Source organism: Hemiscyllium ocellatum, chromosome 3 (assembly GCF_020745735.1).
Source record: "Hemiscyllium ocellatum isolate sHemOce1 chromosome 3, sHemOce1.pat.X.cur, whole genome shotgun sequence".
Taxonomy (NCBI): Eukaryota; Metazoa; Chordata; class Chondrichthyes; order Orectolobiformes; family Hemiscylliidae; genus Hemiscyllium; species Hemiscyllium ocellatum.
This window is the reverse complement of record NC_083403.1, coordinates 16,297,041-16,441,219: the sequence shown is the minus strand read 5'-3', so window position 1 is coordinate 16,441,219 and position 144,179 is coordinate 16,297,041. Positions and strand designations below refer to the sequence as shown.

General features: G+C 42.7%; 2 protein-coding genes across 3 annotated transcripts; both read left to right on the top strand.

The window, feature by feature from the left end:
- Positions 1-11,754: 11,754 nt before the first annotated feature.
- Positions 11,755-30,365, top strand: LOC132836358 (uncharacterized). Its single transcript, XM_060855844.1, has 4 exons — positions 11,755-11,928; positions 14,055-14,196; positions 18,762-18,936; positions 27,040-30,365. The coding sequence occupies exons 1-4, from the start codon at positions 11,794-11,796 to the stop codon at positions 27,200-27,202; spliced, it is 615 nt and encodes a 204-aa protein (XP_060711827.1). The 5' UTR covers positions 11,755-11,793; the 3' UTR covers positions 27,203-30,365.
- A 44,946-nt stretch (positions 30,366-75,311) lies between these two features.
- Positions 75,312-143,785, top strand: LOC132830811 (EH domain-containing protein 3). Of its 2 annotated transcripts, none has more exons than XM_060848688.1 (6): positions 75,312-75,664; positions 79,124-79,300; positions 96,048-96,145; positions 119,918-120,330; positions 136,555-136,719; positions 138,778-143,785. In XM_060848688.1, the coding sequence occupies exons 1-6, from the start codon at positions 75,438-75,440 to the stop codon at positions 139,303-139,305; spliced, it is 1,608 nt and encodes a 535-aa protein (XP_060704671.1). In that variant the 5' UTR covers positions 75,312-75,437; the 3' UTR covers positions 139,306-143,785. The 2 variants fall into 2 exon arrangements, with proteins under 2 accessions (XP_060704671.1, XP_060704661.1); XM_060848678.1 differs by having other exon boundaries at positions 75,347-75,664; positions 120,212-120,330.
- The last annotated feature ends 394 nt before the right edge of the window (positions 143,786-144,179 follow it).

Here is a 144,179-nt window from a genome sequence, read left to right as displayed (position 1 = left end):
CTCATCTTCCGCCTCGGAACACTTCAACCCCAGGGCATCAATGTGAACTTCAACAGTTTCCTCATTTCCCCTTCTCCCACCTCACCCCAGTTCCAAACTTCCAGCTCAGCACTGTCCCCATGACTTGTCCTACCTGCCTATCTTCTTTTCCACCTATCCATTCCACTCCCCCGATCTTTCACCTTCATCCCCTCCCCCACTCACCTATTGTATTCTATGCTTTCTCCCCACCCCCACCCTCCTCTCACTTATCTCTCCACCCTTCAGACTCTCTGCCTGTATTCCTGAAGGGTTTCTGCCCGAAACATCGATTTTACTGCTCCTTGGATGCCGCCTGAACTGCTGTGCTTTTCCAGCACCACTCTCATCTGGTTTCCAGCATCTGCAATCATTGTTTTTACCTTGAATTTTAGTTAGGCCACATTTGGAATATTGAATTTAGTTCTGGTCTCCACAAAACTAGAAGGTTTACCAGGATGTCACCTGGTTTGGAGGGTATTAGCTATGAGTAGAGATTGCTGCTGAAAATGTGTTGCTGGTTAAAGCACAGCAGGCCAGGCAGCATCTCAGGAATAGGGAATTCGACGTTTCGAGCATAAGGAAGGGCTTATGCTCGAAACGTTGAATTCCCTATTCCTGAGATGCTGCCTGGCCTGCTGTGCTTTAACCAGCAACATATTTTCAGCTGTGATCTCCAGCATCTGCAGACCTCATTTTTTACTATGAGTAGAGATTGGGCAAACTCTACGACCCTCAAGGATAGTAACCTCTGGGTTATTACCAGTGCCATGTGCTAGAGAAGCAAGGAATAGAAAGATCGGAGAGATGAATGCATGGCTAAGGAGCTGGTGCAGGTGGCAGGGTTTCAGGTTCTTAGATCAATGGGATCTCTTTTGGAGAAGGGGTGATCTGTACAAGAGAGACAGTTTGCAACTAAACTGGAGGGGAACTGATATCCTCCTAGGAAGGTTTGCTGGTGCTACTCGGTTAGGTTAAACTAGAGTGGCAGGAGGATGGAAACCAGAGCAGCAGGTCACCAAGTGGAAGGATTAATGGGAAGATACATGTTAGGACCAGTAAATCAGAAAAAGAAAGGCAGTGACAGGTAAATATACGTGATGGTACTAATGGGCTGAAGTGTGTTTATTTCAATGCAAGAGGTATTAAAGGTAAGGCAGATGAGCATACAGCCTGGACCTACATGGGACTGTGAAATTGCAGCCATTACAGAGTTGACTGAGAGAGGGACAGGACTGGCTGCTTAACATTCCAGGGTTTCATTGTTTTAGACGAGATGGAGAGGAAGGTAAAAGAGGTGGAGGAGTTGCATTACATCCGTACCAAGGGAGGACATATTGGAGGGCTTATCAACTAGGGTAAAGATCAAACATAAGATGGGTGTAATCACGCTGATAGGATTATGCTGTAGGCCCCCTGACAGCCACCGAGACACGGAGAAACAAATATGTAGGCAGATTATGGAAATATGCAATAAAAAGTGTTTTCACACTGGGTGACTTTAACTTCCCCTAATATCAACAGGGACTCTCTTGCAACAAGAGGTTTAGATCGGGTAGAATTTTTTAAGTGCATCAGAGAGGACTGGGGGGGGGGGGGGGGGCGATACTGGACCTTGTGCTGGCAAATGACCCTGGTCAAGTGACTGACCTTTCAATGGGAGAGCAGTTTGGAAACAGTAATCACAACTCCTTCAGTTTTAAGATAGCAATGAGTAAGGACTAGTCAGGACTTTGTGGCAAGCTGATACATTGGAGATGGGCAAATTATGTCATTACTGGGCAGGAGCTAGAAAGTGTTAATTGGAAGGAACTGTTATCAGGCAGGTCCACATTTGACATGTGGGAATTGTTTAAAGACCTGCTGACGAGAGTTCAGGACCTGCATGTTCCAGTAAGGAGGAAGGACAAGGATGGCAAGGTCAGGGACCCTTGAATAACAAGGGAGGTTATGAATTTAGTCAAAAGCAAAAAAGAAGCATATGTAAAGTTTAGGAAGCTAAAATCTGACAGGGCCTGTGAGGAATATTAAAAAAGCAGGAAAGAACTCAAGGAGGGAATGAGGACAGCAAGAAGAGGACATGAAATGACCTTGGCAAGTCAGGTTAAAGAAAATCCGAAGGCATTCTACACATACATTACAAACAAGAGGCTAACCAGGGAGAAAGTAGGACCACGCAAGGAAGGAGGGAACTTGTGCTTGGAGACTGAGGATGTGGGTGAGATCCTAAATGAGTACTTTGCATCAGTATTCCCCCAGGAGAAGGATATGGAGGATGGTGAGATTTGGGTGGAGCATGCTAACATGCTGCGGTATTTTGAGATCAAGAAAGAAGTGGTGTTGGGTCTCTTAAAGAGCATTTAAGATGGATAAGTCCCCAGGGCATGATGCTATCCACTCCAGGTTATTGAGAGAGGCAGGAGAAGAGATTGTTTGGGTCTTGATCAAAATATTTGTGTCCTCATTAGCCACCAGAGAGGTCCTGGAGGACTGGCGAGGAGCTAATTTTGTTCCTCTGTTCAAGAAGGGAAATAGGGATAATCCAGAAAACTATAGACCGGTGTGTCTCACATTGTTGGTTGGGATAGGGACAGGATAGGATTTACACACATTTGGAAAAGCCTGGCCTAATTAGGGACGGTCAGCATGGCTTTGTGAAGCACAGATCATGCCTGACTAAAGTGACTGCATTTTCTAAAATGGTGACAATGGTGACTGATGAGGGTAGAGCAGTGGATGTTGGCTACATGAATTTTAATAAGGCTTTCAGTAATGTTCCTCATGGTAGGCTCATCCAGAAGATTAAAATCTCAGTAGGATGGGATCCCCAGTGACTTGTCCACCTGGATTCAGAATTGGCTTGCCCATAGAAGGCAGAGGGTAGTGGTGGAAGGATGTTTTTCAAGCTGGAGGTCCATGACTTAATGGTGTTCCACAGGGATCTGTACTGGGATTGCTGCTGGTTGTGATATTTATAAAAACGATTGGATGAAAATGTAGATGGATGGTTTAGTAAGTCTGCAGATGATACAAGGATCTGTGGAGTTGTGGATAGTGTAGAAGGTTGTCAAAGGATTCGGCAAGATATAGATCAGTGCAGATATGGGTGGAGAAATGATAGATGGAGTTAATCTGAGTAAGTGTGAGGTGCTGCATTTGGGAATTCAAATGTTAAAGTAATGTATACAGTAAATAGCAGGACCCTGAACAGCACTGGTGCACAAAGGGATTTTGGGGTTCAATTTGATAGCTTCCCTAAAGTAGCCACACAAGTAGATAGGATGGTAAAGAAGGTGTAATGTATGCTTGCTTTATTGGTTGAGGAATTAAGTATAAGAGTCAGGGTTTCATGTTGCAGCTTTATAAGACTTTGGGTGGGCCACACTGAGGGTATTGCGCTCAGTTCTGGTCGCCACTTTACAGGAAAGATGTGGAGGCTTTGCAGAGGTTGTAAAAGTGATTTCCCAGGATGTTGCCTGGATTAGAGGTCACGAGCAATAAGAAGAGGCTAGAAAAATTAGGGTTGTTTTCTCTGGGGTGGAGGAGGCTAAAGGGAGATTTGATAGAAGTTTATAAAATTCTGAGATGCATAGATAGGGTTTTACCCAGAGATGGAATATCTAAAGTTAGGGAGCATGCATTTTTTTTTACACAGAGAGTGGTAGGGATCTGGAATGCACTGCCAAAGATGGTGGATGAGGGAGATACAACAGGGGCATTTAAGAGACTTTTAGATAAGCACATGGATATTCAAGGGATGGAGGGATATGGACAAAGGGCAGGCAGAAGGGATTAGTCTTAGTTGGCGTCATTTTCTCCACAACATTGTGGGCCGAAGTGCCCATTCCTGTGCTGTATTCTCCTAGGCTCTATTTTCAACTAACGTCAGAGGCCGAGGGGCTACCTGATGGAAATTTTCAAAATTATGAGAGGCATGGACAGAATGCACAGATGGAATCTTTTCCTCAGAATAAAAATGTCACTTACTAGAGGAGATAGATTTCGGGTGAAAAGGTGAATTTTTAAAGCAGATGTGAGAGGGAAGATTCTTACCCAGAGGGTGGTAAATGCCCAGAATGTGCTGTCAGAGAATATAACAGCAACATTTAAGCAAATTGTTAGAAAAATGAATAGACGGGAAAAAGGGGCATGGACTGCACAGAGATAAAAGGCTTTTAGTTTAGAAATTGTATCATGTATTGGCACAGGCTTGGTGGGCCAAAGGGCTACGTCCTGTGATGTACTGTTCTTTGTTGTTCCTATCTTTTTAACATTGATATATCGAAGCATCAACTTACTGGAAGGATAAGGGCCACTGGAAGGATAAGGGCAGCACGTGGATGGGAACGCCATCACCTCAGATTTCCCTCTCCATTGTGTGACCGTCACTGTCTTCAAATCCTGGAACTGCCCGTTGAACAATGCTGTGGTACTGACACCACATTGGAGCAGGGAGGAGAAAGTGAGGACTGCAGATGCTGGAGATCAGAGTTGAAGAGTGTGGTGCTGGAAAAGCTCAGCTGGTCAGGCAGCATCCCAGGAGTGGGAGAATCGACATTTTCGGCATAAATTCAGCAGGATTGAGACTTGTGGCCCAAGGGGGCTGAGAGATACATGGGAGGGGGATGAGGTGGGAGGGGAAGGTAACTGGGATTGTGATAGGTGGATGAAGGTGGGGGTGAACGTGATAGGGCAGAGAGGAGGGTGGAGCAGACATGCATGATGGGCTTTTGCCCGAAACGTCGATTTTGCTGCTCGTTGGATGCTGCCTGAACTGCTGTGCTCTTCCAGCACCACTGATCCAGAATCTGGTTTCCAGCATCTGCAGTCATTGTTTTTACCTAGTTGATTTTAACCCACTGCGAATCCTCTTGCAAGGATGCCTGCCTTGAAGAAGTTTTCCTCCTCTCCCTACAAGAATCTCAGGGAGTCCCTCTCTCACTGCAACTCCCAGGTCATTTCCTCTGCCCTGAAGCTCTTCAACCATGTCGTGAAACAAACTCACTACCACAGCCACATTTGCTTCCTCAGTGCCTGCCTCCGTAACCAACTCATCCCACACGGACTCCAGACCACCTTTAAACCAGCAGAGTTCGGACCCGGACAGGACAAACAGTAAGACTACAGATTCAAAAACACCAGCAACAGTTCTCTTTCAGGATCCTCCGCTCCACACTTGCAGCAATGCGCCGGCACCTAACCTCTCTACAGTCAGCCCTGCCTCAGCTGAGGGTCACACTCTCTCAGAATTGCAAAGGACCCCTCCTGTACTACATCCTCAGGAGAATTCATACTATCAACAAACAGTACTTCAACTCCATCTCAAACATCAAAAACTGTAAGTACAACAAACTTTTACCCACCCACCTCCATAACCAGCGCTCCTCAAACATTCCAGAAGATTCCCCCGACCTCGGAAACGCCATTAGCCGTGCAGCTGATGCAGCTTCCACCCCCACGCTGATTGATGATGTCACTTCCGCCCCCATCACGGCCACTCCCAATGCCACTTCCGGCCCTCACATCATCGCTGATGCCACACGCTCAGTGACTTCTGCCACCCCTACTGCCGTATCTGCCACCACTTCCGCCCCTATCAGCGCCACTCACCTGCAGTCTGCCGACACACCCCCCACAGAATCCAGTCACTATCCCCACCCCCCAGAACCCTGAGGGGCACATTACCCCTGCTCATGACTCCACCCCCATTCCCCCCACCATCACACCCACTCAAGGTACTGGCTCCGACCCCACTCCCAGCTCCACACACACACCAGATCCCAGCTCCCAACCCTGCCGAGTTTTCACCATCCCTCCAGACCTCCCCCTCACTGAGGACGAACGATCAGTCCTCAGCAAAAGACTCACCTTCATTGCCCTCCATCCACGCATCAATGAATTTAATACACGCTGTGACGTCGAACAATTCTTCCATCGCCTCCGCCTCCGAGCTTACTTTCACAATCAGGATTCCCGCCCACCTTCCGAGGATCCCTTCGCCCACCTCCAACACACTGCATCCACCTGGATACCCCGCACTGGCCTATTACCTGCCCTCGACCTCTTCATTTCCAACAGCCGCCGGGACATTAACCGCCTCAACCTGTCTACCTCCCTCCCCCATTCTAACCTCTCATCCTCAGAACGCGCAGCCCTCCAATCCCTCTGCTCCAATCCCAACCTCACCATTAAGCCAGTGGATAAAGGGGATGCAGTGGTAGTCTGGCGCACTGACCTCTACACCGCTGAAGCTAAACGCCAACTCGAGCACACCTCTTCCTACTGCCGCCTAGATCATGACCCCACCCCCCATCACCAAACCATCATCTCTCAGACCATACAGAACCTCATCACCTCAGGAGATCTCCCACCCACAGCTTCCAACCTCATAGTCCGGAACCCCGCACTGCCCGGTTCTACCTCCTTCCCAAGATCCACAAGCCTGACCACCCTGGCCGACCCATTGTCTCAGCATGCTCCTGCCCCACTGAACTCATCTCTACCTACCTCGACACTGTCCTATCCTCCCTAGTCCAGGAACTCCCAACATATGTTCGAGACACCACCCACGCCCTCCACTTCCTCCAAGACTTCCGTTTCCCCGGCACACAACGCCTCATCTTCACCATGGATATCCAATCCCTCTACACCTCCATCCGCCATGACCAGGGCCTCCAAGCCCTCCGTTTTTTCCTCTCCAGACGTCCCCAACAGTACCCTTCCACCGACACTCTCATTCGTCTGGCCGAACTGGTCCTCACCCTTAACAATTTCTCCTTTGAATCCTCCCACTTCCTCCAGACCAAAGGGGTAGCCATTGGCACACGTATGGGCCCCAGCTATGCCTGTCTCTTTGTTGGCTACATAGAACAGTTGATCTTCCGTAATTACACCGGCACCACTCCCCACCTCTTCCTCCGTTAATTGATGACTGCATTGGCGCCACCTCGTGCTCCCGCGAGGAGGTTGAGCAATTCATCAACTTCACCAACACATTCCACCCTGACCTTAAATTTACCTGGACCATCTCTGACACCTCCCTCCCCTTCCTGGACCTCTCCATCTCCATTAATGATGACTGACTTGACACTGACATTTTTTACAAACCCACCGACTCCCACAGCTACCTGGATTACACCTCTTCCCACCCTATCTCTTGCAAAAATGCCATCCCGTATTCCCAATTCCTCCGCCTCCGCCGTATCTGATCCCAGGAGGACCAGTTCCACCATAGAACACACCAGATGGCCTCCTTCTTTATAGACCGCAATTTCCCTTCCCACGTGGTTAAAGATGCCCTCCAACGCATCTCGTCCACATCCCGCACCTCCGCCCTCAGACCACACCCCTCCAACCGTAACAAGGACAGAACGCCCCTGGTGCTCACCTTTCACCCTATCAACCTTCGCATAAACCAAATCATTCGCCGACATTTCCGCCACCTCCAAAAAGACCCCACCACCAGGGATATATTTCCCTCCCCACCCCTTTCTGCCTTCCGCAAAGACCGTTCCCTCCGTGACTACCTGGTCAGGTCCATGCCCCCTACGACCCACCCTCCCATCCTGGCACTTTCCCCTGCCACCGCAGGAACTGTAAAACCTGTGCCCATACCTCCACCCTCACCTCTATCCAAGGCCCTAAAGGAGCCTTCCACATCCATCAAAGTTTTACCTGCACATCCACTAATATCTGTTATTGTATCCGTTGCTCCCGATGCGGTCTCCTCTACATTGGGGAGACTGGGCGCCTCCTAGCAGAGCGCTTTAGGGAACATCTTCAAGATACCCGCACCAATCAACCACACTGCCCCGTGGCCCAACATTTCAACTCCCCCTCCCATTCTGCTGAGGACATGGAGGTCCTGGGCCTCCTTCAACGCCGCTCCCTCACCACCAGACGAACGCCTCATCTTCGGTCTCGGAACACTTCAACCCCAGGGCATCAATGTGGATTCAACAGCTTCCTCATTTCCCCTTCCCTCACCTCATCCTAGTTTCAAACTTCCAGCTCAGCACTGTCCCCATGACTTGTCTGGACTGGTCCAACCTACCTATCTTCTTTTCCACCTATCCACTCCACCCTCTCCTCCCTGACCTATCACCTTCCTCTCCTCCTCCACTCACCCATTGTACTCTATGCTACTCTCTCCCCACCCCACCCCCCTCTAGCTTATCTCTCCATGCTTCCAGCACACTGCCTTTATTCCTGATGAAGGGCTTTTGCCCGAAACGTCGATTTCGCTGCTCGTTGGATGCTGCCTGAACTGCTGTGCTCTTCCAGCACCACTGATCCAGAATCTGGTTTCCAGCATCTGCAGTCATTGTTTTTACCTGTGCAGGAAGGAAGATGGACAGGGAGGATAGTTGGAAGGTTGAATCTGGGATAAGGTCGGGGGAGGGGAAATGAGGAAGCTGATGAAATTTACATTGATCCCGTGTGGTTGGAGGGATCCAGGGCGAAAGGTTCTTTCTCCAGTAGTCGGGCGACTATGGTTTGGTGGTGAAGCATTGTCAATGCCTGCGACTGCTCAGGTGAAATAAAAACCATTCAGAAGGGAGGGCAAAAATACAGGAACAGCAACTGAAATAAACAGGGCACAAAAATTGGCCAAAAAGCAAAGTATGCTGGGAATCCTGAGCCAAGACAGACACACAAGAGACAATTCTGCCCAGGGACAAGTCCTTGCTAGATTTACACCCGGACAATTGAAAACTGGAGAGGCACCAGGGCACATTACAAAGTGTGTCAAACAGACATCACAAGATGCGTAGGACATGCCTCAGTAAGGCAGAAGACCAGGTATATATTCGGGGACTAAACCAGACTTCCAGGCCCAAGGCAAACACATCGAACGGGTCACTGTTAGCAAGCCATCGATAACCATTAGCAGCATTTCAAGGTGATAAAACCAATTAGTTTGATTCCCCTGATTAGCCAAGTCCTTGGAAGGTTCCAGAAGGTAGCCAGCAGGGTATAAGAAACCGGCCTGGCAGGACTTGACCGGACCCCACTCTCCAGCCGATCTACAGGCAGGTCAGGATACAACAGTGAACACAGCAGCTCACCCTCCGACCAGAGAGAGAATCAACTCATGAAGAGAGGTACAGACGGAACAATTCAATAGAGTATCAAAAGATCTGGGAAGTGTCTTAAATTTCAAAAGAATTGGATCATTAGAAATAGAGTTGGTAAAATTGTCGAATGTAGTTTTTCCCTTTGTTGTCTCAAATAAAGTTGGGACTTGGCTGACTGACTGCAGTCTCATGCTGTGTTGTCCTTACCTGATACACGCTAAGGACCTTGGGTAAATAAATATTGTGTACACTGGTCGAGGAGTCTGCAGGCTCTTAGAAACACTCATTACTGGACAAAATACAGGGACTGTAGCAATTCAAAAACAGGGCTCACCACAATCCGGGCAAGAAGGAATGTGCAATAAAAACCAATCTTGTCAGAATCTCCTACACCTCAGGAGGCATCAGGAAATACTATGTGTCGACAAAGTGAAATGACTTAACTGAAGTCCTGTTGCAGATTCAGTTTTTTTTTTACATTTTTCATTTCTTCGATGTGCATGAAGAGCACTTGAACCACTCATATAAAAATAAATGTCAGCTCCACCCATTGCTCTGAAATACAGACCCTGTAAATGTACAGATGGATAATTAAAATTTAGCCTCAGGTCTGCCATTTGGGTCTGTCTTTCTTTCAGTGACTATAGGGTGGTCCAGGTTTGACCAACGTTTACACCATTGCTGTGCACGAACGAGATACTGAGTTAATTTTATTACTTTGCATAAAGAGACATGTAAGTCACCATTTGGCTCATTTTCTCAATGTCTCCATGGCGATACATTTTAACGTTGAACCATGAGACATGCAAAGAAATATTGTTACGAGACATAAAGTGACTTCACCCACACCAGGACCATCCAAATCCTTGAATTTGACTAACTGCAAATTTTACAACATGAGACACAAAATGTACCTGCAATTCCCCCAGGCACTTTACTCCTTTTACTGGAACAGTGACAAATCTTGTGGTAAAACCTGAACCAAGCAGGAACGAGGAGGTGGGTGGTGGGTGGGAGAGTGATACCACACGGCATGGGGACACCACCTGAGACTGGATGGAATGATCCCTGGCATCGGGAAAGTGGTCCAGGAAAAGGTCTGGGAGAGATTACAACTGGGGAAGGGGAAGAGAAGCCTGGAGCAGGGAATGGTGAAGAGATGGGAGTGGGAGCAGGAGTGACATTTGGACAGGGCAGAGGGTGGGAATAGAGGGACAGTCTTGAGGGTTGAATACCCTCTTCTGCCATCTTTACTCAGAAAAAAACTTACAAAACATTGAATCCTTACATTTAGCTGGGCTTCACCAACTAAAATGTGAAAATACATCAGGTTTGAGCCGACAGATCTCACAAGAGGAGTCACAGTCTTACTGCCTGTGCCAGTGGTTATCTGTAAGGCGGAAAAACATTTCGTTGTCGGAGTTTGGAAAATGCAGTCAGGAAGGGGAATGAGGAAAAGTATGTAAAATTGGACTGAATGTCAGAGGGCTCCATCTCCAGGTTTACAGCAGAACAACAGTCAAAATTGATGAAGGCAATACTGAGAGATGGGTTCAACCCATCGGGCCACCCCCACCCCAGGGGAAAATATTCATGGACAATTCTGAAGAAAGATAAAGATGAGAAAGGGGGAGTGATCATCACCACGTTATGTTTACAGTTGTGCAGATGAGTCTTTTCCCCAGGGTGGAGAATTCGAGAACACAAGGGCATAGGTTTAGGATGAGAGGGGGAACAGATATAAAAGGGATCTAAGGGGCAAGTTTTTCATGCCGAGGGTGGTGTGTCTATGGAATAAGCTGCCAGAGAAAGTGGTGGAGGCTGGTAAAAGGCATTTGGATGGGTATGTGAGTAGGAAGTGTTTAGAGGGATACGGGCCAAGTGTTGGTAAATGGGACCTGACTAGATTGGGATATCTGGTCGGCATGGACTAGTTGGACTGAAGGGTCTGTTTCCGTGCTGTCCATCTCTATGACAGTGAAAGAGTGACCCCGCCAGAGTCAATGCCATGTGAACACTAATGCAGTGATAAACAGTGCCAGGGCAAGTGTACCCCAGTGACAGGCTGTGTCAGGAGCTGGATATCAGTGGGAGTGGTTTTGGGGGGGGGGGAAATCATTCAGCCAGTCTCAGCATATCTCAGGGAAGGAGGGAAAGACACAAACAGGATCTTTATGAGATGCTCCAATCATTGGGCAGTGAACACCCCACCGGCCTTACCCTGCTACTATGAGTAAACAGCGGTCTGTCCATGGTCAGGGAGCAGAAGAGACCCCATGTTCAACCTGAATGAAGGAAAAGCTGCAGGAAATGAAGATGTACAAAACTGAATCACCAGTGACAGGGAGATTAATCTTCCAATCCAGTGGATTCCCAAACCGGGAAGAGTGACAACCCAGACCATGTGTGGGTAGCAATTACAAAAACAGCTTTCCCAAGTGTTCAGTGTTCCCAGGAGCCAGCACACAGAGAGTTAAGGATTTCTGAATCCATTGTAAAGTCAAAGCTAAGAGAAATTTCCATAATTAATCAGCTGGCTTGTTCCTCCATCATGACGTTCCTACCTAAGCATAAACTATATTCAAAATCAGCGTAATCAAATAGTATATAAAGAGTGTAGCTCAGTGTTCAAACTGCAGATCCACCTGAAGGTGCTGAGAGTCAGTCAGTGCGTTCACCAGTGATCTGAGAGAACACCATGATGCTGAGAATCTTCTTAACTGTGTCTGTCCTCTTTGGACATCAAATTGCTGCACGGGAGACAGAGCAGGAGGTGATCGACCTCTGTAAAGATACTGACTGTCTCAAGCCGGAACAAGTCATCCAGTACAAGGTCAGTACAGCTGAGAGTTTCCTCTGTTCTGTTGTGTTTGGACCAGTGGAAATTATTCCATGTTGTTTTTAGTCCATAACCTGCAGTGCACCGACAGTGCACATCCCAACCCTGAACCATGAGACTGGACTGAAATTACTCCTCGGGTCTCATTGACACTTTCTACATGAGTTGCCATCGCCTGCCTGGCTCCCACTGCCAGCTTGTGCAGTAAGAAGAATATCAGGGCTTCCATCTCCAGCAGCAGGTGAAGGAAGGGGTCAGTGTGCTCTCAGAGAGGGGGATTAGATTAGACTTACAGTGTGGAAACAGGCCCTTCGGCCCAACAAGTCCACACCGACCCGCCGAAGCGCAACCCACCCATACCCCTACATTTACCCCTTACCTAACACTACGGGCAATTTAGCATGGCCAATTCACCTGACCCGCACATCTTTGTGACTGTGGGAGGAAACCGGAGCACCCGGAGGAAACCCACGCAGACACGGGGAGAACGTGCAAACTCCACACAGTCAGTCGCCTGAGTCGGGAATTGAACCCGGGTCTACAGGCGCTGTGAGGCAGCAGTGCTAACCACTGTGCCACCGTGCCACCCACATGTGCCACCATGGTGGGGGTCAACACAAGGACTGTAGAGGCAGGGAGCTCTCCTACTGCTCCTGTCTTCACTCAATCCATCCCTGTTTCTGAAAGGCAGTTGTGTCCTATATGGAAGAGGCCAAGTCTGGTTTTGAGGGAAATCCTCTGATTTCCAAGCCTGGATAGACCCCTAAATCGAGGTTTTTTTTAACTGAATTCAAATTCTATCATCTACCCTCGTGGGGTTCACTCTTGGTCCCCAGAACATGATCTAGGACTCTGGATTAATAGTTGAAAATGTGTTGCTGGTTAAAGCACAGCAGGTTAGTCAGCATCCAAGGAACAGGAAATTCGACGTTTCGGGCCAGAGCCCTTCATCAGGAATGAGGAGAGGGTGCCAGGCAGGCTAAGATAAAAGGTAGGGAGGAGGGACTTGAGGGAGGGGCGATGGAGATGTGATAGGTGGAAGGAGGTCAAGGTGAGGGTGATAGGCTGGAGTGGGGTGCCCTCCTAACCTGCAATCCTCTTCCTGACCTCCCCGCCCCACCCCACTCCGGCCTATCACACTCACCTTGACCTCCTTCCATCTATCACATCTCCATCGCCCCTCCCCCAAGTCCCTCCTCCCTACCTTTTATCTTGGCCTGCCTGGCACACTCTCCTCATTCCTGATGAAGGGCTTTGGCCCGAAACGTCGAATTTCCTGTTCCTTGGATGCTGCCTAACCTGCTGTGCTTTAACCAGCAACACATTTTCAGCTCTGATCTCCAGCATCTGCAGTCCTCACTTTTTACTCTGGATTAATAGTGTCTCAATTAGAGCGATGCTGGAAAAGCACGGCAGGTCAGGCAGCATCAAAGAGCAGGAGAATTGATGTTTCGGTCAAAAGCCCTTCCTGATCAAGGGCTTTTGCCTGAAACGTTGATTTTCCTGCTTCTTGGATCCTGCCTGACGTGCTGTGCCTTTCCAGCATCGCTCTAATCTAGACTCTGGTTTCCAGCATCTGCAGTCCTCACTTTTGCCTCTCTGGATTAATAGCCTTGAGATAAATCCCATGAGGTCATCACCTGCCCCAATTCAGCAGGGTGTAAGTAATGGTGTTTTTATCCTTTCATTCAGTGAAGGTGTCGCTGGCATGGCTGATATTTGTTGCCCATCCCTCAATGCCCAAGGCATTTCTCTGTTTAAATAATGTGTTAAAACACAGAGAGAGAGATACACAACACAAGGACATGTGGTCATTGACATTGGCTCAATGTAGAAGGATTTCAATAACATTCTCTAAATGCAAACCCAAAGGGAAGGAGCAAAGTGAGTCTAATACGACAACATGAAAGATGAGAGAGTGAGAGAGAAAGGGAATGAATCAGGAAATGCTGCTGTCAGGAATCCCATTAAAAACTTCAAACTCTGTTTCAGGTTCAGTTGCTCCAGAACATGAAGACTCTTGCACACCTGAACACCTGGTCCAGTTCTTTCAGCATTGACATACTTCGGTAGAAGTTCAGTTATATTAAACAGTAATACATATTTTACTCTCATCTTAGGATTATGATGAAATAGAATTTCCACACATTCAATGGGCTGAAACAACAGTTAATTTTTCGGATTTGGAGACAGATTTGGAGCCAGTAATGGAAATCAGCCTGGATAAACTGTTCAACTATGCATTTTTTTGCAATGCTGATGGTATGTCAGATATTCCATTAAAGTAACGACAGAATATAAAATAACTTTTTACTATTTCGCATTTCTTGCTGGATATGTTCTGCATTGACAAAGAATACCACAAGGCTGCCACTATTCATCAAATTTAAAAATACATTTATTTCATAAAGGAATTTTAAAAATATTTTAAAAGATATTATTATAAATAGCAAGATGAATGATTCAAGCCTTTTCCCAGCAATATCCTTGCAATATTGACACTCAAACTCAGTAAAGTGTCACTCCCATCTTCACTCTTTAATGTTTACTCAATCGATGAGGTCACAAACTTTTGCAGGTGGCAACTTTCTGCATATCCACTAACTGTGATTCCCTCCATCTCTCCCCAAAACACACAGACTAACTTATTGACTTCTCTTTGACATTGAATACTTTGAGGCAGTTGACCAGCAGATTGCCTAAAACTAAGCTACTATTTTGCTGGTGTGGAAAATGTCTTTTAAACAGAATCAGAAGTGACATGACACCAGGGTGTAGCCCAGCAAGTTTATTTGAAATCATAAACTTTCAGAAAGCTGCTTCTTCGTCAGGTTCACCTGACAAGTGATTCTGTCTAGTCCAACATCAGCAACTTCATGTCTTTTGAATAGAACCTCCTTATGGTCCTGGCCTCATTCTATAGATCATTACACAATCTAAATTTTGTAAATTCTCCATTTAGAGTAGGTCAAATTCTTTCATGAAAAGCTACAGCAGCACCAAGTTGAAAAATAATGCATGTCCAACAGTTAAGTGAGCAAGTTACCTTCAAAGAACTAAAAATGATAAAACAAATTCAAGTTGGAATTGGAATCCATGTTTTTAAATCCGGTAAATCACATATTATAAACTTTATTTGCACATATTGCTGGACTATTAGGTTTGGACTGATGGCCAGTGGAAGGAATTTCTGCCGTTCAAAAGACAAATCATGTTTAATTAACTTCCTCTAGACATTAGATTAGATTACTTAGTGTGGAAACAGGCCCTTTGACCCAACAAGTCCACACCAACCCTTCACCTAACATTACAGGCAACTTAGCACAGCCAATTCACCTAATCTGCACGTTTTTGGACTGTGGGAAGAAACCTGGAGCAAACCCATGCAGATACGTGGAGAATGTGCAAACTCCACACAGTCAATCGCCTGAGGCAGGAATTGAACCCAGGTCTCTAGCGCTGTGAGGCAACAGTTCTAACCACTGTGCCACCGTACCTGCCTCTGAGCATTACCATTAGCTGGTAATGGTCAGAGGAATGAAACACATTCGATGTTTCAAATGTATCAACATTTAAAAGGTGTATGACAAATTATTATGGAAAACACTGAGCAAAATTACAGGCGTTGGTATTAAAGAGATTGGCAGCATTGATACTCAATTGTTTGATGGAGAGAAAGCAGAAAGTAATGTTAAGCAGCTATTTCTCATACTGGAGGCAAGTATCATCCTCGGGCTCTATGATGCAGTGGTAGTGTCTACACCTCTCAGCTTGGAGATCCATCTTCAAGATCCTCTTGGGCCAGAGGTATATGATGACATCTCTGAACAGGTTGATTTGAAAATACCTAAAGCACCATTCCCCAGAGATCAGTATTGCACTTTCACAGAATGTTAATAATCTAGACTTGAGTGTATAAGGTGTAATTTCAACATTTGCAAGTGATACAAAATAGTTGGGAAGTGAATATTTTTGTCAGTTATCAATGGGATGTTGACATCACTGGCTAGACCCAGCATTAATTTGCCTGTAAGGTCATTGCTGTAAGTCCAAATTTAGATGTAAGCCAGGCCAGATATGGATGAAGGACATTATTGAACCAGTTAAGTTTTTTTTTATACTGATCAATGGAGTTCATATGTGATCATTAGGACAACTTTTTAAATCCAAACTTTACTGAATTCAAAATTCCTCGGTCTCTCGTAACGGGATTTGAGCCAATGTTACCATAACCATAGCCTGGGTGGATTATTAGCCCATTGATAACACCACATGCCCTTAACAGTAAGGAGGATTCTAACAGTAAAGTCAATTCAAGTTACATGGTACTATTAACCAGGGGTGCAAGAACTAAGGCCGGGGATATTTGTGCTCAAGTCTTTGACTGTGTCATTTCACATTCAATTGAAATTCCACTGTTACTCAATCAACCCCATTATCCAGATAGCTATTTTCACACACCTTTACAGGTTAGCCCAGAAGATACAACTGTTACCCTTTACCTCCTCCCATCTTAGTTTCCTAAACCCCTATACTGCTGTCAGGAAAGGAGAAGCATTCCCTTCTCATAATGTGATCAACTCCACATTGGAGTAATTCAACACTGAGAAATCCATTGAATATTAAAATGGTAACAACATTATAAGAGCTCATTCAGCCCATCATGCCAGCTCTCTGAGAAGGAACAATTTACTAAATACTACTTCTGCGCTTTCTACTCATAGATCTGCACATTCTCCTGTTTCCAACTGTAATCCAATTTCTGCATACATATCTTTTTATTCACATTGGGAAACCTGTATGAGTCAATACAGTAAGCAGTTATGTATTATGCTGTAGTTTAGAGAATCAGGGATTGATTTTGATAAATAATGATAACACCTGTAGTTTAATGAAAAAGGAATTGATTTAGCTGAGCGGATTTTCTGAAGTGTTCTTGGCTGAGGCCAGATGTGTAAATTGATTTGGGGGTGGGGAGGGGGGGGGGGGGGGGAATGGGGTGGGGAGGTGGATATAGAGAAAGAGATTCTCTCTGGTGCATGTATCATGCAGGGTGCTTTTGGAATAGGAAAATATTTTTGCCATATGTTTTGAAATCATCAAATGTATATTCTATGAAAATAATTTACTTTAACCTGCCTTAGTTTCAATTCTTCTGTATAATAATCTTCTGTTTTATTTTAAAGGCAAATCTGCAAAATTCAATGCTCGCATTTCTGTGAAAGACCAGCTCACGAAAACCAGAAACAATTCACAACATGATCTATCAACACATAATGTCACCTGAGATTTGACTTGTCCAGTCATAGCATCAGCTGGCATCATAATATTTGGCTCTTTTGCAATATTTTTGAAATTGCTGGATTTAAGCGAGATCTATCTCTTTCTTTTAAAGTAACAACTCAGGGGTGGTTCAGGACATAAAACAGCTCCATTATGGTCACATTCATCTAATATAACTTGAAGATGGATTTGAATGTTGCTAAAAGCTTTCTTGAAGTAAAAGCTCTAACAGTGGATTATTTGATTAAGGCTAAAATTAGAATTATAATTAGAAAAGTAAGATGTTCTCAAGATGAGATGGTTCAAGTTATTATTCAACAGTTAGCATTGTTTTTTCATTCATTTATGAGTATGTGGGCATTGCTGGCTATGCCAGTTTTTACTGCCGGCTATGCCAGTTTTTATTGCCCGTGTCGTATTGACCAGAGGGCAGTTAAGAGTCAACCACTATTCTGTCAATCTAGAATTGCATATAGACCAGATTAGGTAAGGACAGCAGTTTTCTTTTCAAAAGGGGTATTCTGAATGAGATGGGGATTTCCCACCAATGGCATGGTCATCATTAGAATTTGAATTCCATTTGTTTTTTTTCCACCATGAACTCACATTCTATCACAGGCATAGCAGGATTTGAACCTTGGTCCCCAAGGTCTAGCTGTCTGGATTAATACACGAGCAATAATACCATTAGACTATCACATCCCCAATTAGACGAAAGAAAAATGAAAATATAATGTCATAGGTGAAATTAGCAAAGCTCAGCTTAGAAATGATAGGCCTTCAGTTTGAAGACAAACAGAAATAAGGGAAAGAGAATAAGAAAAATTGAAATGGAATGGGAGGAATTCTTAAAAGAAAATTAAAATGGAGAAGGTGGTAAAACGTGCAAGTTAGAACGAGGAAAACTTGAATCCCCAATGATACAGGGAACTTGGACAACTGGATTTAGTCAAAGAAAAGCTTCAATGAAAAATGAAAAAGGAAGGAGGGAGGAGCTTGGAGGATGATTCTGGTACCAAAAAGGGATTTGATTGAACCAAGAATCTACACATAATGCTGACATTTACTGAAGGTAGCGTCAAAAGCTCTTTTACCCCATTTGAAAAGGTTGTTGAACAGAAGATGTGACTCTGAGAGATCCAGACCTTAATGGGACAAAGTAATTTGGAAGGTCCAGCTCTGACTGTGTATGCCAGATTGTCAGAAGAACAAGTGGAGTAGAACTGCAGAGTACAGCACAGTCAATGATGCAAAGCTCAATATTTAGAAGCTTGTGCCTGAAGCTTATTAATTAAAATTTAGGATTGCAAGAAAGGAACCTAAATAGATATTTGTTAAATTTTCAAAAAAAAATGCAATGCTGTGGTATCAGTGGTTTAACTGTGAGGGGTTGAACGGCTGTGTCCTGTTTCCAATTTGTATGTTTATGTGCACATATGTTCATACATGATATGGAATTCACTGCCTGAAACAGTGGTGCAAGCAACTTCAGCAACAATATTGAAAGATAAACATGTAAATAACAGTGTTTTCTTTATCTGCAGAAACAATTGTTCCTCTAACTGCACCTTGGGGACTTACTGGATACTTGGTAAATCAAACATTTCCAGAGACATTCTATGTCGGTGTTGGCATTGTTCCTGAAGTCAGAAGTATGCCTGAACCTATAGATCAAACGATTGAATTAAAAGAATTAACTCCAGGTCACTACTTTGTCAAGTGAGTTTTGTTGCTGAAATATTGTGATTAATGTTTCTTTATGTCATCATCATTCCAGTTTGGGTCAGAGTGAGATTAACAGGTCCATCCCGTCACACTGGGACATTGGTCAATGTGAATAGAGTTGTGGATTGGTTCATTACTCACAATCTGCAATTCCACCACCTGAGAACATAGCCAGTAACCTGAGGTAACCTTCTTCGCTGTCCACTACACCTCCAATTTTGGTGTCATCTGCAAACTTACTAACTGTACTTCTTATGCTCGCATCCAAATCATTTATGTAAGTGACAATAAGTAGAGGACCCAGCGCCGATCCTTGTGGCACTCCATTGGTCACAGGCCTCCATTCTGAAAAACAACCCTCCACCACCACCACCTGTCTTCTACCTTTGAGCCAGTTCTGTATCCAAATGGCTAGTTCACCCCGTACTCCATGAGATCTAACCTTGCTCATCAGTTTCCCATGGGGAACCTTGTCAAATGCCTTACTGATGAAGTCCATATAGATCATGTCTACTGCTCTGCCCTCATCAATCCTCTTTGTTACTTCTTCAAAAAACTCAATCAAGTTTGTGAGACATGGTTTCCCACGCACAAAGCCATGTTGATTATCCCTAATCAGTCCTTGCCTTTCCAAATACATGTACATCCTGTTCCTCAGGATTCCCTCCAACAACTTGCCCACCACCGAGGTCAGGCTCACTGGTCTATAGTTCCCTGGCTTGTCCTTACCGCCCTTCTTAAACAGTGGCACCACGTTTGGCAACCTCCAGTCTTCCGAAACCTCACCTGTGACTATCAATGATACCAATACCTCAGCAAGAGGCCCAGCAATCACTTCTCTGGCTTCCCACAGAGTTCTCGGTACACCTGATCCTGGGGATTTATCCACCTTTAACCATTTCAAGACATCCAGCACTTCCTCCTCTATAATCTGGACATTTTGCAAGATGTCACCATCTATTTCCGTACAGTCTATATCTTTCATATCCTTTCCACAGCAAATACTGATGCAAAATATTCATTTAGTATCTTCCCCATTTTGTGTGGCTCCACCCAAAGGCCGCCTTGCTGATCTTTGAGGGGTGCTATTCTCTCCCTAGTTACCCTTTTGTCCTTAATGTATTTGTAAAAACTCTTTGGATTCTCCTTAATTCTATTTGCCAAAGCTATCTCATGTTGTCTTTCTTGGGAAATGTTCCTGTCAAAACAAAAGAGTGTGATGTTGAAGGTTCTGAGATGTCAGGGTGGGCATGAGCCATTCTTGACGTGGGTTGGCAGAAGGTGGCAACATTGTAGGGTAGGAAACTGTCCGCAGCAATTTCAGCACAGAAAGATTCCATGAGCAGGCCCATGAGTAACATTCGCACAGTACTGAGAAAGTATTAAACTCTCCCTATACCCTGAGAGGAAGACAGTCACTCCTTCAGGAATTTTCAGTGATTTGAAAATCACTGTCTGACAGGATCCTTTTGTGAATCAGACCTTGTAGCATTTAGGATATTTTTGATGGATTTGTTTTTCAAAGGGTGCAGTTCTAATGGATGCAGTTATAAATCATTAGCTCACAATTGAATGGAGGTGATCAGTGTATCGCCCACTGACTGGAGAGCTGATAAGAGCCCCAGATCAGTTTTCTCAGGGAAAGCTTGCTGCATTCAGTGATCTTCAAGCACTGCTGGCTCCTGGCTGCTGAGGCACTGTACCTGAGAGGCCGAGCATCAGCACTGACTCCCAGGCTGATAGGTCTGTGATACCAGGTAGAGGATCACAGGACACTGTCATGGGGGTGTGGAGTGGGTGAGGTGGGTAAACAGAAAGGGCAGGAGTCGGGGTTTCTCTCACGGCCAGATCCTGATAGTGGTTTATTTTTTATTCATTCCTGAGATGTGGCTTGTCCTATCTCTAGTTGCCCTAGAGATGGCAGTGGTGAGTTGTCCTCTTGAACTATTGCAGTCCTGCTGTCAGGAAGGCAGTTCCAGATACTTGATCCACTGAAACTGACGGCAGGATGATATGTTACCAAATCAAGATTGTGTGTGGTTTGGAGGGGATCTTGCGGGCGGTGATATTCTCATGTACTTACTGTCCCTGACCTTCTCGACGGTAAAGGGCAGAGTTTTAGGCCATAAGACCATAAGACATTGAAGCAGAAATAAGGCCATTGGGCCCATCAAATTAGCTCAGGCATTCAACCATGGCTGATAAGTTTCTCAACTCCATTATTCTGCTTTCTCATGATAATCTTTGATCTCCTTGGCAATCAAGAACCTATCAATCTCAGTCTCAAATATACTCAATGACCTGGCCTCCACAGCCTTCGGTGATAGTGAATTCCATAGATTCATCATGCTCTAGCTGAAGACATTTCTCCTCATCTCTGTTCTAAAGGATCTTCTCTTTACTCTAAAGCTGTGCCTCTGGATCCTAGTCTCTCCTGCTCATGGAAGCAACTTCCCTACGTCCACTTTGTCCAGGCCGTTCAGTATTCTGTAAGTTTCAATTAGATCCCCCTTCATCCTTCTAAATTCCATCGAGTATCAGCCCAGGGTAATAAAACATTCTTCATATGTTAAGCTTTTCATTCCTGTGACCATTCTCATTAACCTCCTCTGGACCCCTCCAAGGTCAATACATTCTTCCTAAGTATATCCCTGCTTATTGTTCTAGTCCTTTCCAAATAAATGCCAACATTGTATTTGCCTTCCTAATAACCTGTAAAATTTATCTTAACAGAATCCTGGACGAGATCTCCCAAGTCCCTATGCACTTCAGAATTTTGAATCTTCTCCCCATTTAGAAAATAGTGTATGTCTCTGTTCTTCCGGCCAATGTGCATGATCTCACACTTTTCCAAGCTGTACACCATCTGCCACTTTTTTTGCCCACTCTCCTAACCTGTCTAGATCAGTCTGCAGCCTCCCTACCTTCTCAATGATGCCTTCCCTCCACCTATCATTGTATCATCTGCAAATTTAGCCAAAATACCTCAGTTCCTTCATCTAGATCATTAATGTATAAAGTGAAAAGTTGTAGTCCCAACACGGTGCGTTGAGGAACACTACTAGTCACTGGCTGACATCCTGAGAACTCTTTTTATCCCCACTCTCTGCTTTCTGCCAGACAGCCAATCTTCTATCCATGCTAGCACCTTGTCTCTGACACCACGGGCCCAAATCTTACTCAGTAGCCTCCTGTGTGGCACCTTGTCAAAGGCCTTCTGGAAGTCCAAGTAGATAACATCCATTGGCTCTCCTTGGTCTAACTCGTGCATTACCTCCTCAAAGAATTCAAACAGATTTGTCAGGTGTGACCTTCTCTTGATGAAACCTTGCTGATTTTGCCCAATTTCATCATGCACTTCCAAGTATTGAGAAATTTCATCCTTCACAATGGATCCCATAATCTTAACAACGATCAAGATCAGGCTAATCAGCCTGTAATTTCCCCTCTTTTGTAGTACTCCTTTTTTAAATAAGGGAGTTACATTAGCAATTTTCCAGTCCTCTGGGACCCTCCCTGACTCCAGTAATTCCTGGAAGATCACCAATAATGTCTCCACTATCTCTTCAGCTGTCTCTTTCTGGGGTATAGTCCATCTGGTCCAGATTATTTGTCCCCAGTCAAACCTTTCAAATTTCCCAGCACCTTCTCCTTGGTGATGGCCACCATACTCACCTCTGACTCTCTGGAATTTTTGGGATGTTACTTGTGTCTTCCACCATGAAGACTGATGCAAAATACTTATTCATTTCCTCCACCATTTCTTTGTTCCCCATTACCACTTCTCCAGCATCGTTTTCCAGCAACCCAATGTCTATTTTGCCTCTCTTTTGCCCTTTAGGTATCTGAAGAAACTCTTGCAACCTTCTTTTATATTACTGGCTAGCTTATGCTCATATTCGATATTCTCCTTCATTATTTCTTTTATCGTTGTCCTCTGTTGGTTTTTGTAGCTTCCCAATTCTCTGGGTTCCCACTGCTGTTCACCGCATTGTATGCTTATTCTTTTGCTTTTATGCTGTCCCTGACTTCTCTTGTCAGCCATGGTTACCTCATCCTCCCTTTAGAATGCTTCTTTCTCCTCGGGATGAATTTATACTGTATCCTAGAAACTGTTGCTATTGTTGTGCCACTGCCTTTCTTGCTAGGCTCCTCTTCTAGTCCATCCTGGTCAGTTCCTCTGTAGTTGCCTTTATTGAGCTGTAATACCGTTTCATCTGATTCCACCTTCTCCCTCTCTAATTGCAGAGTAATTTCTATCATATTGTGGTCACTGCCTCCTAAGGGTTCCTTCACCTTGAGCTCTCTTATCAAGTCTGCCTCATTGCGCATCACTAAATTACTTGTTCTCTAGTGGGTTCTACCACAAGCTGCTCCAAAAAGCCATCTCATAAACATTGCTCAAATTCCCACTTTTGCAATCCACTACCAACCTGATTTTCCCAGTCCACCTGCATATTGAAGTCCCCCATGATCATTGTAATCTTGCCTTTCTTACAAGCCTTTTCTATCTCCTAGTGTATCATGCGCTCCACGTCCTGACTACTGTTTGGAGGCCTGTACGTAACTCCCATTATGATTTTTTTACCTTTGTGGTTCCTCAATTATAAACATATTCTACATCACCTGACCCTACATCGTTTCTTGCTATTGATTTAATTTCATTTCTTATTCAAAGGGCAATACCACCCCCTCTGTCCATTTGCCTGTCTTTTCAATAGGATGCATATCCTTGGATATTTAGCTCCCAGTCCTGATCCCTTTGCAGCCACGTCTCTGTGATGCCCACCACAGCATACCTGCCAATTGTGATTTGCAACACAGGCTTATTTACCTTATTCCGTATACTGTGTGCATTTAGATATACCTTCAGTCCTGTATTTACCATCCCTCTTCTCATTGTTATTCGTTTATTCAGTGTGTTTGAAGTTTGATTCCTAACCCTTTCCAAACACTCTGTCCTATTTTGTGTTCTGGAGACTTTAATAATTGCTTCTGAGTTCTCCTTCCTTGTCATTTTTTTCATACTTTTCCATGCAGTTGAATCCACCCCCAGTAATGTTAACCTGCTGCTTTGTTTCCCACTGGCCTTGAAACTTCTTTGAGTTTTACTCTTCGCTTTCCCCCAACTTTCTAACTTAATGCTCTGTTGACCACCCTATTTACCTTTCTCTAGAGAATATTAGTCTCAGCTCGGTTCAGATAGAGACCATCCCAATGGTACAGATCCCTCCTGTTCCAATACCGATGCCAGCGCCCATGAAAAGGAATCCCTCTTTCCTGCATCACTCTTTTAGCCATGTCATTACTTCCTTTGTTCCTGTTTCCCCATGCCAATCTGCATGTGGATCAAGGTGCAGCACGGTGGTTAGCACTGCTGCCTCACAGCGCCCGAGACCCGGGTTCAATTCCCGACTCGGGCGACTGACTGTGTGGAGTTTGCAAGTCCTCCCCGTGTCTGCGTGGGTTTCCTCTGGGTGCTCTGGTTTCCTCCCACAGTCCAAAGATGTGTGGGCCAGGTGAATTGGCCATGCTAGTGTTTTGTGAATTGGCCCGTAGTGTTAGGTCAGGGGTAAATGTAGGGATATGGGTGGGTTGCGCTTCGGCGGGTCGGTGTGGACTTGTTGGGTCGAAGGGCCTGTTTCCACACTGTAAGTAATCTAATCTAATGAGGTAGTAATCCAGAGATTACAACCCTTGAGGATCTGTTCTTGAATTTAGATCCTACTTTCTGATAGTCCCTAAACTGATCCTCTTTCCTCATCGAGACAATGTTGATTGTCCCAAGGTGGACCACAAAAATTGGATCCTTCTAGAGGTGGCCCTTACAGTGGCACCAGGCAGGCAACATATCATGCAGTTCTCTCTATCCTGCTTACAAAGGATGCTATCTATTCCCCTAATTCTCGAATCCCCGACAACTACCACTGGTCTTTTTGCTCCCCCTCTTGAATGGCCTCTTCTATCACAGTACCATGGTCAGCTGGCTCACCCTCCCCACAGCCCTGTTCCTCATCTACACAGACAGCAAGTACCTCATGCACTTTGGACAAAGTCAAGAGCTGAGGCTCATCTATCTGAATACAGGATCCCCCTATCTGCCTCACTTGCAGTCACACACTGCTGTCCCTGACCAAATTTGTGATACTTAATCTACCAGGTATGACTGCCTCCTGAAACACAATGTCCAGGTAACTCTCCCCCTCCCTGATGTGCCGCAGTGTTTGAAGCTCACATTTCAGCTCATTAATTCTGAGCCAAAGTTCCTTGGGCAACCAACATTTGCTGCAGATGTGGTCAATGCAGTTTGCAAAGGGATCAGCCAGCTCCCACATTATACAGCTACAGCACATCACCTGCCCTGCCAGCTCGACTTAATTAATTTATTAATTAGTTATGCCGTGTTGTTTTTTCAAATTTGGGACAGATTCCCTATCCCCCAGTTAGATCACAGCCCTCCTGTGATATCCCTTTTTCAGTTTGGTTTCAGTTACTCCATGGGTTCCTCCTGAAAGTTAATGCCAAAGGAGCAAGGTGATTCGTGACATGGTAGATGGTACACACTGTGCCACTGTGCATTGGTGAAGGGAGCAAATATTGAAGGTGGTGGAAAAGGTGCCAGTCAAGAGGGCTGCAATGTCCTGGATGGTGGTGAGATTCTTGAGTGATTTTGCAGCTTTACCTAACCAAGCAGGTGGTGTGTAGTCTATCGCATTCCTGACCTATGCCTTGTCGGTGTGGACATGCTTCAGTGAGATATTACATTGTACCTTATAGATGGTACACATTGCTACCACAGTGTGTCAGTGTTAGAGGGGGACACAGCCAAAGCAGCTGAATTCTAGGCCTGAGCTAAGAGTGACTGCACTTGCCAACAAGGCTGTGTTGGAACAAATGTGGCTTTAAGGAGTTCGAGCAATACTGGAATCAATGGGAACTGGGAAGAATCTCCGCTGGTTGGAGACATACCTGACACGTGCTCATGAATGACCTCTCTCTTTAACAGGACTTGCTCAAACTGTGACAAATGATTTTCGCACCACATAAGTGTCAGGCAATTGTAACACAGAATCTAACCATCACCCTTTGATATTCAATGGCATAGTCAGTGACTGCAGACACAACATAAACATTCAACTCTTTTGCCATTTCTCAGTTCATCATTATCAATTCTCCTAAATCTGCCTGCAATTGAATCACTTTTGATATAGCCAAAATGTCATTTTGACTTATCTTTCAAGTTTTTGCAATTCACTTATGTGTTTTTGATGGATTACATACATATTCAATTCTCCTCTTCCTGATGACTTTTTTATTTGTCCTTTATGGAAATTTCTAGAAAGAGCTCTCTCTGCAACTTTTCAAGGGCATTCATGTATTTGCTAAAATGGCACAATGCTCAAATTGGGGCTGTTCCAGGTTTTCATGGAGGCTCAGGGTCGCACGGTGGCTCAGTGGTTAGCACTACTGCCTCTTATCACCAGGCACCCGGGTTTGATTCCAGCCTCAGGTGACTGTCTGTGTGGAGTCTGCACAGTGTCTGCGTGGGTTTCCTCTGTGTGCTTTGGTTTCCTCCCACAGTCCAGAAATATAAAGATTAGGTGAAATGGTCATGCTAAATTTCCAATAGTGTTCAGGATGTGTAGGTTAGGCGCATTAGTCAGGGGTAAATGTAGGATAATAGATTAGAGGAATGGGTCTGGGTAAGTTACTTTTCAGAGGGGTCGGTGTGTACTTGTGAGGCCAAACGGCCTGTTTCCACAGTATAGGGATTCTATAAAAACGACAGTCTTCCCTGATTCAGTGATCAATCATCTAGTTATAAGATCCCGTTTTCTTTGTTGGTCACTCTCTCACTGAAAATCTGCGCACCAAGATTTCCCCGACTGCACCCATGTAATGTTAGAACACTTTACCTGCTATGGTATTGTCTATTCTGATCATCGATTGATTCTGTTCCTGTAATCACGATGGAGGGTTCTCAATGGGCTGAAAGACTGACTCCTATTCCTATTGTCCTGTTAATCTACTCTGATCTAGACAGGTTTTGTCATGAGGAATGAGAATGAAATGCCTATAATCTTAATTCTGTTGCAGGACATATCATGAGAAATTTGAATGGGAAGAATATAAAGAACTGGCGCTGGACTTCTTGAAGGAACTGGAAGAAGAAAAAGGAACATTTGAATGGACAGTTGCTATCATTTGGTATAAAAAAAGTGGACTAAAGCAAATATGGTTAAAACAGGGAACAGAATGAAATTTTTCTGGTCAATTCTGTTACCATTATAATATTGAACAGTGAGATGCTAAATTCTAAAATCTGTTTTATCTTCCCCAAACTACACATTGAATTAGAGTACTGTGCATAACTTGGGTCTCCTTACCTAGAGAAAGATACATCCTTATACTTACCTTCCAGTGAATGCAGTGACTGGTCATTAGACACATTATGTACATGTGCCTACATTGGGAATTTGACCAATTCCACCAATGTCACATGTCTGAAATCCTGGCATCCTATTTATAAACACTGGTGTCTACTAGCAGTCAGCATTTTTATCTCAAACTAAAATTATGCCATTTGTTCTTCATTCAAAATTATTTAGCTATTTTAGCATCAACAAGGAGCATTTCATTTCCCATTTACACTTGTTGTTGCCACTGGTTCTTTAGTCCAATGATTCCCATCAATGGCTTTATCCAAGTTGCTCACTTCATTTGCTCTGAAATTCCAATCAGGAGTCAGTCACTGTCAGCAACACCAACTCCCCCATTCCCCCTACCCTGATAACATCTCCATTATGACCCTGTCAGACTGGAGAAACCCACTCAACCTGACACCCTTGTACTGGCTTGTCCTGAAACTTCCTCACCTCCCCACCAATCCCAGGAGTCTGCAGATCCCTCATCACTGACCCACTACTCCCCTTCTCTCCTATCATCGCCCTGTTGGAACTGTCACCTCCCGCCACCCTGCTACCAGCAAAATGACTTATCCCTTTTCTCAGACTTGACATCCCATTTGACTCAACTCCTCTAGACTCAAAAGCTGCCCTTGAACAGACACACCCAAGTGGTGACAACTGGCTTGGAACTGACAACCATCTGCAGCCCCTAGCAACTGCCCAACACCTGACAAGCCCTCACCTCACTGACCTGAAACCCCACCCAAAGTGGCCTAGGTGGAACTGACCCCTCCTTCCAGACCTGGTATGACCACACCCCCATCCCTAAATCTTTGGACCTGACACTGCCCCTTCAATATATCTCCACCCTCCACTCAACCCCAGAAGATCCACCTGCCCATTCCGCTCCAGTCTGGTCCCAGCAGAAATGACACTCCCCTCACCCCAGCCCAACTCCTTGACAGATCCCAAGCTTTCTCTCACTGACCTGACAATATACCCCTCCATTCCTGGCACTATTCTCCCCCACTCCCCTGGTCCCCCACCTTCCTCACCTACTGTTAACCCACAGCCCACTGAATGGCCTCACCCACCTGCCACCTTGCACATCCGCCTTTCCACTTTCTCACCTCGTACAGCCCCTCCCCCTCCTGCCCATCATCCTCCCTCCTCAATTCCTTCCACTCTCACCTTCTCGTGATGGTTCTCAACTGTCCTGGGACAGAGAGATCTCACCAGGGACTGTACCATCTTGTCTTTCTCCTGGGTCATAAAAACGCAGGTCCACCATTCAGTGAGATCATTGCTGATTTTCCCCTTCAAGTCAACTTTCCCACACTGTCCCTCGATTGGGTATTCTGTCCTATGATGTCATTGCATTCACTCTAATTCACTCATGATGTCATCCACTGCTACAACTGAAGTGAGATTTTTGTACTCTTCACTCACTTTATAATAAAGATAAGATACTATTTGTTTCTCTAACAGCTTGCTCAAACTCTATTAATATTCTGTGCTTGATGTAGAAGGCCATCCAGGTTACTCTGAATGCCCCCATTTCCCAGCAATTCACCAATACAAAATGTTCTCCTTTTATACTATTTTCATATTTGGCTACCATCATGCTTCCCCAAATTCTATTCCATCTGGCTGCTCGTGTTCCTTTTAATATTCTTTATAATCGGGATTTCTTGTCAAATCTAAATTATCGGTCAGTGTTTCATATTCATTTTTAACTAACCACCTCTCCGGGGCATTGGTGACATCAGTTTAAGGTCGTTTTATGGCATGTATAAAAGGGTTAAATTCAATTGTACATAGAGAGTTGGATGCTTCACTGGGAAGCAGGGATTTAATTTCCTTTTCTTTAATCTTATTTGAAATGAATGCATTGTGCACGACCTGAGACAGGGATGGTCCTGGTGATGGATTATGCTTCTGTTTAATCTCAATCATGCTGGGTCAGAATGTTTCACGTTGATGTGGTCAGAGCTCATTGACAGTGGGAGGGATTACAGAGCCTGGTTGTTTGAGATTGGTCAGTGCTGGAACTGCCCTTTGGAGTATTCCTACATGGAATGGATTTGTAAACCATCAATACTCATTGTTGTGATCCTTTTGTAATGATGTCCCACCTTCATCTGAAAGTTAGGGACACGTAAGAATCAGTCAGCTTTGTGCTGTGGTGTTTGAGGTCAGAGGTTTCACTTGTTGAACTCTGCAGCACAAGGGGAGGGGGCAGGATAGTGGGAGTTTGCATTGAGGCTCAGAACCAGCAAGGGTCAGTGAGAGAAGGAAGAGGGATGTGGAGTGGAGCCTGAAGGAGGGTGAAGGCCTTGTAAACAGTAACATCGGACACACAGAATATTCTAAATAAATGAGGAATGCATTCCCAGTTACATTGTAGGTACTTTACATTTGAACTGGAACCAACAAGAATGAAGAGAGTGGAAGTGGGAGACACAGTGGTTACTGCCATCAGAAACACCAGGTCAGGGTGAAAATTCCACCCTGTGTGGGCAGTAGAATATTCCCTTTTCCTGCCATTCCTGATTATCAGAAACTGAACATTGTGCTGGGAATGAAGAGAAAGGTCGTTTTTAAATCCAGTTCAGCTTTACTCAGGTCAGTGCAGGTTCAGAAAACAGCTGGATCCTGGTGAGGAAGGACAAGAGGAAGATTTTGGGAACCAGGAATAAAGAGCTTCAAACTGGTCCCTAAAATGGAGAAAGAATCCCAATGTGAAATCAGAGTCCACAGTCTGATGTTAGAATAAAATTTAGCTTCAGATCTGCTCCCACCCACCCTGAGAGCTCCCACTCACAATATTGACTGGCTGAATGTATGATTGAAGAAATGATCTATCCCAATATGATTCCTGTTAACAGGCCTTTCATTCACAAGCTTCTCGTGTGGAGGGAAGAGGCCATAGTCTTCGAGTTAGTGTTTGTCTGTGTTTTTCTGTCTGTTGGGAATGTATTCTCACTGTGAAATAAAGAGGGTGATGCATCATAACTCTCAGTCTCCTGTTCTATTCTCATGCGGAGGGAAATCCAGGTCACTGCTCACATCACAATTTTAACATTGTATACAGCTTTCCATATTTCAGTGAAATGAATGTGTTGAAGTATTGAAGATTAAAAGTAATAATTCTCCAATTTCAGAAAATGATCCCACACTAACAAAGGGCATTTGACCCACTGTGTACATGAGCTACAGGCAAAGTGACATTGGGGATAATAAAGTCAAGGACTAACATGTGTGGCTCAAGATAGATGCGAGTGGAATAGCTATCAGGTTAGCAACACTCCAGGAGCAGTCTAATTTACACCTTGTACATAGGCCAAATGTAGGAAGAATTATCCAGATGTTGGAGAAATCCAAAACTAGGGGTCTAAGGATAATGGGTAAGCCATTCAGGACAGAGATAAGGAAGACTTTCTTCACTCAGAACATTATGAATCTGTGGAATTCTCACCCACTAGAAGCTGCTGAGGCCAGTTTATTAGATATATTCAAGAAGCAGCTGGATGTGGTCCTTGTGGCTGAGGAGATCAAGGAGTACGTGGCGAGGGTGGGAATGGGACACTGAGATCGCATGATCGGCCATGATCGGATTGAACGGTGGGCCAGGATTGAAAGGCTGAATGGCCTACTCTTGCACCTATTTTCTATGTTTCTGTGTTTCTATTTTCAGCATTCTTCCCAACTTTTATTCTGCATTTCTTTCATAATAAATGCTAAAATTCCATAAACTGTCGCTGCACATGAATTTCCTGAAATACGTACATAAGGATGCCCGGACCTCTTGGCACAAAAGCACTCTTGAAGTTTAGCTCCTGTTTGAAAATAAGTTACCTTTTTGTTCCTCCAATTAAGGTCAAAAAGTGTGGTGCCAGAAAAGCACAGCAGGTCAGGCAGCACCCAAGCAGCAGGAGAATTGATATTTCGGGTAGAAGCCCTTCATCAGGAATGTTAGGAGGGAGGCTGAGAGATAAATAGGAGGGTGGGGATGGGGCTGGGGAGAAGGTAGCTAGGAAGGCCATAGGTGGGGTTAATTGGGATAGGTTGGTGAGGAATTTGGAGAGGATGGAAGGAGAAGGAAGATGATTGGTGCTGAGTTGGATCTGGGATAAGGTATGGGGAGAGGAGATTTGGAAAACAAGTGAAGTCAATGTTGATGCCACGTGGTTGAAGGGTCCCATGGCAGAAGATAAGGCATTCTTCCTCCAGTTAGTGGTTGGCTTTGATGTGGCGGTGGAGGAGGCCCAGGACTTGCATGTGTTTGGTGGAGGGGGAGGGGGAAGTTGAAGTGGTCAGCCACAAGGCTGTGGGGGTATTTGGTGTGTGTCCCCAGTGTTGTTTCCTAAAACACTGCATAAGATGGCATCCTATCTCCCCAATGTAAAGGAGACCACATCGAGAGCAATGGACACAGTCAATGAGACGGGCACTTGTGCAGGAAAATCTCTTGTCGGATGTGAAAAGATCCTCTGGGGCCTTGGACAGAGGTGAAGGGGGTGGTGTGGGCACAGGTTTTACACCTCGTGCAGTAGCAAGGGAACGAGCCGGGTGGGGAGGGTGGCTTGGTGGGAGGCGTGAACCTAACAAGGGAATCATGGAGGGAACAGGCTCTGCGAAATATAGAGAGGGGTGAGGAGGGAAATTTAACACTGGTGATGGGGTCTGATTGTAAAAACAGAACTGGCAGAAGATAATGCGCTGTGTCCAAAAATTAGCAGGGTGGAAGGTGAGGATCAGGGAGGTTCTATCATTGTTGTGGACGGAGGAGTGGAGTTGAAGGTGGAGGCACGCCAAGTGGAGGAGGTGCGCTGGAGGGTATCATTGGCACGTGGGAAGGAAAATTGCTGTCCTTGAAATAGGAGGTCATCCGGGATTGGAATTGCTCCTCCTGGGAGAAGATACATTGAAGTGGATGAATTGGGAGTAAGGGATCACATTTTTACAGGAGGGGGAGGGGGCAGGGTGGGGTGAAGAGGGAGGAGGCGTAGTCAATATAGCTGAGGGAGTTGGTGGTTTGAAACAAATATCTGCGTTGAGTCAGTTGCCGGAGATAGAGATGGAGAAGTCCAGGAAGGGAAGGAGCTGTCAGAGATGGTCCATTTGACCTTAGGGTCAGGGTAGAAGGTGTTTGTGCAGTTGCTGAACTACTCAACCGCTTTGTGAGAGCATGGGGCGGCACCAATAGTCATCAATGTAGCGGATGGAAAAGGTGGGGGATGGTGTTAGTGTAACTGTAGAAGATAGACTGCTCCACCTATCCTGCGAAGAGGCAGGCATAGCTGGGGCCTATGCAGGTGCTCACGGCTACCCCTTTGGTCTGAAAGAAGTGGGAGGATTCAAAGGAGAAGTGGTTGGGGCAACATGATGGCTCAGTGGTTAGCACTACTGCCTCACAGCGCCAGGGACCTGCGTTCAATTCCTGCCTCTGGTAACTGTCTGTATGGAGTTTGCACATTCTCCCAGTGTCTGCGTGTGTTTCCTCTGGGTGCTCTGGTTTCCTCCCACAGTCGAAAGATGTGTAGGTCAGGTGAATTGGCTATGCTAAATTGCCCATAGTGTTAGGTGCATTAGTCAGGGGGAAATACAGGGTAGGGAATGGGTGTGGGTAGGTTACTCTTTGGAGCGTTTGGTATGGACTGATTAGGCTGAAGAGCCTGTTTCCATACTGTAGAAAATCTAATCTAATCTTGTTGAGGATGAAGACCAGTTCTGCAAATTGAAAGTGTGTCAGTGGAGGGGTACTAATTGGGTCAGTGGGACAAGAAGAAATGGAGTGCTTGGAGGCTTTTTCCATGGCAGACCCTGTGCAGGTTTTAACCTCCCTCGACCTCAAGCAGCCAGAGGACTTACAAGTCTGTAAAACCAGCAGTAGACAAACTGAAAAGCAATAAGAGGGGAGAAGATGAAAAATGAAGGTAAGTTAGCTCCTAATATCAATCATTTGGAGATGCCGGTGTTGGACTGGGGTGTACAAAGTTAAAAATCACAACACAGGCTATCGTCCTACGGCCTAATTAGAAGCATGAGCTTTCGGACAGTGCTCCTTCATCAGGTGGTTGTGGAGGACACAATTGCAAGACAGAATTTTGGCAAAAATTTACAGTGTGATGTAACCGAAATTATACCGAAAAATTGATTGTTTGTTAAGTCTCTCATCTGTTAGAATGACCATGATAGCTTCACTTCTTTCATACGTAAATCCCAAAACACTTTTTAAAAAAGTTACATTCTCAGGTTAACTGCAACAATTGGTGCCAGCCCAGATAAGATGTTAAGATGTTGAAGGTATGAGCACCATGTTCCGTGCAATAATGTTTTGTGCCATAATGTTTCGACCGATTCTAATCTAAAAAGTGAGTTAACGGAGTCTCACATGGATTCATGCAGTTTTTGAGTAAAGTACAATGTAAATTCACCCCACATATGTATATGTATATGTGTACATGTGGGTTTGTGTGTGTGTATCGTGTGTGTATGTGTATATATATATATATATTGTGTGTGTGTGCGCGCGCGCACACAAGTGGACAGGGTAGTGAAGAAGGCATTTGGTACACTTACCTTTATTGGTCAGTGCATTGAGTACAGGAGTTGGGATGCCCTGTTCTTGCTGCACAGGGCATTAGTTAGGCTACTTTTGGAATACTGTATTCAATTCCAGTCTCCCTGTTATTGGGAAAATGTTGTTAGCCTTGAAAGGGTGCAGAGAAAATTCACAAGATTGTTGCTGGGGTTAGAGGTTTTGAGCTATAGGAATATGCTGAATAGGTTGGGGCTATTTTTCCTGCAGCAACAGAGGCTGAGGGGTGACCTTATAGAGGTTTATTAGAGGGGCATGGGTAGAGCGAATAGCCAAGGTCATTTTCCCCATGATTGGGGAGTCTAAAACTTGAGGGCATAGATTTAAGGCGAGAGGGGAACGATATAAAAGGGACCTTGGGATAACTTTGTCATGCAGAGGGTGGTGCGTGTGTGGAATGAACTGCCAGAGGAAGTGGTGGAGACTAGTACAATTATAACATTTAAAAGGCATCTGGGTGGATACAGGAATAGGAAGGGTTCAGACGGATATGGGTTAAATGGGAAATAGGACTAGATTAATTTAGGATACCTGGTTGGCATGGACGCAATGAGCTGAAGAGTGTGTTGTTGGGCTGTACAACTCTGATTCTATGAATAGACTGCTTTATCTTGATGGTGTCAAGCCTAATAAGTGCTCTTGGAGCTGCACCCATCCAGTTAATGGGGAGCATTCCGAGAGTGAGAGAGAGTGAGAGTAAAGTAGCAAGGTGTTATCTTGATTGGATATTAGCTTTTATATTCTGTGACCACTCAGGGAGTGGCAGAAACCTCTAGTGGGTTTATAAATAGGTCCTACTTCAGTTTGTCAAAGAATATATAAGTTCTAATTTGTTAAAAAGCATACAAAAAATACGTACAATGTTTAATACTTTATTAAAGTAACTCGTGAAGTTAAGAAGATTGACTCTTCTCTTTGTAAGCGCCAGCTACAGCAACCAGCGATTGCTGGACTAAAACAGCAGCTGATTGCCAGATTCAAACAGGCATCAGCACATTACCAGCTTGACTTGTACCTGGTGGTTTGTGGCCAGGTTTTGGGGTGTCAAGAGGTGATTTATTCATTGCAGTACTGCAGAGTCTCTGGCCTGCTCTTGAAGTCACTGTTTGTGTGGTGAATCCAGTTGAGTTTCTGTTTAATGATAACCCCTCGTACATTCATAATGGAGGATACAGTGATGGTATTACCACCGATTGTCAGAGGGCGTTGGATCGATTTTCTTTTCGTGGAGATGGTCATTGCTTGGCATTTCTGCGGTGCAAATATTACTTGACATTCATCAGCCCAAGCCTCAAAATCTTGTGTTTTAACATGGACAGCTTCAGTAAGATTAGATTACTTACAGTGTAGAAACAGGCCCTTTAACCCACCAAGTCCACACCGGCCCTCCGAAGAGCAACCCACCCAGACCCATTCCTCCTACATTTACCCTTTCACCTAACCCTATGGGCAATTTAGCATGGCCAATTCACCGAACCTGTACATGTTTTGGATTGTGGGAGGAAACCGGAGCACACCCACGCAATAACGGGGAGCATATGGAAACTCCACATAGAATTGAACCTGGGTCTCTGGCGCTGTGAGGCAACAGTGCTAACCACTGTACCACTGTGCCGCCCACCTAGTAACTAGGAGAAAATGAAGACTGCAGATGCGGGACAGTCAGCGTTGAAAAGTGTGGTGCTGGAAAAGCACAGCAGGTCAGGCAAGTTTCGGGCATAAGCCTTTCATCAGGAACGTCTGATATAGCTTCAGTATCTGAAGATTCGTGAATGGTGCTGAACATTGCTCAATCGGTGAGCACCCCCACTTCTGACCGAAGCAGCTCAATTTGGTGGGATGTAGGATACTACCCTGATAAACTCCGGCAGAGATGTGCCAGAGCTGACACGATTGACCTCAACAACCACAGCCATCTTCCCAAATTCCAGGTAAGGCTCCAACTAGTCAAGCATTTGCCCTGATACCAAAGGATTCCAGTTTGACCAGGGCTCTTTGATGCCACACTTGGTTGAATGCAGCCTGGAGTTTGTTTGATTTATTGTTATCACGTACTGAGGTACAGTGAAGAGTGTTGTTTTGCATGCTATAGAGAGAGATCATGCCATACAAGTACATGAGGGTAAGAGAACAGAGTGTACAATACAGTGTTCTACAGCTGGAGTCAATGGATGGAAGGCTGGTTTGCGTGATGGTCTGGGCTATGTTCACAAGTCTCTGTCGTTTCTGGCAGTGTTGGGAAGAGCAGTAGCCATACAATGCTGCGATGCATCACTCTCACCTCTTTTGTGGTGTGTTGGTTATTACTAAGCAGGTGCTGCTTGATTGCACTGTTGATGACACTGATGATTGAGAACAGACTGATGGGACTGTAATAGGCTGGTTTGGATTTGTCCTGCTTTTTCTTTTGTACAGAACATACCTGGGCAATTTTCCACACTGTTTTGAACAGATTCCAGTATTGTATTGCATTAGAAGAGCTTGCCAAGGAGAGTGGCGAGTTCTGGTGCACAAGTCTTCAGAAATATTGCCACAATGTTATCAGGGCCCATAGCATTTGCAGCATCCGATGCCTCCAACCATTTCATGATATCACATGGAGTGAATCGAATTGACTGAAGGCTGGCATCTTGGGACCAAAGGTGGAGGCCAAGATGGGTGATCCATGTGCACTTCTGGTTGAAGTCTGCTGCAAATACTTTAGCGTTATCTTTTGCACTGAAGTATTGGGTTATTCCACCATCGAGGATGGGGCACCTCTGCAGCCTCTTCCTTCAGTGAACTGTTTAATTGTTCAACAAAATTCATGACTGAATGTGGCAGGACAGCAGATCTTAAACCTGATCTGTTTGCTTTGGGATTGCTATATTCTATCAATCACATGCAGCTTATGCTGTTTGACACAAATAGTCCTGTTTAGGAGCTTCACCAGGTTGGGATCTCATTTTTCAGTATGCCTGATGCTGCTCCTGGCATGCCCTCTTGCACTCTACATTGAACCAGGGTTGATTCCCTGGCTTGATGGGGAATATGCTGGACTATGAGGTTGTAGATTGTGCTGGAGTCCAATTCTACTGCTGCTGATGCCTCATGGATGCCCAGACTTAAGTTGCTAGATCTATTTGAAGTTCATCCTGTTTAGCACGGTGATAGGGAGGACTTCATCGCCGCAAGATCTGCGTGGTGGTCACTCTTACTGATATGGTCATTGACTGACGCAAATTGGCAAGGAGGTGGTCAAGTATGTTTTTCGTTCTTGTTGGTTGCCTCATCACCTGCTGCAGACCCAGTCTAGCAGATATATCCTCTGGACACAACCAGCTCGATCCATGGTGCTGCTGCTGAGGAGCCACTCCTGGTGATGGATATTGAAATCCCTACACAGGATATTTTGCAACTTTGTCACCCTCAGTACTTCCTCCAAGTGTTGTTCAACATGGAAGAGCACGGATTCATCAGCTGATGTGATAATCCACATGAGATTGCCACATCTTAGAATAATGTGGATGGAATAAGGCAGAGTAGAACCTTTAAGCAGGAGCCCATCCACTCTGTCTATTTCGAGCTTATATCTTTCTCCTTTTTGATTCCTCTCTTGGCGTTTCCTTTCTTCATCCCTGGTCTCAGCACGGACCTGGCGAAGTGCCTGTGGTGATGCCTTGGCAGCAAATGCCAGGTTCCTTGGCAGCCCCTGGCATTTTCTAAGGCAGGCACTGTCTCAGCTGGGTCTCTTGGCGGTGGTATCTTGGCCTGATGTGGCGATATCTCAGTGTGAGTGGGGGTCCTGACCGGGCATGTTCTGGACCCACTGAGGGAGATCAGGAAGTAGGCAGCTTCAGCAGCAGTAGAGACGACATAGTGGCCCAACCCAGGGACAGTGAGCAATGATGGAGATCCGCCAGTATGTATGGTGGGGACATTGAAATCAGGCAGCTAAGATCTCCTGGAAAGCAAGTTACACGGAGGACTCAGGAAAGACCACTGAAGCTTTAACTTATTTCCTTTATTATTTAATTAAGAAGGACTTTAATGCCACTACTACCTTATTTCTTTACTTTTCTACTTATTTTATGAAGGTAATGTTTTACTTTTCAACTGTTTCTCTTTCTACTTTGTACCTAGATACCTTTGCACCTAAGATGGCACTGTCTGGCGACATTATACACATTTCACTGTTGTCATGTATATTCCAGGAATATAAAGTCTAAATCTTGCCATTTTAATCTGAAGCCATGAGACTGCAGGGGGTCTAGAGTCAATGTTGAGGACTCCCAAGGCAACTCGCTCCTGACTGTAAATGACCCAGCTGCCACTTCTGCGTCAGGCTATTGCTTGTCGTAAGACAGCTCTCTCAATTTTGATACAAAAGGCCAGATGTTAGTAAGATGTTGCAGGGTTGATAGGTCGATTTCATGGTTGCCTTTTTGACGTGGTCCACCTAATTTTATTTCATTTCTGAGACTTTGCAGTGATTGATACAACTGAGTAGCTTGCTGGGTCATTCCAGAAGGTTGAGAGACTGAACCACATTGCTGAGAGTCTGGACTCACATACAGGCCAGACCAGGTGAGGATGGCAGATTTCCTTTCCTGAAGGACATGGGTAAGCCAGATAGGTCACAGGATAGTCCAGTTATTCCCTTTTACTTCTATTAGGAAATGTTTCAGATTTCAATTGATTCCACAGCTGGAATGCTGATATATAAAGACATAGTTCAGGCAGCTGGCTGAACTGACAGTAACCGGAGTAATTTGAATTCCTCGTAATCTTGTACACAGTTGAATTCAACATCATGATGTAGGAGGCTAACCTCGAAGCTACAAGATTAATCACAAGAACAAGCAGACGCTAGGGGAGAAGTTCAGGCAACATCTAGAAATAGGGGAGGTAGATATGACGAGTACCAGTCAGTCAATCTCTCGCTTAAGAATCTACAGCAGATGTATTTTATTTTAAGTATTACAGTACTGCCTCCGTATATTTCAACAATTAAATGTCTGATGATTTCTTGACTGGGAAGAATCCTGCTTCAGAAATCTGAGTTATAACTCTCTCAATGCTTTAGCAACATAAATGTTCGTAACATGTGCCTGAGAATCCTGAGATTGTTCCATACAATAGTCAATTACAACATTTGGTCTGCGAACAGGGTACTATCAGAACATTGGAAGCGCTCTGCAAAAGCCAGAACATATTTCATTTCCCACCTGAAGTTTGTTCCCAGGATTCCTGCACTATCTAGTTACATTTCAAAAGATTTAGAAAGGAGTACTCAGGACCGGAGGTAATAGGGGAGCCCACAGAGGGTATTCCACATTTGAAAAAAGGCACTAAAGCCAGGAAAGTGAAGGATGATCACAGAATACACCAAATCTGCGCTGGAAAAGCCACACAGGACCCAAGAGTTCAAGAGCCAGATTCCATAAGGCAGTAATCATGCTGGAAATGACTATCTGTGCTGGTTGAAGCTGCACAGGGACTGTCAATGAGACAAAATCCATGCTGGAAGAATGTGTGTAGGAGCTGAAGAAGGACTGTGCTGGTGGGGTTTGCACTGGGAATAAAGTGAACTTTTAAAAACACAGTCAGTGAGGGGAATAAGTAAGAGGCTATAAAATTTGATTGAATGTCAGAGGGTCCCATCACCAGGTTTACAGTAGAACAGTGAAAATTGATGAAAGGTACGTTGAGAGAATCAGTTAGTTCAGAAGAAGGATAAAAAGAATAGAAGAGAAAGTGACCATGACCACTTTATGTTTACAGTTGTGTATGAGTCAATACTACTACAAGAAACAGAGTCAGGGGCTGCAGCACATATTGATAAGGATAAGGTAGAAACAGCTGAAAAAAAAAATGAGTAGTCCACATAATGAAACATAACCTACACTGCATGAAAGGAGGGAACTCAGCCGATAGTTAAAAAAGGACTTATTGAAAATTATGGTGTATTTCACATGACAGATGCAAAGTTGGTTGAATAATGAATTTCAAACCTTTGGAAATGGAGTGAACTGTATTTTTGAATCTAATTTGTAAACAGGTTTTTATGCTTTACAATCTCATGTTGTTCTCAAAAGTATCTCCTCCTCACCCGGCGGTCGTTGGGAAGGTAAATTCATCCTTTAAAAAAAAAACTTACCTCGTGGAATCAATGGGCGGGATTGGTGACAACAAGGACCAGGGCTACTGGCAAGGTAAATTTACGGATTAATTTACCTTCCCGGCAACCGCAGTCCTTGCACTCACCACTCCCGCTGCAAAAGAGAAATGGAGGCCGCTGATTCCACGAGGTAAGTTTTTAAAGAAGTAAGAAAACTTATCTTGTGAAGAGGGGGAGTGCACACTGAGCAGTAGCAGTCATGGAACTGCTGAGTAAGTGAGGTAATACATTTGAGTGGTTGCTTAGTATCTCCCATCCATCCTCCTCTAACCAAAATATGGTTAGGTTACTAGGAATTTTTTGAAAAGTCTCTTTGGGAATTCAGAAGAGTGGGAATGGACATTAGGCCAGTTGCATGCGCTTCTTGTAGGATGTGAGCTAAGGGTCACCACTACTGTCCATACTGAAAGTGTACCCAAAGCTACCTCCTCGGAAACTGTATTAAGGAACTGGAGCTGGACGAACTTCAGATCATTCAGGATGCAAAGGAGGAGGTAATAGAATGGCGTTAAAGGGAGGTAGTCTGGCCTCAGGTACAGGAAAAGGTAGATGGGTATTTACAGTTGGGGACAGAAAGGGAACAGGTAGACAGTGCAGGGATCCCCTGTGACCATTCCCTCAATAATAATTACACCATTTTGGATACTGTTGGGGGAATGACCTACCAGGGAAAGCCATAGTGGCCAGGTATCTGGCACTAAGCATGGGGGTGGGTGAGGGATGGTAAGATAGAAAAGTGCTAGTGGTAGGAGACTCAATAGTTAGAGGAACAGTCAGGACATTCTGTGATCGCAGAAGGCACATAACCTTCCTGGTCCAAGGTCTGAAGGGGGAGGTTGAGCAACAAAAAAAATCGTGGTGTACATTGGTGCCAATGATATAGATTCCTAGATTAGAGTGGTACTGGAAAAGCACAGCAGTTCAGGCAGCATCCGAGGAGCAGGGAAAAATAAATGACATTTCGGGCAAAAGCCCTTCATCAGGAATAGAGGCAGAGTGCCTGCAGGGTGGAGATATATATGAGGGGAGGGTGGGGGTAGGGAGAAGGCAGATTGCTTTAGGGAACATCTCTGGGACACCCGCACCAATCAACCACACCGCCCTGTGGCCCAACATTTCAATTCCCCCTCCCATTCAGCCAAGGACAGGGAGGTCCTGGGCGTCCTTCACCGCCGCTCCCTCACCACCCAACCACTGGAGGAAGAACGTCACATCTTCCACCTCGGACCATTTCAACCCCAGGGCATCAATGTGGACTTCACCAGTTTCCTCATTTCCCCTTCCCCCACCTCACCCCAGTTCCAAACTTCCAACTCAGCACTGTCCCCATGACTTATCCTACCTGCCTATCATCTTTTCCACCTATCCACTCCACACTCCACCCTCCTCTCTGACCTATCACCGACATCCCCACCCCCATTCACCTATCGTACTTTAATGCTACTTTCTCCCCACCCCCACCCTCCTCTCTTATCTCTCCACTCTGCAGGCACTCTATTCCTGATGAAGGGCTTTTGCCCTAAACGTCGATTTTCCTGCTCCTCGGATGCTACCTGAACCGCTGTTCTTTTCCTGTGCCACTCTAATCTAGAATCTGGTTTCCAGCATCTGCAGTCCTTGTTTTCACCAATGATATAGCCAGGAAGAGGGATGAGGATCTAAAAAGTGACTTCAGGGATTAGGTTGGAAGCGAAAAAGCAGGACGAGCAAAGTAGTCTCAGGATCACTACTGGTGCCACATGCTAGCGAGACAAGGAACAGAGAGGGAGTGCAGCACAGGGCTGGGGAAGGAGAGAGTGCTTCAGATGTATAGATCATTTGGGTACTTTCCAGAGAAGGTGAAAACTGTACATGAAGGATGGGTTGCACTTAAACTGAAAGGACATCGATTTCATGGTGGGGGGGGGGGGGGGGGGGGGGGGGGGGGTAGGAAGAGGAGATTTACTAGCACTCTTAAGGAGGTTTAAATTAGTTTGGCAGAGAGATAGGAATCAGAGCTATAGATCAGAGAAGAGAGTAGTTGTTGAATGGGCAGAAATAGGATGCAGAGTCTGTCAGCTAGGATACACAGTTGATAAGTCAAAGGGATGCATTAAGTAGTGTTTGTTTCAATGCAAGGTGGTCAGGAATAGGAGTGATGAACTTAGCATACATCAGTACTTGAAACTACAAAGATGTGGCCATAACAGAGACGTGGATTTCACAGGAGCAGGAATGGTTGCTGGATGTTCCAAGGTTTAGATCTTTTTAAAAGAGCAGGGAGTAAAAGAGGAGGGGGAGTAGTATTATTAATTAGAAGGTACTAGGCAATAAGCCAGGCCTGGTGTCAGATCTCTCTATGAGAGAGTATTTTGGTAACTGCCTCATCTTTACCATAACCACGGAGAGGGATAGTAACAGACCAGATGGGAAGATATGTAATTGGGGGAGGGGAAATTATACTACTATTAGACAGGAACTGGAGTAGAAATTGGGAACAAGTTTTCTACAGGAAATGCACAACAGAAGTGTGGAAGCTGTTTCAGGAGCACTTGTTGCGAGTGTTAGATAACTTTATCCCCATGAGACAGGGAAGGAATGGTAAGGTGAAGGAGCCTTGGTTGACAAGAGCAGAGGAGCTTCTCATCAAAAGGAAGGAAGGAAGCATGGATCTGGTACAGCATTAGAAGAATATAGGGTAGCTAAGGAAAAAAAAACTACAAGTGGACTGAGGAGAGTTAGGAGGGGGCACAAGCCCTGTGCTTGGCAGCGCAGTGGCCGAGTGGTGAGCACTGCTGCCTCAGAGCACCACGGACCCGGGTTCAATTCCCACATCAGGCGACTGTCTGTGTGGAGTTTGCACACTCTCAGTGTTTGTGCGAGTTTCCTCCGGGTGCTCCGGTTTCCTCCCACAGTCCAAAGATGTGCAGGTCAAGTGAACTGCCTATGCTAAATTGCCCATAGATTTGGTACATTAGTCAGGGCATATATTAGTGGGTGGCACAGTGGTTAGCTCTGCTGCCTCAGCACCAGAGACCCAGGTTCAATTCCCGCCTTAGGTAACTGACTGCGTAGAGTTAGCAAATTCTCCCAGTGTCTGCGTGGGTTTCCTCCGGGTGCTCAGGTTTCCTCCCACAGTCCAAAAATGTGCAGATTAGGTGAATTGGCCATGCTAAATTGCCCGTAGTGTTAGGTGGGTTGTGCTTCAGTGGGTCGGTGTGGACTTGTTGGGCCAAAGGGCCTGTTTCCACACTAAGTATTCTAACATATAGGGGAATGGGTCTGGGTGGGTTATTGTCTGGACTTGTTGGGCCACTTGTAGGGAATCTAATCTAAAAACCTTGGTGGGAAGGATTAGTGAAAACCCAAAAATGCGTTCTACACGTATGTGAGGAATAAGAGAATGATTAGAGAGAAGTAGAGCCGATCGTGGGTAGTGGAGTGAACTTGTGCCTAGAGTCTGAAGAGGTAGGGGGAAGCCCTAAATGAGTTTTCTGCTTCCTTATTCACTAGAGAGAGTGATCTTGTTGATAATGAGAACACTGCGGATAAACTGATATTAAAGAAGTGCATATCTGGAAATTCTGGAAGTGTTGAGATAGATACCTGCCCATAGATGGACCAGATATATCCAAGGTTACTACGGGAAGTGAGGATTGAGATAAGCTGCGCTTCTGGCAAATGAACTTTGCATCCTCACTCTCCACAGGATTAGTACTGGCTGACTGGAGGGGCGAGAATGTTGTTTCTCTATTCAAGGAAGGAAACAGGGAAATTCCTGGGAATTACAAATTACTCAGATTTATGTCTGCAAGGTACTGGAAAAGATTTAGAAAAATAGTTCACTTAGAGCTAGTCCAGATGGCTTTGAGAGGGGCAGATCATGTTTCAAAAGCCTGGAGTTCTTTGAGGATGTGACGAGACAAGTTTGAAGGTCGAGCGGTGGATGTGGACTTCAGTAAGGCATTTGATAAGATTCCCCACATTGGGCTCATTCAGAAAGTTAGGAGGTATGGGATACAGGGATATTTGGCTGTCTGGATACAGAACTTGCTGGCCGAAAGATGACAGATTGATGGTGGATGGGAAGTATTTCACTTGGAGGTCAGCGACCAGTGGTATCCTACAAGGATTTGTTCTTGGGTCTCTGTTTTTTGCAGTTTTTATAAATGACTTGGATAAAGAGATGGAAGGGTGGGTTAGTAAGTCTGCCAAAGGTTGGTGGTGTTGTAGATATTGAGGGCTGTTTCAGGCTACAACAAGGTAATGGCAGGATGTAGAGCTGGGCTGAACTGGCAGATGGAGTTCAACCTGGATAAATGCAAAGTGATTCATTTTGGAAGGTCAAATTTGAATGCTGATCACAGGGTTGAGAGGATTCTTGACAGTGTGGAGCAACAGCAGAATCTTGGGGTCCACATACCCTCAAGGCTGCCACCCCAATTGACAGGGTTGAGGTGGTGGTGTAGGATGTTTTGGCTTTCATTAACAGGGGAATTGAGTTTAAGAGCTGCAAGGTTTTGCTGTAGCTCTATAAAACACTGGTTAGACTACACTTGAATATTTTGTTCAGTTCTAGTCACTTCATGATAGGAAGGATGTGCAGTAGATGCTTTAAGAGAGGGTACAGAGGAGGATGCTGCCCAGATTGTAGGGCTTGTCTTATAAACAGAGGTTGACTAAGCTAGGGCTTTTCACACTGGAGTGAAGGAAGTAGGGTGACCTGATAGAGGTGTACAAGGTAATAAGAGGCATAGATAGATTAGATATCCAAGACTTTTCCCAAGGAAGAAATGGCTGCCATGAGGGGATCATAATTTTAAAGTTGGAGGAGGGTATAGGGAGATGTCAGAGGTAGATTCTTTACACAGAGTGGTGGGCACATGGAATGCACTGCCAGTGGTGTGTAGTAGAGTCAGAAACATCAGGGACATTTAATCAACTGCTGGACAAACACATGGATGGCAGTAAATTGAGGGGTGTGTAGGTTAGGTTGATCTTAGATTAAGATAAATGCTTGGCTATTCAGTCATGGCTGATATGTTTCTCGATCTCTTCCGGAGTTTTCCCTACAGCCTTTGATCCTTTTAAATAGTTAGAAACATATGAATTAAGTCAATATTTACCGGAAACAGTAAATAGTGGAGAGTAAATGTCAGGGCAACAGTGACTAGTAATAGCCATTACAAAAACAGCTTTCCCCGGGTGTTGAGTTCCGAGGAGCCAGCACACAGTGTTAATGATTTCTGAATCCATTGCAAAGTCAGAACAAAAAAATATTTGCATATCTGCTAGAATGGTTCTCCAAGACACTGATCCTACCTGAAGCTAAACTGTATTCAGAATAATCAAACAGTATACAAAGATTGTAGCTCTGTGCTTAAACTGCAGATCCACGGGATGTTGAGTCAGTGTATTTACCAGTGATCTGAGAGAACACCAAGATACTGAGAATCATTCTAATGGCCTGTCCTCTTTGGACATCAAATTGCTGCACAGGATATAGGGGATGAGGCGATCAACTTCTTGGATGGTGTTGACGGTCTCATGTAGGTTCAAGTAATTCAGAAGCAAGTCAGTACAACTGAGAGTTTCCTCTGTTCTGTCATGTTTGTACCAGTGGAAATTATTCCATGTTGTTTTTAAGTCCATAAGCTGCAGTGCACTGACAGTGCACATTCCAACCCTGAACCATGAGACTGGACTGAAATTGCTCCTTGGGCCTCATTAACACTTTCTACATGAGCTGCCCTTACCTGCCTGGCTCCCACTGCCAGCTTGTGCAGTAAGAATATCAGGCTTCCATCTCCAGCAGCAGGTGGAGGGAGGGGTCAGTGTGCTCACAGAGAGGGGTCAACACAAGGACTGTAGAGGCTGGGAGCTCTCCTATTGCTGCTGTCTTCACTCAATGTAACCCGGTTTCTGAAAGGCAGCTGATCACAGGCTGAAGGTCTGTTTTAGATGGAAGAGGGCAAGTTTCAGTGAAACCTTCCCATTTCCCCACCCCTTATCCTGTTCAGCTGCAAAGTCAAATCAATACAACAGACTGCTTACAGAAGGTACAGGCAGCTGTGAGAAACTGCTCTCTGACCATCTTGGGGTCACCGTGGGTTAGTTAGGAGTATAGGAAAAGATATAGACAGTGATAAACATTGCCAAAAACTTGAAGGATTTTGTATTATTTCTTCACGTGGACATTGTTTTTCGATGAACTAATTCCACATGAAAACTGATCGATTCGTGTCTTATCAAATTAATAACTAGATTAAAAGGGATTTTTCTGACAATTCCAATAACTTCATATTTGGAGAGATATAGACTATAGTAATTGATAGCTGAAAATGTGTTGCTGGAAAAGCGCAGCAGGTCAGGCAGCATCCAAGGAACAGGAGAATCGACGTTTCGGGCATAAGCCTTTCTTCAGGAATTCCTGAAGGGCTTATGCCCAAAACGTCGAATTTCCTGTTCCTTGGATGCTGCCTGACCTGCTGTGCTTTTCCAGCAACACATTTTCAGCTCTGATCTCCAGCATCTGCAGACCTCACTTTCTCCTCCTACAGTAATTGATAACAATGTATTGATAGAGGAATAACAGTCTACAAGAGCATACCAGATAAGAATTTACCTATTATAAAACTTCCAAAATCAGAAAGGAGAGGGGCACATACAAAACTGTTAAACTCTGAGAAGCTCAGACAGGAAAGTGACAGGGAGGAGGGAAGTGACAGATATGAAACACTATCTTTGAATCGGTCTTTGCACAGATGTATTTTCTTTAAAACGAATAGTAGGAATTCAAAAGGTCTGAAGCAACAGTGGAATTAAATTAAAATCAGTATAAAAAATGGGAGTAAATATTAGAACATCTTTAGGATTAAACATTGAATTTCCCAGTACCTGGCGACCTGCATCCGAGAATTCGGAAAAAAAAAGTTCACTGTAGGATTACTGGACAAAATGGAGTGTCATGTATTTAAATTCATTGATAACATGAAGCCAAGTGGAGATTTAAGCTGTGAAGAGGACTGTGTGTCTGCCATGAAATCTATATCAGTTAAGCAAATGGATTATAACGTGGGAAAATGCAAGGTTATTCTCTTTTCATGAAAGATCGAAATCAGAACTGTTTTAACAACGAAAAGAATTTAACGTTGGTGTTCAAGGATATTTGGATGTCCCAGGACATGAAATTCAGCAAGTTGGCATACAAAAAAAATCAAATCGGGGAGATGGCAGCATTGCGATCAATAATCCAGAGGGATAACTTCATGCTTTGGAGAAATAAACACGAACTGATGGAGAAACACACTAGGTCTGACAGCATTTGTGGAGAGAAAAACAGAATGGAAGTTTAAAATCTGACATTTTAAATCAGACTTGAAACATCAACTTGTTCAACAAAAACTGCCAGACCTGCTGAAATTGTCAGCATTTTTGCTTTTATTTAACATTTATATTATCTGCAATACTTCTCTCTGCTATAACTGCTTTAGGGACATGGGTTCAAATGGTTGCTAGAACTGGACTTGAAAATCTAGTCTCTGCAATGGTGACCATGGGAATTAATCAATTCTTGTTAACCACATCCGGTTCACTCATCCTAGAGAACAGGAAATCTGCTATCTTTACCTAGGTTAGTCTACATGTGACTTAACCCAGTGATATGCACCACTCTTTAATGCTCTCCAAAATGGCCTCGCAAATCACTTCGATCAAAAGAATGAGAGATCAATAGGCAATAAGTGAAGGGCTTGCTGCTGATACTCACATTCTCTGAAATAAAATATTTTAAAACATGGAATGTTGAATAAAGGACTTTATTGAAAGGGAGTGGAAGAGCAAGAATGAGGAGGTCTCATTGCCCTTGTACAAGGGGCTTTGGTGAGACTGCGTCCAGAGTGCTGTGTGCAGCAATGCCCTCTTTTTCTAATGAAGCATGTACTTGAAGGTATTGCACTGAACATTCACTGCAGTAATTGTGGAGGTTAGAGAAACATTAACTGGTAACACTGTACACCCTATTGCCATGATGCATTCATAGAGATTAGAGAGTGAATGTTGATAATGGTGAACAGGCACAAGAATCAAACAGGTTGCGTTTTCCAAGATGGTGTCAAGCTACTGCATGCTGTTGGAGCAGGCAAGTTAAAGTTTTCACTCACATTCCTGCACTGTGGCCTGCAATGGTAGACAAGCATGGGGAAGAAAGGAGGCCAGTTATTCACTGCAGAATTCAGAGTCTCTGAATTTCACTTGGAACCAGACCATTGATTTGGCTCAGCCAGATCAAATAGGAAAACCTAGAATATTGGCAGATTCAGTAATGACAATGCAAATGTTTAGGTTTTATTTTAGTTTTTATTCTTCTCAAAGGCTGTTTGTCATTCTGCTGACCATATCACATTTACATGTTTTCATAATAAATCTGTTCAAGTAACAGCTACTGTGCTGAAGTTCAATGCAAATTTCAGATAAAATCAATACATGACTAAACAGCTCAGGGTTTCCCATTTAGGTTCAGGAACAGGGAACACAATCACAGCACTCAGTATTACTGTTCTTGGCAATACTAGTCCTTGTCGTTTGATTGGGACATTTTCAAATCCAAAAAGGCATGATTCAACATTGACATAACCCATTTGGTTTGACAAAAGGTACATAATCACAGCAGCTTTTGGTGTTAATGTCCATAACCACCTGCTCAGGAACATTTCAAGCGTTTGTTACTATGCTGATCCCTCCCGAGCCCATAACTGATGCGGATTAAAAAGCCTTTCAAAAGATTGCTTCTCCAGGGCAATTTTGCCCAGTAAGTCAGACAATGCTGATTATTTTTTGGAATTCACGCCACTGCTCAAATAAAACTACTACTCCAAATCAAACTTACAACACGTTCCAGTAACTAGTTTCCAAACCTGCAAATATCTTCCGGCATAGCTTCCTTGGCCTCAAGCAGTTCCTTTTCTCATTTTAGCTCAGTCCTAAATTAGCCCTTATACTTTAGGACGGTTCTCTCAACAGATGTTTTTGGTGTTGGTTGTTTTCTCACATGATATTTCTAAGACGAGAAATGGTGTTAAGAGATGCAATGCCCAGTCATCCAATGGATTGCAAAAGGTTAATGGAATGATGCTTCATACAGAGGAAATTGGCTTGAAAATGCTTCTCAATAATTCAGCTTTTAACAATGCTGAAGGTCCATTATGTATTCCTTTTAATTACAACAGAATCGAAAACAATCCTTTAGTCTCTAACTCGTCTTGTCTGAAATCTTCCACACAAACTGACATTTCCCAATGAATTTGCCAATGTGAATCCTGGAGGGTTGATCAATCACATTGTCAATTTGGAAACTGTTTTAATACTTGCAGGCTTTATAGTCCAACAATCTAAGTGGGAGGTGCACTTCAAATTCAGAGAAGAATCTTCTAGAGGTCTGACTGACATGAGCTATCAGGTGAGAAATGCCATGAAGCTAAGTAAATTGTACTTTTGCAAAGTGGTTAGGCAGCAGCAAGTTGCCAATTAAGCAGTATTATACGTTCTTAATTTCACTGCAACTCACCTCAAACCAAAGGTTCTTCCTTTGCTAAATGTGCTGAATAAACTAGATACTAAAAATTCTCAACATGAAAGCCAGAGTGAATTCCTGGTGACTTCAGTGTCCGTGATGCTCAGAACCAAACAGCAAGACTCATAGGAACCAGGCACACTCTATCCCCAAACATTGGCAAATTTCAAATGCCAATATCTCCTGACCGTCATGATATCTCTCCAATTTACAGGATGCTCAAAGCACAGAACTGCATCACAGAATGTCTCAGCAAATAGTATTGAGAGGATACTTTGAGTGCATGGATGGACACCACCTCACAGATTGGACCAGGCTGTCTCTCAGTTAGTACCTACCTACATGCTTGTGCTTTTCCTGGCTGTGCCAGGTTGCGCAGTCACACAAACAGGCAGTTTGCTTTGCTACTTAGCAGCTCTCCGTCAAAAGGGGACACATCTTTCTAGATGACTGAGTACTATGTCAATCTCACACCCACACCACTTACCAATGCCAGCATCTTCTGTGGCAAACATACTGCATGGGTAGCTATCAAATGGCCATGTCTTAGTGGAGTAGTCCTCCATGCAGGCTATGAAGACAGTCAGGGGTCCTGGTACAGCACAGACACCAGTCCAGGAATTGACCACAGTCAGGCATCTGCTCAATGAGTTCTCAGTTGGGAGGGCCAATACCTTGGATTGCAATCTGGGCAGTGAGTCAGTCTTGTGGATCCATTAGTCAGTACAGAGTTGTGGGTGGGTGGGTTGGCAGGGTCTGTCTAATCTGTGGTAGTCCAAATGCATAGGTTTCCAACATGAAGGAAACCAATCAGGCACTGACCAACTCATTCACACAAGCACAGGAGAGGGGTGGGGGTGGGGGGGGGGGGGGGGGGGGGGGGGGGGGGGGTGGGAAAAAAAGAGTATTGAAGTGAAGTGTTTTAAAAAAAAGGTGAGAGAAAGTGTTCTCTGAAACCATCGTCTGACAATTGCCTTCTTCATCCTGATTCCACATGCTGCAACAGTTCTCAACAGACATCAATCTATGGTACACCCTGTAAAGACATGCAGTCAGGCCTCACGTCAGCATAATTTCACTCAGGGCTACACACATTGGTACTACCTGTGTTTGGCTCAAACAATCAACTTTTGCAAACCTGATAACACAGCTCTTCTGCACACTCAAAATGTTTAAAACTTTTTGAACTTTCTCCAGTTCCAATGCAAGGTTATTGACCTGAAACATTGGGTGGAATTTTCCCCTCCCCAAAAGTGGGAAATAAATTAGGAAATATCTATCCCTGTTAGTAAGGCATCAAGGGTTACAGGGAGAAGACAGGAAAATAAGTTTGAGGAACATTTCATCGAGTCATACAGCATGGAAGCAGACCCTTTGGTCCAATTTGTCCATGCCAACCAGGTTTCCCACATCTAAAAAGTACACACTTCCCTAAATTTGGCTCATATCCTTCTAAACCTTTCCAATTCATGAACAGATCCAAATATCTTTTGAAGTGTTGTAATTATACCTGCATCTACCAGTTCATCCCTTAAAGGAAATATCTTGTGTAAAATAGTTGCCCCTCAGGTCCCTTTTAAATCTTTCTCCTCTAACCTTAAAAGAGAGTGTCCCCTGGTTTTGGAAACACCTACCCAAAAAGGAAAAAACAACCTTTGCTATTCACCTTATCCATCCCCCTCAGGATTTTACAAACTAAGGTCACCCCTCAATCTCCTATCTTCCAGTGAAACCAAGTCCCAGCTTATCCTTATAACTCAAACCCTACAGTAACAGCAACATCCTGTTAAATATTTTCTGAACTCTCTCCAATTTAATAATATCCTTCTTCTAGCAGGACAATCAAAACTGTACATAGTTCTGCAAAAAAAAAATGTGGCCTCACCAATACTCTATACAACCTCAACATGACATCCCAACTTCCATACTTAAATGGTATGAGTAATGATGGCAAGCATGCTAAATGCTGCCTTTACCACCCTGTATATCTGCAATGCTATTTTCAAAGAACTATGTACCTGAACCCCTAGATCGGTTTAACACCACCAGTGTCTTACCATTAACTGTAAGAGTCCTGCACTCATTTATTTTACCAAAATACAATATCTCCCATTTATCCAAATTAAACTCCATCTGCTACTACTCAGCCAGTCATGACTGAATGGTGGGGTAGATTTGATTGACTAAATGGCCTAATTTCTATGGTCTTACGGTTCCAGCCATCTCAATTACAATCTTAGTGGGAAGGTCAAATGTTCAACCTTCCTGAATCAATGACCAATTAAAAAGTCTTTCAGAGGTCAATTTATGGCCATTTCAGATCTTTAAGCTGCCACTTGCCTGATCGGAGAGACATGTGGCAGCCTCCTGGATAGTTATTAATGAGGCATCTGCTGGTCAGGTTGGGCCTTGATTTGCCACAATCTAGGGGCAATAACTGGCACAAATAGTGTTCAGGGAGGCTGCTGAAAACCACCATCTAGGCCCTAACCCCATCACCTTCCCTGACGTCCCTGTCCCTGTGACTCTCTCCACGGGGGGGAGGGGGGGGTGTCTGTCTCTCCCACCTCAGCCCTGAGACAAAAAAAAAGAAATTCTAATCATGAACTCCATTTCTCTTCTTCCTTCGCCCCAATGAAACCAGACCTGCAGATAACTTCTAGTATTTCTGTTTCTTTATTCAAAAATAGGCAGGACAAAGTCAGAAGGTAGTCAAAAGTGTATAGAATTCTTGGTTTTATAATGAGAATGGATTGCATCAGTAAGGAAATTACGTTAAATCCTCTTAAAACACAGGTTAGGCTTCTACAAGAGAAAGTGTGAAGTTTAATACTAGACTTTGCATTTTGGGAAGTAGGCCAAGGCCCAGGAGAGTGTGCTGGAGAGATTTACTGCAATGATAGTCTGCTGGGCTACTGCATGGAGACATTGGGGTTATTTATGTTAGAATAGAAAGGTTAATGGGTGATTTGAGAGAAGTTTTCAAAACCATGAAGCTTAAAAAGGAGAAATCCAGTGGCAGTGGTATTATTAATCAGAGGATGTGAACTGAAACAATTGACTAAAGAACCAGAGGGAACGTTTATTTAAACAAGGTGTTGTCAAAGGGGCTGGTTAGCTGAATCAGTTATACAGCTGGCTTGAGGTGCAGACTAAAACCAACAGTATGGGTTAAGTCCTGCACAGGCAGAAGTTACCATAAGGCAAAACCTTCTCAAACTCCCCCCCCCCAAACACAAAGGGTGGTAACCCTCAGGTAAAACCACCACCAGCTTTCTCTCAGGTGAGAGTTGCCCGATGGTCTGGTCAGATTATGATAAACTTTCCTGCAGTATTGTGATCTGGAAAGCACTGTCTGAAACAGTGATAGAAGTAAATTCAGTCACAGCATTCAAAAGATAAAAGTGTTTCCACAATGAGGGAAAAATTTGCACATACGTATGACAAGGGCTGGTCAGTGTGATGAACTGTTTTAAAAAAAAGACCAAAATAGCCTGCACAGAAGCAGCATATGGACTACAGCAATTCAAGAAACAGCTGACCATCATCTGCTCAAGAGCGACTAGGGATAGGCAATAAAATGATGGCTAGTGAATGACTCCCACATCCCTCCAACTGCACTGTGTCACTCAGAGACTATCATTCAATCTATCACAGCAGTGTCTTCCCCACTTCAGCAAAGTCACCCTGCCCCCTCACCTGTAACCTCTGACTCACTGTGACCATTTGAGGCATCACTTACAGGATAAAATGTTTTTATTTACAGAAACAAATTGCTCTGGTCACTGCATCTTGGGGAGTGGAATGTGGTGTACGTGCTCGCAACTCTTGAAGTCAAGACTCTACCTGCATCTACAGATCTAATGGTTTTATTTGGAAACCTTCCTGATGGTGGGTACTTGGCCAGGTGAGTTTAGTTGATTTCTACAGTAGATCAGCAAAGAGCCCTTCTGGAGCAGGGGTGTCCCACCAGCCCCATTTGGAACAACACCTGGAGGCAGGTTGATGAGGGAAGAATCAGAAACTCAGCAGCTCTGCCAGCATCTGTGGAGAGAGAAAGAAAACTCATACTAAGTCTGGTATGGCTCTTCAGTTAACAGGTGAAGTCAGAATAGGGGAAGAAAGGAAGGAAGTCCAAAACAGAGTTAACATGTGCACATAATAACTAAGGCAGAGGAGTTACAGCTGCAGATTACACATGTGGAATTACAATGTGGAGATCTGGCTCAAGGCAGGGATAGACACGGTGTTAAATAAGCTACTCAGGAAAGGAAGGTAGGGAGAGGAGGCAGCAGCGTTGTGGCTGTACTGGAACAGCTTGGTTAGGGAAGCAGCACATTCATGAGCACAGGTTTTTGGTACTACTGCTCGAATGTCGTCAGGGCCCCACAGTTGTTGCAGTATTCAGTACGTCTGATCATCTGTAACATCACGTGGAGTGAATCAAATTAGTTTAAGACTGGTATCTTGTTACTGGGGAGCTCTAGAGAAGGGGGAAATGGATCATCCATTTGGCACTTTTAGTTGAAGATTAGAATCAGGTTCACTGTGATGTGTACTCAAGTACAGGAGTACAGTGAAAATGTCACCATCTTAGGTACAAATGTCCCGAGGTTTGAGCTGTGGTGCCTGAGGTCAGAGGTTTCATTTGAAGAACTCTGCAGCACAAGGTAAGGGGGCAGGAGAGTGGGAGCTTGCATTGAGGCTCAGAACCAGGAGGGGTCAGTGAGGAGGAAGGGGGGGGGGGGGGGGATGTGGAGTTGAGCCTGGAGGGATGAGAGAGCCTTGCAAACAAAAAACAGCCAGACAAGGCCAAATTAAAGAAAGCAAAAAGAACATGTACTCATGCTCATTGTGGGTACTCTAAATTTGAACAGGAACGACCAAGAAACTAGGAAGGAAGAAAGAGGGTGAAAGTGGGGTCACTGCCATCAGGAACAACAGGTCAGGGTGAAAATTCCATCCCCTCTGGGTAGTAGAATATTCCTTTTCCTGCCATTTATAATGAGCAGGCTCTGGAAATGGTGGTAGGGATGAAGAGAAAGGTTGTTTCTCAATCCAATTCAGCTTTACTCAGGTTAGTGCAGGTTCAGAAAACAGTTGGATCCAGATGAGGAAGGACAAGTGGAAGGTTTGGGGAATCAGGAGTGAAGGAGCTTCAAACTGGTCCTTAAAACGGAGAAAGAATCCCAACATGAAATTAGAATCCAATGACAAAATTCAGCTTCAGATCTCTCCCACCACAGAGCTCAAAACCCATAATATAGACTGACTGAATGGGTTTGAAGAAATGATCTATTCCAATATGATTCCTGTTAACAGGCAGTTTATTCACAAGCTTCTCATGTGGAAGGAAGAAGCCATTATCTTTGAGCCAGTGTTTGTTTTTGTAACTGCTCTTATTGGTCTCACTGTAAAAAAAAATATATAAAAATAAATAAAAAGGGTGATGCATCACAACACTTGGTCTCCTGATCAATTCTTACTGAAGGAAATCCAGGTCACTGATCACATGTTTATTGTTAGATACAAAAACTTCCACATTTCAGTGAAATAATTGTGTTGAAATATTTCAGAGTAAAATAGCTAATGAGATCAAAGAGAGAGTGCAAAATCTTCCAGTCCTAATGGTAGATGACCTGAAGGCAGTACTGTATCATTGGGCGAGTGGGTTTAGTGTCCCAGAACCCCATTGACAAATTAAGTTCTGAACTACTAAGCCTCATGCTCAACTCCTCCCTGCCCCCAAGGAAGCCCTTAAAATGGTCAACTGAGGAACAACAAGGACTGTAATTATTTCATGTGGAACAAGGAAGTTCAGTTCACTAATTGAAAAACCAGTGGACCCTGCCCTTGCAATATTTTTTCATCGCAGGCAGTTCAGCGAAGGCTCCTTTCGGATGATGGAGGAATTGTCATTGAGCAAAGCGTAAACAGGTTGGGATTCTACTTACTGGAGGTTAGAACGTGAGATATTGAACCATATCAAATTCTGAAGGGGCTCGACAGGGCAATTGCTGAGAGGATGTGATCCTCATGGGAGAGTCAAGGACCAAAAGGGCATAATTTCAGCATTAAAAGGATGCCAATATAAGACAAAGAAGGAATTTATTTTCTTAGCAGGTTGGAATCTTTCAAACTCAACCATTCTGCTGTGGGGACACAGTCCTTGTGTAATAGTTAAGGCGGAGATGGATAGATTCTTGATCAGTAGGGGAATCAAGGGGATAGGGAGAGCAGGCAGGGAAGTGGGCCTGAGGAATGTTGGATCAGTCATGATCTTACTGAATGGTGCAGCAGGCTTGACAGGCCAAATGGTCTACTCCTGTTCCCTATGTCTGTGGACATGCTTGGGATGTGGGGCCCTGCTCAGACATCCATTGGTTCAATGAAGCCATACATCTGCTGTCAAATTGCAATTCATGTGCAACTCAAACAATCATGGCTATTTTATTGTTTATAATAACTAATCCTGGTCATCACTGAAGTGGTTCGGGAATAAAATTAGAAATGTCACTTGCATTCACCAGTTCAAACACATTCCACAGATCTCACTTCTGCACAACACCTCAGAGCTGCTATCCTCACACATTGATGTCGATTGTATGTGAAAACAGATTCAGACATACAGCATGGAAACTCATCCATGCTGACCAGATATTAGGGCAGCACGGTGCCTCACAGCGCTAGAGACCTGGGTTCAATTCCCGACTCAGGCAACTGACTGTGTGGAGTTTGCACGTTCTCCCAGTGTCTGCGTGGGTTTCCTCCAGGTGCTCCGGTTTCCTCCCACAGTCCAAAGATGTGCGGGTCAGGTGAATTGGCCATGCTAAATTGCCCGTAGTGTTAGGTAAGGGGTAAGGGGTAAGTGTAGGGGTATGGGTGGGTTTCGCTTCGGCGGGTCGGTGTGGACTTGTTGGGCCGAAGGGCCTGTTTCCACACTAAGTAATCTAATCTAATATCCTAGATAAATCTAGTCACATTTGCCAGTGTTTTGCCCATACCTCTCCACATCCTTCCTATTCATATCCCAATCCAGATGCCTTTTAAAAAAGTTGTAATTCTGCAAGCCTCCACCACTTCCTCCAGTAGCTCATTCCACACACACTGAAAAATGTTGCCCCTTAGGCTTCTTTTAAATCTTACCTCTCTCACCTTAAGCCTATGCCCTCTTGTTCTGGGCTCCCCCACCCTGGGGAAAAGATCACGTCTATTTACACAATCCACGTCCACAATGATTTTATAAACTTCTATAAAAGGACACTGAGCATCTGCTGTGCCAGAGAAAATAGCCCTTGCCTACACAGCCTCCCCCGACAGCTCAAACTCTCCAATCTTGGCAACATCCTTCCAAATCTTTTCTGAACCCTTTCAAGTTTCACAACATCCTTCCTAGAGCGGAGACCAGTATATTACTCAGTATTTTAAAAGTGGCTTGTACAAATGTCTTGTACAGCCTCAAAATGGCCTCCCAACTCAGACTCTCAATGCATTGACCAATAAAGCCAAGTACACCAAACACTATCTTCACTATTCTATCTACCTGCAATCCCACATTCAAGGAACTATGAACCTGCACTCCAAGGTCTCATTCAGTAACACTCCTAAGACCTTATTATATAGTTCTATTCTTAGCTTTGCACCATCAGCAACCTTGGATGCACTACACTTGGTTCAACTATCCATGTGTGTTGTAAACAGCCAAGCTCAGTCCTGATCCTTGTGACACTAACAACCTGATTTGTAAAAATCCTGTTTTCCATTCCCATTTTTCTACGTGTTTGAAACCTAACACTCAAACTTCCACATTCTCAGATACACCCATGTCATTTTCCTACAAGAAAGTTTATTTTATTCTCCTTTTCCCACCACAATGAGACATATTCAACCCAGACAACATCACACCTAGTTATGACTGCAGAGAACAGTATCTATTTCTACACTATTTACTAGAATCACACAGTAGAGGTCCTTCAGTCCATCAAACCTGTACTGTCAAAGCTAAAAATGTTAATGGTATGCCAATTGTCCATCCAAGCATTTTTTAAAAAAAAAAAGTTGAGGTTATTCACCTCAACTACCCCTCCAGCCTCATGTCTGAAGGGCTTACACCCAAAACGTCAGTTTCCCTGCTCCTCGGATGCCACCTGACCAGCTGTGCTTTTCCAGCACCACACCTCTTCTTGGCAATTGACAAAGCTTCCTCGAATCACCTCTCCTCAACTTAGATGGCTTACTCTACCTCAGTACCATGGTCGGTTTCCATCCTCCCTTGTGTCTTATTTATCATAGCATGCTAAACTGCCAGAGCTCCCTTTTCTCCCTTCCTTTTTGTTAAAACTGCAAGCTTCCATGCTTTTGGCACCAATGGAAACACCAAGACATTATGGAAGATGACAACTCAAAGCACAAACACACACATGAATTAGGAGCAAAAGTATGCCACGCAGCCCTTCTAGACTGCTCTGCAATTCATTAAGATCTGATCACTCCACATTCATGCCTAACTCCAATTATATTTCTTTATCTTGCTTTTCAGAAGTTTATCCATTTCTGCCTTAAAGAACAAAGACTTCGCTTCAATTGCCTTTAGAAGAAAGAGATTCCTAAGATTTGTAATAATTCATCCTTTTTGCTGTCTGAAATGGGCAATGCCTTATTTTCATAGGCTGACACTAATTCTAGAATCACCCACAAGAGGAAACATTCTTTCCACAACATAACTGTTAAGGTTGCCCAGGATCTTGTCTGTTTCATTCAAGGTCACCTCTCCTAAACAGATACAACATTAACCTGTCCAACATTTTTCTCAAATGACATGCCACTCATAGCAGGTCGTGGACTAGTCAATCTTCTCAGAACTGCATCCAATGCACTGGCATTTTTCTTCAAATAAAAGAGACCAAAGCTGTACACAGTGCAGTGCTCCAAGTGAAAACCACAGGACCATAAGTTATTGAAGCAGAAGTACACCATTTAATCCATCCGGTCTGTTCTGCCATTCAATGAAATCTTGGCTACTTCGATTACCGGCAGCTCCCTTTTACTACCTTTACCCCACAACCCTCAATTCCCTTGCTGATGAAAAATCTTTTTCCCAGACTTGGGAAACACTTAACAACAGTTTTTTTTTATGCAGTAAAGAACTCCATAGATTCACTACACTTCGAGATAAAGAAACTCCTCATCTCAGTCTTCAACACATGACCCCATATTCTGAGATTCTCACACAAGGAAATAACCTTTCTGCCTCTACTCTGTCAATTCCCCTTAGAAGCTTGTTTCAAGGGAGGTCACCTCTCATCCTTCTAAAATTCCAATTAGTTCAAACCCAACCATCTCAATCTCTTCTTACAAGACAATTTGTCCATACCCGGTAGCAATCTAGTCAACCTTCACTGCACTGCCTTTAATACAAACTAAATTTTTCCTTAGCTAAGGTATTCCAACTGTGGTCTGACTAACGTCTTGAACAGTTTTTACAAAACAGCCTTCCTTCTATGCTCTACTCCCTTTGAAAGAAAGGCCAACATCCCATTTGTCTCCTCTATGGAGGCGGCTCAGTGGTTAGCACTGCTGCCTCACAGCACCAGGGACCCAGGTTCAATTCCCACCTCGGGCAACTGTCTGTGTGGAGTTTGCAGGTTCTCCCAGTGTCTGCATGGGTTTCCTCCAGGTGCTCCAGTTTCCCCCCCACAGTCCAAAGATGTGCAGGTTAGGTGAATTGGCCATGCTAAAATTGCCCATAGTGTTGTTAGGTGCAGGGGTAAACGTAGGGGAATGGGTCTGGGTGGTTTGCTCTTCAGAGGGTTGGTGTGGACTTGGTGGGCTGAAGGGCTTGTTTCCACACTGTAGGGAATCTAATCTAATTATTTGCTGAACTTAAATACTAGCACTTTGTGATTTGAAGTAGGAGATGGCACAGGACAGGGTGACAGTAGGCACACAGATACACAATATGGCCACTGAACCATAAGTTGGCCACTTCATATACAAGATGGCTGTCAGACCACAATATGGAGAGAGACAGCAGAGCAAACACATATTGCCTGGGGGCACCAAGATGCCAGCAAAATAAACTAATCAACGAGGTTGTGAGTGCAAGTCAGGTGGGGAAAGAGAATACGAGTAACGCATACTGCCCATCAAGATGTCTGGGTCCAGCAAACACCTTTGATAGAAATGCTAACCATTTGATATGGACTCAATACAAAGTGTTAATATCCAGGGCTGCAGGAATCGCCCTTCTCAGGAAGGAGCGATTAACACCCATTACTATAGTAATAGACTTCCATGCAGACATTGAAATTGACAATGACCACACTGGAACTGACAATGACTGCACCGAAACTATTAATTATTCTACAATGTTTACAATAAACAAACTATGTTACAAAGACAATAACCTCATCACTGATGCTTTAGATTAGATTACTTACAGTGTGGAAACAGGCCCTTCGGCCCAACAAGTCCACACCGACCCGCCGAAGCGCAACCCACCCATACATATACCCCTTACCTAACACTACGGGCAATTTAGCATGGCCAATTCACCTGACCCACACATCTTTGTGACTGTGGGAGGAAACCGGAGCACCCAGAGGAAACCCACGCAGACACGGGGAGAACGTGCAAACTCCACACAGTCAGTCGCCTGAGGCAGGAATTGAACCCAGGTCCCTGGCGCTGTGAGGCAGCAGTGCTAACCACTGTGCCGCCCTTAATATGTTAGATGCTACAAAATGTATAAGAATATCTTGACATGCCCTCCAGGTTGAGAGAGGACTCGCGGCTAGCTGTTGGTGTCTCTCTTTCTCCACCCCCCCGGATTCCGGTTTTTCCTTATACAATAAAAGTTGGTTGAACGCCAACACTAACTGAGGCTGGTGATTTTCCCAACAACAGACTCATGGATGAGAATTTCTAAATCCCTCTATTTTGTACATTTCTGCAGTCTTTCTCCATTTAAAATAATATTCAGCTCCTATACTCTTTCTACCAAAAAGTGTATAATTTCACATCCTTATATCATATCTGCCAGGTTTTGCCCATTTGCTTAACCTGCCTATATCCCTTTGCAGACCATGTGTCATCGCACCACATACTTCCCACGTGTTTGAGAGATCCATAAACTTGGCAACAGTATTATATTTAATTCTCCACATCAGAGTCATTGATGTACTGTTTATTGTAAGTAGTTGTGACCACAACACTGGTCCCTTCATAGCACTCAATTAGTTACAGGATTGCTATCCTGTTCTCAATGAGCAAGACAAACTCTATCCATACATGTATACTACCTCCAATACTATGGACTCTTACCATATTAAGGAGCCTAATATACGTTAACTCAAACATTTTCAGAAACAAAAAGATATGTTGTCTTCACATTGCATCCCTTTTATCCAAACTCCTTACCTTATCAAAGAATTCTAGTTAATTTTTCAGGACAATTTTCCCTTCAGAAATTGCTGACTGTTTGATTTGATGATTTGTTAAATGACTTGCTATTACATCCTAATAGATTATTTTCTCAATAACAAATTGTAAGTGACCTGGTCTTAAATAACCTGTGTTTTTTAACCAATTGGGACTTTTCCAGAATCTAAGGATTCTTGGAAAATTAATACTAGCGCATGACTATTTCTGTAGGTACTTCCTTTAATGTTCTAGGATACATCCCATCTGGTCCAGGCAACTCCATCTTTTGCACCATTCGTTTCCCTTTCACTTTTTCTTCAGGTAATTGCTATTTACATACTTACTGTAAGTTTTTTTCCCCTTTGGAGGTAATTTTGAAATGCTGTTAATGTGTTTTACTATGAAGACTGAAGCAAAGTATTTATTCAACTCTTCTCTAAAAAGGTGCCTGTGTTGACTTTGGCACCTCCCTTTGTTCAGTACTTGCTGTCTGTCTTGATATTACTTGAGATTTATGCTCTCATCCTTTATTACTAGTGAGTTCTATTTTAAAGCAGTCTCAACTTTCTGGCTTAACAGTTACCTTTCACAACTTTTTTTCTCCTTTTCAATCTGTTACTGTACTAAGACTTCCCTAGTTAACCACTGTTGCCTTATCCCATTCCTCAAATCCTTCTTCCTTACACAATGTCCACTATAATGGAAGAATAACCTGCATACTTTTGTTTGTAATTCTCTTCACTGTGGCATTATTTTTTATAGGGTAAAAAAATGAGGTCTGCAGATGCTGGAGATCACAGTTGAAAATGTGTTGCTGGTTAAAGCACAGCAGGTCAGGCAGCATCCAAGGAATAGGAAATTCGACGTTTCGGGCATAAGCCCTTCATCAGGAATCCTGATGCTTTAACCAGCAACACATTTTCAACCATTATTTTTTATAGTTTACTTGCTGCATCTGCATGTTAAATCTTTGTGATCCATGCACTGGGACACCTCAATCCCTTTGCATCTCTCACCATTTAGATAATTTTTTTTTAATTCTTTCTGCCAAAATGAGAAATGTCACACTTTCCCAAATTGCACACCATTTGCCATATCTTTGTCCACTCAAAATCGACATTTATCCTTCGGTCCTCTTCACAACTTTCTTTTCTACTTGCCTTTGTGTCATCAGCAAATTTAGCAAACATACTTTTGATACTTCATTTGTCATTTGTAAAAGTTGTAAAACATTGAGGGCCCAGCATTGATAGCTTCATGTTAATGAAGATGTGTGCATACTGTACCTCAAGAGTTAAAAGTGAGCAGGACTACCTGACAGCACCAAATGTTCTGAACAAGATCAATATAATACATGGTCCAGTAGCTAAGGTAGCTGGTTGAATTAGGCCAGTTTAAATTATACCCCACACACAAAAAAAAGACTGCAATCAAGTTTGAATTTGTTTATATTGACAATACTAAAAGCCAATGACACAATCCGATGCTTTGGGGGTAGAAGACCAGGAAAAATTTGAACAGTTAGAGAATTGCCAAAAGACCAAACAAATATAGGCTGCTAGTCAGAACTCTCAGGAGATCCCTGTCTAGAAGTGGAGTTTGCACACTGACCTGTAGGGCAAATCTACCAAGGAAGATAAGAGAAGATTTGACTGCTGACTGGTTTTGAAATGTGAATTTTTCAGTGAATCTTAAAATCAGTGGTTTTATCAGATTAGTATTATAGAACGAAAAAGTAAAAGACAGGTTAGAGGAAGGAGTTATAAAATAGTTGTTAGTTGGTTATTCTCTGTTATACTTTAAGAAATAAAAGTTGTTAATTTGTACTTTAAATAGTTCATGGCCTTGAATTTTAACATTACTACACAGGATAAATCTTTTCTGTGTTGCTGGTTAAAATTAACCATGAGCATTTACCCTGTGTCATAATATTCAGCACATGAATTTATACTTTTCACCAATCTGAAAAGGTTCATTTATGTCCACTGTTTCCTGTCATTTAGTCAATCTTTGATACCTACTAGTATGTATCATGCAGGAATATGGATCCACTATCCCTGCAGCCACATCTGTTAGAACCTTTGAATAAAGTGGAGCAGGACCTAGGAAGTTACTGGCTTTTATTTAAGATTCTCTCTGAATAATGAATATTGGTAACAATTATTTCAAGTTCTGCACTCTTGGCCATCCCGTTTGTTCTGTGCCGCCAAACCAACAATTTTTCTCAACTCAGCAGTCTTGCAACATGGTAAAAACGATGACTGCAGATGCTGGAAATCAGATTCTAGATTCGAGTGGTGCTGGAAAAGCACAGCAGTTCAGGCAGCATCCAAGGAGCAGGAAAATCGACATGTCGGACAAAAGCCCTTCATTAGGAATAGAGGCAGAGTGCCTGCAGGGTGGAGGGATAAATGAGAGGAGGTTGGGGGTGGGGAGAAAGTAGCAAAGAGTACACTGGGTGAATGGGGGTGATAGGTCAGAGAGGAGTGTGGAGTGGATAGGTGGAAAGGAAGATAGGCAGGTAGGACAAGTCATGGGGACAGTGCTGAGTTACACTGGGTGAGTGTCCCCACCCTCCTCCCTGACCTATCACCTCCATCCCCACCCCCGTTCAGCTACTGTACTCTATGCTACTTTCTCCCCACTCTCCTCTCATTTATCTCTCCACCCTGCAGGCACTCTGCCTCTATTCCTAATGAAGGGCTTTTGCCCGAAACATCAGTTTTCCTGCTCCTAGGATGCTGCCTGAACTGCTGTGCTTTTCCAGCACCACTCTAATCTAGAGTCTTGCAACATCCCAAGTCTCCACATTCTCTATGCCTTATAATTATGTTGGCAAAAGGAATGAGGGCATGTGGTTCCCTAATATTTTTGATCTACTTTTTGTGCCTTTACTGTGAGGTCTCTAACATTTCCTGATTATAATAATTCTCCTATAAATCACTAAAGGATCAGCAGGTTTTTTAAAAAAATATGTTAAATAACAGGATCATTAATTTCTGACTACTTTGCCTGAAGACACACCCACTGCTGCAAATGTGTTGCTGGTCAAAGCACAGCAGGTTAGGCAGCATCTCAGGAATAGAGAATTCAACGTTTCGAGCATAAGCCCTTCATCAGGAATAAGAGAGAGAGAGCCAAGCAGGCTGAGATAAAAGGTAGGGAGGAGGGACTAGGGGGAGGGGCGATGGAGGTGGGATAGGTGGAAGGAGGTCAAGGTGAGGGTGATAGGCCGGAGTGGGGTGGGGGCGGAGATGTCAGGAAGAGGATTGCAGGTTAGGAGGGCGGTGCTGAGTTGAGGGAACCGACTGAGACAAGGTGGGGGGAGGGGAAATGAGGAAGCTGGAGAAATCTGAATTCATACCTTGTGGTTGGAGGGTTCCCAGGCGGAAGATGAGGCGCTCCTCCTCCAGCCGTCGTGTTGTTGTGTTCTGCCGGTGGGGGAGTCCAAGGACCTGCATGTCCTCGGTGGAGTGGGAGGGGGAGTTAAAGTGTTGAGCCACGGGGTGATTGGGTTGGTTGGTTCGGGCAGCCCAGAGGTGTTCTCTGAAGCGTTCCGCAAGTAAGCGGCCTGTCTCACCAATATAGAGGAGGCCACATCGGGTGCAGCGGATGCAATAGATGATGTGTGTGGAGGTACAGGTGAACTTGTGGCGGATATGGAAGGATCCCTTGGGGCCTTGGAGGGAAGTGAGTGTGGAGGTGTGGGTGCAAGTTTTACATTTCCTGCGGTTGCAGGGGAAGGTGCCGGGGGTGGAGGTTGGGTTGGTGGGGGGTGTGGATCTGACAAGGGAGTCACGAAGGGAGTGGTCCTTGCGGAACGCTGATAGGGGAGGGGAGGGAAATATATCCTTGGTGGTGGGGTCCGTTTGGAGGTGGCGGAAATGGCGGCGGATGATACGTTGTATGCGCAGGTTGGTGGGGTGGTAGGTGAGAACCAGTGGGGTTCTGTCTTGGTGGCGGTTGGAGGAGCGGGGCTCAAGGGCGGAGGAGCGGGAAGTGGAGGAGATGCGGTGGAGGGCATCGTCGATCACGTTCCGCCCCCACTGACATCACTAACCTGCAGGAGCACAAATCCTCAGGTTTCCCCGCCCCCACACCGTCTTTCGTCACTACGCATAACCCCGCCCATAACCCCGCCCCCACGCTGTCTCCCGTCGCTTCACGTAACCCCGTCCCCACGCTTATTTCCGTCACGACGCATGACCCCGCCCCCACGTCGAGCAACGGCACCACGTCTAACTCCGCCCCTACTTCGATCTCTGTCCCTGCCCCTAACCCCGCCCCCAGCTCCAGCTCCAGTCCCACACCAGGTCCTAGCTCCCAGTCTTGCCGGATTTTCACCATCCCTCCAGATCTCCCCCTCTCTGAGGATGAAAGATCAGTCCTCAGCAGGGGCCTCACCTTCATTCCCCTACGCCCTCGGATTAATGAGTTCAACACGCGGCGAGATATTGAACAATTCTTCCGCCGCCTTCGCCTCCGTGCCTACTTTCACAACCAAGACTCCCGTCCACCCTCTGACGACCCCTTCTCCCGCCTCCAACACACCCCACCCACCTGGACACCCCGTGCTGGCCTCCTACCCGCCCTCGACCTCTTTATAGCCAACTGCCGCCGTGACATCAACCGACTCAACCTGTCCACCCCTCTCACCCACTCCAACCTCTCACCCTCAGAACGTGCAGCCCTCCACTCCCTCCGCTCCAATCCCAACCTCACCATCAAACCCGCAGACAAGGGAGGCGCGGTGGTAGTTTGGCGCACTGACCTGTACACCGCTGAAGCCAAACGCCAGCTCGCGGACGCCTCCTCTTATCGCTCCCTTGACCACGACCCCACCTCCCACCACCAAACCATCATCTCCCAGACCATCCAGGACCTCATCACCTCAGGGGATCTCCCATCCACCGCCTCCAACCTCATAGTCCCACAACCCCGCACCGCCCGTTTCTACCTCCTGCCCAAAATCCACAAACCTGCCTGCCCCGGCCGACCCATTGTCTCAGCCTGCTCCTGCCCCACCGAACTCATCTCCCAATACCTCGACACGGTCCTGTCCCCTTTAGTCCAAGAACTCCCCACCTACGTTCGGGACACCACCCACGCCCTCCACCTCCTCCAGGATTTTCGCTTCCCCGGTCCCCAACGCCTTATTTTCACTATGGACATCCAGTCCCTGTACACCTCCATCCCCCATCACGAAGGACTCAAAGCCCTCTGTTTCTTCCTTTCCCGCCGCACCAACCAGTACCCTTCCACTGACACCCTCCTTCGACTGACTGAACTGGTCCTCACCCTGAATAACTTCTCTTTTCAATCCTCCCACTTCCTCCAAACTAAAGGAGTTGCCATGGGCACCCGCATGGGCCCCAGCTATGCCTGCCTCTTCGTAGGATATGTGGAACAGTCCATCTTCCGCAACTACACTGGCACCACCCCCCACCTTTTCCTCCGCTACATCGATGACTGTATCGGCGCTGCCTCGTGCTCCCACGAGGAGGTTGAACAGTTCATCAACTTTACTAACACCTTCCATCCTGACCTCAAATTCACCTGGACTGTCTCAGACTCCTCCCTCCCCTTCCTAGACCTTTCCATTTCTATCTCGGGCGACCGACTCAACACAGACATCTATTATAAACCGACTGACTCCCACAGCTACCTGGACTACACCTCCTCCCACCCTGCCCCCTGTAAAAACGCCATCCCATATTCCCAATTCCTTAGTCTCCGCCGCATCTGCTCCCAGGAGGACCAATTCCAACACCGCACAGCCCAGATGGCCTCCTTCAAGGACCGCAGATTCCCCCCAGACGTGATCGACGATGCCCTCCACCGCATCTCCTCCACTTCCCGCTCCTCCGCCCTTGAGCCCCGCTCCTCCAACCGCCACCAAGACAGAACCCCACTGGTTCTCACCTACCACCCCAACAACCTGCGCATACAACGTATCATCCGCCGCCATTTCCGCCACCTCCAAACGGACCCCACCACCAAGGATATATTTCCCTCCCCTATCAGCGTTCCGCAAGGACCACTCCCTTCGTGACTCCCTTGTCAGATCCACACCCCCCACCAACCCAACCTCCACCCCCGGCACCTTCCCCTGCAACCGCAGGAAATGTAAAACTTGCACCCACACCTCCACACTCACTTCCCTCCAAGGCCCCAAGGGATCCTTCCATATCCGCCACAAGTTCACCTGTACCTCCACACACATCATCTATTGCATCCGCTGCACCCGATGTGGCCTCCTCTATATTGGTGAGACAGGCCGCTTACTTGCGGAACGCTTCAGAGAACACCTCTGGGCCGCCCGAACCAACCAACCCAATCACCCCGTGGCTCAACACTTTAACTCTCCCTCCCACTCCACCGAGGACATGCAGGTCCTTGGACTCCCCCACCGGCAGAACACAACAACACGACGGCTGGAGGAGGAGCGCCTCATCTTCCGCCTGGGAACCCTCCAACCACAAGGTATGAATTCAGATTTCTCCAGCTTCCTCATTTCCCCTCCCCCCACCTTGTCTCAGTCGGTTCCCTCAACTCAGCACCGCCCTCCTAACCTGCAATCCTCTTCCTGACATCTCCGCCCCCACCCCACTCCGGCCTATCACCCTCACCTTGACCTCCTTCCACCTATCCCACCTCCATCGCCCCTCCCCCTAGTCCCTCCTCCCTACCTTTTATCTCAGCCTGCTTGGCTCTCTCTCTCTTATTCCTGATGAAGGGCTTATGCTCGAAACGTCGAATTCTCTATTCCTGAGATGCTGCCTAACCTGCTGTGCTTTGACCAGCAACACATTTGCAGCTGTGATCTCCAGCATCTGCAGACCTCATTTTTTACTTGAAGACACACCCAAGTCACCACTTTGCCTCTCTTCTTAGTATGACTTAGTCTGAGATATACAGCACAGAATCAGGCCCTTCGATTCAATTAATCCATGCTGACCATAATCCCAAATTATACTAGTCCCACCTGCTGGTTCTTGGTCTGTAACCTTCCAAACATTTCTTATTCACGTACTTATCTAAATGCCTTTTAAACATTGTAACTGGAAGTTCATTCCACACAAACCACAAAAGCATTGTCCCTCATGCCTTTTTTTAAAAGACAATCTCACCTTAAATATGCCCCCAGCCTTGAAATGCCCCACCCTAGAGAAAAGACATCTACCACTGACCTGATCGATACCCCTCATGATTTTATAAACCTCAAACAGGTCACCGCTCAACCTCCTACACTCGTGTAAATAATCCCAGCTTGTCCAGCCTCACTAGACAACTCAAATCCTCCTTTCCCAGCAACATCCTGGTAAACCTCTTCTCAGCCATGTCCAGCTTAATAATACCCTTCCTATAACAGGGAGAGCAGACTGAACACAGTACTCCAAAACAGGCCTCAATGTCCTGTACAAATTCAACATTACATCCCAACTCATATACTCAAAGGCCTGAGCAATGAACACAATACTTCACTGCTCCTGTCAAGTTCTCTTACAATAAAGACTAACATTATATTAGCCTTCCAAATAATTTATTAAAAATGAATGGATAGGATTTGCATGGCAGTGGCTGGGATACCATTCATTGCTCCATATAAAGATAGATTGTGCTGAACATGGGACTCAAGACAGCTCTTTAAAATCCCACTCCAACACTTCCTTAGTGAAATCAAGTACAAACTAATCATTTAGCTCAGTCATTTTGAATTCACCATTACAAATTTACTTGACTGACTAATAGATCCATGCTCATTTCAGCCAAATACTTCCTCCTTATGAACCTATACAAGCATTTAAGAGTCTGTTTTTATGCTTTTTAAGTTTCAATTCATATTCTATTTTCCCTTTCCTTATCAATTTACTGATCCTCTTCTGCTGTTTTCTGGGAACATCCAATCATATAATTACTGTGATTTCAGGCAACCTTCCAGGCTTTTACAAGTGTTATTTACTCGGAACATGCTTTGCCAGTCACAGTTGTGCTTTTTTTTCCAGTTTTGCAACTTGAAGCAACATACATTCACTATAAATTATAGAAACATAGAAAATAGAACATAACAGCTACAAACATTGAAACAGAAACAGGAGACAAACATTTGGCTCTTTCCACACTGAGTAATCTAATCTTAAAAAAAGCCTACTTCACCATTCAATGTAATCATAGTTGGTCATCTAAGTTAGTACCCTGTTCCCACTTTCTCCCTGAACCCTTCAATCCTACTCGTCTTAAGAACCATATCTAAATCTTGTTTAAACATTTCGTACTTTGGTTTCAACTGTTTTTTAAAAAACAGAATTCCACAGGCCCACCACTCTCTAGGTAAAGAAATTTCTCCTCATCTCAGTCCTACATGACCTACCCTGTAACCCTAAGTGTAACCTTTGCTTCTGAACTCCCTGGTCATAGCATCATAGAGATATGCAGCATGGAAACACACCCTTCAGTCCAACTCATTCATGCCTACTAGATATCCTAGGTAAACCTAGTGCTATTTGCCAGCATTTGGCTTGTATTTCTCTGAACCCTTCCCATTCACATATCCATCCAGCTACCTTTTAAACGCTGCAATTGTACCAACACTTGCTCAGGCAGCTCGTTCCATTCGTGCACCACTCTACAAGAAAAAGCTGCCCCTTAGGTTTCTTTTAAAATCTTTCCCCTCACCTAAAATTCATGCCCTCTAATTTTGGACATCCCACCCCAGGGATAAGATCTTCACTATTTACTCTATCCATGCCCCTCATGATTTTATAAAACCTCTATAAAAAGGTCACCACTCAGCCTTCAACACAGAAGGAAAATAGCCCAAGCCTATTCAGCCTCCCCCTAAACCCTCCAAACCTGGCAACATCCTTGTAAATCTTTTCCAAACCCTTTCAAGTTTGGCAATATCCTTCCTAAAGCAGGGAGACCAGAATTACACACAATATTCCAACAGTGGCCTAACCAATGTTCTACACAGCTACAACATGACATCCCAAATCCTTTACTGAATGCACTGACCAATAAAGGCATAGTTTGCACTTGTAATATCAGCTGGTCTGTCATGTTGACTGAGTCATTGAAGAACATAAGAACTAGAAGCAAGACTGACTATGCTGCCCAACCCTTCAAGCCTACTCTGCCAATAAATGCAATCATAGCTAATCTTTTCATGGACTCAGCTCCACTTAACCACGCTCTCACCGTATCCCTTAATTCTTTTATTTTTCAAAGAAAATATCTCCCTTAGCTTAAAAAATTGTGTTTACTAAAGGTAGCATCAACTACTTCCCTGGGCAAGTAATTCCATAGAACAACAACCCTCTGGGCTACAAAGTTCCTTCTCAATTCAATCCTAAATCTGCTCCCTGTAACCTTGAAGTTATGCTAACTTCACCTGCCAATAGAAACATCCAAATCTACTATTTTAAAATCTATTCCCTTCGTAAATTTTAATGTTTCTATAAGATCCCGTCCTCATTCTTCTGAATTCCAATGAATATAATCCCATTCTACTCAGTCTCTCCTCATAAGCCAACCCTCTCAACTTCAGAGTCGACCTAGTGAACCTATTCTGCACCTCTCCAGTGCCAGTATATCCTTTCTCAAGGAGACCAAAACTCCTTGTACAGCTACAACATTACCTTTCTGCTTTTAGCAATGAAGGACAAAATTCCATTTGCCTTCTTAATTACTTGTTGGACATACAGACCAACCTTCTGTGATTCATATTGTTGATGTGCTCGGCAGTTACATTAGCTTCTACAATAGCTTCAAAGTTAGCCTTTGGAGGTGCATTTAGTTGGTAGAGCAGTCTCAGGGAGTAAGTGAAAGATCTTTTTCCTTACTAGGGCTGCCAGCACAACAGAAATATCCTTTTCATCTGAAGGACCCCAGTAACAGAATCAAGATCAGAATCAAACTCTCACATGCTATTCACAGTTTAGACGAGGGTTGCGACTTGCAGATTGTTGTAAGGTCTCTGTAGAAAAATGGCTATCCTTAGCCAGTTTGAATGCAGTTCAAAACCCAGGAGAAAAAGGGAGGACTGCAGATGCTGGAGCTCAGAGTTCAGCACATAGTGCTGGAAAAGCACAACAGGTCAGGCAGCATCCGAGGAGCAGGAGAATCAACGTTTCGGGAGCATAAGCCCTTCAGCAGGCTGGTGGCACAGTAGGCAGCATGTTAGTCTCAAGCTGAAGGTCCGGAGTTTAAAAACCCAACATGGCTGCTATCACAGACTGTGAAATCATGCTTTTATATTAAGTATTAGATTAGCATAAATCTACCTTTTATCATTTATCAAGATAACTAAGTCTCAGCTCCTGAATTGAAGTGGTTACTATTGTCCATGTTCAGTAAAATAGGAAATACCTCCAAGGAAGTCACTGTCAATGAGTTTCTGCTTCCAGTTAGCAGTAGAATATTAGGACATGCATTTAAAACTGAAATGTGAAGGAATCATCTAAATATAGTGAATGTCTGGAATTCTTGACTATATAGAACTATGGGGGCTAGATCACTGAATGTATTTAAACAGCAAGGATCAAATACTCTGAGCTCACACAAAACAGGAGTTAAGTTCTTGGACAGCTCAGCCATGAAGCCATTAAAATGCAGGGCAGGCTAGACTCAAATGGTTACTCTTACATTTCTTATATTTTAATGTACATTTGTAGAAGTGCTTATTGAATTTATAACATTTGATCTCTCTCAAGTACAGTCTGGTTTCATCAACTGGCTAATGCTAGCTGAATCACAAGAGAAGTCAGAAGACATTTTTGGAAGCTTTTTTCAAAAAGGACTGAGTCCATTTTAAAAAAGCAATTAGAATTTGTTACAAAAAAAATCCCATCAACATTATTGTACATATGTGACAACTATATAATAAAACGCTGTAGAAACTCACCTTGGTTCCTTTGACAGTACCATATGTACCAAACGTGTGATTGCTATTACCAAAGGAGAAGAGCAGGAGGCTGGAAGAACACAGCATCAGAAAGTCGAGCAATCAGCATTTCAGGTATAACCCCTTTTCAGGGCTAGGCTTGAAGGAGAGGGGCAGCAGATACATGGGAATACCAGGCTCATGATTATCTGGTTCAGAAGCTTAACTTTGTTAGTTGATTCAGTGGAGTAGGTTGATTACTTAGGTCAGTTGAGTGGATTAAGCTTTTTTAAACTTACTCAGTTGAAAAGGTTAAAGTGATTGAACACTTCATTAACCCAACTGTGTCAGCTGGACTAGTTTGTTAATCTAGTTGAGTTAATAGTGATGTTTAACTGGGTTCAGCTGTTTTAATTGAGCTAACTCAGTTTGTTAATGGAGTTCAGCTATTTAGATATTGTAATTAAATGAACTCAGTTGGAAAACTCACATAAGTTGGTTAATTTACTTATAGAGATATACAGGACAAAAACAGACCCCTCAGTCTAACTCATCAATACCGGCCAGATAGTCAAAATTAATCTAGTCCCATTTGCCAGCACTTGGCCTACATCCCTCTATGCCCACCTGGATGCCTTTTAAATGTTGCAATTATGTCAGCTTCCAGCAGTTCATTCCACACTCAAACCATCCTCTGCCTAAAAACGTTGTGCCTTGGATCTCTTTTACATCTTTCCCCTCTCACCCTAAATACAGGCCCTCTAGTTCCAGACTCTCCCACTCCAGGGAAATAAAAACTTTGTCTATTCAACCTATCCATGTCCTTCGTGATTTTAAAAATCTTTATAAGGTCACCCCTCAGGCTCTGACACTCCAGGGAAAATGGCTCCAGACTATTTAGCCTCTCCCTGTTGCTCAAACCCTCCAATCCTGGTAACATTCTTGTAAAACTTTTCTGAACACTTTCAAATTTCACAATATTCTTAAAGTAGCCTAATCAATGTCCTAAACATCTGCAACATGACCCCCCCCATCCCTATACTCCATCAAGGAACTACAAACCTGCACTCTAAGACCTCTTTGTTCAGCAATACTCTCCAGGACCTTGCCATTAAGTTTATAAGTCTTTCATTTGCCTTTCTGAAGGGCAGCACCTCCAACTAATCTAGTTGAATGAGTTAACTCAGCAGTTTCCTGGTGAAATTAGGTAAAAATCACAGCACCAGGTTATAGTCCAACAGGTTTAATTGGAAACAGCAGCTTTTGAAGCACTGCTCCTTTGTCAGGTGGTTGTGGAGTATAAGATTGTAAGACAGAATTTATAGCAAAAGTTTACAGTATGATGTAACTGAAATTATATATTGAAAAAGACCCGGATTGTTTGTGGAGTTTCTCAGCTGTTAGAATGACCATGTTGGTTTCAGTTCTTTCATATGTAAATCACAAAATTTTTTTTTAAAGTTACATTCTGAACTGAATTTTAACAATTAGAGTCTGTCTGCCCAGATAATGTATTGACGGTGTGAGCTCCCCTGTGTGATACTGTCTGTGCCACAATATTTAGACTGATTCTAATCTAAAAAAATTAATTTACAAAAACTTAAATGGATTCATGCAGTTTTTGAGCAAAGTAAAATGTAACTCTGCAAGGACAAATTCACCCCACAAACTTTAATGTGTATATCTGTGAAGAGCAGGTGCATGTGTGTGAGTATAAATGATTACAAGTCTGCGAGAGTGTGTGGTGTATAGTGCAATGAGGTCAGCTGTAGTGTGATATGAACCCAAGCCAGCCCTAGGGGTATCAAACTTGGCTATCAGCCACTTTTCACTGCTGCCTGTCCCAAAGTCTGCCTTGAAGGATGGCCACCCAGAAGTGGATCTGAGCTACAGGGAGAGGCTGAACAGGCTGTTTTTGCTGGAGTGTCGGAGGCTAAGGGGTGAACTTATAGAGATTTACAAAATTATGAGGGGCATGGATAGGATAACTAAACAAAGTCTTTTCCCTGGGGTCAAGGAGTCCAGAACTAGAGGGCATAAATTTAGGGCGAGAGGGGAAAGATATAAAAGAGACCTAAGGGGCAACTTTTTCACACAGAAGGTGGTACGTGTATGGAATGAGTTGCCAGAGGAAGTGGTGGAGGCTGGTACAATTGCAACATTTAAGAGGCATTTGGATGGGTATATGAATAGGAAGGGTTTGGAGGGATATGGTCCAGGTGCTAGCAGGTGGAACTAGATTGGGTTGGGATATCTGGTCAGCACGGACAGGTTGACAGAAGGGTCTGTTTCCATGCTGTACATCTCTATGATTCGAAGTCTGAGGTCAAATGTCCTGGACCGCTGAAGTGTTCTCTGACTGAGAGGGAACACTCTTGTCCCTGTTGATTGTTCTGCAGTATCTATTCATTCATTGCCACAGCCTCTGCTCAGTCTCACCAATGTACCATGCCTCACGGCATCCTTGCCTGCAGTGTATGAGATAGACAATGTTGGTTGAGTCACATGAGTACTTGCCACATACATGATGGGAGGCATCACCATGCGTAAAAGCACCGCTACTCATTACACCAGCATCTCCAAATCGTGGAAACCAACATGGTCATTCAAAAAGATGAGAGACTTAAACAATCCAGGTCTTTTTCAATATATAATTTCAATTACATCACACTGTAAACACTTGCTACAAATTCTGAGTCTTACCATCTTACGCTCCACAACCACCTGATGAAGGAGCAGCGCTCTGAAAGCTGGTACTTCCAATTAAACCTGTTGGACTATAACCTGGTGTTGTGTGATTTTTAACTTTGTACACCCCAGTCCAACACCAGCATCTCCAAATCATGGTGAAACGAGTTAGTTAATTGGGTTAATGAGCTAAGCTGAAAATGTGTTGCTGGTTAAAGCACAGCAGGTTAGGCAGCAGCTCAGGAATAGGGAATTCGACGTTTCGAGCATAAGCCCTTCATCAGGAATGTCAGTCAGTTAACTTGAAGTTGGTTAATTAAGTTTAGTCAAGTGAGCTAACATAGATGCCTACTTTGATGGAGCTGGTTAGTTAATTTAGTCAAGTAAGCTCGGTGAAACTGGCTAGTTCAGTGAGATAAGAGGGAGATGGCGAAGTTCTTGGCTGACAACGGTGACGGGAAGAATGGGATTGAGGAACTTCTCAGCCATGCCTGAATAGCAGAGCGGAGTCGATGGGCTGAGCGGCCTAATTCCCGCTCCGACGGTCTCCTCCTCCCCGCCCCTGACCCGCGCGTGCAGGATGAAGCCGTTGGTTGACGTCACTGGCAGAGGACGGCGCGAGGGGGCGGGAGCTGCGGCTCCTTAAAGCGGAGCGGCTGCGGGGAGGCTGTCAGGAGGAAGGGGACGGCGGGTTCCGGCTCGAAGGAGGTTATCGCTGTCGTCGCTGTAATACTGCTGCTTCGGTGTGGGTTTACGTTTTCCCCCCCAGGTTATCCGGCAGCATGTTCAGCTGGCTGGGGGCGCATGACCGCGGCAAGAAGGATCCCGAGGTATTTCAGACGGTGACGGACGGCCTGAAGAAGCTCTACAAAAGCAAGCTGCTTCCCCTGGAGGAACATTACCGCTTCCACGAGTTCCACTCGCCCGCCCTGGACGATGCGGACTTCGACAACAAGCCCATGCTGCTGCTGGTCGGCCAGTACTCCACCGGCAAGACCACCTTCATCAGGTGAGCACACGCCAGCCGGGCCCTCCCTCACTGTACACCCCCCCCCCCCCCCCCCCCGGGTGAGGGTATTGCACAGGGGGATCAGGCTGCACTGACCCTCACTCACTGCACCCCCCCCCCCCCCCCAGTGAGGGTATTGCACAGGGAAATCAGGCTGCACTGACCCTCACTCACTTGCTGTGCCCCCCTGGGTGAGGGGGTGGGGGTATTGCACAGGGAGATCAGGCTGCACTGACCCTCACTTGCTGTACCCCCCCTGGATGAGGGGGTGGGGGTATTGCACAGGGAGATCAGGCTGCCCTGACCCTCGCTCACTCACTGTGCCCCCCCCCCGGTGAGGGTATTGCACAGGGAGATCAGGCTGCACTGACCCTCACTCACTGTACCCCTAGGGAGGAAGGCTGAGGATATTGCTCAGAATTGATGCTACCTCTTGCCCTGTCTCTGGGAGAAAGGGTGAAGGCAATGCATAGGATAAGCAGGTTGCCCTGTCGGGCTGTCAATATGACATAGAGTAGTTGGAAATGTATTGATTAGCCCAGTTTCCTCCAATAACTGAAGTTATGTGTGAAATCTGACCCTAAGACACTAGTAATGTTTTTCAGAGAAATTTGATTCCATCTGCATTCATTATACCACCTGCATTACTGCAGAAGGAGCAATGGTTGATTGTATTTCAACTGACTTTACACAGTTGAGTTATACAGTGTAAGCAGATCCTTTTTGTTCAGCTCATCTGTGCTGACCATTCATTGCAATCTGACCTTTGCCTGCAACTGGCCTGTATGCCTGTTTAGCTTGGCTAATTGTTAATTTTATCCTTTCTGCAAGGTGTGGCTTCAGGTCTTCCTTTTAGTACAGGGGTTATGTGGCCTTCTGATCTTCCCTCCTCTGTCACATTTCTGATTTTTTTTCTCTCTCTCTCTGTTTTAGTTACTGTAGTGGGGGCAGAAGCCCTCCCAGGGGAGTATAACAGTGATACCAAGGTCACTGATTCTCCTGTAATGACTGGGTATGTCAGGTTCCAAGTGATTGATTTTGTGCTCTGCTGGAGATTCTCCTATTACACGCAGGTTTCTGTGGCCTTTCTCATGTTGGGGATGTTCTTCCCAGTGCCAGAATCTAGGATGGCTCGGAGAGAGTGCAGAATTCTCTGGAAAGGGGAGAGTGACTACCAGGAATGCTTGTGAATGCGCTGGGGGGGGGCGGGTGACGGGTGACGACGGGGCGCCGGGGGGGGGGGGGGGCCGGGTGACGGGTGACGACGAGAGGAAGGAAGAGTGTTTTTCATTAGGGATAACATTTCGAGTAAGATAATTCTGGGAGATTATCCACTGATGTCATATGGAACTGAGAAATAAGGATAAGGGATGATCATGTTGGGATTATGCTGTAGGTACCCCCCTCCATAGTCAAAAATTGATAAGCAAGTGTGTATGGAGGTTTTCGATAAGGTTTTGTAGCTCAGGTAGAGCCTCAAGATGTAAGGTTGCTTGTTGAGCTGGAAGGTTTTGGATACTGTAATGGGGGAGACAATGGCCTCTCCAGGGAGTATAGCACCTTCCAGCTCAGTGAGCAAACTTACATCTCCATGCAAGAGATCTCTGCTATCTGTAAGAAGAATAATAGGGTTTAATGGTTAAATAGTTAAACTTTTTTTTCCAAATTATAGACTGTGTAGTGTTAATGGTTTGGCTGAAGAGGAATTTGTCAAGTGTATATTTGAAACAGAAAATCAGACTAAGAAATAAGTGTGGATGCATCTCCTAGATAAAATGTAAAACTTTGTTCTCCAAGGAAATAAGGCAGGGCAAGTGACTGAGATGTCAGTGGTGGCAAGTGATCATGCTTACTTTAAAGTTAATAGAATCATGGCAAAAGACAGACCTTGTATCAAGTTCTAAATTGGAGTAAGGCAATATTGACCGTATTAGTTTAGGAATTTCAAAGGTTTCTTGCAAACAGCTTCCTGAATAAGTGTTTTGGAAGTAGGGAGGCTTTTTTTAAAAAAAAGAAAATATCTCTGGACTCTCACTATGTTCCTGTTTTAGTTTGAAGGGGAATGCTGGATGACAAGAAGTTGAGGGTCTGGTCTTGGGTTGAGAGCTGGGATCAAGTGAATCCCTTTAAAGTGTATTTAAGAAGGTAATTGGGAGGGCAAACAGGGAATTTTGGCAAATAAAGTAAAGGAGAATCTAGAGATGGTCAGTATGTTTAAGACAAAAGTGTAACCAGGCGTGAATAGGTTCCCTTACAGACGGCCATATTGATCCTTCCTGTGGAACCACAGGAGATGGGTGAGATACTAAACAAATGTTTTCAGTGGAGAAGGGTGTGGAAGCTAGAGAACTTGAGGAAATAGTGGTCTTTTGAAAAGAGATCATGTTACAGAAGTGTTGCAGGAGGTCTTAAAACATCTAAAGATAGACAAATCTCCAATACCTGATCATGTATTTCCCTGAACTTTGTGGGAAGCTAGGGAAGAGATTCAGAACCCTTGCTGAGATATTTGTATCAATGACAGCTGCAGGTGAGCTGCTGGAGGGTGGCTAATGTGGTGCTGTTACTGAAAGGTAAAGCCAGGAACTACAGATTACCTGCCTCTGACCAGGCTGAATGTGTTGGAGGGGATTCTGAGACAGGATTTACATGCATTTGGAAAGGCTAGGACTGATTCACAATAGTCAACATGTGAGGAAATAATGTCTCCTAACTTGACATTTTCTTTCTTTGAAGAGAAAAAGAGGGTTGAAGGTAGATGGCAGTAGACATTTGTTTGTATGCACTTCAGATGTTTTTGACAAGGTTCCAAATGGTAGATTGGTTAGTAAGGTTGGATCTCAGGCATCCAGGAGGAGCAAGCCAATTGGATGCTAAAATGGCTTGAAGGCAGGAGACAGTAACAGAGGGTTGCTTTCTGGACTGGAGGCCTATGACCAGCAGTGTGAGACAGGGATCAGTGCTGAGGCCACCATCTTTTCATCTTTATTTAAATGAGTTGGAAGTTTGCAGAGTACACCAAAATAGGTGCAGTGGACAATGAGATGACCTCCTGAGTGGATTCAATGGGGCCTTACGCAGTTGGGCAAATGGGCTAAGGAGTGACAGGTGGAGTTTCAATTTAGGTAAATGTAAGGTGTTGCATTTTGGAAAGATAAACCATGGCAGGTCTTGTGCTGTTAATGGTAAGAGTTTTGCCATACGAAGAAACGTGGAGATTCATAGTTCCTTCTAATTTGAGTGAAAGCTCCTTGAAAACTTTGTGCAGTATTGTAATTTTTGTAATCATGAGATTCCTTCCATCAAGGTGACTCATATGTTTGTTTTTATGACCATTCAGATTTCTGGTTACAGTGGAAACTTGGCTTAATTTTAAGACTTTTTAAAAATGTTATTGCATCCCTTTTTTTCCTGGAATGGTGAGAAACATTTGATAACTACTTCTGGTTTTTATCTCAGGTACCTTCTTGAACAAGATTTCCCAGGAATGAGGATTGGACCTGAGCCAACAACTGATTGCTTCATTGCTGTAATGAATGGGGATGTAGAAGGAGTGATCCCTGGAAATGCGCTGGTGGTGGATCCAAAAAAGCCATTCCGGAAACTTAATGCTTTTGGCAATGCCTTTTTGAACAGGCTAGTACATCTTTGTCTTTTAAACTAGTAAATTTAGAAAAATTGAGGTATGGCAAACAAGATTGGATTTTGATTTCCCAAATCTGATTTACTTTTCAGCATTTCTGCTGAGCTACATAAGATGAATCTCTTGAACACTTTTTTAAAAAAAATTTTTGCATATTTTGGAGATTGGGAGTTAGAGGAAGAGGGTGTTCCTTTTCTGAACCTCTCTGGCAGTCACTCTTTCTTTCCTGACCTAGTTTAGATCTTTTATCCATGTTTGGATCAAAGTTGTAATGTGGTCAGGAGCTGAGTGGCTCTGGCAGAACTCTACAAAAAACCAAAGATACTAAAGATCTGAAACAAAAATCACTAATTGCTAGCGGATCTCTGCTTCATACCCAGTTCTGAAGAAAGGTCCCTGATCTAATTGTGAACTCTGGTTACTCTCCACATGTAATCTTAAAAGAATAAATAGACATCTCTGGATATTAATGTAATAGTACAGTTTAACCTTTTTTAGTATCTTTGGGTGGGGGCAACAATCCAAGGATGTGGATGACCATCCATTGTAATTTCCCCCTTCAGGTGGACAGTCATTTGCTGCTACTCCCCCTTGCTATTGTAATGTTAAACTATCATTCAATCTGATCCATCCAGAAATGCTTTCTGACCATCCTTTGAAGCTAGGTATACAACACCTACATAGTCTTGGGGAATCACTGAGTCAGGAAATCGTCTGCATAACAATTCCACAGGATTATGGCATTAGCATTATCTCTGAAGATGATCTACTGCCATTGTACCTAGGGTAACTTGTGACTGATCATAACAGGTGTGTGTGTGGTCTGTGATCATGGCCAACTGACCTGTATAAGAGGATGTATTTTCTTTGTTCAGGGTCTTGCTTTGATACCACCCCAAATGCCTGTGAGCAGGGGTATGGGGTCAACTAGCTTGTACAAGCTTTAATAAACTTTACCTGTTTGCCAATCGCATTTTGTGTGCAAAACCTCAGGAAAAGAACCAAACACGGATGCTGCTAGACCTGAGTTCATACAGTAATTTCTGTTTGGCATTGTTGAAGATAATCAGTCAAATGACTTTGATTGTGTAGCTTAATGGAATGATAATTGACTGGGTTGGATTTGTCCTACCTTTTTTTCTTTTACAGGATATAGTGTGGGCAGTTTATCATCTGGCTGATGCCTGGGCTTGGATAGACGTACAGGGCAACCTTGATCTGAAGGCCCTGATGCTTGGGTAAACAGACTTATCTGAACATTCAATTATCCAAGCAAATCTCTCCGCCCATGCCATTAGGATAATCAAGGTTGCCCTGTATTACCTTCCTCCAACAGTTTAGGCTCATCAATGCTGAACTAGTTTTTTTAATAAAAACCTTGAACGGGACAAGGAAATGGACATAAGTCCACAATCTGATCAGCCCTAATGTTGTCATAACAAAGTTTTGAAGGACTGAATAATGTTTTCTTTTCTCTTCTGTGCATGAAGTTCAATAGTAGACAATTCTGTGTGCCTGTGTCGCTTCAGCTCTTAGATCACTTTGTAACTTCACCACTTTGTTTATTTTCATTCGGGCTTTAGAATTAATATGTAATCTTCATCAGATTTAACAAATGGAAAGGTTGATTCTTTGTTTCAAAGATATTAATTATGGTTTGGACCATAAGATGCAAGAGCAGGAGTAGACCGTTTGGCCCATTGTGTCCAATCTGTCACTAGGTCATAGTTGACTTAATAATCCTGAAGTGTCACTTTTTCCAGCCTTATTCAGATTAGTCTTGATCTCCTGACACCAGACAAATACTTAATCAATCTCTGCTTTGAATATGTTTCTACAGCCCTCTGCAGTGAAGAATTCTGTAAATTTACCTTCTGAGAAATAATTTCCTACTACTCTCTGTTAGTCCTAATGGGAGACCCCTTACTCTTAGATTTTGGCCTTAGACTCCCCAGTAAGGGCCAACAATCTTTCCATGTCAAGCTTCTGAAGAATCACTTTATTTACGTTTCAGTAAAATTGCCTGTCACTCTAGCCTCTGTGTATAGGCTCAAACCCTCTGATCTACTCCAGCAAGAAGGATCGAGGAGTTGAATGTCTCCTAGATAGTGAAGATGAACTTTTCTGCAGCCTAACAGAGACCTGGGAGTCCTTCTGTATAAATCTCAACATCTATCATCCAAGTAGTGGATATTAGGGAAAACTGAGGAAATTGAATACTTCAAGCGCAATTAAGGCAGACAGCACATGCTGGCCTGCCTGCAATACTTGTGCTGCTGCATCTCTCTTCATTTTAAGAGTCACCCATTTGGACTTGTTAGATTTTTATTTTCCTCCCAGATTTAGTTATCGGAACTCCCCTTCCTCAAAAGGTGATGAAAGCAAAGTCTTTGAACATCTTTCAGGCACAAATTATTGATAAGGGAGTGAAAGGTTGTCAGGGTTGATGGCAATGTGGAGTGATCAGATCAGCCATGTATGATGGAGCAGGAAAGTGATTCCTGTTCCTAATTGATATGTATCTATTTGCTTTGTGCAGGTGTTTTCTTCCTGAAATTCCTCTTTAACAATAAATGCATTATGGATGAGTCTGAAAAGTTGCACCTTTTTTGTAGTTTTTAAACATTTTTAAATGTTAACTTGCATGAAAATATTTCAAATTGGAAGTTGGAAAACTACAGTTTTGGATGGCAACAGTTAAATCATTCACTGGTGGAATGTAAGGTTTTTTGAGCTGTTTTTTTAAATGAGCCATAGATTTTTTTTTCAGATTGCTACATTCTCTGTTAACCAGAGTGCAGCTTTCACTTGGGTAATCTTCGTCTGATCTTTAATTTCCCCCACTCAAAATCTGAGCCCTTGATCAACTTTTAAACACGTTTTTGTGCAAGGTGTGTTTCCTAGTCTTTCCAATCTATTATCATGGTTCAGGTCTTTTGACAGAAACACATTTGAGCATTAGTGTAATCTAATCCTGTCAGTTTAGCATTTTATCCAATTCATCTTCATAATTTCTGAGCTGCTTCCTTTTGTGATTGAGTCATACAGATGTACAGCACGGAAACAGACCCCTTCATCCAACTTGTCCATGCTGACCAGATATCCACTGACGCCCTCCTTCAACTGACTGAACTGGTCCTCACTCTGAACAACTTTTCTTTCCAATCCTCCCACTTCCTCCAAACCAAAGGAGTAGCTATGGGCACCCGCATGGGCCCCAGCTATGCCTGCCTCTTCGTTGGATATGTGGAACAGTCTATCTTCCACAACTACACTGGCACCACCCCCCACCTTTTCCTCTGCTACATTGATGACTGTATTGGCATTGCCTCGTGCTCCCACGAGGAGGTTGAACAGTTCATCCACTTTACCAACGTCTTCCACCCTGACCTCAAATTTACCATGACCGTCTCAGACTCCTCCCTCCCCTTCCTAGACCCCTCCATTTCTATGTCAGGCGACCGAATCAACACTGATACTTATTATAAACTGACCGACTCCCACATCTACCTAGACTACATCTCCTGTCACCCTGCCCCCTGTAAAAACGCCATTCCATATTTCCAATTCCTTTGTCTCCGCCGCATCTGTTCCCAGGAGGACCAGTTCCAATACCGAACAACCCAGATGGCCTCCTTCAAAGACCACAGTTTTCCCCCAGATGTGATCTACGATGCTCTCCACCGCATTTCCTCCACTTTCCGCTCCTTCGCCCTTGAGCCCCACCCCTCCAATCGCCACCAGGACAGAACCCCACTGGTCCTCGCCTACCACCCCACCAACCTCCATATACATCATATCATCCGCTGTCATTTCTGCCACCTCCAAACGGACCCCCTACCAGGGATATATTTCCCTCCCCTCCCCATCAGCATTCCAAAAAGACCACTCCCTCCGTGACTCCCTTGTCAGGTCCACTCTCCACCACCACTCCCCGGCACCTTCCTCTGCAACTGCAAGCAATGCTAAACTTGCGCTCACACCTTCTTTCTTCTTCCCCCCCCTCCCCCGGCCTTACTTCCCTCCCATTCACCTGCACCTCCACACACGTCATTTGCTGCATGCGCTGCACCTGATGTGGCCGCCTCTATATTGGGGAGACAGGCCACCTACTTGCGGAACGTTTCAGAGAACACCTCTGGGACACCTGGCCCAACCACCCCGTGGCTCAACACTTCAACTCCTCCCCTCCCACTCCACCAAGGACATGCAGGTCCTTGGACTCCTCCATTGCTAGACCATAGCAACACAACGGCTAGAGGAAGAGTGCCTCATCTTCTGCCTAGGAACCCTCCAACCACAAGGGATGAACTCAGATTTCTCTAGTTTCCTCATTTTTCCCCCCCCCCCCCTCACCTTGTCTCAGTCCCAACCCTCGAACTCAGCACCACCTTCCTAACCTGCAATCTTCTTCCTGACCTCTTCGCCCCCACCACTCCAGCCTATCACCCTCACCTTAACCTCTTTCTAACCATTGCATTTCCAACACCCCTCCTCCTACCTTTTTTGTCTTGGCCTGCTTGGCACACTTTGCTCATGCCTGAAATGTCAATTCTCATGCTCCTTGAATGCTGCCTGACCTGCTGCGCTTTTCCATCAACACATTTTCAGCTCCAATATCCCAACCCAATCTCGTCTCACTTGCCAGCACCCAACCCATATCTCTCCAAATCCTTTCTGTTCATATACCCATCCAAATGCCTCTTAAATGTTGCAATAGTACTAGCCTCCACCACTTCCTATGGCAGCTCATTCCAAACACGTACCACCCTCTGCATGGAAAAAGTTGCCCCTTAGGTGTCTTACATCATTCTCCCCTCACCCTAAATCTATGTCCTCTATTTCTGGGCTCCCCCACCCCAGGGAAAAGACGTTGTCTATTTATTCTATCCATGCTCATCATGATTTTATAAGCCTCTATCAGGTCACCCCTTAGTTTCTGATTTTCCAGGGAAAATAGCCCTAGCCTATTTAACACCAGCCTCCCCGCCCCACTTGGTCCATATCCTGTTCAATCTTCGTATTCATGTATCCATTCAGATGTCCTTTGAAATATTTTAATTCATCAGCCTCCTCTGATAGCTCATTCTGTGCACCATCACCCTCTGCATGGAAAAAGCTATACCTTGAATCGTTTTTTAAATCTTGCGCTGTCACCTTAAAATCTATGCCCTCTAATTCTGGACTCCCTACCTGGGCAGAGACATTGGCTATCCATGCCCTTCATGACCTTGTATACCTCCTATAAGGTCATCCGTCAGCCTCGCTCCAGAGAAAATTAACTCCAGCCTAATCAACCTTTCCCTATATCTCAAACCCTCCATCCCCAGCAACATCCTTGTAAATCTTTTCTGCACCCTTTTTGAAGTTTTAAAGCCTCTTTCCTATAGTGAGGGGAACAACATCAGTCCCTTCCTTCTGACCTGTGCTGCATGACTTTGAGGAACGAAATGTTGTATTTTCTGTGATTTGGTCAGGTTCTTTAATCTTTTTAATCTGAATCCCTCTAGCCCTTAATGTGCAATTTAATCTATTTACTTTTTTTTTTGGAGGGTGGCATTCTGAGTTTTGTAAAATTTAAGCAATTCTGAGGAGGATCTGTCTCAATTTTTAAATAGTTTTTGTTATTGAAAACACTGCTTATACCAATGTTGCTTTACTAAGATTTTTGCTTCATTTCCACACCCCCCACAATTGCAGAACTTCCCCCAAGGACTCTAGTTGCTTTTTGGCTTTATAGATCATGTTGCTTCACAATAGACACTGAGTTACTCATATCTACCTCCCTCCCAGTAATTTGAAAGGAGCTCATTCAATGAACAATACCCAGAGATGAGACCCACCTAGTCTGGGCAGCATTTAGTCACATGTGCTATGTATTATTCCCCACTTTGAGCTAAGGAATGGATTGGTGCAGAGACAATGGTACAGGAATATCAATTATGAATATTCATTTGGACAGTGGTGCAGATGGGCTGATTTTTTTTTTAAGTGAGCTTATGAGACTTTACCTAAGATGTATTATAGTTTTGCTTGAAAATTTTCATTGGTTTCCAAACTAAATTACATTTCTGAACTTCTGTTTTTACAATTTTTTTTCTTATCTTCCCCTGACAGGCAATTGAAAAGACTAAGATATTAGAAATAAATTTAACAACTAAAAGGATATCTGAATGGAGCCTAATCTGCCTGACTTGTGGAAATAGATTTTTTGGCCTCTGGTTAACTGAAACTAACTTTACCGGAATGTGACTTACAAGTAGCATAAGTTTGAAGAGAGGAGATACTAAGTACAGTACTTGGCAAGTGGGGGAGAAAGTGTTACCTCAATAGCTTTTAAATCTAAAGGGTTGATTCATTGAACGGAATGATCTCTTCTTCTGCTTTTTTAAAATCAACTGGCCTGGAGTGCAAAAATGATTTCAGCTTTACATAGAATTCCAAAATGTTACTTCACAGACAAATATTCACTTAAATTGAAATGCCTTCTCTTTTTTTTCCTTTGGATTGATTGCTGACTGGCAATTGTTTCTAGTTTTTATAATATGATCACTTCATTTCTGTCCAGAATGAATATTGGAGTTCTTTTTCATGCAGTTTGAGTTTTCTTGTCCTGAGTTCTGAATTTTTTGTTTCTAGGCTTTTTTCAGCTTCTTGGGGAATTCAGTGAGCACTGGGTGCGTCATTTCACTTTAGAAATTCTGTACTGTAAAATGGTGCAAATGTCTGTCAGAATTCTAATGTTAACATCACTTCAGAGCTTTGAGATATGTTGTTGGTAAGGCATTGATTTCAAATGCTTCAATCTTTCTTGCTGTAGTGCTGACTTTTCTGCATCTTATCTCTGGTCAGATAATTGAGAATCAATATAAACTTAGCTGCAATTGGCTCAATTTAATTTTGAGGGTGATGGCAAGAAGCCAGGAATAATGCAGACTTTGAAATTATCAAACAAGAACGTTGTTAAATGATTGAATCTGGTGCAGGATTTTAAAAGCTGGTGTAGAACAGCCAGTTGGCTCAAACCATGGCTTTATAATTATAATCTTACGGAAATCAAGTTGCAGATTTACTTTCTCGAAACTAAATCAAACATGTTTGGAAAAATAAATGCAGTCTATTTAAACACTAAGCATTTTTAATATATTTCAGTAGTAGAGTCTTGAGCATTCTAAATTTTTTTAAACTTCAAATAAAATGCTATTGAGATGGTAACCTGCATGGAAAATCTATACTTAATGTGGCACAACTTTTTTAATTATCACCCTGTTAATTACTGGTCGAGATACGAATGTCTGTAGACTGAAAAGTAGCCAAACGTTACACTGCTAAGCTTCAGAGACTTGATATCAATCAAATACTTATCACAGTAAAGTACTCATTTAAGAATGATGCATAATCAAAGGATTGGACAAAAATTTATTTGGTAATGCCAAAGACAGCCAAATGACATCGGTCTCCTTAACCCTGCATTCACAGCAGGTAAATGAAAATACTGGATCTCAAACCCAGATAGTTCCTAATCAGTGTTTTTTGAATGATCAGTACCAGACTTTCTGAATAATCACCAGACCAGATTTGCAGCTTAAACAAAATGAATCTATGAATATAGAATAGTTTTAGTTGAACAAACCTAACAAATTAGTCTATGTATCTTGGTATAAACCCCATCTTTGATTCTAGACCCCACTCAAAGAAATAGACTCTTAAGGGATAAATCAAAAAGGAATTAAGATGTAACTGGCAAGTTCACTTGTGCTGTTTCTGCAGTCCTTAAGATCAGAGGCATGCCTTGATTGTACCTTGCTTGCTTTCTGACGACCCAAATCAGTGCAAATAGCTTCCAGTAAACTCTGAGGACTACTCATTTAATTTGTAACTGAAGTTCTATTCTGAAGTTGGTAATAGGAGGATTTGAGGATGCATGCACACAATGGCTTTGGTAGCTACAATCCTTCTGACAAAAAAACAGTACAAAACCAGTGCAGACTTTTATTTGAGTCCAATCTTCACCAAAGAAAAAGGCCCTTCAGTCCATTGTCTACACCAGTCAAAAACCACCACTTAACTTCTCACCTGTTTTCTAGTACTTGGTCCATAGCCTTAATCCAAAGGATTTAACCTCTGTTGCACCCACTTTCTGGTGAGTCTGTCCCTTCTTTATTTAAAAGAACAAAGCTGTCTACAATGATCAAGGCTGTACAGAACTCCACTGCAGGAAAGCATCTTATTGCATTGTACCATTTGTCTTCGTTGCTTGTTTCATCTTAATGCTAACATTTGACTCCAGCAAGGACAATCAGGTCCTTTTGGGCACCTTGCTTTCCAGCTTAAGCAGTTTTGTAAATATTCAGCTTACACTACTAGAGTGAATAATCTCTCACACTTATCCACATCCTGCCTACCAAGTTCTATCCCATTCATTTGGTCTCTTCCACTGCTTGTCACCTCCATCAAAGAACTCTAATTTGTCAGGCATGACATCTCCTTGATAAAGGAGAAAGTGAGGACTGGAGATCAGAGCTGAAAAATGTGTTGCTGGAAAAGTGCAGCAGGTCAGGCAGCATCCAAGGAGCAGGAGAATTGGTGTTTCGGGTTTAAGCCCTTCCTCAGGAATGAGGAAGGTGTGCCAAGCAGGCTAAGATAAAAGGTGGGGGGGGAGGAAAGAGAGAGGAGAAGGGGCATTGGGAATGCAATAGGTGGAAGGAGGTTAAGGTGAGGGTGATGGGGTGGAGAGGTCAGGAAGATGATTGCAGGTCAAGAAGGTGGTGCTGAGTCAAAGGGTTGGGATTGAGATAAGGTGGGGTGAGGGGAAATGAGGAAGCTGGAGAAATCTGCATTCATCTCTTGTGGTTGGAGAGTTCCTAGGTGGAAGATGAGGTGCTCTTCCTCCAGGCATCGTGTTGCCATGGTCTGGCGATGGAGTCCAGGGACCTGCATGTCCTTGGCAGAATGGGAGGGGGAGTTGAAGTGTTGAGCCATGGGGTGGTTGGGTTGGTTGGTGCAGGTGTCCCAGAGGTGTTCTCTGAAACGTTCTGCAAGTAGGTGGCCTGTCTCCCCAAAGTAGAGGAGGCCACATTGGATGCAGTAAATGATGTTTTGTGCAGGTGAATTTGTGCCCTTGATAAAGCCATGTTGACTGTGTTAAGTAATAAACATACACAGAAAAACCAAGTTAATCTTGTATTATGGCTTCAGTTTTTCAATTGCTGTTGAGTTAACCAGTCTGTAATTTCCTGAGTTATCCTTTGCACCTTTTCACAAATATTTATAATCCTCCAGACTCCTAGGGCAAACTGTTTGGAGAGGCCTTAATTTTCTGTCAATAGCTTGGCAGTTGCTCCCTTGCCCTGCAGTCTAGGATGCATGCCATCCAGGCCTGGTGGCTTCTCTGCTGGAGTGCTTTAAAAAGGCTGACAACACCCCTGTACCTATTGCTATACTACTCAGTTGTTCAACACATATTTTCAACTAGGGCATTGTTACCATCTTTCTAATTGGGTAAAGGCTGAAACAAGGGAGTCATTTCGTACATCTGTCATGTCCTTTACTTCAGTGAGCAGCTTGCCCTGCTTGTTTCTTATGAGCCCCACTATATCTTTCATTAGTCTGTCTTAACCAACTCAAAATATTCTTAAATATATTTAGTGTAATATGCTATGATTTCCTTCTTCCTTTATTCCAGCCTTAACCTCCCTCCTGAATTCGAGTGACGACTCTTGATTTCTGTTGCTACATTCCAATGTGCATCATATGCCACCCCTTTTCCTTTATTTTCTCACCAATATCCTTACTCAGTCCAAAGATGTGCGGGTCAGGTGAATTGGCCAAGCTAAATTGTCCGTAGTGTTAGGTAAGGGGTAAATGTAGGGGTATGGGTGGGTTGCGCTTCGGCGGGTCAGTGTGGACTTGTTGGGCCGAAGGGCCTGTTTCCACACTAAGTCTAATCTAATCCAGGATTCTGTAGCTTTGGATACCCTGCATTATTTCTCATAGGTATTTAATTGCACTACTTTAATCGTTTTTTTTTGAAAATCTCTCCCATTTTTCACTCAGTTACGTGAGTAAAAATGCAATTCCAAGCAACCTGCTCCAGTTCAAATTCTAGAATGCTAAAATCTGCCCTTTTTCCAGTCAGGGGCCTTCATCATTACCTTTTTTTTGTTTTCCAACCTGAATATTGAACCTTGTATTTCCCTAATGTTTGAGAGAAATGAAGCACTATCTCCTTGAGGCATTTCCAAGCATTTGGAAAGTACCATTAGCAGTGCTTTCACAGATGCCCCATATCCACTGACATGAAAGGTGATTCAATAGTCTCTTGCAATTGATTGGCATGTTTGGCTGTTAAGTGGAAGGTTGGTAATTCAACACCATCCAGGAGTAAAACCATGGATGTTTTATGGTGGCTGAGTTGGCACTGCAAAAGTAGCAGTGCTATGTACCTGTGTCAGTTCAGTCCAGTGTCTATTTGGAGCTTGCATATTCTCCCAGTATCTGAATGGGTCCTCCTGTTTCCTCCCATAGTCCATAGATGTACAAGTTGGCTGGATTGTCCATGGTAAATTGCCTGTAGTTTCCAGGGATGTGCAACCTAGGTAGATTAGCCACAGGAAATGTCTCCTTACAGGGATAAGGTAGAAGGAGTGATTTTTGGGTGGGAATGTTAGTGTGGGGATCACTGGGCCAAATGGCCTACTTCCACACTGCAGGGATTCTGATTCTTGCAGCAGTGCCAGAACCTGAGTTGGTTCCTTGTATCTCAATTGGCTCTGCTGGTTAAGCCTCTCCTTTTGACTGCCTGACACCATTCTTCAGTAGTTGTTGAATCACCTACACAAGGCATTCCTGAAACTGAGTCAGCCATCCAGCTTGAATCAGAAAGCAGCTCTCAAGATTGCTGAAGGTTCACATCCTGCAAAAAAAAAAACCTGTGACCAAAAGCACAAATGGTGGATGATGGAAGAACATGAGCTCAAACAGTTAGCTGATCTACAGGGTGTTTTCACAGCGAAGACGGTGTATACAGATTATGGACATAACCAGATTCCATTTGTGGCCAAGAATGGAGCAGTACTCCAGGGCAGGGCTTTTTAGTACCTGTTGGCAAGAGCAATTCAATAAAGGCAGTGTCTTCAATGCTAGTGTCCCAGATCCATCCTGCAAAAAAAAAGTACCTGCTGTGAACTTGGCACACCTCTAACCTGTCAGGATTTTTTAAAACAAAAGCTCATTTGATAACTAAGATATTAGGAGGGGATCATATCCCCACCAGGGCATTATAATGGCTGAGACATCAGTGAGACCTCCTTTTGCCTTCCTCTGAAAGGTGGGGAACATTCCAGCATGTCATCTTGGCACACAAGACAGATGTGTGAGAAAGCTGATGATCTGATTGTGGCAACTTCAAGAATTTCCTGGGGTGGTGCGGCAGAAGTTCAACCTTGGGTGGAGTTTTCTGAATTTGGGTTTAGGAAAAGCCCCTAGGAAGAACTTGTACATCCAGTGTCTTTTTGCTGGTAATCTAAAGTTGTCAAAATAGAAAGGAGCATATGGAAACCAGGGCATTGCATCTTCCATTTTCTCCAACTATCTGTCCCCCACCTATGATAAACTGTAATGTAAGAGACTTTTCGATCACTTGAGAATTTCAGTTTTTTAAAGAGTGGAAGCAAGCCATTGTGTGCTACATGAGACTGCCCTTAAGAGGCCCCTAGAATCACTGAGCTAGTGTGGTCCTACCTAACCTGCTCCGTCCCCTCCAGTTTTAACAGCAGCTCAATATTTCCATGTTTACTTGTCTTCTACCTCCTACACTAAGACCCAAGTTCAAGCCCCAGCTGTTCCAGAAATGTGGAATAGCATTTTGGATTGATTAGGAAAAAATGCATAGATTTTCTCAAACATGAAATTAAAGGACATAACCTCAAAGGTAGGTGTTTAAAACAGGCCAAGCATGGGCTTTGTCTACAAATCATTTGAAGGTGGCCTGAATTATTGTGATCTTTGGTTCTTGTGTAGACTTACAAAACTGCAAGTCTAAGCCCCAAGTTATACAGCCTAACCCCGTTATGTGGGTTGTCTTGAATATTTTGCAGCAGGATGTGAATAGTCTGATCTGATGACCAGTCATTTGTTGAGGCCTCTTTTTTTTATGGAGGAGATATGATTACCTTGTACAGTGTGATGTTTGTGCTGAGAGCAGCCTGCCTGTTTTAAGAATAGCCAAACCTGAACAACTGGACTGCTGAATCAGTTGCTATATATTTGTCAAAACTCTAGGCGGACAAATATTGGCAATCAGCATCTCTTCAATTTAGGGAGATCGTCCTGGAAAACGGAATATTTTGGAGTCTTATCTGGCAAGTACTGAAGAAGTTCAGATTTGCAGTCTGGGTGGATTCAAAACAGTCCAACTAATCTTTATCCGTGAGCACACTCCAAAAGATGGAAAGTTCGATGAGATTAAATCTCATTTTGAGTTGACTACAGTATATCACTGAGTGTCACTGGCTATTGTATGCTGATCTCTAATTATCTTGTAGGTGATTAACTACAGTGGTTCAAGGCCACAGCTCTCCATGTGATACAAGTATATTCACTTGTTGCTGGGTTAAAATCCTGCAACTCCCTAACAGCAGGACAAGCGATTTTTGTATTTCCAAGTCAATGTTTTGTGGCTTTGAGAATTTGCATATAGTGTTATCTTCCATCTGTCTATAGCTAGTTATTTTTATGGGTTTGGAAGGTTCTGCTGAAGGAGTCTTGGTGAGTTACTGCATTCACTATACAGTGCTCCCACTGCACTGTGGACAGAGTGCTTATTGAAAGTGAGCTGCCATCTTACTACTTTTCAGGCATCACTTCTCTGGTAGTTGAGGGCAGTCAATAAATGTTGGCTTAGAAATGAACATGAAATTAAAGAATAAATGCCAAATGTTCACTTTGGTTCAGCTCATTCAGTCTTCCTCCACATTTTTTGAAGCAGACAACGTTCCAACTTTATTTTTGTTGTTTTGGATATTAAACCACTTCACATTGTGTTCTTGAGTTTGTGATGCTTGTTTGAATTTAACTATTACCTCCCATTTGGCGATCTGAGTGGGGATGTTTCTGGCAGATGTAGTTGTTTGCATTGACATAAACTCTGTTCCCACATTCTGCAAGCACCGTGCATGTATTGCTATCTCTAAGCAGCCTGTTTCATGCGTGAAGAATTAAGGTAAAACTATTAAACTGTATAATTTCAAGATGACTGTTTTTGTTCCTCCTGCTTATCTGAATTTCGCCTTCAGATAAATTCTTTTATTTTGGAAATATTCTTTAACTTTTGTTCCTACTTCACTTTGCTACATTTTAGTCTTGTCCTTTTTTTAAGCTTAGTCTTGTCATCTTTCTCAACTTTTTGTGGTGATCTGAGTTTTGGTACCTGCCTATATGTTTAATAGAATTTAAATGTATTTTAATGTTACAGCAGAGTGCATACTGCTGGTAGTTATGTTTAAGATGTTGATGCTAATTATAAACCTGTCCCTACATTAACAATTTTTTTTCTTTTAATCAGGAAGAATTTTGTACTGATACTTGGAACTGCAACGCCTCTACAGATTTGTGTAGCAACAAATCACTGTGCTTCAGTCTACTCCAGGGTGGCTAATGTTCCACCACTTTTTAAGAAAGGTGGGAGAGAAAGCAGGAAATTATAGATCAGTTAGTCTGACCTCAGTGGTGGGAAAGATGCTGGAGTCTATTATAAAGGATGAAATTATGACACATCTGGATAGTAGAAACAGGATAGGTCAGAGTCAGCATGGATTTACGAAGGGGAAATCGTGCTTGACTAATCTTCTGGAATTTTGAAGATGAACGAGGGAGATCCAGTAGATGTAGTGTACCTGGACTTTCAAAGCTTTTGATAAAGTCCCACATAGGAGGTTAGTGAGCAAAGTTAGAGCGCATGGTATTGGGGCTAAAATACTAACTTGGATTGAAAGTTGATTGGCTAACAGGAAACAAAGAGTAGTGATAAATGGCTTCATTTTGGAATGGCAGGCAGTGACCAGTGGGATACTGCAGGGATCAGTGCTAGGACCACAGCTTTTTACAATGTTAATGATATAGAAGATTACATTATATATTAATGATCTGGGCGAAGGGACTGGGGGCATTCTAGCGAAGTTTGCAGATGATACGAAGTTAGGTGGACAGGCAGGTAGTACTGAGGAAGTGGGGAGGCTGCAGAAGGATCTAGACAGTTTGGGAGAGTGATCCAGGAAATGGCTGGAATTCAACATGAGCAAATGCGAGATCTTGCACTTTGGGGAAAAAAGAAAAGCGTAGACTGCTTTATAAACGGTGAGAAAATTCATAAAGCCAAAGTACAAAGGGATCTGCGAGTGCTAGTCAAGGATTCTCTAAAGGTAAACATGCAGGTTGAGTCCGTGATTGATTAAGAAAGCGAATGCAATGTTGTCACTTTATCTCAAGAGGGTTGGAATATAAAAGCACCGTTGTGCTACTGAGACTTTATAAAGCTCTGGTTAGGAATGCTGTGTCCAGTTTTGGTCCCCACACCTGAGGAAGGACACACTGGCACTGGAGCGTGTCCAGTGGAGATTCACATGGATGAGCCCTGGAATGGTAGGTCTAACATACGAGGAACTGCTGAGGATCCTGGGATTGTATTCATTGGAGTTTAGAAGATTGAGGGGAGATTTAATAGAGACTTCCAAGATAATACATGGCTTGGAAAGGGTGGACGCTAGGAAATTGTTTCCGTTAGGTGAGGAGACTAGGACCCGTGGACACAGCCTTAGAATTAGAGGGGGTCAATTCGGAACAGAAATGCGGAGACATTTCTTCAGCCAGAGAGTGGTGGGCCTGTGGAATTCATTGCCACAGGGTGCAGTGGAGGCCGGGACGCTAAATGTCTTCAAGGCAGAGATTGATAAATTCTTGATGTCACAAGGAATTAAGGGCTATGGGAAGAATGTGGGTAAGTGGAATTGATATGCCCATTAGCCATGATTGAATGGCGGAGTGGACTCGATGGGTCGAATGGCTTTACTTTCACTCCTATGTCATATGGTCTTAAGGTTGTATTAGCAATAACATTAGCAAATTTGCTGATGATACTAAACTGTGTGGCAGGGTGAAATGTGATGAGGATGTTAGGAGATTACAGGGTGACCTGGACAAGTTAGGTGAGTGGCCAGATGCAATTTAATGTGGATAAATCAATGGTTACCCACTTTGGTGGCAAGAACAGGAAGGCAGATTACTACCTAAAATGGAACCAATTTAGGTGAAGGGGCAGGACAGAGAGATCTGGGGGTTCCTGTACACCACTCAATGAAGGTAAGCATGCAGGTACAGCAGGTAGTGAAGAAGGCTAATAGCATGCTGGCCTTCATAACAAGAGGGATGGAGTATAGAAGCAAAGAGGTTCTTTTGCAGCTGTACAGGGCCCTGGTGAGACCACACCTGGAGTACTGTGTGCAGTTCTGGTCTCCAGATTTGAGGAGAGACATTCTGGCTATTGAGGGAGTGCAGCGTAGGTTCACCAGGTCAATTCCTGGACTGGCGGGATTACCTTACACTGAAAGACTGGAGCGACTGGGCTTGTGTGTACCCTCGAGTTTAGAAGACTGAGGGGATCTGATTGAGACATTTCAGATCATCAAAGGATTGGACACTCTGGCGGCAGGAAACATGTTTCCGCTGCTGGGTGAGTGCCGAACCAGAGGACACTGCTTAAAAATACGGGGTAGACCATTTAGGACAGAGATGAGGAGAAACTTCTTCACCCAGAGAGTGGTGGCTGTGTGGAATGCTCTGCCCCAGAGGGCAGTGGAGGCCCAGTCTCTGGATTCATTTAAGAAAGAGTTGCATAGAGCTCTCAAGGATAGTGGAATCAAGGGTTACGGAGATAAGGCAGGAACAGGATACTGATTAAGGATGATCATATTGAATGGTGGTGCAGGCTCGAAGGGCAGAATGGCCTAGTCTTGCACCTATTGTCCATGTGAGTACTGTTAACTGACTTTTTTTATTACTAAAGGACCATCATCAAGACTTTTAAGTTAGTATAAAGACACATGCAGGGCAAACAAGACCTGGGGTTGCTTCCATCTGTCTCCAATAACAGTTTCCCTTATTTTCCTTCACACTGTTATGAACGTATTTGTAGTAAATGTTTATCATTATAATTTTCCACCTAGTGACCAAAGAATTTTCTGATTTTTTTTTATGGATCCTCGTGCAACTCCTCCTGATCCTAGAGCTGCATCTGACCACGTGTTTTGGCAGATATTTCTGGGGTGGGGGAGAGAACTAGAAAGTGTTCTATGACTGAAGAAGTGACTCTAAATGCAACCAAGAAGTAAAGTTACCTTGGAACATGTGCACATAAAAATACTGAAGACCTACAGGGCAGTTTGAGGAAGTCTTTAAGCCAAGTGAGCAAAACAAAAATGAAGTTATGATAGCCTGTATAAAATACTGGTTTGATCTCCACTTTAACATTAGAAATATACAATTCTGCACATTTAGGGGGGCACACTAAGGCAGTAGAAAGTGTTGAAAGATAATTGCCATGTAATTTGGATAAGATGCTGCAGAATAGGCTGGCCACTACTGCACAAATGAAGAAATGGCAAAAATTGTTTATTCAGAAATAGCAGTATTAAATCAGCAAGCTTAATGGAAACTGAAACACTTTTTTTCTTCTTTGTCTTGCAGATTTATGTGTGCCCAGTTACCGAACCCGGTGCTTGAAAGCATTAGCATTATTGACACTCCTGGCATCCTCTCTGGAGAGAAACAGCGCATCAGCCGAGGTGAGATGCGCTCTGTCTGGTTTAATTTTTAAAGCCTTGTATTTGCTGTAACAGTTTTATTCTTCAAAGAGTACAATATGGATGCATTGTATTACCTTTTTTTCTTTACTGGTGTGACTTTGTATCTTGAACTTAAGAACTAGGAAATAAAACTCTTCAACAGTAATGTTAACATGCAGCAAATGAGGTTGAGAGCTACATTATTTCAGTATGTAGTGACTCCTAATTAGTTTCCTCTGTTGAACAAATGACAGAATTACTGGCTATCTCAGCAAATAATTTCTCCTGAAATAAAAATTTGCATTGCCAAGTGCGTTGCATGAGTCCTTTCTTCCATCTGGTTTTTGTTCTTTAATCATGTGACAGTTTGTTTTACCATATTTTTCTTTTATACAGCTTTGCACTTGCCTTTTTATGTAGATTGTGTAGCTTACATTAGACCAATTGTCTTTTATTTCCATTTTTTTTCATTATTTTTAAAGATGCTTATCAGTAATCTAGCCTGAAGGGAAACTAGCTAGAAACTCATTTTTCTGTAAATATTGCTTGACCTAAATGAAGAATTGTTTCAGCCTTTTTTATTGAATGGTGGGTTTGTTTTAAATATGTAATGCTGTTGCTTGCTTGGAGAGTAGCAGGGTTGTTTGGTAAGTAGTGCTATATTCAGAAGGTTGTGAAGCAAATATCTTAACTGTTATGGTCAGCTTTTATTCTGCTCCACCAGTGAACTTTGCTTTTTCTTCTCTATCTTCGGCATATCACTGTCCCATCCATCCATAACGCTTGTGTTCGAGGGCTAATTTCTGTTCTCATTCATATTGCAGCAATATCGTCTGTATGTTTTAATATAGGGTGGATTTGAATTTTCATAAACTGAATTCGTCAATATGCTAAAGTTTCCATTAAACTTGAAGCTACTAGATGTCACCATGCTTAAATTGGTACAGGATCAGAGGTATAAATGACAAATTGTCACACTAAACATCAATATGCAGATAATGCTGCTTTTTTAACAAGGTTTCATTGTCCTTTTTTTAACAAAGTTCATAAATGTAGAGATTCTAGGAAGCTTTTCCTTAAAGGTTTTTGGGCCAATTTGATAAACTAACAGGTACTACCTCAAAAGGGTTTTCCAGTTTTTTTTAAAAAAAATGCTTTTTACAATGAAAGAGGAGTGGCCTGTTCTCCCACACACAGCCTTTCTGGTTTGCTTTGGATTTGGCAGTCTAGCTGATCAGAGAGTGTAATCCATTTTGAGGAGGCTGATCCAAGAAACAGCTACATAGACAGTGTTCCATGAATCTCTTTTGTCATCCCTCCCTCTGCCATCTCTCTTGTAAGATTCAGTGTTTAGGTGTTTATTGCAGGAATTTAGAACAGCATCATTAAAGTTGGGATAATCTGCATTTTGAGAGAGTACAGAGTAACTTGTTCTCATTAGTGTTACTGGGGTTGGACTGGCTGAATCTCTCCTAGAATATCTGCTTTACACCCACTTAAAACAACCAGCAAAGTTAGGGGTGTAGGCCACTTTTTTTAAGAAATGATTTGCAGAGGTCTGGCCTGGTCCATAATGCCATGATTTTGATGAGGAAAAATCATTCAAATGGACTGGTCACTTCTAATACATTTCTATCACCTGCACATGTGTTCTAACCAAGCAGTTGTTACCCTTGTCATGGTGTCTCTGATATTGATCTCATTTTCGGATTTACAATCACTTAAATTTTGTAAATTCATTGAACAATTATCTTGGATATTTAGTTCACAGCTATCTAAGTTGTGAAAACCAAGGATAGCCTTCCACGTTTGCAAGCAATTCAGCCTTTTTTAAAGTTTTATTTTTGATTACCAATTGCTGAATTTTCCTTTAACTTGTTGTCTCCCTCCTTCCTCCAGTTAGTCACTAATTAGGAGTACTCAGTTGCTTCCCTCCTACTAAAGAATGTGGGTCTTTTTTGCCAGATGATTTACTCAAATGGAGGTAGTGGTAGTATAACTGAAGTTTGAGGGGGGGAGTGGGGAGGTTAGTTCCAGTTTTGATGGTCAGGACCTTGAAACTTATGTAGCATGAAGTTTACTAACCAAAGAAGACTGCATATGTCTATTGAAAAATCCAACAGCGCTGGATAAGCAGGAGCTGTTTCATGTATCGAAGGAGTTCTGACCTGGTTCAGCTTCATTCAGTTACTTGGCCTACTAACCTTTTGACAGAGGCAAGGCCTCTGAAGATGAAGTGTGGGAGGGCATGCCAGGAACAGTACCAGACATACCTGAAGATGATGACCAGGAGAAGCCACAAAACAGGACTTGCATGCTAAACAGTATAAGTTCCAAGTGATGGAGGGAATAAATTCCATAACCAACCGATCCAGTCTAGGCTCTGTATTCCTGCCATACCTAGTTGCGAATAGTGCTAATAAGCTGAACAATCCTCACCAGAGGAGGTCACTCCATTTGAGATTCTAATCCTCTATGGGGAGCCCAGCACATTTGCTTCAACCTTTAACAGCCACAAGTGCACAGTGGATGATCCATCTCTTCCAGAGGCCCCCAGCATTGCTGATGCCAGTGTTGCAAAATTGAGTCTCATTCCACATGATATGAAACTGTTGAAAGCATTGGAACTAGCGATAGCTATAGGCCCTGACTACATTCTAGCAAACGTGTTGAAGACTACTTAAACCTGCTGTGGCCACTAGCCAAGCTACAAAACTGACATCCACCTGATCCATGTGCAAAATTGTTCAGGTGCATCCCAGACTGAGCAGGGTAATCCACCTGGTCAGTTGGTGACCAAACAGTCTACTACTTGACCTTCAGTAAAGTGCTGGGGGGTGTCACCAACCATGCTATTAAGCAGCACTTGGTGAGCCTTATTACTCTGTTTGGGTTTTGCCTTAGTCACCTGGTTCGACGCACAACGCAATAGAAGAGTAAGCCATTCAGTCCTTCAACCTAGCTCCGGCATTGATGGCTAATTATCCAACACCATATTCTGTTCCTACTCTCGTTTCCTATTGTCCTAAAACTAATCTGTGTATCTAAAGTTTTCAATATCTTGGTTTTAACTTTGGTTTCAATATCTTGGCTTCCTGTGATACAATTTCACATGCTTGCAAGAAATTTCTCCCCATCTGTGCTGAAAAGCCTAAACTTGTCACTTAGACTGTGGCTCCTGGTCTGGACTCTGTTTATCAAGAACACTTTCACTGCATCTACCCTTTTTTTTAAAATGCTATTTTTAAATTTTGTAGGTTTGAGATTTGATCCCACCTCTCACCATATATTGGCCCTGTCATTCTAGGAATCAAACTTTTTTTTTTAAATTAAATCGATGGTGGAAATCTGAAACACAAGCAGTACTGGATAATTTCAGCAGGTCTAGCCTAATTGGTGGAGAGAAGACAGTTAACATTCATCTTCTGAAGAAGGGTCAGTGTACTCAACTTTTGTACTCCGTAAAGGTAAAAACAATGACTGCAGATGCTGGAAACCAGATTCTGGATTAGTGGTGCTAGACGAGCACAGCAGTTCAGGCAGCATCCAAGGAGCAGTAAAGTCAGCATTTCGGGCAAAAGCCCTTTTGCCTGAAACGTCAATTCTCTTGCTCCTTGAATGCTGCTTGACCTGCGTTTTTTCAGCTCTTGTCTCCAGCATCTACAGTCTTCCCTTTCTCGTCTAGAAACCATGGCCAGCTTTCCTTTTTTTACATGAGATATTTAGTATGATATATCTCTTATTCTGCTCGTTCTTCATGCTCTGCTTGACCATGAATTGCTTACAACATTTTAAGACTATTATTTCTCTCTCTGGCACAAGATTACTCCTGGATCTAAGCAATGGGGAAAAATGGAAAAGTCCTTGACCAGGCATTTGATAACATTAAATAGTCTTTAAAAGTTGATTTTAGAAGGAAGTTGATAATTGGTCAGACTTTGCACACGTCGTGTTTTAATGCTACAATAGGTATTGCTTAATTTGAACTGTAAGTTTACAGTAATGTCTGGGAGATTGAATAAGCACTTGTGCTCATTCTCTCCTCATCAAATCTGTTCAAATCTCTTGCCTAAAAGTGACATCCAAGAAAAATTATTCTAGTATTACTATTACTTTTCTGTTAACTCCTGTTTCTAGTTTTAAGTAAACAGGACTCTATGACCGTGTCTGGAGCTGTTAAGAATTATTCCAGCTGAAGTTTTGAAAATTTTAGGAAGACTAGTAAATGTTCCACTGGCTGCCAGTAATTAATAGGGAAATCATTTTGCAGCACAGTGAAGGAAGAATCAAAAACTAATTTCAAACATGAAATGCTTTGCCATCAGTGGCTATCAAAGCAAAGACCACTTCAAGGCATTAGCATAAAATAAAGACCAATTAAAAATATTAAAGGAAAGGTAAATAACTCCAGTGAAGATAGTGGGCCAAGTGGCCACATTCTAAAATTGATTATGTAATCGTCAGTCATTGAGACTAGACCAAATCTTAAATCAATATAACCTCTATATAATGCTTTTACTCACATTTTAATGAATTCTCCACTTCTGCCAGCAAAATCTAGACCAATTACAGATTTAGATTGGCATCCAGTACTAATGTTGCCTCCCAAAAAGCATGTTTTGTTTCTTCATGCCAAACATTTCCTTCAATAGCTTTGACTTCAGTCAAAACTCCAATTGATTCCAAGATTTGCATACTGAGCAAGAGTGAGATGTAGTACCCTGGAAAGATGTTTGAGTTAATTAGCCTTGTATTAACTTTTATCTCAGTTCTGTATGATTTATTGACTAGCCTATTCCTTTATTATTTATCAGCACTCATTCCCTGCACTGTTGCACCATCTGCCCCCCTCAAACTAGCAGAGCTAAATTTAATCTTATTCCAAAGCTGCTGAAACTTATTCAATTTTTCAGGAAATGTTCTAATCATGCCTCTAGCTTCAAGTAATACACGTTTTGAAATTTTGTGCCAAGGAAAGGAGTTTGTCAAACTGCTCATCACCTCTAGTTAATCAAATGGCTACAAAAATGCATTGCTATTTCTGAAGTGTAATCTCGTGTAACAAGTGGCAGTCAGCTTATTCGCCACAAGTTTCTGCTGTACGATGAGAACTTTGTTGCTTGGTTAAATGTTGGACAGATCACTAATTTTAAGTTTATAAATTTCAAATGATATTTTTCTGGCTTATATTCCTTCATGGAATGTGGGTATCACTGGCTACAAATGTAGTTTGCTGGGTAATTTTCATGGGACAATTTCAAGGGCCAACCATATTGCTGTGTATGGAGTCAGATGTAGGCCAGTGGATAAGTTGTTTTTTTTTTCTTTCTTTCCACTTCCTCTTCCCTAAAGGGAACCAAATTGGCTTTTACTATAACCGACATTTTGCCATTACACTACACTAGCTTCTCACTCCAGATTTTAGTTGAATTCCAAATTTAGCCAGCAACCATGGTAGGATCCAAGCTGATATCCTCTTGTCTGGAGTTCTAGATTATTGTGATGTGACATGACCTGATCACTAGAGCATCACCTCTCGAAATAATAAGAGCGGAAATTTATTCACCTGCAATAATTACTGAATTCTGGGATTCTTGGTGTGTTTCTTGTCAGGGATAATTTTTAATGAAGGTTGCTGATGGCTTTTCCCAGCTGATTTCTCTCAGGCAAAATTAACATTTCAGTTTATTGGCCAGGGAGGCCATTGCTTTTAGACTTGTGCATCATTCAAGAGGTGCTAGTGTGTACCTAGTGATTTCAATAATGTAATCAGTTGTTTTACATAGAACGTAAAACATTACAGCACAGTACAGGCCTTTCAGTGCTCTGCAACACCCTGTCATACTAATCTGAAGCCCATCCCACCTACACTATTCCATGTACGTCCATCTGCCTGTCCAATGACAACTTAAATGCACTTAGCAAATCTATTACTGACACAGGCAAAGCATTCCATACCCTTACTACTCTCTGACATCTGTCTTATACCTATCTTCCCTCACTTGAAAATTGTCTCCCCTCTTGTTTGCTGTCCCCATACTTAGAAAAAGGCTCTCCCTGTCCACCCTATCTAACCCTCTGATTATCTTGTATGTCTCTATTAAGTCACCCCTCAACCACCTCCTCTCTAACGAGAACAGCCTCCAGGCCCTCAGCCTTTCCTCGGAAGACCTTCCCTCCATACCAGGCAACATCCTAGTAAATCTCCTCTGCACCCTTTCCAAAGCTTCCACATCTTTGTTATAATGCGGTGACCAGAACTGTACATAATACTCCAAGTGTGGCCATATCTGAGCTTTGTACAGCTGCAGCATAACCTCCTGGTTCTGGAACTCAATCCCTCTATTAATAAAGCCAAAACACTGTATGCCTTCTTAGCAACTCTGTCAATCTGGGTGGCAACTTTCAGGGATCTGTGTACATGGACACGATCTCTGCTCATCTGCACTCCCAAGAATTCTACCATTAGCCCAGTACTTTGCATTCCAATTACGTCCAAAGTGTATCAGCTCACACTTGTCCACATTAAACTCCATTTGCCACCTCAGCCCAGCTCTGCATCCTGTCTGTCTCTCTGCAACCTACTACATCCTTTGTCACTATCCACAACTCCACTGACCTTGGTGTTGTCTGCAAATTTACTAATCCACCCTTCTAAGCCCTCATTCAGGTCATTTATAAAAATGACGAACAGCAGTGGACCCAACATGTACTCTTTCAGTATGCCGCAAGTAACTGGACACCAAGATGAACATGTTCCATCAACTACAACCCTCTGTTTTCTTTCAGCAAACCAATTATTGATCCAAACTGATGTCTCCCACAATCCCATTCCTCTGCATTTTGTATAATACCCTACTGTGGGGAACCCTATTGAACGCCTTGCTGAAATCCATATACACCACATCAACTAGTTTCCTCTCCTCTACCTGTTTGGTCACTTTGTCAAAGAACCCTAAAACTCTTAAGGGTAGGCATGACTTACTCTTTACACAACGGTGCTGACTGTCCCTGATCAGATCATCCTTTTCTAGATAGGATTTATAACCATCCCTTATAGCCTTTTTCCAACACTTAATCAACAAGTGAAGGGAGACTCTCTGGTCTGTAATTGCCAGGGTTGTCTCTACTACCCTTTTTTTATTTTTTGAACAAGGGAACCACATTTGCTATCCTCTAGTTCTCTCTACAGGAATAGTGCCGATGATTGATTTGAAGATCAATGTCAAAGGCTCGGCAATCTCTTCCCTTGCTTCCCAGAGGATCCTAGGATAGATCCCAGCCAGCTCAGGGGACTTTTCTATTTTCACACTCTGCAGTATTTCTAATAACTCTTCCTTGTGAACCTCCATTTCTTCTAGTTTAGATGCAAGTATCTCTATCTTCCTCGCCTTCACTTACTATAGTGAACACTGTCGAAATATTTATTTAGTACTTTCCTCTGACTCCACAAACAACATCCCACTATTATCCTTGATTGGCCCTAATTTAACTCGTCATTCTTTGATTCCTGACATACCTATGGAAAGCCTTGGGGTTAACCCTGATCCTATCTGCCAACAACTTCTCATGTCTCCTCCTGGTTCTTCTGAGTTTTTTTGTTTTTAGGTCTTTCCTGACTTCCTTGTAACCCTCATGCCCTAACTGAGTTTTCACATTTTGTCCTAGCATAAGCCACCACCGCCTTGACCAGGGATTCCAATTCCCTTAGTAAACCACGGCTCACGCGTCCTATATCTTCCTCCCTGCCTGACAGGTACATCCTTATCTAGGACACACAGGAGCTTTTCCTTGAATAAACTCCATATTTTTCTGTACCTGTCCTACAATTTTGTTGGTTCTCATCCCCCTGCTGTATTAGTTTAAATCCACCTTAATAGCTTTAGTTAATTTCTCCCCCAGGATATTGGTACCCCCTCTGGTTTAGATGAAGACCATCCTGCTTTGTAGAGGTCCCACCTACCCCAGAAAGAGCTCCAATTATCCAAAAACCTGAAACCCACTCTCTTGCACCATCCCTGTAGACAGTGTTCAACTCCTTTCTCTCCCTATTCCTCACCACCTAGCACGTGGCACAAGCAGCAAACCAGAGAAGAAAACTGTCCTAGCTCTAAGCTTCCATCTTAGCTCCCTGAATTTCTGCCTCAAGTGGTTATTTTAACTTAATGGTTTTTAAATAGACTTCCTCTGAAAGCTGACCCTACGGACTTAGCTTTTTTGCTACTGCTCTTTTCCTATGGCAAGCTTGTCGATCTCTGTCTGTAATGGGCCCATGCTTGTTGCTAATTTTTTCTTTTAGAAGCATTTATAGTTTTTAGACTCTTTTAAAAATTCTATTCTGTACCAGTGTACATAGAAATTTGATGTTATTGCGAACATAGGCTGAATGTAATCACCCATTTTTGTTGCTTTTATCAGAAGCATATGTCTACCTGAACATACGTGTTTGAGTTTTAAAAAGAAAATGACCAGTTGTAACCTTTTTGGCTTCCTTACTTTGATCCAGTAGTCTAATTTGGCATGTAGGAAGACCACAGCACTCATTTTAAGACTACCTAAATGTGGACTAAAGTCCACACCAACCCTTTGGAGAATATCCTGCCCAGACCTATTCCATTACCCTATTACTCTGCTCTACATTTTATCCCTAGCTAACACCTCTCTGAACACTGGGCAATTGAGCATGACCAATTCACCTAGCCTACACGCCTTTGGATTGTGGGAGGAAACGGGAGTATGCAGACATGGGGAGAATGTGTGGAGTTTGCACAATTGCCAGAGGCTGGAATTGAACCTGGGTCCCTGGCACTGAGACAGTAGTGCTAACCACTGAGCCACTGTGCTGCCCTGGGCCTGTAATTCTATGCAATTTTAATTAAGTTTTTGTTTGGAATATGATTTTTGGCCTCTAAAATTCATTGAGGGAGTCATAACCCAGGAAAGAACTGTAAATTACTCTTAGCTAACCAAAAATTTGTTATGGATATTTGGAGAGGCAGTGGTAAAGTCACTAGACCAGACCTGGGCATTTTATGGCCCGCGGGCCATATCTGGCCCTTTGGTCATTCCTGTCCGGCCCACATCTTTCTTTTTTCATTGTTCTAACTTATTTACACCATGCACGCAATACAACTTTTCCTTTTGAAAAGGATGCTTTTTTTTATATTTATGGATGCACATATGCATGTATGTGTGTGAACAGCTAAAAGTGATGCTTGATGGCTAGCCCTCAATGTCAGCTTACGCCAAAAAAAAGTTGGTACGGAATGCCGCATTTTTAACAAGACATGGACTGCTAGATACTTATTTACAGAAATCCGAGGTAAAGCCGTGTGCTTGGTTTGTGGTGCACAGGTCGCTGTGTTCAAGGATTGTAATTTGAATTGCTGCTACTTGACCAAACACACCGAGAAGTACAACAACTTGTCTGATCAAGAGCGGGCAAGGGAGTCTGATGCTCTGCTAGCTAATCTGCATAACCAGCAAAGACTCTTTCTGCGAAACTTCGCATATCCAGAGATGCAGCTGTCAAGATAAGTTTTTTTTTGTCATATCCCACAATCACCAGAAACAGTAAACAGTTTGATAGTTTATTAAGGACTGCTTATTGGACTCTGCAGAAGTAATATGCCTGGAGAAAAAGGAGGCATTTGAGAATGTGCCCCTCTCCCAACGCACTGTAACAAAGATTGGGGACATCATGAGAAATGTGGAGCTTCAGCTGCAGCACAGAGCAGTCAACTTTGACTTTTGACTTTTTTTTCTTCTTTGGCTTTGGATGAGAGTTGCAACATACCTGACACTACTCTTCTTATGTGGGACAACTGCAGACTTTAAAATCGTGGAGGAGCTGGCAGCCATGCAATCAATGAAAGGAGCAACTACTGGTAATGATTTGTTCATGGAGGTAAATGCATGTTTAGACATGTCACATTTTAGTCCCAAGCTGGCAGGTGTGACAATGGATGGTTGTCCAAATATAATAGGAGAAATTGTTGGACTCTTAAAGAGAATGCAGGATAAAGTGACAGAAATTGACTCTGAACAGAGATTGATGTATAAAACAATACAAATATATCAGGAAGTGTTGTGTAAGTCAGTGTTACAACATCAACCACATAGTTAAAAATTAACCAAAATAATTAAGTTAATCAGGGCAAGAGCTTTGAATCGCAGGCAGCTTCCATTTTGGAGGAAAATGAGACTGAACATCAGGACATAGGCTACCACACAGCTGTCGGGTGGCTCAGCCTGGGCAAAATGCTGAAAGGTGTGTGGAACCTTAAAGATTTAAGATAACTGTGAAGAAAGGAAATGGCATTCCACAGCTTTCAAATGCAGACTGGATTGCAGACCTTAGTTTTGCTGTTTGATGTGACTGCACTTATGAATGAAGTAAATGTGAAATTGCAGTGCAAGGGCCTGTTTGTGCATGAAATGTACAACTTGGTGAAGGCTTTTGAGAAAGTTGTAGCTTCTCTTGAGCCAAATGGAGTTCACCATTCTCGCCCAACTTTTCAGTACTAAAGGAAGCCCCACCTTCAGCTGCTTACTTCCACAGGTACTCATCTATGTTGGAAGCACTGCACTGAATTTTCAAGGCGATATCAAGATGAGAAAGATGTTAAGACCATTGAGAACGAAATGCACTTTTTTTTTCCCTACCCCTGGCAACAACCCCCCCCCCCGCCCATACCTTTCACCTTTAAATTTATGTCCCCTTGTAACACTGTTGTACCCGGGAAAAATGTCTCTGATTGTCTACTCTACCTATTCCCCTAATCATCTTATAAACCTCTATCAAGTCACCCCTCATCCTTCTCCGTTCCAATGAGAAAAGGCATTGCGCACTCAACCTAACCTCATACGACCTATTCTCCATTCCAGGCAACATCCTGGTAAATCTCCTCTGCACCCTCTCAAGTTTCCATATCTTTCCTAAAATGAGATGACCAGAATGGCGCACAGTACTCCAACTGTGGCTTTACCAAGGTCCTATACACCTGCAACATCACCTCACAACTCTTGCATTCAAATCGCTCTGCTAATGAATGCTAATACACCATAGGCCGCCTTACAAGCTCTAGCCACCTGAGTGGCAACTTTCAAAGATCTATGAACATAGACCCCAAGATCCCTCTGCTCCTCCACCTTACTAAGAACCCTACCGTTAACCCTGTATTCTGCATTCTTATTTGTCCTTCCAAAATGGACAACCTCACACTTGACTGGGTTGAACTCCATCTGCCACTCCTCAGCCCAGCTCTGCATCATATCTAAGTCCCTTTGCAGCCGACAACAGCCCTCCTCACTGTCCACAACTCCAACAATCTTCGTATCGTCTGCAAATTTACTGACCCACCCTTCGAATCCCTCTTCCAAGTCATTATTAAAAATTACAAACCGCAGAGGACCTAGAACTAATTCCTGCGGAATTCCACTTGTAACTGGGCTCCAGGCTGAATGTTTACCACCTACCACCACTCTCTCTGACTTTGACCGGTTAGCCAGTTCTCTATCCAACTGGCCAAATTTCCTTCTATCCCATGTCTCCTGACTTTCTGCCTAAGCCTACCATGGGGAACCTTATCAAATGCCTTACTAAAATCCATGTACACTACATCCATTGTTCTACCCTCATCACATGCTTGGTCACCTCCTCAAAGAATTCAATAAGACTTAAGGCAAGACCTACCCCTCTCTCATCTGCGCTGGCTGTCCCTAATCTAGCAATGTCTTTCCAGATACTCATAAATCCTATCCCTCAGTACCCTTCCCATTACTTTGCCTACCACCGAAGTAAGACTAACTGGCCTATAATTCCCAGGGTTATCCCTATTCCCTTTTTTTGGAACAGGGGCACAACATTCACCACTCTCCAGTCCCCTGGTACCACCCCCGTTGACAGTGAAGATGAAAAGATCATTGCCTACGGTTCTGTAATTTCCTCTCTCGCTTCCCACATAATCCTAGGATATATCCCGTCAGGCCCGGGGGACTTGTCTATCCTCAAGTTTTTCAAAATGCCCAACACATCTTACTAAACCAGTATCTCCTCCTAGCTTACCAGTCCGTTTCATGCACTCCTCTTCAACAATATGGTCCCTCTCACTTGTAAATACTGAAGAAAAGTACTCCTTCAAGACCTCTCCTATCTCTTCCGACTCAATACATGGTCTTCCACTACTGTTCTTGATCGGACCTACCCTCATTCTCATGTTTCTCACATATGCATAAAAGGCCTTGGGGTTATCCTTGATCCTATCCGCCAAGGATTTTTCATGCCCTCTCTTAGCTCTCCTAACCCTTTTCTTCAGCTCCCTCCTGGCTATCCTGTATTCCTCCAACACTCTGTCTGAACTTTGTTTCCTCAACCTTTTTATGTAAGCCGCCTCCTTCCTCTTTACAAGACATTCAACCTCCCTCGTCAACCAAGGTTCCCTCAAACAACCATCTTTCCTGCTGACAGGTACATACATATCAAGGACACGTCGTATCTGTTCCTTGAAACATGGAAGTTTTTCTTCAACGACATCCTTCCCTGACAGCCCGTGCTCCCAATTTATACTCAGATCCTATCTTGCAGCATCGTATTTGCCCTCTTTCTTCCCCCCCCAAATTGTAAAACCTGCCCTGTTGCACACACCTATCTCTCTCCATAACCAAGGTGAAAGTCACAGAATTGCTCACCCACTAACAAGCCTATCATTTGTCCTGGTTCATTACCAAGTACCAAATCCGATTTGACCTCCCCTCTGGTCAGACAATCTACATACTGAGTTAGAAAAGCTTCTTGGACACACTGGACAAACACTACCCCGTCCAATCTACTTGATCTAAAGAGCTTCCAATCAATATTTGGGAAGTTGAAATCGCCCATGACTACTACTCTGTGACTTCTGCACCTTTTCAAACTCTGTTTCCTAATCTGTTTCTCCACATCTCTGCTATTGGGGGGCCTATAGTAAACACCCAACAAGGTGACTCCTCCTTTCCTGTTTCTGACTTCAGTCCATACTACCTCCAAAGGCAGATCCCCCTCAAACTACCGTTCTGCAGCTGTTATACCATTTCTAATTAGCAACACCACCTCCCCTAATCTTACTGAAACATCTCTAACCTGGAACTTCCAACAATCATTCCTGTCCCTCTTCTATCCATGTTTCCATGATGGCCACAACATTGTAGTCCCAAGGACCGATCCTTAGATTCACCCACTCTAATTCTGATACTCCTTGTGTTGAAGTAGACACATTTGAGCCCATCTGTGTCCGCAAGTATTCCCTGTCAGTGCTACCTTCTCCACAGCCTCCCTACATTCTTGGACATCCTGAAAAACAGCTAACCTACTTGCAGGACTACAAGTCCGGATCCTATCCCCCTGCTAAATTAGTTTAACACCCACCCCAGAAGAGTGCTAGCAAACCTCCCTCCCAGGATATTGGTGCCCTTCTGGTTTGAGTGCAACCTGTCCTGCTTGTACAGGTCCCACCTTCCCCAGAAGGCAGTCAAATTGTCCAAATACCTGAATCCCTCCTCCTACATCATCCTTGCAGCCATGTGTTCAGCTTCTCTCGCGCGCTCTCGCCTCACTGTCAAGTGGCCCCGGCAACAACCCAGAGATGACAACTCTGTCCGTCCTAGGTTTTAGCTTCCAGCCTAACTCCCTGAGCTCCTGAATGACCTCCCCACTCTTCCTACCTATGTCGTTGGTGCCAATGTGCACCATGACTTCTGGCTGCACACCCTTCCCCCTTTTTTTTTAAAGGATTCTGAAGACACGGTCCAAGATGTCTCGGACCCTGGCATCTGGGAGGCAACAAACCATCCATGTCCACAGAACTGCCTGTCTGTCCCTCTAACAATAGAGTCTCCTATAACTAGCGCTCTCCTCCTCTTTCCCTCCTGGGCCTCAGAGCCGGACCTCGTGCCTGAGACCCGGTCACTGTGTAGCTTTTCCCTGCTAGGCAGTTTCCTCTTCCCAACCCCAACAGTATCCAAAGCAGTGTACTTATTGTTGAGGGGAATGACCACAGGCGATCCCCGCGCTGCCTGCTTCCTCTCCTTCCTCTCCTTCCCACCTCTAACTGTGTTACCCAGCTACCTCTGTTCTCTGGTGTAACTATGTCCCTGTAGCTTCTATCTGTCAGCCTCTCGAATAATCCTCTGTTCATCCAGCTCCAGTTCCCTAATGTGGTCTGTGAGGAGCTGGAGCTGGCTGCATTTCCTGCAGGTGAGGTTGGCAGGGGCATCAGTGGTCACCCCCTATCTCCAATATCCTGCAGGAGGAACATTCCACTGCCTGCGCTGCCATAACTCTACACTTAGTCTCCAAAACAAGAACACTAAGTAGCTTACCTTTTCAGCCAACTTAGTCCTTTTTTGTTAGGTTGGGGGAGGGAGGGAGACACTGGACGTGTAGTATCTCTGGTTCCTTCTCCATTCAAAGTAGGTTCCCGCTCCTGGTTGGGGAAAAAAAACAGACTGCAAAAAGAAAAACGTTAATTTAAACTGGTCTCCGCTTACCTTCCAGGTCCCCTCTCTGTGCGCCTGCTGTAGGTCCATCTTGCTGCTTGATTTTTTTTTTAACTCCTCCTCTGAGGGAAAACTTTTCACACGAGGAGGCATGCCCAGAAGATTCTAGTCCTCTTTGTACGCATATATAGGTAGATCCAAGTTAAAAATAACACTACACCAGGTTATAGTTAACTTTGTACACCCTAGTCCAACACCAGCATCTCCAAACCATAGGTAGATCCAGACCTCCTCAGTGAGGAAGTTCAACAAATCCAAATACCGATCCTCTGTTCAAGCCCAAAACAGATTGGATTTTTCTCACTAAATGAGTAAAATGAACTGAAAAACATCAAAAGCACTTATTGCTTTTTGTATAAAGTTGTTTGTAATACTGAACATTTAATGAAACCAGTTTTCATTATTGGTTTGAGGTTAACATGTTAAAAAATAAAATGAAATACTGAAATAATTGTTTTTCCTGCTTATTTCTATATTTGACCTACTCCCCAATTCATATCTTTATTGTAACAGGATATCCTTAAAGTTTGTGTAAAACTGTATATAGTTTAGTACTTTTTACAACGGGAGAAAATTAATACCGGGCAGAATTATATTCAACTTATCGTTTTGGAATATATTTTTTTAAAAAATCAGCAATGGATTCATGGTCATTACTAGATTCTTAATTCCGCATGTTTATTGAATTTCAATTCCACCGTATGCAGAGGTGGGGTTCTAACCTGGATCCCAGAGCGTTACTTGTATCTGGGCTAACAATCCAGGAGTAATATTACCAGACCATTGCCTCCCCTTAGCGCTCCATTTTCTCTCTCGACAAATGCTGCCTGACCTGTTGAGTTCTTCCAACAACCTCCTGTTTGAAACTAACTGGAAGATATATCTGTATGGCTGATTTGTCTGTGTAGCCTCAAAGTTTCTTTTTGTTTACTCTGTTTGTACATTAAGTCCAAGTATGTTTCTTCCTAACAAAATGTAGTACTTTGCACTTAGATTTGCCAATTACGTATTTGGTCTAATCTATCTTTTCTATATTGGATCTGTTTTATCAGATTTGATGACATTGGCAGACACTTTTTGGAAGTCACCTGTCCAAAGTAGTTGTGACCAGTAACTAGTTTAGATAATTTCTGTTCTTGTAGTTTTAGAGTCCCTCCATTTGCTTCTGCTTTTATTTTATTCACTGCCACAGTGTAGTGTAGAGGACAGCTTTCACAGGCTAAGTTGAACTTGAGGTTTGATGTGGAGTTGCCAGATTTGAACTGGACAGAGCAGAAAATACCAAAGGATAACTAAGTAGCACACTCCCATGCTCATTGTATTAGCTAATAGCTGTCTGTATCTTTTCAAAACACCCCAATTGTATTGAAGTATCCCTGGAGTTGGAGCAGCTTTAAACAAAGGCTTCATGGTCAAGGCAAGATAACTAGATTGACAGAATGAACCAGTATATGGCGCAAGGTGCGATTGAATTAGTCGAGAAAGCTTTTGCCTAACTAATTTCTAATGAAAGAAGAAAATAGCCATTGGAATTATGAACTCTTGTATTTTCATCGGTTACGTATTTTTAATCTTTGTCATGCTGTGCTTATTTTTCAGTAACTGTTTTATGTATTCGCAAAAATGTTGAGATATTTGGTCTACATAAAGCCATTTGTGTCTCAAAGCTTATTGAATGGATTCATTAAACATATATAAATTAGTATTTCATGAAGCTTTAACTTCTATCATTTCAATTAGCATGATCTCAAATTTGACAGTTAAGGAGGTTTTTTTTTGAGGATTATAAACCAATAGGAAGAGGCAGAAGACAGACCGACTGCCATTCCAGACTGTTGGAAACAAAATACTTATCTAGTTCGCTTAACCTGTTCAGTTGTTGAAATGAGGTATGGTTAATCTGTACCAGTCCCAAATAACTTGCTGAATAAGTAGCAATGTCAGCAACAACATTTTGGCTTCCTCATTGTTTGTCTAAGAGCTGGAAAGTAATTGTACAGTATAATGGTTTTCAATGATCATCTTGCACACATTAACTTTTCGGTCAGAGCTAGAAGAAGTTTACTACAATTTTCAAATTGTTCTTTCCTTTCGTTTCCCTTTAGTTTCTCCAGCGCTTTTTTTGTTACAAATCCAATCTTGTCACTTTTTTTTTCGACCTTCAGCTCCTCAACCATTTTTTTTCATCTTTTTCTTTTTTTTTGAGCAGAGCAAGAGGAAGGGTACAGATCGCTCAGTCGATGCCCATATGGAGGTATTTCAAATGAAAGCAAGCGGCTTTCTCTTCTAAATTGCTGTCACTTATTAAATGCTTACACCACTAGCTTTACACAAGCAGCTAAGCTCTAGCTTGCAAAATGCCTGCTTCACTTTTATGGAAAAAAAAATCCACTTCTCCTATTGAAGTATAAGGGAAGGCTTTAGGACTCGGTGATCTCTCCTATTGTTCCATGTTTGTTTTCCCATGCCTCTGCACACCTTTTTGGTTTAGTGAATTTTTTTCTTGATTTTAAGGAAAAGTATATCTTTTGGGGGGGAAAAAATAGAACACATCGTTTTTGCTTCTTATTCTGTCTGTTTTGAGCAAATTTTGGGATATTGGCAGACAATTCAGTGAGTCGCCATATTAATTTTACACAAATAGTCACTTCATGATGTAGACCCTCTGATCAATATCACAGCCACATCTTATTTAAATGTCTGATGCTTTCTACACTAATTACTATTGTCCAGATTTCAAATGGCTGCTTTTCTAACTTGGAGAAGCTTTCTTATTTTCAGGATTGATTGATTGTATTCCCATCTTTTTCAAGGCAGTCTTAGCATCTGCAACACTAGTTTGTACTGATGCTCTATTACAGACCATGTAATTGTCCAATCTCTCCTCTGAATGAAGGAGGAGGTGGGTATAGACTGATTACAAAAGTTTGAAGGTTGTAGATCCTCTCCTCCTGTGCAGAATGGGCTGAATGACTTTTGTTGCCTTTTTAAACTTTGTGGCTTGTACGTTACAAAAAACACAAGTGAAAGCTAAAATGAAATTTCACTTCTGGAGTTTGACTCTCTGGACTAGGAATCCTGTTGTCCCAAATGTAAATCCCACCAGGAAAAGTTGAATTTTAAATTTCATAGCTGAGTACTTGAAAAATTGGCAAGGAAGCTGCTACCTGCCCATAGAGTTTGACTCCGCCCTTGAAGGCATAGTGCTTGGCCTGCCTCTCCCTCATGCCAAGGATAAATTTCTTTTATTCCACGCATCCAGGTATATTTATTTGCAGCTTTTCTTTTGCAGATTATTTTTCAGCTTTTAATTTAATTTATGTTGGGAAACTTGATACTTGTGTAGTGAAGATAAATGAAAATGTCATTTGTTAAACAAAATCACTTGTACAAATGTTATGGCTTTGGATTCTTATTTCTTTTGCCATGTTTGTATTTATTGTACCATTTTTTTATGTGGAATGGCTAAGTTTTTTTGAAGTAGGATCTTGCTGTAGGAATGGATTGGTAAGCCTTTTCATTTTGCCATGAACAGCTTTATTGTATAAAACCACTAATCAACCCCTGTGGCCCAACATTTCAACTCCCCTCCCCCATTCTGCCAAGGACATGCAGGTCCTGGACCACCTTCACCACTGCTCCCTCCACCATCCAACGCCTCCTCTTCCACCTCCAGAAAATTTCAACCCCAGGGCATCAATAAGGATTTCACCAGTTTTTTTTTCTCTTCTCTTTTACCCCTTCTCTTCCTCTTTCTCCCCCCCCACCCCCCCATCCATCTCCAACCTTTCAGCTCAGCAGTGTCCCCATGACGTGTCCTACCTGCCTATCTTCCTTTCCACCTATCACTCCACCTTCCCCTCTAACCTAACATCTCCATTCTCACCCCATTCACTCATTGTACTTGCTGCTACATTCCCCCCCCCCCCCCCCGCTCATTTATATCTCCACTCTGCAGTCACCCTGCTTCTATTCCTGACGAAAGGGTTTTTGCCCGAAACATCACTTTTTTTTTCTGCTCTATAGTCTAGACTTATTGTATTGAACTCTGCACTTGTCAAAATGCCGGATTAAAACTTGTTTCTCTCACTACATATGATGTACCTTGCCATGTGGTGTGATGGTGGAAACTTAATTGTTGGGGCAAATCTTGGATCCTTTTCAAAATAAAGTAGCTTACTTTGGCATCCAATTCCAAGTTCACGTTCTGCAGCCATGATTTGCAGATCCAAGAGGCTACAAAGAATGAGGAATGGTAATCTTCTCGTTCTATAGAATCTGAAATGATGCTTGCAGATTGGAAGGTAGGAAATATCCCCACCCTGTTTAAGAAGGGAGTGAGCGAAAACCAGAAGCTTAACCTTGCATCAATAGTAGGGAATGTGCTAGAATCATTGTAAACCAATGCAAAGTTGACATTTGGATGATCGCAGAAGATGTTGGAAAAACCTGGCAGCATCAGGAGAAAAGTAGATGACGTTTCAAGTTTAATATGACTCCTCAGAACATGGATGACCTAATTGGATATATTCACATGGACTTTTAAAAATATGAGTGTTGGACTAGGCTAGCAGTCACCTGTCCCTCAGTTCAGAGTTGACCATGCTGTTGTGGGCCTGGAGTAGTAGGCCAAACCAGATATGGGCAACAGTTTATCTCCCACAAGTGACATTTAGTGAGCCAGATTTAGCTGACAATTGATAACTGTTCCATGGTCGTTATTTGAAATCAGATTCCACTATTTGCCATAAAGGATTCCACCCCAGATGACCATAACATTATCTAGGTCTTTGAATTAATAGAAATTGTTGGGAAAACTCCAGAGTCTGGCAGCATCTGTTCTGAAGAAGGGTCACAAGACTTAAATGTTAACTCTGCTTTCCCTCCACAAATGCTGCCAGACCTGCTGAGGTTTTCCTGCAATTAGTTTTTTGTTCTGAATTTCCAGCATCCACAGTTCTTTGGGCTTTTTCCTCTGGATTAATGGTCTCATGATTGTTTAAACATTTTATTTTAAGCTGTTGCTATCAAAATTCAAAGAGCTGATGAGTGTAGGAGATATTTTCTAATGTTCTGAGATGTGTCCTCTCTGCACCTCTGCAACAAGCCATTCTTTAAAACTGAGCCAACTGACTCCAAGCTGGGGATGTATCCATTGTATTGCAAGCACCTTTTTTTTTTCCCCCAATGGCAGTAGTATATTTAGACTTGCAGAAAGTGCTTGATAAAAGTTCTCACCCTCCTCTCTCCCTCCCGCACCCCCAATGAAGTAGGTTAGAAAAAATTAAAGCATTTGGGATAGAAGCTGATGGCTAGCCAATCATTAATCCATACCAGGACAACAGTAAACAACATAATAAATGGATCATTCTATTGATCCTAGTCTGTGACACCAGCTGTTCTGGGCATGATACTTGCCATCATTCTCTCAACCTTCTGACTCTTGGATGAATCAATGACTAGGGTCAAAGTTTCTTCCTCTCTCTATGGCTCCATGCACAACGTCCCACTACTGTCCTTGATAGGTCCTAATCTTGCTCATTCTTTTAATCATGAAACAGCTGTAGAAAAGCTTTAGGGGTTTCCTTGATCCTACCTATCAAAAACTTCATATCCACTCCTGGCTCTTAGCCAGGAAGGGCCTAAAGAGAGAGCTAACTTGTAATACTCCAGTGCACTAAGTGAGCCTGAGCCTTCTCATCTCATCATAACATAAGCCTCTTTCTTTCTCTTGAGAAGAGATTCAATTTCTTTAGTAAACCACAGCTCCCTGGCTCGACCACTTCCTGCCTGACAAGTACATACTCATCAACAACAGACAATGTGTGTTCTTTGAGCAAGCTCTACGTTTCAGTTGTGCCTGTCCCTTGCAGTTTCCTTCCCTGGACTATGCATCCTAAATCTTGCCCAATCTCATCATAATTGCCTCCCCCTCCCCATTAAGTCTTGTACTGCGGTATATACCTATCCCTTTCCATTGCTAAAGTAAACATAACCAAATTGTGATCACTAGCACCAAAGTGCTCACCTACCTCCAATCCAATGTGGCCTTGCTTCTTGATGGCCTATCTACGAACTGTCAGGAAACCCTCCTGTACTCCATTGGACAAAAACTGATCCATCTAATATACTCTAACTGTAGCATTTTTCAGTCAGTATTTGTAAAGTTGAAGTCTCCCATGACCGCTATCCTGTTATTTTTCACTCCTATCCAGAGTCATCTTTGCAATCCTCTCCGCATGTCTGGAACTTTTGAGGCCTATAGAAAACTCCCAACAGGGTGACTTCTCCTCTCTCTTTACCTATTTCTAACCTCTGCCCATACTACCTCATCAAATATCCTTTCTGCCGCTATAATACTGTCATTCAGTCAAATGCCACACCTTGCCCTCTTTTACCACCTTCCCCATTCTTAGAAACATCTAAACCCCAGAACCTGCAACAACCATTCCTGTCCTTGTTCTATCCATGTCTTCAAAATGGCTACAACATTGAGGTCCCAAGTACCAACCCATGCTACCAGTTTATCCACCTTTAGAGTAGGACGGTGGGTTTGGGTGGGATGTTCTTTTTGGTGTAGATTCGATGAGCTGAATAGCCTACTTCCACACTGTAGGGATTCTGTCTTTCAGAGGTGATGGTCATGGTCTGGCAATTATGATGCATGTTTTATTTTCCACTTTATCGGCCCATGCCTATATGTTGTCTAGGCTTTGGTTGAATTAAGACTACTTCAGCATCTGAGTGGTCTCCTAATGTACAATACTGTTCGAGACTATGGCGACTGCAGATGCTGGAGAAATCAGTTGATGACGCATGGCACTGGAAGGCACAGCAGGTCAGGTAGCATCCCAGGAGCAAGAGTTATGTTTCAAGCAAGACCTCTTCTTCAGGATTGTAGATGTACTTGCATTCCTTGATGTCCGATAAGTGGAGAAAAATTGTTTGCTGTTCTTATCCTGAGAAGGATCCACACACACAGGTCCTGGGCAGGGCTGACTGTAGAGAAAGTGCCAGGCCTAGGACACTACCCTGAGGAACCATCTATTAACACCAAATGAGGTGGGATTTTTTTTCTCTCTGGGCATAGTGAATCTGTGGATGTGTTTATTGCTTAGAGTTGTAGCTGGATCATGAAGAATGTTCCAGTTTGGAATACCGAATTATTTTAAAATTCGTATAGGGATCCAAGCAGTTCGCGGAAAGGTAGGAAAGTCCAGATGAGGTTCATTAGGTCTGCATTGTTTTAATGTTTAATTGTTTGACACCTCCTTAATGTTTCTGCTCCTTTGCCTAACTTTTTTTTTAAAAAAATTGCACAATTGAGCTGATGCAATCTTTTGCCTGTTACAAATGAGAATGCATTTCAATAACGTGCTACATCAAAACACTTTTCACTTTTTAAGGCTTAATATTTAAGCCAAACGAAAATTAGATGAATTCCAGAGGTTATGTTGTAGATCAAGTGGTTAATCCAAAGAAAAATGACGTCTCTGCAAACTACTGTCGTACATATCCAATGTAAAGATTGATTTTGGTTTTGTAGCAATTATATAGGCTACCTGCAAGGTGAGCTGAAAATGTGTTGCTGGGAAAGCACAGCAGGTCAGGCAGCATCTAAAGAGCAGGCGAATCGACGTTTCGGGCATAAGCCCTTCTTCAGGAATTCCTGAAGAAGGGCTTATGCCCGAAACGTCTATTCTCCTGCTCTTTAGATGCTGCCTGACCTGCTGTGCTTTTCCAGCAACACATTTTCAGCTCTGATCTCCAGCATCTGCAGTCCTCACTTTCTCCTACCAGTAAGGCGAACTGGGTAAGATTTTCTGGCTGACAGCCTGAACCGATGAGGGATTCGGGATGAGCTTGTGAAGGCCAATCCTTATTGGATAGATCAGTTGTAGTTTGTGTACATATGGAAGTTACACTCTGCTTCAATGGCCTTTCACACTGGAAGACAGTGGGAAAAGTTATCAATAGTTGTGTATATAATAATTTCAATTGGAAAAATTGAGCAAAAATCTGGTAACAAAACTATTATGATTGACTTGGTTTGTTACCACAATGTAAAGCAAAAGTTAAGCTTTTTTCTTTTCTTATATGGAATTCCAACTTTACCTTGGATAGGAAAGCAGAGACCAAAAAGAGATTGCAACCCGCAAATGAGCAATATGTGCTTTGCATCTATATTTGGGCAAGCATACCTTTTAAATGTTTCCTTCCACTAATTGAAATTAACAGACTTTATTCTGCAGTCCCTTTTTCTTTGGAGCTGTCCTTCATAGTTGGACATACCAGGTAATTACCTAAAGAGGGAGAGTGCAGATGCTGGAGATCAGAGCTTAAAAAGTGTTGCTGGAAAAGCACAGCAGGTCAGGCAGCATCAAAGGAGCAGGATTCCTGAAGAAGGGCTTATGCCCAAAACATTGGTTCTCCTGTCCCTTTGCTGCCTGACCTGCTGTGCTTTTCCAGCAATACATTTTTAAACTACCTAAAGAACCAACATTATCCCTCAAAAGCAATGTAGAATTCCAACTGAGTTCTAGAGCGTTCACTGATTTTATTTTATACCTACTGACTTCTCTGTTCCAGTGATAATTAGAATTCTATTAACTTCATTCCCACGATTACAGCTACCTCTGGTATAAAAACATGTTCCTCATTATAGCTTTTCATTATAGTTTCAGCAATAGCAATTCTTGTGGCCTGTTTTTACTTGTGTATTTGTTTGCATTTGATTGAAATTGAACAATGATGCCACAAATCTAACAATGTACAGGGCTGACTGAGGAGCATTGTGTGACTGTTGTCTGAAGTAAAGGTGCAAATGTAGATGAATAAGATGACTTGGGGGCAAAGCAAAATATTTTCAGATTCATCAGACGCAACACGCAGTAGGATAATGGAAGGATTGAACTTCAACTAATTTTAACAAATTTCAGACAATTAAAATTCCCAAATGTGCATTTTGCTTAAACTAAACTTGTTCAACCGTTTCACCTGTAAAATGTAATTAAAATAGTATTTTAATTTGTTCTGTAAAATGTCTGGAAAAAGTACCTGAAATTCAAGTCAGTTAAAATCAAATTAGCTCATGTAACCCAGAGGAGAGAAATCGTCAGCTGTGGCAATTTTGTATTCCTTCACTCCTGTATTTTCTGCTGCCTCTGTTTTCAATGTGATCTAGATTTATTTGGTAGTCTTAAAATTAAACTGTTCATACTTAATGTTTCTTTTTAGGTTATGACTTTGCTGCAGTATTGGAATGGTTCGCTGAGCGTGTTGACCGAATCATCCTTCTCTTTGATGCTCATAAGCTGGATATATCTGATGAGTTTTCTGAAGTTATCAAAGCACTTAAGAATCATGAAGACAAGATCCGTGTAGTGCTGAACAAGGCAGACCAAATCGAGACCCAGCAGCTAATGAGAGTTTATGGTGCTCTTATGTGGTCTTTAGGCAAAATTGTCAATACTCCTGAAGTGATAAGGGTATACATTGGCTCGTTCTGGTCTCACCCTCTTCTGATTCCAGACAATCGTAAGCTTTTTGAAGCTGAGGAACAAGATTTGTTTAAAGATATCCAGAGCCTCCCTCGAAATGCTGCTTTACGAAAACTCAATGACCTGATCAAGAGAGCACGACTTGCAAAGGTTTGTACACATGCAACGCATCCAGAATGGCTTTATACTCTTCAAATAACTCTGGATCTCCTGTTTTAATTTTTTTGCTTGCTTTTGTGTCTTTGGTTGCTTTGATTTGGATTTGCTTTCACCATTTTTAAGATTTTTATCTTCTGTACTTTTATTGAATTACCTATTTAAGCCATCTCTGTAGATTAAGGCTTAAGCTGTCAAATCCTTCCTTCCTACTGGCTTTTTCACTGATCCTTTTAAAAATAGCATCTATACTACATTTTCTGTACCAATTTGATAGTGAAGTTTTCAATGCAGATTAACAGTTGTTAAAATTGTCAGTATGGCTCTTGCTAACTTTTTTTTTAATAAGGTGGTCGTGGGTTCATCTTGGACATTGTATTGCTCAAGTCTTTTGCAGTTGTACACTGCCTTGGTGAGACTTTTGTCTGGAGTATTGTGTACAACTTTATCCTCCTTTTTCAGAAAAGAAAAAATTGTTAGCAATTTAGAAAAGACGTTATTCAATTCCTCCTTGGGATGAATGGTTTGCATTATGTCAAAGGTTGTTGGATAGGCCTATACTAGAGTATGAGGAATGAGGGGTCTGTTTATGGAACCGCAGGTAATGTTGTTTTTGGGGATTGGATAGGGTGGATATGAAGGATTCAAAGAAAAACTTCATGAATGTTACTGACTCCAGCAGTAATTATTGTCCATCCTTTGATATGGTGATGAGCTACTTTCTTGAATTGCTGCAGCACTTGGTGTCGGGTACTTGCAGTATTTTAATAAGGGTATTTCAGGGTTTTGACCAAGAAACAGTGACCATCAAGGAAAGGATGTTTGATTCTCTCTTGAAGATAGTCACTGCTTGGCACTTGAGCTCCTCTGGCAGGAGAGGTGAGCTGGGGGCCATGCTAAGCACAAGAGGCCTTTTTAAATTGAAGATGAGCATTCTTTTACATGTAAGTTTGCAGAATTCTTGTCACCAGGAAACACTAGAGCCTGGCTCATTGAATTTATTCAAGGTGATATTACGTTTTTGATGGAGAAGGGAGCCTAGAGTTATTTAGGCAGATGGAGTGTAGATGAGACCATAATGGGATCATCTGTAGTTTTATTCAATGGGAGTAGGTTTAAAGTGCTGAATGGCCTAATGAGTAGGCCAGTGTTCTGACCACCAGTTCAGCAGATGACTCAAAGCTTTCTTGTAAGAGGGAACATGTTGTATTGATAATGAACAGAGGTGCAAGACAATGATCCAGACAATAATGTCACAGAATACAACATGTAGCTCTTCATGAGGAGGGAAAATGTGGTATTATACATATCTAGCACAATCTCTGTTTATAGCATAACTTCTACTTTTTGTAGACTTTGCCTGCTATTAAAAGGAAATTCCAATTGTAATGCTTCCATTACTTAGTTACACGACTAGTAAATGCTTTACAAACTTCTTTCCTAACCTCACTGGCACCCAGAGCTATATTCATTTGAGGTTTTTTCATTCCTGTTACCTCTACAGTTTCCATGATACTTTTTTTTTTATAGCTTCTGTTTCCCTTGCATCTGTTCTGACAACACCACTTCTGTTTGAGTCCCAAGTATGTTGTTTCTTCTCCATCAAACATTTCCCCTCGGCCTCGTCAATTCCTTTTTTTTTTCCCACCATTTTAACTTCCGTTACTTTTTTCTTTCCATCCTTCCTCAAACTATATTAGGATACAGTTGTCTTTGCCTTCCACCAGCCTCCATATCCTTTAGTTCAATTCCACCATTTTCATCATGATACTCCCACCAAACCCTCGCATCTGTCCAGAAATTCAAAGTGGCTATTCCCTCACCCTGGTAAGACTACTTGCTCACCACCACCAACCTTATCTGTGCAAGCATAAGAAATTTAGTTCCTCTCCCTCCCTCTATCCAGAATGTGAAAACATTCTATCCTGGCAAAAGAGTTGTTTACTTCTCCTTGAATTTAATATTCTGTATCTGCTGCTTTTTAATATGGTCTTCTGTATATGAGGGAGTCTGAAATCCGAAAGATCATTGCTTTATGCAACTACAAGTCCATCTGTGGTTTGTTTTTTTTCCCCCCAGTCACCTTGTATACTCTTACACTCCTCCCCCTAGATTTCTGAAATGAAGCTCAAAAAACACATCTTCATCTGGTTAGGTGTCTTACAACCATCCAAATTCAACATTTTGATTTCAGCAATTTGGATCATAACTGTTACACCTGATTGTGTTTTATTTGCCTTGGTATGTTACCTATGGCTACTTCTGTTTGCACCATCTCTTTTAGTCTCTTTTTTTTCCTAACTTGTAACCCTAAAGCTTTTTGATATTGTGACACCATTTCCAATAGACTCCCACTTCAAACTCACCTCCTGGGGTATTGAGTGAAACCTGACTATAGATTTCTGTTTCATCATTGTTTGTGGGGAATTAGAGTAGCATCTCTGTACTACAAAGTATTCAAAATTAATTGCCAGGGGTAAAGCTAATCTTAATAGGCTGGTATTGCAAATATCTTTTTCATTAATATTTATTACCAAAGAATGTTTGACCCATTTGATGTAGTTCCAAGTTTGGGAATTATACGTACTCACTCAATATCTAGATGGCCACTAGTATACTGAAGGTAGAAGTAGGCTTTTGAAGTTTTATTTCTAATTGGGTGAATTGGCTCTTAGAGACATTTTATTCCTAAAGTTGCATAATATTTTTTATTACATGGTGTACATACCATTTGGTTTCCAAACTGCTACTTAGGCTACATTTCCAGCCTTCTCCCATCTTTCATTGTCTAAATTTATGATAACTCCATTCCCATTTGCACAGTGAGAAAGGTGTCTCAGTGGCCATCTTTGATGCCTCACCATGCCAGAGACATGGATCTGATTCCACGCTCTGGTAACTCTGTGGAGTTTGCACGTCCTCCCTGTGTTTGCATGGGTTTCTTCCAGTTTCCTCCCAAAGTTCAAAGATGTGCAAGCTAGTTGGATTGGTCATGGGAGATGCAGGATTACAGGGGAGAGTAGGCTGGGGTGAGTCTGGGATGCCCTGCGAAGGGGTCATCATGCACTCAATGGGCTGAATGGCCCACGTCCACACTGTGTAGCAAATCAGTGTTTCTGTTCCTCTTTCCCCCCCCCTTTTTAAAATGCTCTCCAAAATAAAGGGCTGCAGGAATGATCTCATCTGTTCTCTTGGACCTCAATTATTTGCTTCCCTTTCCAAAAGATCTTCACAGAATGTCACTCTTCTCCCTCCATTTACCACCACCACCCCCGCCCCCCACCACCACAAGAAATATTCACCAGAGGTTGCAGGGAGCAGGAACTAATACTGCAGCTCAGGACAGAGAAGGCTGTGGAAGCGCAGCAGTCATTTGGTAGCACTTCCAGCAGTGACTGCTGAGCCTAGCTTCCCACGAAATTGTTACATTGTTGCGTTTACTGGCCATCCAATGCCATAATTATAGGCAATAGACAATAGGTGCAGGTGTTGGTCATTCTGCCCTTCAAGCCAGTACCACCATTCAATATGATCATGGCTGATCATCCTCAATCAGTATTCTGTTCTTGCCTTATCTCCATAACCCTTGATTCCACTATCCTTGAGAGCTCTATCCAACTCTTAAATGAATCCAGAGACTGGGCCTCCACTGCCCTCTGGGGCAGAGCATTCCACACAGCCACCACTCTCTGGGTGAAGAAGTTTCTCCTCATCTCTGTCCTAAATGGTCTACCCCAGTCGCTCCAGTCTTTCAGTGTAAGGTAATCCAGTCAGTCCAGGAATTGACCTCGTGAACCTACGCTGCATTCCCTCAATAGCCAGGATGTCTCTCCTCAAATCTGGAGACCAGAACTGCACACAGTACTCCAGGTGTGGTCTCACCAGGGTCCTGTACAGCTGCAAAAGAACCTCTTTGCTTCTATACTCCATCCCTCTTGTTATGAAGGCCAGCATGCTATTAGCCGCCTTCACTACCTGCTGTACCTGCATGCTTACCTTCATTGAGTGGTGTACAGGAACCCCCAGATCTCTCTGTCCTGCCCCTTGACCTAAATTGATTCCATTTAGGTAGTAATCTGCCTTCCTGTTCTTGCCACCAAAGTGGGTAACCATTCGTTTATCCACATTAAATTGCATCTGGCCACTCACCTAACTTGTCCAGGTCACCCTGTAACCTCCTAACATCCTGATGACATTTCACCCTGCCAGCCAGCTTAGTATCATCAGCAAATTTGCTAATATTACTTTTTAATACCTTCATCGATATCATTAATTACATCACATTTGCACATGAGACAGAATTAATTATGGTGTAGGAAGCTCTGACCCCTGCAGAACTTCATTGGTCACCAGCTGCCATCCTGAAAAGGGCTGCTTTATCCCCACTCTCTGCCTTCTGCCAGTGAGCACTGTGGCATTGTCACTCGCTGGACTAATGTGCTTCAAAATTCAGGAATAAACATTGGTTATCTTTATTTGATCTAGCATCCCTTTTGGAATATCATTTTAATAATCCTTACAGGCGAGTTGGAAAGGTCAAAGTGCCCTGCCTTTAAGTGGAACAGTTTCATTGTAATAATTCTTTATAATGAACTATCGAGTTTCCGGAGCTTGAGTTTCTTTTCCTGTTTACTTGTTCCTTAGAAATACTTGTATCTCCAGTTCTTGCCTGTCTTTCAGCATCCTTTTTTAACTTTTTTTTTGAAGGACATCTGTTATGAGCCTGTCTTGCAAATAAAATAACAAAACCTGCTGGTTGTGCAGATGGTTTTAGCAAGCCAGTAACTTTGTAGTTGTGTACAATTTTAGGCCTAATACCCACTTGTTTAGCAGTAAGTTTACATTTTGATTCATTAGAAAATGGTGGGTATCAGGAACTGAACCAATGCTGAGCTTTTTCTTTACATTGACCAATAGTTACTTTTTAATTCCATAATGGGAATCCTTTGAGTCATCTTTAGACTGTCTTAATTATACATGGTAACTGTTTAAGGATGTGCACTCTAATATTTTAATAAAAAGGCAATTCAACTTCTAACTATTCCCTTCTATAGAGTCCTTGAAAAATTACATGTATACTGCTGAAGCTGATTTTCTTGCAGTTGCTAAACTGTTTTGTAGACTTATTCATTAGTTACGATGGCCTGATTTTGTTTGCTCTTAACTCCTGGGCTGAGAGCATGGACAAACCTGTTTGGTATTGTGTTGCAGCCACTGGCTCTGTTCTCTGCCACCATCCCAATGATTTTTCTCAACTGGGCAGTCTTGCAATAACCCCAAAGTCTCCACACTCTACGCCTTTATCATATGTTGGCAAAAGGAAAGAGTGTATGTGGTTCCCTCCTATTTTTGATCTGCTTTTTGTACTTCCTACTGTGAAGACTCTGGCATTTCCTCATTATAATTCTCCAGTCTTTTCTACCAAAGGTTCAGCAGGTTACTTTTGCACATTAAGTAACATGCACTAGCCTTGATGGATGTATGTATGTTGTGTTTGCCTGTACTTTGCTTTAAGAGAGATCTCCGCCATCTCTGGGCCTCTCTTCTGAGAAAGATTTACATAATGCTTTTCATCTTTGCTGAACTTTGTCACAAGACCTAAAGTGACTTCATCTTCACCTTGATAAATCAAATACGTGCTGGAGATTTTACAACATGACACTCCACCTACAATTCACTGTATTGTCTGACTTTTACAAGGGGCTACATTTTTACCAGCAATCATCCAAGTCTGAATTTTGGCAAGTTCCAGAAGTGTTTCTTTCCATGAGCTTGACAGAATTTTTGGACACTTTTTTTTCCCACAACTTGCATTGTTAGTTATGCATTACAATATCTTCCCTCTTGTCAGAAACATTTTTTTAAGGGTTTTTCTTAAGGTATTTAAAAAAAAACTCCACTTCACTTCATGTAACTCAAACTGGTTTGTTGACCAATCTTTCCAAACTAGTCATTAAATAGAATTGTACTGGTCAGAAGGAGGACATTTGACCCATTTCTGTCCTGGATCTGAAAAGTGATCCAGCTAGTCCCATTCTGCAGCCCTATCTCGATTAGCACTCCAAAACATTTGAAACTGATGAATTTTAATTCTCATTAACGAATTGCCTCCACCACTCTCCCAAGCAACGCATTTCAAATCCGAGCAATTGAATGAAGAGGTTTTTCCTCCTCACTGACAATCTTGCAATTGTGATTCTTAGTTACTAAATGTTGGGGATGAAATGAATTATGCAGTGGGCGACTCGCTAGTAGCAGTCCAATTTAGATAAGCAATTGTGCCCCACAAAGTTATTGACTGTTTATTCAAGAGCTCACTGGGAGAGACCAGTTGACCAAATGGTCGCAAGTCTCTGAGATGCATAGTTGATTGATTGTTAAAATGACTAACCAGTATAATCAATTAGCAAACTGTTAATTGCAGGATAATGAGCAAGGTAGGCACTTTGCCCAGTCCAGACACTGTGACGGAGGCTAATGTTGGTTAGTAGTTGATAAGCAAGCATTGGTATACCATAGGGGCTTGCAAAAGAGAAGAATATTCCCATGCAGAGAGAGAATTCATTAATCAGTAGCAATACAGCTGCAAGTCCATCTGTCTTGCTGAGCCTGGGAAAATATGAACTTAGCAAGCAGGTACAGATTTAAAATTCCAGCCTTTTAAAATGTGACAAAATGGCTGCTTCAAATCTAATGTCTACCTCACTAACATACCAACTAGTAGAAACATAATATCCTTCTTTGCCTTGTCAAAATTGATTGTTAAATTTGGAAATCTCCGGGCAGTCACTTCCTAATCTACACTCCTCCAAGGAGAATAAGCCAAATTTCTAAAATCTATCATTATATTTAAACTCCCTCACTTTGTTTTCTCTCTCTCACATGGGCTTTCACAATATCTGTCTAATTTTCAGACTGACAGACACTGACTCGCTGACGGAAACATTGGCCACATGATCAGCCATTTGCATGCAAGGCTAATAAGTATTTGGGGATGAGAGTTCAAAATTCATCTAACCCCATTCCACCTACTATTGGTTCTGCTATAACATGTTTCTTCAGCATGAATTGCCTATAATGCAGTTGAAGGATTTAGACTATATTATGTGTAGAATGCACACTTTCCTTACTTGTATTGGTTATAGCATTATTTCAGTACCATTTTCGTTTAAATGATGTTGCTGTTTTGCAACTTTCTTAACATGCGATTGCACTGGAATGGGACTATCAAGTTATTAGAACACCACCATTCCTCCCTACTACTTTAATTACAGGACTTGATGTCTTCTAATGCAATCTGTACTGGCTGGTGGCTGCCTTTATAACACAAGTCATTGATATTCTGGAACTGAATTAGTGGAATATGTGGTATAACAATTAATTTCTGAAATAAGCTTTAATGCAAAATAGTATCCTGCCCTTGTTTTGGTGGTATGCTTTTTAAAAAAAGTCTATATAATGCTCAAATTGACAAGCTAAATCAAAGCTTAAAAATCTAAGTCCAATTTGCTTACAATATTACAGCTGATTTACAGGAATACAACCATGCCATTAGGGAAAAGTGAAAATGAGCCACTTGTTGGTCTGTGACTGGGGAAAAAAAAGTATATTTGTAAAACGATTCATTCTCTCATCAGAATGTCTATTTTAAATAAATGAATTTGTTTGAAGCATTGTTGTTAAAATTGCCTCTTACTATTAGAGCACTTGTTTTTGTTGATCTGTCCAATAGGTTCAACTAGATATTAATCAAGCAGTATGAACAAGTGTTTCCTGGCATTAAGCCTAAATATGTGCAAAAATAGGAATTGCTGGAGAAACTAAGTATTTATGGGAAGAAAACAGTTAATGTTTTGAGTCCAGTGACATTTCCGCAAACACCGTTCTATTCATCTAGCTAGTATATCCTGGACCCCATTCGATTTTACTTTCTCCATCAGTGTTTATTTCCTTTTCCACAGATGCTGAGTGTCACCGGCAATTTGTTTCATGGCTCTCCAATGTCCATAGTTTAGTTTTATTTAAGCCTAAATGTGTCGGTGAAAATTTAAAAACACTCATCTTGCTCTGTAGATTTCAACATTCAATACACACTCTTTCCAGTTGCTTTTTGCACCTCCAACTGTCTTCTGGTTCTCTTTTATGTTTTGTTCAAAACTCTCTAGTATTGATTTAATTCACTTGAACATGGGTGAGGTCCCAGAGGACTAGAGAATTGCTAATGTCTCCTTAAGAGTAACAGGGATAATCCAGGTAATTATAGACCAGTGAGCCAGTTGACAGTGATTGGGAAATTGCTGGAGAAAATGCTGAGATAGGATCTCTGGAAAATGGACTCCGTGATAGGCAACGTTGTCTTGTGCAGCGAAGGTCATGTTTTAACCAACTTAATAGAATTCTTTTTGAGGAAGATTGAGGGAAAGGCTGTAGATGTCACATATGGACTCCAGTAAGCTGTTTGAGATTCCCCATGGGAGACTGATGGAGAAAGTAAAGTCACATGGGATCCAGGATGGATAGAGAACTGGCTGGACAATAGGAGACAGTAGTAGTGGAAGGGAATTTCTCAACTGAGAACTGTGACTAGTGGTGTTCTACAGGGATCTGTGCTGGGACCACTGTTTGTAATATACATAAATGATCTGGAGGAAGGTATAGCTAGGTCAGATCAAGTTTGAAGATGACACTAATATTGGTGGAGTAGCAGATAGTGAAGGGGACTGTCAGAGAATACAGCAGAATATAGATTGGAGATTTTGGGTAGAGAAACGACAGATGGGATTCAATCCAGGCAAATGCGTAGTGATGTACGAAGTAACAAAGAAGATTGAGGGCAGAGCAGTAGATGTGATCTATTTGGACTTCAGTAAGGTGTTCGACAAGGTTCCCCATGGGAGGCTGGGGCTGTTTTCCCTGGAGTGTCAGAGGCTGAGGGGTGACCTTTTGGAGGTTTACAAAATTGAGGGGCATGGATAGGATAAATACAGTCTTTTCCCTAGGTTCAGGGAGTCCAGAACTAGAGGGCATAGGTTTATGGTGAGAGGGGAAAGATATAAAAGAGACCTCCAGGGGCAACGTTTTCACACAGAGGGTGGTACATGTATAGAATGAGCTACCAGAGGAAGTGGTGGAGGTTGGTACAATTGCAACATTTTAAGAGGCATTTGGATGGGTATATGAATAGGAAGGGTTTGGAGGGATATGGTCCGGGTGCTGGCAGGTGGGACTAGATTGGATTGGGATATATAGGCGGGTTGGACCAAAGGGTCTGTTTCCATGCTGTACATCTTTGACTAAGAGCAAACTATATAGTAAATGGAAAGTCCTGGGGAAAATTGTTGTACAGAGATCTGGGTGTTCTGGTCCACTGTACCCTGAAAGTGGTAATGCAGGTTGACAGAATAGTCAATAAGGCATATGGCATGCTTTCCTTCATTGGACGGGGTATTAAGTACAAGAGTTGGCAGGTCATCTTACATTGTATAAGACTTCGGTTCAGCCACATTTGGAATGCTGCGTACAGTTCTGGTCACCACATTACCAAAAGGATATGGATGCTTTGGATAGGGTGTAGAGCAGGTTCACCAGGATGTTGCCTGGTATGGAGGGTGTTGGGTTGAGTAGGTTAAGATTCCTTTCATTAGAAAGGAAGCAGTTGAGGGGAGAACCTGACAGGTCTACAAAATGAGGTATAGGCAGGGTGTATAGCAAGAAGCTTTTTCCCCAAGAGTAGGAGACTCTATTACTAGGATTCGTAAGTTCAAGGTGAGAGGAAGTGTTTAAGGGAAATAACATGGAAATTTCTTTATGCAGAGAGTGGTGGGTGCTGGAATGCATTGCCAGTGGAGGTGGTAAAGATGGGCACAATAGCATTATTTTAAGATGTCTCTGGACAGATATGTGAATGGGTAGGGATACACGTGCTTAGAAAAATCAGCAACAGGTTTAGATAGAGAATCTGGTGCAGTCTGGGTGGGTCAAATGGCTTTTCCTGTGCTGTAATTTTCTTTATTTTGTTCTTGAAATGAATGATGCTTTACAGTTGTCTCTGACCAAAATAATAATTTTTAATCACTTTAATATTATGTAGCTTTGGATTAGTACTCTCTCTCTCTTTTGTGTTGGTAATAGAGCTAATACATTCTTTTGAATTAAGAACAGAAGGAGGCCATTTAGCATACTAGCCGGTACTATTTGCCTAGATCTCGGCTAACACAATTGTAGCCTCAAGTCTACATTCCTGAAAATCCAAAAACAATCCCATGAAACTTAAATTAAGATCCAGAAAGTTTATGCTTGATGTGTGCTAATAATCATCCCCCATACCTGTGTTCCCCAGTTGCCCTTTTCCATTTTATGCATCTATTTTAAAAACCATTTAATTAAATTTTGAATGTATTGTTTTGATTTTGTCTAAAAGCATGTTCATTTATTTTTGCTAGTTTTTTTCCAAAAAAACATTATTGCATAATGGCACGTAGAACAGTACAGGCCCTTTGACCCTCAATATTGGGTCAACCTCTTATCCTACTCTGAGATCAAACTAACCTACATACACTTTTGTTGTACTATCTTCCATGTACCCATCCAAGAGTTGCTTAAATGTCCCTAATGTATCTGACTCTATTACCACCACTTCTGGCAGTGCATTCCACACACCAGCCAGTCTGTGTAAAGAAACTAACTCTGACATCTCCATAAACCTTCCTCCAATCACTGTGATAGCCATTTCTGCCCTGGAAATAAGACTATTCACTCCATCTCTGCTTACCATCTTTTACACCTCTATCAAATCACCTCTCATTCTTCCTCACTCCTGTGAGAAAAGCCCTAGCTCCCTCAGCTTTATTTCATAAGATGTCCTCCAGTCCAGGCAGCATTCTGGTAAATTTCCTCTGCGCCCTTGCTGAAGCTTCCACATCCTGCCTATAATGAGGCGACTAACTGAACAAGTGTGGTCTAAACAGGACTTATAGAGCTGCTGCAGCGTCTCCCTGCTAATGAAAGTCAATGCACCATATGCCTTAATGACTCTATTAACTTGGACATGGACCCCCAAACCCCAATGTTAGACCACTGCCAAGAATCATGCCTTTTAATCCTGTGTATTCAAATTTGACCTTCCAAAATGCTTCTCTTCTCACTCTTCCCATGTCCAAATGTCCCACTGTCTGATAGACTCCTGTAGAACACGAGAATCTTGGGAATAAAAGCAAATGCTGAAGAAACTCAACCAATCTGGCAGCATCAGTGAAGAAAAGCAAGAGTTGACTTTGAGAATTCAATATGACTACTTCAGAACTGAAAAGGATTGGAAAATGGTGGATGTTTTCAAATGCTGATGACAAAGTGGGAGGAAGTTTAGATGTCCTAAACAAAATTGTGAAGTTTGAAAGGGAGCTCTAATGGTGGTACATGAGGAGAAAATGGGTCTGCTATACTGAGGAAAGTCAACAGGATGAAGCAGCTAATCAAAATGGAGAAGCGAGGTCATACAATTAAGTTGGGGAACTCTCTGAAGTCCTTGAGGATGTGAAGTCTTCAAGTGGAAAATGAGGTGGTGTTTCTCCAGTTTGCATTGAGCTTCACAGGAACACCAGCCCTGGATAGAATTGTTAGCATGGAAGCAAGTTTATTTTGTCGCAAATGACTGGAAGGTTGGGACCATTCTTATAAGCAAAGCATTCAGCCAGTCTGCGTTTGACCTTGCCAAGTTATAGGAGACTAAATTGTGAACAGTGAATAAAGTAAACCAATTTAAACATACCTCCCAGGTGAGACGGTGTTTTGTGTATGTGTGGGGTCTTGGTAGTGAGGAGGTGGGAGGGGAAAGAGTAAGTGTTAGACCATGTGTCATTACCTGGGAGTGTGCTGTTGGTGCAGAGGAAATGCTGAGAATGACTGGGATGAGTCAGGATGTCATAAATGGAATGGTCCCTGCAGCATGGTAACCTTGGAGGTGATGTATCTTTCCCATCTGTCAACAGCATTTTTAAATAAAATGCATTGAGCAAGCTCTTTTGAGTTCTGATGAGTCACTTTCAGACTGTCTACTCAACTCCCTCTTGTGTATCCCCTACCACCACATGTCCACACCCCTTCCCCAACCCTGCTAGAACGAAGATGCTCCAGATGTTGCTTTTATTGCCAGTTTCCAGTATCCACAGTATTTCACTTTTCTATATAAGGATCTCCAGTTTGATACCAAGTGATAACTTTAATTTGATATATATTGTAGTATTATTTATTCTCCAGCTCTAAATTCTGGGAAGGCATAAACTGATAAATGCCTTCAAGTGCCAGTGGGCTGAGGTCCAGTGGGGCAATCATAGGGGCGATCTGTGGTGCATTTTTTTTTTTCAAATGTTTGGACCGAAGGGTGTGTTTCCATATTGTACAGCTCTGACTTACAGAAGCATGCATAAATACTTTTTGAGATGCAGGAAGGCTACCAATATGCACAAAGCCAACTTCGAATTAGTGCTTCTGGGCATTGAAGAGATCAAGCTTGCTGCAAACCTTGATATTTTTTTAAGCTTTTGTATGCATTTTAAAGAATGGGGCTGGCCATTTTGTGTGCTTTATCAAATTGCCTACTTGTTTTGCTGACCCTTTGAAAAATATTGCTGATTACATTGTTAGAAATAATGACCAGGTCACAATTGATTTTTGTCTATAATTTGGCTATGAAACCTGCCCATATCCAGTCAGATGTTAAGAGTATGCAACACCTAGCTTGTTGTTCTTGGACAAGCTTTCATTTGAAGTACAGCTAGTTGCTAATTTGATCAAGCTTAATGTCAAACCTCCCAGCGGATGCATATTACTTCCTGGAACATTGTAAATATGAAAAGAGTCGGAGTTTATCACATCACTTGTAGTAAGGGAAGTAATCTCAGTCAGAATTCTATGCTTTTGTATTAATTTGTAATGCTTTATTCTGAAGTGTGCAATTCACACAACACTTTACTATAAGTCTGTGGTCACAAGCATGACCCCAAGCTTCCAATAACACTTGTTTTTGTTAATCGCCCTCTAAGTCAATTGCTCACATGGATCCCAGTTATGCCATAATTGATGGGTTATGTGGAACAGTCCACAGACACTTGATTCCCACTCTCCAGTATTCTGACCATGCCCCCCTCTACTAATATAATGATTTTGTCCAGAAATGAAAAAAACCTAGCTTTTGTTTTTGCTCTTGCTCTCTCCTGGTTCTATCTGATTTTTTTTTCTCTCTTGACTTCACCCCCAGAAATGGAAAGGGTGCTATCCACCAATATCCACTACAAAGCCACCAACTCTGTTTGCTTGACTGTACTCTAGCACATCCTGCTTATTGTAAGAGTTCATTCCATTTTTTAAAATATATTCATTCACCGGATGAGGGCATCGCTGGCTGGGCAACTATTTATAGCCCATCCCTAATTGCCCAGAGGGCAGTTAAGAGTTACTCATTAGTGGGTCTGAAGTCATATATAGGCCAGACCAGGAAAGGATGGCAGTTCCCTCCCTAAAGGGCATTCGTGAACGAGGTAGACTTTTTTTCTGGCAATGGATGAAGATTTCATGGTCATCATTTGACTCTTTTAATTCCAGATTTGTTGTTTGTTTTTTTTTGAAATTCAAATTCCACCATCTAAAGACTGATCAGGGATAGTCGACATGGCTTTGTGCGTGGGAAATCATGTCTCTGAAACTTGATTGAATTTTTTTTGTTTTGTTACTTCAAAGAGGATTGATGAAGGCAGTGCGGTAGATGTGATCTATATGGACTTCAATAAGGCGTTCAGTAAGGTTCCCCATGGGAGACTGGTGAGCAAGGTTAGATCTCACGGAATACATTTGAATACAGAACTGGCTCAAAGGTAGAAGACAGGTAGTTGTAGTGGAGGGTTGTTTTTCAGACTGGAGGCCTGTGACCAGTGGAGTGCCACAAGGATTGGTGCTGGGTCCTCTACTTTTTGTCATTTACATAAATGATTTGGATGCGAGCATAAGAGGTATAGTGAGTAAGTTTGCAGATGACAAATTGGAGGTGTAGTGGACAGCGAAGAGGGGGAGTCCAGAACTAGAGGGCATAGGTGTAGGGTGAGAGGGGAAAGATATGAGACATCTGGCAACTATTTCACACAGAGGGTGGTAAGTGTATGGAATGAGCTGCTAGAGTAAGTGGTGGAGGCTGATACAACTGCAACATTTAAAAGGTGTTTGAATGGGTATATGAATAGGAAGGGTTTGGAGGGATAAGGGCTTGGTGCTGGCAGGTGGGACTAGATTGGGTTGTGATATCTGGTTGACATGGACAGGTAGGACCGAAGGGTCTGTTTCCATCCTGCATATCTGACTCTGTCTACCGTGGTGGGATTTGAAACCCGGTCCCAGAACATTTAATTTGGTCTCAGAATTAATAATTCAGCAATTGTACTGCTCGGCCACTTGCTATACACAGACCCACCTCCAAATAAAGGATGGTGACTTTTAATGGTGCAAAAAGTACTTGAAATGCTCGGAAGGTATTGCCTTAATTTGGTGTTGGCCATCTGGCCTCTCAGCACAGCCGTTCCTAGCTGCATTGCATCTTGCTCCTTCACACGATGTAATTGTTTCTTTCCCCAAAGCCCATTGTAAACCCTCATCTTCCTAATTGTTCACTGGAACGCCATCACACAGAGGCGAGACTTTAAAATGTGAGGACTAACTTTTGTTAGTAATCTCCAGAAGTATACAGAGAGCAAACAAATAAGTTGTATGTCTTTTATTTTTCTAGAATAAAAGCTGATTTGCATGCTGCGCATCAAGTATTGTATAACCTCATCCAGCTTTCATTTGCTGGAACTGGGTATCCGTTACATCCTGACTGGCTCACCGTGCCAAACAACAGGCTTAGTTGGGTACAAGTGAGGTTCCTCCTGCTTATCGTCCTCCACCTCTTCCTGAAAACTGCTCCATGTTCTCAGTTCCTCTGTATCCATTATGTTCCCTTTATTATGTGCTCCAGTTGTACAGAGAACAAATTGGGGAAGTGTGACATAGCCTGTCCAGAGTGTAGAAATTTTTTTTGGCTCCATCGCACTACTCCAAGCAGCAGAACTGCATCCTGTTGTCAGCTATACCTAGTCAAACATCGTGTAGTATCGCATCTACTGGTAGCCTCTGTCAGGGGCTTCCGCAACTGTTATCAACAGTGGTCACAGTAGGTGGTCGTTCTCCTCCACTTGCAAGGCATTTTGACTCTTGAATGTGGCTTGATCACTAGACTCCAGCATGTAGAAGTCATGGCTACCCCCAAGCTACAGAGAATTTTTGTTTTAAAACTTTGGCTGAGGTGCCAATGAATAAAAAGGCATTACCCAGGATAGCATTGCAGTGCAAAGCTGAAATGTTGAGACCATTTAGCGAGTGGCCCTAAATTGAAGGAGCTTTGGAAAATTGAAACAAATGTGTCAATGATCCCCCAATCAATTTTTAATACTTGCATGGAAAACTGCTGTAAATAAGAGGGAGGAGTTAGGCATCGATTCGGAGTGTGCCAGGCTATCACTGGTGTTGTCTTTTGGAATCCTGATAGGAGAGCGACATAAAAAGAACATAATCATGCTGGTGACTGTGTGGGAATGGAGCAGGAGGAGACTATGATTTGTGGAAATTGGTGGGGTGGATACCCATCATGGTTTTAAGGAGTGAGCAGAAATACATGAAATTGAACAGACCCATTACCATGTGGAAAATCCTCCATTTAAAGGAAACAGATACGTGTTGCTGATAGGCATGATTTTGCTGGATCATTACCATTAGATCTTTCTGATTAATTCACTTTTTAATCTTTTTTTAAACTTTATTATGGTTAAAATATGAGACAATCATTTCAGAAGGTCTTTGAGGCACGCACTTAGTGAGAGCTGGAGTAATGTGCAGACCAGACTGGGTAGGAGTTGGATTCTCATCCTGAGTATATTAGCCAACAGATTAAGTTTTCAATACTAACTTCTGTGTTTGTTGTAGTCCTCAAATGATAGGTGAGAAGATTCTTGCAGAGTGCAAACCTGTTTTTGTTTTTTGTGATTGGTATTGAACTCATGACCTCTGGATGCTACTATGGTATTTGTATCACACCAAAAAATAGAAATATTCTGTCTTTTGTTGTCAAATGAGGTTTTGAGTACTTGTATAATTGAAATATTATTCATTTGCCTGTTTTTTTTTCCGTGTTCCCAGGTTCATGCCTACATTATCAGTGCTTTACGAAAAGAGATGCCAGCTGTGTTTGGCAAAGACAGTAAGAAAAAAGAACTAATCAACAGCCTCGGAGATATTTATGCCAGGATTGAACGAGAGCATCAGATCTCTCCTGGGGATTTTCCTAACACGAAGAAAATGCAGGTAGCAGAGCTTATTTTAACATTCTTTAATATTATTTGGCATAATACCATGTGATACAAATTTATTGCATCTTTTGTGCTAAGATGTCAGATTACATACACTTTTTTGACAGTTTATATAGTTTGTACTCTTGGAAAGCATTATCCATGTAACAGTCAATAGTCAAGTATACTATCTGTTATTGAAGAAAAAGCATTTATCAAAGATAAGTCTTGAGAGATGTTTGTTCGTTTTTATGTTCATTGTTTTCTTTTTAAAATTCAAAATTGCCACTAATGCAACATTAGCACTGCTGTCTTAAACTTGTTTTAGTATATTATTTTTAACAGGAATGTACAAATGAAAATGTGGCAACTGTGTAATTATTGGATATTTAATCAATATCCATCTAGTTAATTTAATCGCCTTTTTTCTTGCATGTTACAAGTGCAGGTAGTTCTTCCATAACGTGATTCAGAAAAATCACGCTTTAGTATCAGCGCCTAGTGTTGGCGATGTAATTGCGTTACAGCCAATACGTTTTAAAAGTTTGCACTTTAGAAAGTGTTCCTAATTTGTTAATTGCACTACCATGAATTTGCATTAATGAAACATCCATTATAGCAGAACAAACTGTACATAGCATACAAACATATGAATTAGGAGCCAAAGCTGGCCACTCTGCCTGTTTGACTTTTTCTGACATTCAATTAGATTATGGCTGATCTGGTTACTCTCATGTTTCCCCTCCTACCACTACATTTCATCTTATTTTCCCCCTCCTCTTGAATTGCTTTCTGTATATCAGTGCCATGGCCAATTACCTCATCCATACAAGTCAAGAAAATGTCAAATGTGTTGGGCAACAGCAAAGAATGATGCTCTTGTCCGGTGTCCCCTTGCCTGCCTCACTTGAAGTCAGCCTCCTGTCCCTCATGGCTGAATCAGAAGATCTTATCCTAAGGAATGTCGCTATCTTTTGGAGTAAAGTGTCAAGCTAACCTATCTATCCCTGGACTGCTGCAGTATCTGCAGGTTAACCCAACTCCATAACTGAGCTGAAGTTCCTGCTGGTTGATTTTGAAATTGCAAGCTTATGGAGCATTGCTCCCTCAGCACCTAATGTCACCTTCCCAATAAACTTGTTGGACTATGACTTGGTGTTCTGTGACTTCTGACTTCATCTAACACTGGCACCTCCACATCCTGGATCTCTCAGGCATCCAAAAGTTCCCAATTTCGACAGTTGCAGCATATCACCTGCCCTGCCTTATCTAGTATGTGCTAATTATAGTTAATATAACCTACGCCTCCCAAATTGTTTTAGCATTGCCAGTAATCTTTTATAATGAAGAAGTGATATAATTCTTGTTTTCTGAACATAACCAGTTTCTGATTTTAATCTGCACAAAGTTGGGAATTAAATGCTGAAAATGTAAAATGTACTCCCCTTTCCTTGAACCCCTTACTCGGTGCACTTTTTTCTTGCAGTAAAGCTTACTGGAAACACCTCTTTCCCCATAGGTGCTAGATTCTTAGATATTACCCACTCCTCCGCTGCCTTCCTCCGGCAAAGGCACCCTCCCACTACCTGTACTTTATTGCCAATCAATACAATTGGTTTCTGGCAGTTAGGTTTGTAGAATCCTAGAATAGAATAGGCTGCAGAAAATGTACATGTTGGAAAAACCTTGTACATTAGTACAAAGCTGAACATTCCTCTATTGAATCAAGAGTAAGTTTACAGAATACAGGGACTTGAATGAGCCAAAGTTTGTTAGGTGTGAGATGGGAATCAGGTCAGCAAAGTCCATAGAAGTGATAAAGGCATAGGAGTATTTCTACAATAATTGACTTGAGCTATGGTTCAAAATTTCATAGTATTTGTGAAAAACACTGCAATCAGGAGTCTTGTGCTGTTACAGATCATAGTACATGGTTTAAGATTTTAATTTCACAACTGATTTGTAGTTCTCTTGATGTGCGTCCTATTGGTGCAAATCCAAGTTACTGTACTCCTTGCATGAGCAGGGAGTCCTCACCATGCTCTAGTTAATTACGTCCTGTTTTTGATTTCAGGATCTTCTGCAGGGGCAGGATTTTGCAAAGTTTCAGCCACTAAAGCTTAAACTTTTGGAGACAGTCGATGACATGTTGGGAAATGACATTGCTCAGCTCATGACCCTAGTACGTCAGGAGGAAACCCAGCGGCCTGTCCAGATTGTGAAAGGTGGGGCCTTTGAAGGCACAATAAATGGCCCATTTGGGCATGGATATGGTGAAGGAGCTGGCGAGGGCATTGATGACCTGGAATGGGTTGTGATCCGAGATAAGCCAAGCTATGATGAGATTTTCTACACCCTCTCTCCCATCAATGGGAAAGTCACTGGAGCGAATGCAAAGAAGGAGATGGTAAAATCCAAGCTTCCAAACACTGTGCTGGGAAAAATTTGGAAGCTGGCAGACATAGATAAGGATGGCATGTTGGATGATGAGGAGTTTGCATTGGCTAATCACTTAATTAAGGTTAAGCTGGAAGGTCATGAGCTACCCAGTGAAATTCCACAGCACTTGATTCCACCATCAAAGAGAAAGCTAGCTGAGTGATAGTGATTATCTAGTCTTCGAGGAAGACAAAGACTGGAATGTAGACCGTTTTGAAGTCTTGATACCTAAGTTAGGCAGATAGACAAAATGATGTAACAAAAAGCCTTTGCATAGTAAAATACTTCTTTCCATTATATAGATGGAAATTTTAATTAGGAAACATGTATTCCATAAAAATGTTATCACTAAAATGGTATGAGAATGAAAGCATTTCTGTCTTTCCTTTTTTTAAAAAGCATGTTGTTGTAACCTGAGGTCATTGTATACTGTTGCATTCCTAGGCATCTTTCTATCACAAACTTTTTGTTTCAGGAGCAGTAAATCTGAGCTCTAAGGTAATATATTGCCTGATTTATTATTATCTTTCAAGGCATGAGGTCCCATCACTTTTTTTTCTCTTCTGCACTTATTGTGTTGAAATATTCTAAGGTGTCACGTTGAATGCAAGGAGTTGTACAGAAATTCAAGTTGTCCATTTTCTATCAGGAAGCTGGGATTTTATTTTATCCACATTTAGTACTGTAGTGAATAACTGGTTAGCCCCTTTTTTTTAAAAATCCAGGATAGTTTGTTTTTCACTTGAAAAGAACAGATGTTTTTATAATATAGTTTGCTTTATTGCCTTCTATTTTGCAGCTTCTGAACCATGGTTTAGTATTTACCTGTTCAGTGATCTTTGGGTGGGTCAATGTTGCAAATATTACAAAAAGCACTCCAGTGTCGAGCCAAATGTTGCCGTGTATGAAAGTATTTTCAGGACTTTCTGGACACAGTTTAGAGACTTTACCTTGTCCTGTTGGGAGGGGTTCCTATTTTGTTCAGTCATTTGTAACTTTGCTGTGACTTGTCGGTAGCAGTTAATCCATTTTATGTGGATTGTATGGTGACTGTATAAAGTAAGAGGTTATAACATTGATAAGAAAAACTGAACAAAACTCCATTGTGTGAAAAACTGTGAATTGTATATTTAAGTATTTTCTATACAACTGCATTTGCGTGCACAACTAAATATTTAAGCAAAACATGCAAAATAACTATGCATCCACCAGTTAAAATTCATTCATGTTAAAATGCTGTAACTTGGTATGCTGACGCTTTTAACTGTGTATGTGTAGCTGTTTTCCACACGTCACCTGTCTTTTTTCTGCTTTGCTTTGTGAATTTTTGTTTTAATTCAAGATTTCTAGTCCTTGCATTTTTTTTAAAAAAAAGTACTCTATACAATGTCTTCCATTGTGGTTGTATCAAAGACTATGGCACTGTTTCTAAGTATTGCTTGTCTAGTAGTCACGTTTTTTTTGACTGAATTTTTGTTTTTCTTTTTCTCAAGTCTTGTCAAAACTTGCTCTAGTGAACCAATGCTGTGAGATAGTGACAGTATGTAGTAAATCCCAGAAATCCAGTAAGTGGATTTTAAGCTGCCTCATCTTCAAATGTTAGTCTTACGATCTCTTGCTGATATGCTATCCAAACACTGACTGTGACACTTGTGTGAAAAATTGTAACTACTCTGTTCACGTCGTAGTGCAGCTACTGAAAGTTTAACAAATCTATAACCTGTAAGAATAAGCTATCCATGTATTTTCTAAAAAAAAAACTGAAAAGTCGATCTAAAAGGAATGTCCCCAAATAATGCACCAAACATTGAACTGAAATCTCTTGTTTTATTGCTCAACTCCATCCACAATCTAATTTAAAGTGCAATTTAAAAAAAATGCACATCTCCCATCAAAAGGAGAAAAGCAAATAAGTTTTATACTTAGTCATCAATGGGAGTCGTTGGCTCCCAGCTTACATGAATACATTAATTTGGATAGTACAATTTGACTTCAATATTTAATATTAAAATTGAGGTTCATGGGAACTTCAACCTCTTGCACCACTTTAAGCCATTTGTTTTTAAAATTCTAAAGAGGATCATTTTTTTCAATTTAACTACAGATTATCCATAAATTAATGTTCCCCTTGGGAATCTTGAGGTGGAGAGTTTCTGTGGATGTTCAGACAGCAGAGGGAAGAACCAGAAATTTGGACAAGCAGTATTCTGCACTTAAAGCTTTTCAAGTAAATCCTAAGGGAATTTACTTTGTAGTTGGATGGAGGGGTCGAATGAAATTAGTTCTTGTTTTTGCAGAACTACTAATTTAAATATCTGAATATTTGGAAGGTATTAGTTGTAAAGAACTTGTGGAAGATACAGACTAATTAAACCAAGTATTTTTTTCTATGATTCATGCTACTAATGTTTTGGGTGATATCGTTGGGTTAGCCCAACACTATAGTGGGGATGTGTGCAATCTGCGTACTGGGAAAGGTTCACCAGAAGTTTTTTTTTAATACATTGCATTGCTTTTTTTTTCTTTTTTGTTTTGATATTGCAACATTCGGCTCATTTGATCTTGTGAACAGAGTATCTGAACTGCTGACACAATTCTTTAGGACTGTAAGAAAGTAGTCCAGGCACTGTTACTTGGGTGATGCTGTTGTTTAGTTTTTCAGGGAGCTGGTGGTACAGATTGAAGCACACAATTTGAGGTCAATTCACTGAATTGGAATGACTAGGTATGCTTGCGTCCTTTGTTTGCCCAGCAGTGTATGATTTAAGCACTTTCCAGTTAAATGGTTATTCTTATATTCATGTGATCCAAATAATTTGGTCTTTAGATTAGAATGTAAGACAATTTCAAAATCCTGCACATGTAACCAGATCAATTGTATTCTCACATTTAGGCATTATTGTAAATCGTGCAGATTGAGAGTTAAGACTTCCTTTTGGTTACTATGTCAAATGAAATTTTTTAATGTATTCTTTTAAACAAATGTATAGGCAACATGGGGTGTTTTGACAAAGCCACATTCTCTGGTTTTCTTTTGCTTTTTTTCTTCTGGAGTAAAGTTCAAGGGTCGATGAACAATGGTTTTAATTTCTGACCTTCAGCAAATGCCTGACTCTACTTCCCATAAACTTTAATGTAAACACATTGAGCAGTTCCTTGGTGCTCTTCTCCTAGAACATCAAATAAGCATGCGGATCCCTAGCTTTCATTTATAATAAGTATGTAAGAGAATTTTTGTCTTTTAGTCAAGTGTTCCGCTAATGTGAAATACTCTAGTCCAACAATTAACCCTATTGTACTGAGTGCTGTCTTTGCTTAAGTTGCTGCTTGTGAAAAGATTGCTACTGAATTTTTGTATCAAACTTTTTATGGAGCAAAAATCTACTGATTTATCTGCCAGATTTTAAGGAAAGTCAATGTACTGTTGTTGAATGGAGGATATGTCTTCCTCTTATATGCTGTGGCTGGCTTTATTGCCTTTGTTTTTAAAAATACATGTACATTTGTAAAATTGTTTGATTCATAGCTTTTGCTTACTTTGTTTATTGTTTACGCTTCCTAAAAATTGTCATCTCCCCAGCATTGTTTGTTGTAGGTTTAAAAAAGAAACCAGTTATGAATTTAATAGTAAATCAGACACCGCTTTATTGACACAAGCTTTTAGGAGAAGCTGGACCCCAAAGGGATTTCCAAGCTGCTTGCTAATTACAGGCAAGTGCTGAGATTGTGTATTTGTGTTCCATCACCTTGCTGATAATCACGTGACCTTTTCCTATAGAAAAACCTCACTGTTCCAGGTGCCTCGCAAAGAAGGTGACAGTTAGTGCCACTTGCTATCTCATCCGAAGTGCTTGTGCAGCATTCTGTTTGCAGCAGTGAGTTGTCATACAGCACTTGACTTTTAACCCTTTATTTTCTGTCTTCAAATTCAAATAGATCCTTCTGTGGTATACTTGTTTGGGTCCAAATTTCAAAAATGGGTTGGATGTGAAGCTGTTTTGGTGATTTTTATTTTGTCCTCTTTATCCACTTTATCCTGTAAATGGTATTGGCAGTAATTAATTAGATATGTAATGTATACACATGCAGGATAGTACTGTCCTAAGTGCATTGTATTCAGAAATCATGTGCTGAATAGAGCTAGTGGATCAAATATACTAGATATCTACTTTTCTCATCAGGAAAGTTCTGATCTACTAACATTGTTCAATCTGGGTTTTTTATAGGCAATTGATTTGTGGTTTATCACAAGTATTGATTTCCCCAATTTACACTTCTTTAAGAAGCCTTAGTTACGATATTCAGTTGGATGTCCAACTTGCATGTTTTTCAAACTTTTTAAAAAAAAAATCACTTCCATGCACATTGGTGTAGAAGTTAAATGTCAGTGTTTAGGAAGTCCTTGCTTATTGTGCTTCTGACATCAAAAAGAGCAAAAGAAAATGATACTGCATTGAGTATGTGGTTTTGTTACATGTTGCAATTATACACCTTTTTTTGGCATGTATTTACTGTATTTTGGAAATTCTGTTGTGGGTTTATTTCAACTGTGCTTCCAAGAGTCTACGTTTTTGTAATATTTATCCTTTGCCAATAATATGCTATTGTACATTTATAAAATATTGTATTTACAGTGTACAAATCTGTGCAGTTTCTCTATCTCTAATAAAACACAAGTTCTATTGCATGTATTTTTAAAAGTTAATTCAGGAAATGATTGTTTAGCAATAGGAATAAGTTTTGACAACCTTCAGCCTACTCCAAATGACGTTATAAATATTGAATTTTAGGTTCACACATTTACAGTTGCTATTGAAAATTTACTTTTGGCTGGAGAAAGATGAACTGTTGAATTTCACTGAAATTTGTTGGGAATACAAATCAGCCTGGGTAAAATTACAGTATCTGCTTTTTTCACCTGCTTTTCTGGTTTGCAAGCTGTAACTGGTGAGGTGTCACCAGGGTTTGGTTTTCATGCCCAGACAACTTGCAATCTATATAGTTCATGATTTGGATGCAGGAGGAGAAGGTGTAACC

Coding starts and splice junctions, on each gene's coding strand:
- LOC132836358 (XM_060855844.1), top strand. CDS start 11,794: ATGATGCTGAGAATCTTCTTAACTGTGTCTGTCCTCTTTGGACATCAA. Junction 11,929..14,054: donor AACAAGTCATCCAGTACAAG/GTCAGTACAGCT, acceptor CTCTCATCTTAG/GATTATGATGAAATAGAATT. Junction 14,197..18,761: donor ATTTTTTTGCAATGCTGATG/GTATGTCAGATA, acceptor CTTTATCTGCAG/AAACAATTGTTCCTCTAACT.
- LOC132830811 (XM_060848688.1), top strand. CDS start 75,438: ATGTTCAGCTGGCTGGGGGCGCATGACCGCGGCAAGAAGGATCCCGAG. Junction 96,146..119,917: donor GAAACAGCGCATCAGCCGAG/GTGAGATGCGCT, acceptor GTTTCTTTTTAG/GTTATGACTTTGCTGCAGTA. Junction 136,720..138,777: donor CTAACACGAAGAAAATGCAG/GTAGCAGAGCTT, acceptor TTTTGATTTCAG/GATCTTCTGCAGGGGCAGGA.